The sequence below is a fragment of the Phyllobates terribilis genome, unplaced genomic scaffold (assembly GCF_046119375.1).
Source record: "Phyllobates terribilis strain yellow unplaced genomic scaffold, ASM4611937v1 Scaffold_2__4_contigs__length_985480577, whole genome shotgun sequence".
In the NCBI taxonomy this organism is placed as follows: domain Eukaryota; kingdom Metazoa; phylum Chordata; class Amphibia; order Anura; family Dendrobatidae; genus Phyllobates; species Phyllobates terribilis.
Genome location: NW_027362762.1, coordinates 890,823,644 through 890,967,822, shown reverse-complemented (window position 1 = coordinate 890,967,822; position 144,179 = coordinate 890,823,644).

The window sequence follows — 144,179 nt, the reverse complement described above, 5'->3', positions numbered from 1 at the left end:
ATATTTTTTCAGAGCTAGATGTGGATAAAAATTATTTTTAATTTGCAACCTGGTGGAGGTTAGTATAGATGGACTAATAGAACAAGTCCCACAAACTGCTACAAGCCCAAATATTTCTTCAGAGCTAGATGCAGATAAAAATTCTTATTAATTTCAAAGCTGGTGGAGCTTGGTATAGATGGCTTAATATAATCAATACCACACACTGTTACAAGCCCAAATATTTTTTCAGAGCTAGATGCAGATAAAAATTATTTTTAATTTGCAACCTGGTGGAGGTTAGTATAGATGGACTAATAGAACAAGTCCCACACACTGCTACAAGCCCAAATATTTTTTCAGAGCTAGACGCAGATAAAAATTATTTGTAATTTGCAACCTGGTAGAGGTTAGTATAGATGGACTAATAGAACAAGTCCCACACACTGCTACAAGCCCAAATATTTTTTCAGAGCTAGATGCAGATAAAAGTTATTTTTAATTTGCAACCTGGTGGAGGTTAGTATAGATGGACTAATAGAACAAGTCCCACACACTGCTACAAGCCCAAATATTTTTTCAGAGCTAGATGCAGATAAAAATTATTTTTAATTTGCAACCTGGTGGAGGTTGGCATAGATGGACTAATAGAACAAGTCCCACACACTGCTACAAGCCCAAATATTTTTTCAGAGCTAGATGTAGATAAAAATTATTTTTAATTTGCAACCTGGTGGAGGTTAGTATAGATGGACTAATAGAACAAGTCCCACACACTGCTACAAGCCCAAATATTTCTTCTGAGCTAGATGCAGAAAAAAATTCTTATTAATTTCAAAGCTGGTGGAGCTTGGTATAGATGGCCTAATACAGTGAGTACCACACACTGCTACAAGCCCAAATATTTTTTCAGAGCTAGATGCAGATAAAAATTATTTTTAATTTGCAACCTGGTGGAGGTTAGTATAGATGGACTAATAGAACAAGTCCCACACACTGCTACAAGCCCAAATATTTTTTCAGAGCTAGATGCAGATAAAAATTATTTGTAATTTGCAACCTGGTGGAGGTTAGTATAGATGGACTAATAGAACACGTCCCACACACTGCTACAAGCCCAAATATTTTTTCAGAGCTAGATGCAGACAAAAATTATTTTTAATTTGCAACCTGGTGGAGGTAAGTATAGATGGACTAAAAGAACAAGTTCCACACACTGCTACAAGCCCAAATATTTTTTCAGAGCTAGATGCAGATAAAAATTATTTTGAATTTGCAACCTGGAGGAGGTTAGTATAGATGGACTAATAGAATGATGCTATGCCCAAAAGGTTTTACTTGGCTATGTGCAGTTTTTGTATTCTATACACAGGTGGTGTAGCTTGCAACACAGATACGCTACTCCACTGACTAACACACACTGCAAGAGGCCAAAAAGGATTTGCTTAGCTAGATTTAGCCAAATGCTGTGAAAAAAACTTGCACAGCACTGGCACAGACCTGCCTGGCAAAAAGTGATAGGAACTGATTTAACCTAGCCCTCAAAAGGACTGCAATTACAATTAGTCCCTGCTCCCAACCTATCTATTTAACAGCACAGACCTGCCTGATAAAAGTCATAGAAAATGATGTAACCTAGTCCTCAAAAGGACTGCAATCACAACTATTCCCTACTCCCAAGCTATCTGTAGGTTTGTGCGAAAATTGGCTTGAAAATAACACTCAAAGTATATCGCACGCAGCAACAGCTGTGCCGTCTATCACGCAGCTGCAGCAGTGAGAAAATGGTGGCTACGTGGAAAATGGCTGGGTCTTATAGGGCAAGGACATGTGACATACACTGCCAATGACACATGCCTTTGCTTGTGTGAAAAAAAGCACTTCGCTCTGTGTGTGCGCTGCTGATAGGCTGACAGATTGCACCTCCCCACTGTAAATGCGGGAAAGAGAAAAAAAAATGGAGATCTTCATTATTTATGCAGAGATCTATCACCTGCCCCTACCCCCGCCCCGCTGTACACTCAAACTGCGTATTAACATTAATTTTCAGCATTACTGAGAAAAAACCCAGTTATGATTTTGGTGCACGAACAGTTATCGAACATAACCTCGAACAGCCGAATTTTTTTCAAATCGTTCGGGTTCGTCGAACGGCTCGAACACCGCCCAAAACAGCTCGAATTTGAGATTGGCAAACAGTTCGAGTCGAACACCTCTCATCTCTACTGAGTAGTCTGGAAAGCTTGCAATTTGTTACCATCTTTTCAGTTAGCCATTAAAAGGTATCAACCACTGAGGACTCTCAAATCTAAATATTTTTCTATCTACTGGCTAACACGGTACAAGAATATATATTTTCCCCATTGATGCTATATAACATTCCTGAGGTCATTTCCTTGTATCACCTGATGAAGACGGTTTGCATGCCGTCGAAACGCGTTGTGTTTTTACAAGGACTTTATTAAAGGTAGTAATTGCTGAATTTTATATGCCTTAGCGCTTCTTATCACCAGCTTTTACCTTTTGCATTTTCCAAGTCATCCGGTTCAGCCTCACCAGATCTGCAGGAAAATTCAGAGGCATGCAATAAATCACACTGAGCCCCAGCAGAGACCACAGACATCAGCATACAGGATCCTGAACTGACTGATTACATCGGAACCTACAGTACATCACAGATTATACTATATGGATCCCTAGTACTGCAGGCAGGTTCAGGTGATCAGTATAGTGTATTATATAGCCCTGTACATAATATATCATGTCCAGTATACAGACTAGTGTATGGTATACTGTGGTACAGACATCAGATGATATATAACAACTAGTGTTGAGCGAGCACTAAAATGCTCGGGTGCTCGAAGCTCGGGCCGAGCTCGCCGTGATACTCGGGTGCTCGACCCGAGCAACGAGCCCAATGTTAGTCTATGGGAGACCCGAGCATTTTTGCGGTGGCACCCCCGGCAGTCTTTTAAAAGCCTAACAAGTGCCCAAAACGATAGTGACAGTGCTCAAATGACATGGGGACAGCATGGGGATCGCCCCAGGAAGCATTTCTGACCCCCACGTCACTGCTGTCAACAACATGGTCAGAGGTATTAAGCCACTTTTACGGGCTCACAATAAAACGTTCAAAAACGAAAGTGAAACTTTTTTCCTGTGAAATATGTTAAGGAAGTTCCTATCCAGGGAAAAGACTTGTGTATAAGTTAAAATAAATGACCAAAAACAAAAATACTCCTCCACACCTTCGGCTATGTTCACAAGTAGCATTTTTTATGCGTTTTTGCACTTTTGTATTGCTTTCAACTATGACAAATGCATTCACCAGGAAATGTCATTTTAACATTTTACAACCTTATCTGGCCATGTGCTGTGTGACACATGCATAAAGTGCTGAAAAGACATGGGAACAGCATGGAGAAGACCCCTGGAAGCATCTCTGACTCCCAGGTCACTGTCTAAAAGTGTGCCCATCATAAGTGATCCTTGCCGCATCAGAAGATGCAGACTTGCAACTATCCCCATGCAAGTTCTAGTCCCAGGGCAGTGTTCAATTGTACCTCCCCCATTCCTTGCAATACAAGTGCAAGTCTGCAGCCTGCCACCCACCCACCCCCAAGCTGCAATACCATACTGCTTGCTTGCTTGAACTTGAAATTGGGCCTTTTAGGCATGTGGAGGCGGAATCTGGCCACCACGTCATGGCTGTGTTGGCGGTCTGGAATCCATACTCAGTCCCCAGCCGCCCAGCGGCCGGGTGTCCATACTCGGTCCCCAGCCGCCCCGCGGCCGGGTGTCCACACACAGTCCCCAGCCGCCTGGGGGCAGCCGGGTGTCCATAAACGGTCCCCAGCCGCCCCTATTTCTCCTTGGAACATCCCCCCACACACTTTTCTTAGCCTGGCCTGCTTTAGGCAGCATTGGACGAGCCCACCAGAGAACCAGACACCTCCGGTGGGCCCTGACTTCTCCATCGGTGGAGTTGAGAGTGCCAAAGTGAGGAGCATGATGATGATGACAGAAGTTAGCATCTGCTATGTTTTCTTTTAATGCAAGTGTAAGTGTGCAGCCTGCCACCCACCCACCCCCAGACTGCAATTCCATACTGCTAGCTTGCACTTGAAATGGGGCCTTTTAGTTTGGAGTAGGCCGAAGCTGGCCACTACCTCATGGCTGCTTCGGCAGCGAGGTATCCATACTCAGTCCCCAGCCGCCCCTATTTGTCCTGGTGTGCCTTATACATAAGATTAAGCGCGTATACCAAAACATTACCTGTGCCCTCCCCAGTGCATTTAGTGGGAAGGAGAGCCTATTCCGCTGTAGTGTGTGCATGCCAAACCCCTGTTCATGGTACATGCGAAGATGCCTCCCACCTTGCACCTGTCGTTGCAGACTTGCAACTATCCTCATTCAAGTCCTTGTCCCAGGGCAGTGTTCAATTGTACCTCTCCCATTCCTTGCAATGCAAGCGCAAGTATGCAGCCTGCCACCCACCCACCCCAAGGCTGCAATACCATACTGCTTGCTTGCACTTTAAATTGGGCCTTTTAGGCATGTGGAGGTGGAATCTGGCCACCACGCCATGGCAGTGTCGGTGGCCTGGTATCCATACTCAGTCCCCAGCCTCCAGGGGGTGGCCGGGTGTCCATGCTCGGTCCCCAGCCACCCCTATTTGTCCCGGTAACCTTTCCCACACTTTTCTTAGCCTGGCCTGCTTTAGGGCAGCATTGGCCGAGCCCACCGGACTATCAGACTCCTCCGGTGGGCCCTGGCTTCTCCATCAGGGGAGTTGAGAGTGCCAAGGTGAGGAGCATGATGAGGATGATAGAAGTTAGCATCTGCTTTGTTTTGTTGTAATGCAAGCACATGTATGTAGTAGCGGCTAGGCCTGAGGTGGTCAGCGTTTTGGCGCATATCCTACCTCCTCCGAGGATTGCTGGATGTTTTCCTGCTACTATCCAAGTTCTATGACTCCCGTTAAAACAAAGCATCAGGTGATAAATGATGGATGAGGTAGTGGCAAAGAAGAAAGAGCAGGAGGAACAGGGACCATTCACATCAATATCAGGCTAGTCAACCAGATATGTCTTGTAGGATATGTTTCTATAACAAAAGGAGCGGTTCGGCTACACAGTTATAGGGCATACAGTGAGTGCAATGCCTACCAAAAATTTCGAGCCACTCCAATGCCCCTTGGAAATGACATGGAGGTCAGAGGGCCTTAACTAAACCTTTTTTTCCATTTATAGCAACTTGGTCTCCTGTGCACTGTTGGCCTAAGCAGTGAATGGAAGGCTTTCCAAAAATTATAAGGAACTGCAATGCCCCTTACAAGAGCCATGTGTGGCACCCCAGGGGTCTGGTCACCACAGTAATAGAGATATTACGTCGGAGAGCAAGTGGGAGGTTTCCTGGTCAGGATCCCTTAAACATGCAACATCCTCCTGCCCCAGTCCTGGGAGGGGAGAATTCTGCCCTTATAAACTGGATCTGGGGCGGGGTTGAGTGAGTCAGAGAACAGAGAACAGTCAGAGTCATAGTGAGAGCAAGGGAAAGCAACAGCAAGGAGCTCTGTAGGAGCTAGGAGCTAAAGACAAGGGGCTGGAAGCTGAGCAGAGCTCGCCCTGGCAGAAGACAATAGGAACCGGACACAGGAGTCCGAGGCTGTGAGGACTTATATATCCAGCAGCAGAAACCAGCCGGCAGGGGATTTCAGATCCTCTGGCCATAGAAGCCCGGAGGCTCAGTCACAAGCAAGGGACTAGCACCGCCGTTGTGGAGCGGAGGCTAACAGAAGGCCCCAAGTCACCAGCCATACGGGTGAGCACTACACGGTACACTCAGGGATGCGGGCTACTTCTACCCGCTTACAGCAAGGTAGCCAGGAAGAGTGCAGACAGACGGGGAGGCCTACAACTCCACCTGGCCAGGGGAACTCCAGCTTGCTCACAGACTGACCAGGCCTCTTATGCTAGCCAGTACTCCCGGGAGGGTCTACCTTATAATCATCAGTAAAGACCCTGAACTGCACTGCAAAAACTCTGAGTCGTTCCTGCTGCGCTCGTGCACCATCACCCCCATCATCCACACTCATTGCCCTGAGGCTATACTCCTCCTGTGGGGAGTTATCCCATTCTCTGCTGCGCACACAACACCAGCCTCAGCGGTCTGCCTCGCAGCGGTGGTACTCCCTGACCGCAATCCACGGGTGGCGCAGTCGGACAATTAGCCTCAAAATCTAAGAAAGACTGCCACTGGTTTGACCAGCCTGAGCCACGGGACCGGGTCACCGCCACAGAGACTACAGACCCCAGAGACCCGGCACCGGGTATCCCACGCACGTGTACACACGGCCCAGGGGGCGCGTCACATGCAGTACAGCATATTACAAACATAAGTCCCATTATTGGGGAGTGGGTGTCCCATTGTATTTGCTTATGCCTTGCAAGCAAAAGCTGCCAAAAATTAGGATGGAGTAGCTTGCAATGTCCCTTACAAGAGCCATGCAGTACAGCATATTACAAACATAAGTCCCATTATTGGGGTGTGGGTCTCCCATAGTATTTGCTTATGCCTTGCAAGCAAAAGCTGCCAAAAATTAGGACGGAGCAACTTGCAATGCCCCTTACAAGAACCATGCAGTACAGCATATTACAAACATAAGTCCCATTATTGGGGAGTGGGTCTCCCATAGTATTTGCTTATGCCTTGCAAGCAAAAGCTGCCAAAAATTAGGACGGAGCAACTTGCAATGCCCCTTACAAGAGCCATGCAGTACAGCATATTACAAACATAAGTCCCATTATTGGGGAGTGGGTCTCCCATAGTATTTGCTTATGCCTTGCAAGCAAAAGCTGCCAAAAATTAGGACGGAGCAACTTGCAATGCCCCTTACAAGAGCCATGCAGTGCAGCATATTGCAAACATAAGTCCCATTATTGGGGAGTGGGTCTCCCATAGTATTTGCTTATGCCTTATGCCTTCATCCTGCCGGAAAGGAGCTGGTGGATCAGACCTCAATGGATGGTGGTAAATATGAGGTCATGAATCACAGTGTGGGGGCAGGATGTCTAGAGTGAGGGGGCAGCAGGACATTGCTCACCTGATAAGTTCACAAAGGCTTCCAAAGTGTCAGGTCGGTGGCCACTCTGCTGGGGCTCTGTGTGAGTTATTGCAGGAGTCTGACCTTTGCTGCAGATCATTTCGCGCTGTCAGTGCCAGATCATCTGCTCCAGCATCATCCAATCTGCAGGAAAATTCAGACTCCTGCTATAACTCACACTGAGCCACAGCAGAGACCACAGACATCAGCATACAGGATCCTGCACTGACTGATCAACCCTGAACCTACAGGATGTCACAAAGTATACTACATGGATCCATATGAAATATGTGAGGTCCTGTAGGTGCATTACATATCGCTGTACATAATACACCACATTCAGTATACAGATTAATGTCTGGTATACTGTGGTACAGACATCAGATGGTATATATCAATGTGCATATTGTATAACATCTAATGTCTGTATCACAGTACATCATATACAAGTCATGTATTCTCATATAGACTGTACAGGGCCGTATCTAGAGGAAGCAGGGGGGGAATTTGACCTGAGTACAGCTGTCAGGGGAGTGCCTTCGGGCCACCTGATGCAGGGGTTTGAGGTGTCTCCCAGGCAGCTGCATTTTGCCGCTCCCCAGGGTGGGATTCGCCTGTTCTTTGAGCTGGTTGTGAAACCTACAGTCGATCAGAGTTTCCTGTGCCTTTGTAGCTCACACATCCCCAAAACATCAGCGATCCACCTCCGAGCTTTACTGTAGGAATGGTGTTCCTTTCATCATAGGCCTTGTTGACCTCTCTCCAAATGTAACGTTTATGGTTGTGGCCAAAAAATTCAATTTTGGTCTTATCACTCCAAATTACCTTGTTCCAGAACTTTTGAGGCTTGTCTCTGTGCTGTTTGGCGTATTGTAGGAGAGATACTTTGTGGCATTTGCGCAGTAATGGCTTTCTTCTGGCAACTCGACCATGCAGCCCATTTTTCTTCAAGTGCCTCCTTATTGTTTATCTTGAAACAGCCACACTGCTAGTTTTCAAAGAGTCCTGAATTTCCGCTGATGTTATTTGTGGGTTTTTCTTTGCATCCCAAACAACTTTCCTGGCAGTTGTGGCTGAAATATTTGTTGGTCTACCTGACCGTGGTTGAGTTTTTAGAGAGCCCCTCATTTTCCATTTGTTAATCACAGTTTGAATGCTGCTGACTGGCATTATCAATTCCTTGGATATTTTTTTGCATCCCTTTCCTGTGTTATACAGTTCAACTACCTTTTCCCGTAGATTCATTGACAATTCTTTTGCTTTCCCCATGACTCACAATCGAGAAACGTCAGTGGCTGGATCAAAGATGTAAGATTCTGTCTGGATCCCAGAAACTCACTCAGCTTTTATGCACACACACTGATTACAAGCAAACAGGTCACAGGTGAGGATGTTACCTTTAGTAGCCATTCAAACCCATTTGTGTCAAATTCTGTGCATGTTATCAGGCCAAAATCACCAGGGTATGTGAACTTTTGATCAGGGTCATTTGAATGTTTTTGGTTGTCATTAAGATTTAAAAAGAGAAAACAAAGTAGTTTGACAATAAATGGCTTCACCCAACCAATAACCATGAGTGGAGAATTTTTTTTTTGTTATCATTGATGTATATATACACGGCTCAAAAAATAAAGGAACACTCAAATAACATATTCTAGATCTTGATGAATGAAATATTCTCAATGAATACTTTGTTCTGTACAAAGTTGAATGTGCTGACAACAAAATCACATAAAGTCGGTAATGGAAATCAAATTTATTAACCAATGGAGGCCTGGATTTGGAATCACCCCCAAAATTCAAGTGGAAAAACACACTACTGGCTGATCCAACTTTGATGTAATGTCCTTAAAACAAGTCAAAATGAGGCTCAGTATTGTGTGTGGCCTCCACGTGCCTGTATGACCTCCCTACAACGAATTAGCATGCTCCTGATGAAGTTGCGGACGGTCTCCTGTGGGATCTCCTCCAAGACCTGGACTAAAGCATCCGCCAACTCCTGGACAGTCTGTGGTGCAACGTGACGCTGGTGGATGGAGCGAGACATAATGTCCCAGATGTGCTCAATCGGATTCAGGTCTGGGGAACGGGCGGGCCAGTCCATAGCTTCAATGCCTTCATCTTGCAGGAACTGCTGACACACTCCAGCCACATAAGGTCTGGCATTTTCCTGCATTAGGAGGAACCCAGGGCCAACCGCACCAGCATATGGTCTCACAAGGGGTCTGAGGATCTCATCTCGGTACCTAATGGCAGTCAGGCTACCTCTGGCGAGCACACCATTACTGACCCACTGCCAAACCGGTCATGCTGAAGTATGGTGAAGGCAGCAGATCGCTCTCCACAGTGTCTCCTGACTCCGTCACGTCTGTCACATGTGCTCAGTGTGAACCTGCTTTCATCTGTGAAGAGCACAGGGCGCCAGTGGCGACTTTGCCAATTCTGGTGTTCTGTGGCAAATGTCAAGCGTCCTGCACGGTGTTGGGCTGTGAGCACAACCCTCATCTGTGGACGTTGGGCCCTCATACCACCCTCATGGAGTCAGTTTCTAACCGTTTGTGCAGACACATGCACATTTGTGGCCTGCTGAAAGTAATTTTGAAGGGCTCTGGCAGTGCTCCTCCTGTTCCTCCTTGCACAAATGAGGAGGTAACGGTCCTGCTGCTGGGTTGTTGCCCTCCTACGACCCCCTCCACGTCTCCTGGTGTACTGGCCTGTCGCCTGGTAGCACCTCCCACCTCTGGACACTACGCTGACAGACACAGCAAACCTTCATGCCACAGCTCGCATTGATGTGCTATCCTGGATGAGCTGCACTACCTGAGCAACTTCTGTGGGTTGTAGAGTCCGTCTCATGCTGCCACGAGTGTGAAAGCACAAACAGCATTCAAAGCGACCAAAATTTCAGCTAGAAAGCATTGGTACTGCGATGTGGTCTGTGGTCCCCACCTGCAGAACCACTCCTTTATTGAGTGTGTCTTGATAATTGCCAATAATTTCCATCTATTGTCTATTCCATTTGCACAATAGCACGTGAAATTGATTGTCAATCAGTGTTGCTTCCTAAGTAGACAGTTTGATTTCACAGAAGTTTGATTTACTTGGAGTTATATTCTGTTGTTTGTGTTCCCTTTATTTTTTTGAGCAGTGTATTTATATTATATATAGTGTTGAGCGAACATGCTCGACACTGCTCGGTACTCGCCCGAGCATCTCACTACTCGGGATGTTCGGCGAGCACCGAGCATTTACGGGTTACTCAGGCGGGAGCTCGAGTCTCCGCCCTGAACGTTTGGCGCTCTTTACAGAGCTAATGAACATGCAGGGATTGCCAGCCAGTCACTGTAATGCCGCAGCCATGTTGTTTGTGGGCATTACAGTGATTGGCTGGCCGCACAGTGTCACCTCGAGTTTTTAAAACCGGGCGCCGCCATCTTGGACACAGTCGCTCCGGATCATACAATGTAGGGTCAGTGCTGCACAGCTAGGGAGAGATTTAAACTGCAAAGTAGTTACTGTAGGGTCTCTAAACCTGCCAAATCAAACAAACAGTCCTTCTCAGGACTAATATCCATCCCAGACATCAGGTAGGCAGGCAGGCTGTATAGGAGACACAGTGGTTATACCAACAAACACTGCATTACAGTCCTGTGTGCTCCTGCTGGTCAAATTGCTAGACTTATCCCCAGGTCTCAGGGGCCAGGAAAAATCCTTTTTTTTCATCTAAATCCTGTTTTGTTTTTCCTCAGTCAGACTGTACAAATATCCATCTTATTAACCTTTTGGTATTCCCCCCCCCCCCAAAAAAAAAAAAATTGAGTGTCTCGCTGACTGTTCAGACACCAATATATCTGTTTAAAAGAGTCTGGTGTAGGCCAGAGAACTAGAACTGTGTTTTTCCTCTTCCACGGTTCAAATCTGGGTGTTATCAACCTGCTTGCCTTTTTTCCATAAAAAAAAACAGTTTCAGTGTGTCGCTGACTGTTCACACACAAATATATCTATTTTAACAAGTCTGGTATACACCAGGAAATTATAACTGTGGTTTTGCTGTTCCACGGTTCAAACCTCTGTATTATCCACTTTTTTGTCTTTTTTGCATAAAAAAAACATTTTCAGTGTCTCGCTGACTGTTCAGACTCCAATATATCTGTTTAAAAAAGTCTGGTGAAGGCCAGAGAACTAGAACTGTGTTTTGCTCTTCCACGGTTCAAATCTGGGTGTTATCAACCTTCTTGCCTTTTTTCCTTAAAAAAAAACAGTTTGAATGTGTCGCTGACTGTTCAGACGCAAATGTATCTATTATACACCAGGAAATTATAACTGTGGTTTTGCAGTTCCACGGTTCAAATCTCTGTCTTATCCACTTTTTTTTGCCTTTTTTGCATAAAAAAAAACATTTTGAGTTTCTCGCTGACTGTTCAGACACAAATATATCTGTTTGTAGACCAGATAACTAGAACTGTGGTTTTCCTCTTCCACGGTTCAAATGTCCTTTTTATTACCCTTTTGCCATTGATAGTGCGAGTGTAAGCTATTTTACTTCATTTAAAATGGGCAAGGCGCGTGGCAAGGGACGAGGAACTGGACGTTCTGGTGATGGTGCATGCAGAGGATGGGGCCGTGGACAAGGTGAAAATGTGCCACAACTAACAGCCACATCTTCTCGCTCCCAGTTCTTGACCGAATTACTAGGGAAGCACACAACAGCACCACTATTGCGAACTGATCAGTGTGAACAGGTTATTGGATAGCAGATAATACTTCCAGTCACCAGGGCACCACCACCTCCGGTCTGTCTTCCACACGGTCAAGTCTTAGTAGCCGTGAGTCTCGACTGCATACTCTTCCTCACCCTGATGCTTCTTCCTCCCACCATGCCGAGTGTCGTCAGACAGCAACTGATCCCACACTTGGACACTCTGGAGAGCTGTTCACTGGTCCATTTCCATATTTTGGCTTCTGCTCAGCTTGAAGTGGTGGAAGAAGAGATCCCATGTAGTGATGGCCAAATATTTGAACAGCCACGGCCACAGGAAGGCGATGCTGGCAATTTGTCACAAGAGGTGGACGATGACGAGACACAATTGCCACGAAGTGAGGAGGAGGACCGTGGTGCAGAAGTAGAAGAGGAGGAGGTGGTGGATGATCTAGTAACTGACCCAACGTGGCAGGAGAACAGATAGAGCGAGGCCAGCAGCACACATTGGGAGGGAGGCAGAGTACCCCAACAGGCAGGAAGAAGCAGTGTGGTGGCCGCACACAGAAGGCGGGCAACCGTTCCCCGTAACACCAACACGAGGGACGTTGCCAGTACAAGCGGTAGGTCTTCCAGAGTCTGGAATTTTTTTAAAGACTCTGCTGATAACCCCAAAAAGGCCATTTGTACTACCTGCCAGGCCAGCATCAGCAGGGGTGACAAAACTACTAGCCTGACCACCACCAGCATGATCAGGCACATGGCAGCAAAGCACCCGACTTAATGGGGCCGAACCCCAGGGTCCACGACCAGTGTCAGCGAGTGTCATCACTGCTTCTTCCGCTGTTGTGGGTGTAAGAGAACCCCCTGTTGTGCGTGCAAGGCTATCGCCTGTCCATACTGCATGCAAAGATGCCCCCTCCTCTCAGTCTTCACTTGTTATGGCAGCTTCTCAAGAAACAGCATCAACGTCCACGTCCACGTCCCACCGCAGCATTCAATTGTCCATATCCCAGAGCATTGAATGAAAACGCAAATTCGCAGCCAACGCCCCACAGTCCTAAATTTGCACATTTCACGACTGCTTGCGTTGGAAATGCTGCCTTTTAGGCTGGTGGAGACGGAATCCTTCCGCAACCTTATGGCGGTGGCCGTCCCTCGGTACTCGGTCCCCAGCCGACACTATTTAGCCCAGTGTGCCATCCCCGCACTACACAAGCACGTGTCCCAAAACATCTGCTGTGCCCTCAACAATGCAGTTACTGGGAGAGTCCACCTGACAACAGACACGTGGACAAGTGCTTGTGGACAGAGACAGTACATCTCCCTGACGGCACACTGGGTAAACACAGTGGAAGCGGGAACCAGTCGGACCTTGGGATGGAACACATCCTCCCCACATCAAGGATTGCGGGCCCTATGTCAGTCAGAGTTGCCCCCACAGTGTACAGCTCCTGCGCATCCTCCTCCTCCACCTCCTCATGTTCAGCCTCCATCTCAGATATCACCACATCAGTTATAAGCTGGAAGCACTGCAGTACTGCCTCAGCCAAGCGGCAACAGGCTGTGCTGAAACTCATAAGCTTAGGTGATAAACCTCACACTGCTTGTGAGTTGTGGACAGCTGTGAATGAGCAGGCAGATCTGTGGCTGGGACCACTGAACCTACATCCAGGCATGGTCGTGTGTGACAATGGGCATAACCTGGTGGCGGCTCTGAGGCGAGGCAAGATCACACACGTACCATGCCTGGCTCATGTGCTTAACCTCGTGGTTCAGCGGTTTCTTAAATCGTACCCTGAGTTGCCAGATCTGCTCATCAAAGTACACCTCCTGTCAGCTCATTTTCACAAGTCGGCTACAGATTCTGCCGCCCTTGCTGTGTTCCAGCAGCGTTTGCAGCTTCCGACACACCGATTGGTGTGTGATGTCCCCACACATTGGAACTCTACCCTCCACATGTTGCAAAGGATTTGTGAGCAGAAGAGAGCAGTTGTGGAGTAACAGCTGCAACAAGGCCGTCGATATTCAGGTCAGACTCCACACATAAGACCTCAGGAGTGGACCTTGATGTCTGACATATGTACCATCCTGACAAACTTTGAGGAGTCCACCAAGATGGTGAGTGGCGATGACGCCGTCATTAACTTCAGCATTCCACTTGTCTGTCTTTTGCAATGCTCTCTGCAGAGAATTAAAGAGGAGGCATTGCAGCCAGAGTATGATGAGATGGATCAAGAAGCCGTAGCGGGCGATTACACACAGCCCAGCCTCATCTCATCCCAACATGCATTGGGGGACAATGAGGGAGAGGAGGATGAGGAGGAGGAGGAAGAACAGGAGCTGGTATCATGCGCTGTAGACGGTAGTACCTGTACAACTGTCAAACCGTCGGTTCAGCGTGGGTGGCCTGAGGACAGGGGGGAGGAGGAGGAGGAGAGCATGGTCAGTCGTCATCTTGGTGAGGACACGGAAGTCTTGCCCGTTACCAGTCTGGCACGCATGGCTGACTTTATGTTACTCTGCCTTAACCGTGACCATTGCTTTGTCAAAATGTTGGGTGACAGTCATTACTGGTTGGTGACACTTTTAGACCCCCGCTACAAGGAGAACTTTCACTCTCATATTCCTGAGGTGGAGAGGTCTACAAAAATGGGGCAGTACCAGAAGGCACATGCTGCAGAACTGTTAAAAACACTGTCAACGTTCTGGGACAGTTTTCTGAGACCCGTCCAGCTTACCGACCCTGAGGCTCGGGGTAATCTCACAAGGGTTGGAAAGTTTCAAAAGATGGTGAGGTAGTACCCTACTGACCGTACCAGCGTCCTCCGTGATTCCTCTGTGCCTTTTAATTATTGGGTATCCAAGCTGGACACTTGGAATGAACTCGCTCTGTACGCCTTCGAGGTCCTGGCCTGCCCTGCCACTAGCGTGTTATCGGAGCGTGTTTTTAGTGCCGCTGGGGGAATTATAACTGATAAGCGCACTCGCCTGTCAACTGACAATGCTGACAAGCTGAACTTTATCAAAATTAACAAGGGCTGGATTGGGCCAGACTTCTCATCACCACCAAATGACAGCAGAGTAACATAAAGTCAAATCCACTGTGTTGTTTCGGGAGGTGTATTCACATGCACCGCTTCACACCCACACATGGGTATACGCTTCCTCATCAAAGCTGTTTTTTGCTCTTCTCCTTATCCTCAGCCTCCACCACCACTATACCACCAGGGTGACCGTGGTCCGTGTTGCCAGCATTGCAAGTTCCTCCGTCCTAATTTTTGGAAGCTTTTGCTTGGAAGGCAGAGGCAAAGACTATGGGAGACCCACTCCCCAATAATGGAAATAATGTTTTTAATATGCTGTACTGCATGGCTCTTGTAAGGGGCATTAAAACCATCTTGTTAAGCTACTGCGACCTCCACCACTCTTCCAAGGGGCATGGATATTGTCTTTTTATACCACTGTAACCTCCACCACTCTTCCAAGGGGCATTAAAACCGTCTTGTTGAACCACTCTGAATTACAAGTCTCTTCCATGGGGGAATTAAAACTGTCTGGTTAAGCTACTGTGACATCCACGTCTCTTCCAAGGGGCAATAAAACCGTCTTGTTAAGCTACTGTGACCTCCACGTCTCTTCCACGGGGCATTTATATTGTCTTTTTATTCCACTGCGACCTTCACCACTCTTCCAAGGGGCATTGATATTGTCTTTTTATTCCACTGTAACCTCCACCACTCTTCCAAGGTGCATTAAAACCGTCTTGTTAAGCTACTGCGACCTCCACCACTCTTCCAAGGGGCATTGATATTGTCTTTTTATTCCACTGTAACCTCCACCACTCTTCAAAGGGGCATTAAAATCGTCTTGTTAAGCTACTGTGACCTCCACGTATCTTCCAAGGGGCATTAAAACCGTCTTGTTAAGCTACTGCGACCTCCATCACTCTTCCAAGGGGCTTTAAAATCGTCATGTTAAACCACTCTGAACTCCACAGCTCTTCCAAGGGGCATTGAAATGTTGTTTTTAATTAACTCTAACCTCCACGACTCTTCCAACGGGCATTGCATTTCCTCCTAATTTTAGTCAGCTTTTGCTTTTCAATGCATAGGCAAACACTAAGGGAGACCCACTCCCCAATAATGGGTAGAAGGTATTTAGTAAGCTGTAATCCACGTCTGTTTCAAGGGGCATTGCAGTTCCTCATAATTTTTGCAAAGCCTTCCATTCACTGCTTAGGCCAACAGTGTACAGGAGACCCAGTTGCTATAAATGGAAAAAACGATTTAGTTAAGGCCCTCTGACCTCCATGAAACTTCCAAGGGGCATTGGAGTGCCTCGAAATTTTTGATGGCATTGCACTCACTGTATGCCCTATAACTGTGTAGCCGAACCGCTCCTTTTGGTACAGAAACATATCCTACAAGACATGTGTGGTTGACTGGCCTGATATTGATGTGAATGGTCCCTGTTCCTCCTGCTCTTTCTCCTTTGCCACCACCTCATCCATTATTCATCACCTGAAGCTTAGTTTTAACAGGAGTCATAGAACTGGGATAGTAGCAGGAAAACATTCAGCAATCCTCGGAGGAGGTAGGATATGCGCCAGAACGCTGACCACCTCAGGCCTAGCCACTACTACATACATGCACTTGCATTCCAAGGAACAGAAAGCTAAGGAGATGGATGGCCTCATGATCATGAATAATTTGGTTGTTGATTGAGGGGGCTATGTAGGGGCTCGTACTGTATGTAGAGGGCTATGTGGGGGCTCATACTGTATATAGGGGCCTGTTGACTTACTTAATTTTGCTCAATATTAAATTATGCAATTAGTACAAATTATTGTTAATATTGAGCAGAATTAATTTCAGACTATTGGTGTAGCCTCCACAACAGTCACGGTCTCTCATGTGGTTCCTTATGAAAATTAATCTCCCACCTCTGCTCTGTTTTATATAATGCTATGTTATGTACACTGCTGTACATTCAGGAAAAAAATTTCTATCTACAGATGTGCTCCAGAACACCTGTGTGTTACTCACATGACCTATCACCTGATCTATCAAAGGGGATAATGTCACATGTCACGTGATATATCAGGTACCTGGGGGAACCCACGCCTTCTAAACTGCCCAGGGCCCTGGCTACTCTTAATCCACCCCTGCCAAGGGTACATGGTCCACAGGGTAGTAATGCAGAACAGGCTGAAGATATGTCCCCAGAAAATCCTGTGAGCAAGCCCTTCTTAGCAAAGATCAAAAAATTAGCGCTTAATAAAAGGACTCATATCTCTGGAACCGTATGGCAGATTTAAATAAAAAACTGAATACTCACGGGAACAGTGGGATTAAAAGCAAAAATGAAAATCTGACCACTGCTGTGGAGTGCTGTCTCTTTTTAGGAGAGGCCAGTCAGTCACCACAGGTTTCCCACACGATTGGCTTTGCCCTTCCGGAGGTCTTACCAGTGACGCGACCGCCATTTCTTCCGTCACTCCCTGTGACTTCGCCCACAGACACGCCCCTTTCACTTGGCGTTTCTCACCCGCTGGGCCGCATTTATTCACTTGGCATTCTTCACCCGATGGGCCTCCTCCCTTGCTGGACCGTGACCCCTACTGTGATGCTCCACCTCTTCTGGTTCGAACCTTTGATTCTTGCACACCTCCTCCTCAAGTTCATCACTCCGGTGGGCTGGGCACATCGTTTTCGTGCCTCTGAACTTTGTTCACTCCCAGGATGGGCTGGACTTCCCCACTTGAAACTACCATGAAACTCATGCTGTCGTCCGCCATCTTGTGGTTCGTGCCGTCATCTGCCATCTTGGAGCTCGTGCCACTGTCTGCATTTTTGTCCGCATTACAGGTATTAGGTTCCCCATTTTCTTCACTTGAAACGTTTGAATCATGCAGACTATGCCACTTGTAAACTGCCCCCAGGCGGTAGTTGTGTAAATGGTCCACCATTTCCACGTCGGAGTCAGCTACAGAGAATTTTGTGTTGTTTGGGGGTGTGTGCAACATTGTACCTGGATCTGCTGCTCCCATCGTCTATTCCATTGCACTTAGTGCACTCCTGCTTCCTTTAACGTTTCAACCAATAAGCCAGACCAGTGCTTAAAAACAATGTCCATTTTATATTCGACCAAACTGGTGAACAGGGGGTTACAGGTTATACATTCTCTTCCTCCGTCTTCTACACAATACATTGACTCCATTCTCAGAGTTACAGACTGCACTTTGTTCCCGGCAACAAGTACCGCAGTGAGCATGGTGAGATGTTTGATTTACCTGCGTTTCCTTAGGGGTAGGGTCATATGGGTCCTCGTGTAATGCTATGATCCCAATACCGAGAGTTTTTATCTAAGACGGTCCCAGGTGCCACTCAATGAGACTAAGCTTCCTGTTTCTAGTACTCACAGCAAGGTGCTACCTTCTCCTAAGGTCCGACTGTTCTGCTGGACCATACTTTTCCCGGACTTCTAAGCTTTTCTCTCCTCGCTGGAGAGGTCCCCACTTGTCTAAGATATCCTGACGCCTCTGAAATTAGTTTCTTTCCATGATGACCCTTGTAGTTCTTCCACTGATGAACTTGTTGAACTCTGTCACCTACTCTCCAGCTCACAGCCTACTCCACACTCTGCCCACTGAACACTGAATAACTACTTCCTATATCCCAATAGCCTTCCCACTGGTTCCCCCTGTAGGGCCGCCCACCCCCTCTCTCTTGGGACGGCCTTGAGGTTAACCCTCCAGGAACCTGAAACACACCAGCCATAAGGATAAAATACACATTTTTTATATATCATAATCAAACAATGTAATCGCACAATATTAACTCTTAGTAACTTGCATCAATGTGTTTTTGAGGCGGACAGGGCTCCTGCCCACCCTCTCACAGATAGATAGATAGATAGATAGATAGATAGATAGATAGATAGATAGATAGATAGATAGATAGATAGATAGATAGATTGATGCAAAAGTGTGAGTGTTAATTGGAAGCCACTGTGAAAGCAATCTAACGCTACCCTGAGGCACAAGTCATCTTTTGCCACACACCCCCATTAACAAGGGCTTCTGCTGTCAAATGAAAAGAAAGAAAGAGAAAAAGAAAGAATGAGAAAAAGAAAAAGAAGGAAAGAAAGAGAGACAGAAAGAAAGAGAAAAAGAAAGAAAGAACAAAAATATATTATAGACAGATAGCTATTGAATAGACAGAAGATATTAAATAGATGGATATTGAATAGTGATGAGCGAGCACTAAAATGCTCGGGTACTTGTTGCTCGGGTCAAGCAAATTGGAATACTCGAGTGCTCGACCCGAGCAACGAGCCCAATGTAAGTCTATGGGAAACTCGAGCATTTTTCAGGCGGCTCCCCCCCGGCGGTCTGCAGAGGGCCTAAAAATTGCTCAAATTGATGGGGACAATGCTCAAATGACATGGGAACAGCATGGGGAAGACCCCTGGAAGCACCTCTGACTCCCAGATCACTGCTGTCAACAAAGTTGTCAGAGTATTAAGCCACTTTTACGGACTCACAATAAAACAAAAACAAAGCCAAAATGGATTTTCCTGGGAAATATGTTAAGGAACATCCTTTCCAGGGTAATGACTTGTATATAGGGCAAAATAAATAGCCAAAAACAAAAATACTTCTCCACACCTTGGGCTATATTCAAACGTAGCGTTTTTGATGCGTTTTTGCACTTTTGCATTGCTTTCAACCAAGACAAATGCATTCACCAGGAAATGTCATTTTAACATTTTACAACCTTATCTGGCCATGTGGTGTGTGACACATCATCAGACACATTCATACAGTGCTGAAAAGACATGGTAACAGCATGGGGAAGACCTCTGGAAGCATCTCTGACTCCCAGGTCACTGCCTAAAAGTCTGCCCATCATAAGTGATCCTTGGCGCATGCGAAGATGCCTCCCGCCATGCACCTGTCATTGCAGACTTGCAACAATCGCTGTCCACGTCCTTGTCCCAGGGCAGCGTTCAGGTGTCCCTACCCAATTCCTTGGAATGCAAGCGCAAGTATGCAGCCAGCCACCCACCCACCCACAGGCTACAATACTATACGGCCAAATTTTTGACAGCTGCTTGCACTTGAAATATGGCCTTTTAGGCTCGTGGAGGCAGAAGTTGTCCACAATCTTATGGCAGCGGCGACCGGGTATCCATACTCGGTCCCCAGCCGCCACTATTTGAACCCGGTGTCGTCTCCGCCTTCCACAAGCACGCATCCCACAACATTACCCGTGCCCTCCCCAGTGCACTTACTGGGAAGGACCGCCTAACCACAAACACGTGAACAGGTAAATGCTTCCAGGGACGGTACGGAGCCAGTCCACAGCTTTTTTTGCTGAGTTGTATTTCAACACAGCCATATTCTTTAGCTTGGTGAAAGGACTTGGGAAACCATATCTACCCAGCTGTCATTTCTCCCAGGAAGTCCTCTAAAGCTGCTTTCACTTGAAATGTGGCCTTTTAGGCTCGTGGAGGCGGAAGGTCTTCATAACCTCATGCCGGCGGCGGCCTGGTGTCCATACTCGGTCCCCAGCCGCCACTGTTTCTCCCGGTATTGTCTCCGCCTTCCACAAGCACGGGTCCCACAACATTACCCGTGACCTCCCCAGTGCACTTACTGGGAAGGACCGCCTAACCCCAAACACGTGAACAGGTGAATGTGGCCACGGACGGTACGGAGCCAGTCCACAGCATTTTTTTCTTGAGAGTTGTATTTCACCACAGCCATATTCTTTAGCTCGGTGAAAGGACTGGCATAGAGGGAAACCGTATCTACTCTTATTTTTATTTCTCCCAGGATGTCTTCTAAAGCAGCTTTTGCAGAAACAATGGCAGCCCGTCCAACATCAACTCGCACTTCTCGGTGGTGCTTTGACACACAAACATCTTTCTTTGCGCATTTAATTTCATGACTACAGAGTTGGGCAATGGCCTATCTGCAATCCGGTTTGAGAAATAACATGCATAAGCACGTCTGATTCACATTAAAAAAAACAACCATAGACTGTCCGGGAACCTTCCCCCACACTTTTCTTAGCCAGGGCTGTTTGTCGACAGAGTTGGAGGGACCCACCAGAAAACCGGAGACTTCTCCGGTGGGCCCTGGCTTTTCCTTCAGGAGAGTTCATAGTGCTGAGGTGAGGCCATGATGATGATAGAGGCCACCATCTGCTTATTTTTCTGTTACTTGGAATGAAAGCACAAATATGCAGCCAACCACCCACCCACCTACAGGCTGCAATACTAAGCTGTCAGATTTCTGGGCAGCTACTTGCACTTGAAATGTAGCCTTTTAGGCTCGTGGAGGCGGTAGCTTTTCCCAACCTCATGCCTCATGCCTCGTGTCCATACTCGGTCCCCAGCCGTCACTATTTCTCCCGGTGCTGTCTCCGCCTTCTACAAGCGCGGGTCCCTGAACATTACTGCTGGTACTTTTCTGTGGGAATTTGCTTGCCTCCTACCAGCCTGGAATATTTCCAGCAAACTATGGTACGACGCCATGGTATTAGCACTGCCCCAGTACCAGTAGCGAAGCCATCCCCAATTTCCTTCTCAGGAATTTTATTTTTTAGACTGAGTGGCTGCCCAAATACATTAGTTTCTCACAAAGTAGCTGAAGATAGACTGGCAGTAGGTGCAAGTTTCTCCAGCCTGTTAGATATTAGAGGGTGAATGGCAGCACATTGGATCAGTGGTTAGCACTGAAGCCTTGCAGCGCTGGGATCCTGGGTTCAAATCCCAGTAAGGACAACATCTACAAGGACTTTGTATGTTCTCCCCATGTTTGGATGGGTTTCCACCTCAGTAAAAAAGCAGCCATAGAGTGTCCGGTAACCTTCCCACACACTTTTCTTAGCCAGGACTGGGTTGGATGATCCCATCAGAGAATCCTCTGGTGTGCCCTGGCTTCTACATCAGGAGAGTTCATGATAGCGCTAATTTTGCAGCTGCTATGGGGCTATTGAGTGGGGGAGAAAGGTGAGCCCTCAGAATCAAATCCTCTGGTGGGCACAATGTTTTTCAATCTGAAACAGCTTCTCAGTGGGAGTTGTATTTCACCACAGCCATATTCTTTAGCTCGGTGAAAGGACTGGCGTAGAGGGAAACCGTATTTACTCCGGCTGTCATTTCTTCGTCATCAGGTTCTGCCCATTGTCACACACGACCATGCCTGGCTGTATGTTCAGCGGTGAGAGCCACATATCAAGCTGCTGTGTTACAGATTTCAACAACTCTACAGTGCTGGGCGGTTTGTCACCTATGCTTTAAGCATTTTATCTTCAGCACAGCCTGTTGCCACTTGGCCAAGGCAGTGCTGCAGTGCTTTCAGCTTGTGACTGATGTGGTCATTTCAGAGATGGAGGAGGAGGTGCCGGAGCTGAACAATGTGATTACATTGAGGTTACATTGGCGACTCTGTTTTTCTACTAAAGAAAGATCCTACTGGTTTTTTTTTTTACGTTATTTTTTAAGGCAAATACATTCACCGGGAGATGTCATTTTAACTTATCTGGCAATGTGGTGTTTGACACATCATCAGACACATCCTGTTTCATTGACTATAGAGGGACTCTGAAAGACACATAGAGCAGGGCCACAGTAATGAGCACGACATGTTCCCATTAGAAAGGAGAGAGTCTGCTATTCAGTTATAGGCTATGCAGTGAGTCCAACGGCTGACCAAATTTAAGAAAAACCCCACTAAGAAATTAAAGACACATAGAGCAGGGCTACAGTAAGGACAAATTCCCATTAGAAAGGAGAGGGTCTGCTATACAGTTGTAGGGTATGCAGTGAGTCCAACGGCTGACCAAATTTAGGAAAAACCCCACTAACAATTTAAAGAGACATAGAGCAGGGCCACAGTAATGACAAATTCCCATTAGAAAGGAGAGAGTCTCCCATAGTGTTGACCTATGCAGTGAATGCAAGGGCTGCCAAAAATTTGGAGGAACTTCAATGCCCTTTGGAAGAGACATGGAGGTCAGAGGGCCTCCTCAAAAATTTTTCCCATTATTAGGAAATGGGTCTCCCATAGTGTTGGCCTATGCAGTGCATGCAAGGGTTGCCAAAAATTTGGAGGCACTCCAATGCCCCTTGGAAGAGACGTGGAGGAGGGCCTCATAAAAAAATGTTCCCATTAGAAAGGAGCGGGTACCCTATACTGGTAATGTCCATGCACTAAGTGTATGGGCTGACAAACATTTACCCCTGGGGGTATACATGAACATACTGTATAAAAAAAAAAATTTACGGGCATCATAAACACCCTTTAAAAAAATGATGTGGGTGTTGCATCACGGACCACTGTCACCCTGGTGATATGGTGGTGGAGGATGAGGAGAAGGAAGAGGCAAGAGTATATAGCCAAAATCAGGAAGCGTATACCCATGTGTGGGTGTGAAAAGGTGCATGGGAACACACCTCCCAAGAAAAGACTCTGGATTTGAGTTTATGTTACGCTGCTATCATTCGGTGGTGTTGAGAGTCAGCCTGTCAGCATTTTCAGTTGACAGGCGGATGCACTTATCAGTTATAATTCCAGCAGAGGCACTGAAAACCCGCTCTGATAAAACACTGGCGGCAGGGCAGGCCAAGACCTACAAGGCATAGAGAGACAGTTTATTCCAAGTATCCGGTTTGGATACCCAATAATTATAAGGCACAGAGGAATCACGGAGGACGTTGGTACGGACGGCAAGGTACTCCCTCAGCATGTTCCCAAACTTTGCACTCCTTGTGAGAGTACCCCGCGCCTCAGGGCCTGTGCAACGGGAGGGGCTGAGAAAACTCTCCCATAACTTTGACAGTGTTCTCTTGCCTCTGCTGGATTGAAGTTGTGTCTCTCTCGCCCATACTCCTTGGTTGTCCAACGAAGTGTGCCCTCTGCCGCCAGCGTTTTCAGATGGGAATTTTTTTTAATGGTTCCGCAACAAGGGCCTTCTTCTACAGCCCCATTTTTGTAGACCTGTCCGCCTCAGGAATAAGAGATATAAAGTTCTCCTTGTAGCGTGGGTCTAGAAGTGTCACCAACCAGTAATGACTGTCACTCAAAATTTTGAGAACGCGAGGGTCATGGAAAATATAGCGTAACATAAACTTAGCCATGCGTGCCAGACTACTAACAGGCAAGACTTCCGTGTCCTCACCAAGAGGATCAGATCAAAGAGCCTCGGCACTCAATCGTCCTTTTGCAAGAGAAAATTTATTGACTTTGTGAAATAAATCTGCACACAGAAATAACACCAAAACGTTACGGTCTTAGCGACCTTCTTCAGTTGACTGTAGAAAATAGGACAATGTCATAGACAATTAGATACAGAACGATATAAATATCATTTCTAGATGACATAGTGAAAAAACAGCATATCATAAGTAGTGAAACAGAAATCCTTCCTATTATATTATACAAGTGTGCACAGTAATGCATAAGCGAAATATATAGCATATAGATACACAGTATACTTTTCCATAATATGTAGGGAAATCACAAAGGAGGTGGGGGGGGGGGGAAGAAGAAGGACAGGGAGAAGGGGACAAAGGGATGGAGCACATAGGTCTGGGGGGAAGGGGAAGAAAAAACAGAACACAAAATAGCTGGCAGAAGTGGGCACATACCGGGTAATTCTGCGAGAAATGTGAGCAACAAGTGGATCCCAATAGGGCTGCCTAAAGGTGAGAAGGTGAAAGAAATCAGAGGCAAGGACCTCACAGAGTGCGCCAGAAAGGCGTGCTGTGCCAAAGGTTACCTGCTGAGAAGCGCGTGGGGGCATGGACATCACAACGCGGTCTCCACCGCTAGTTGGAGTAACCACCATGAGTGCAGAGAGGGAGGTTAATAAAGGGTCTAAAATGCAAAAGACGCGCGAATCCGAAACGCTGGACCGCGCATACCGGAAGTGCCATACGACGCAACCGGAAATGACGTAAGCGGGTCACCGTCTGCGTTCCACAGAGGGAGAGCGCAAACCGGAAGTTCCGGTTTGAAGCGAACAGGAAGTGACGTAAGCCGGTGCGTTCCATGAAGGGATCACTTGCGTTCCAGGACGGTGTACATAGCCAGGGGAGGGAAACAACGAGAGGTATAAATGGAAAACGAAGGGGAGGTGGGAGAGGACCACAGAATAAGGTGAATCTGCAACAAAAGAGACATAAGTTAGAGCGCACACGCGAACTTACATAAACACGCCAGTCAAAAACATGGTGGCAAATTGATTATAGGGTAACACTGCGTCAAAACAGTAATAAATAATAATAAATGATAACAAATAAATAATAAACTGAATATTTGAAAATGTACAACAGCGAACCAGATGGACAAAAGAATCTTAGGCCCACATGTATGGGATAATCCACCCCGATTGAGGACCCAGGTGACAGTACATCAAGAGGTGTAACAGAAACCCTGAACTCGGGGGTCGGGTCCCGAGGTAGCTGATGGTAAGTGGTGGTGTCACTCAGTTGGCGTAACTGTATATAAACAGATGGAGGAGCAGGGTAGGCTTTAGTTAAAGGAGAGGAGGTCGTATTCCCTATTCAATCCCCTGGGAGAAAGGGTGTCCAATGTGTGGATCCAGAAGGCTTCCCTCTGTTTAAGGAGTAGGGTCCTGTCTCCACCGCGGCGCGGCGGTACCACTTGTTCCAGAACCTGGAACCTAAGTTGGGAGATGTTGTGTCCTGAAGTAATGAAATGATAGGGGATTGGTAAGAGTAGATTTTTACACCTGACCGTAGATTTGTGCTTTGAAATTCTGTCACGGATTGGTTGCGTGGTTTCGCCTACATAGAGGAGGCCGCATGGACATTTGATGAGGTAGACGACAAACGAACTGTCACAGGTGAAATACCCTTTGATAGTATATTTCCTACTGGTGTGCGGATGGTGAATTGAGTTCCCTTTAGTAACATTGTTACACTGCCTACAATGAAGGCAAGGGAAGGTACCAGTTCTGGGTTGTTGAAGGAAGCGTTGTGTCGAAAGAGACCTATTAGTTCCAATGTCAGCTCTGACAAGTGAGTCTCTCAAATTGGGGGCACGTTTAAAGCAGGGCATTAAAGGCCTTTGAAAGCCAGTGACAGAGGGATAGCCAGTGTGGTATGCCCCAATGTCTGCGTATGGTTTTGTGCAACACATAGGCAAATGGATGAAAAGTGTGGACAAAAGGAATACGATAGGAGTTATCAGGGCTTGCACGGGATGATTCGCTAGAGGATTGGAGAAGCGCTTGTGGATAGCCCCTATTAATGAATTTGCGATTCATTTCATGAAGTCTGTGTTGGCGGGTGACGGGATCGGACACTATGCGTTCCACCCTCTTGAATTGGGATCTGGGTATGGATTTCTTGACATGCACAGGATGGTTACTGGTATAGTGCAACAGTCCGTTGCGGTCCGTGGGCTTTGAATACAGGTCTGTAGTGAGAACGCCATTCTCATCTTTGATGACTAGCGTGTCAAGGAAGCTAATCTGGTGTAGATCGTATGTAATGGTGAACGTGAGGTCGGGCCATGCAGAGTTGAGATCAGTGAAGAATGTTTCAAGTGTAGATGAAGGACCATCCCAGATACAAAAAATGTCATCAATAAATCTCTTCCAGACAACAGAATGTGAATGGAAGAGAGGATGGGCGTAGACAACGTCGGTCTCAAAGGCCGCCATATAGCAGTTAGCGTAAGGTGGTGCCACATTAGAGCCCATTGCTGTGCCTTTTATTTGTAGATAGTATCTGTCTTGAAACAGAAAATAATTTTTGTGAAGTATGATGGATAATAAGTCAATCACAAGGTCAGTAATCTGTGGGTCTGTACGGAACTGGGTCAAGAGAGACTTGACTGTATGAATACCCATGTCATGTGGGATAGACGTATAAAGACTCTTCACATCCAATGAAACCAAGAGGGCAGATGAAGGAATCTGTCTGTGTTCGGCCAGAATCCTCAGAAAAGAGCCCGTGTCCAGTAGAAAAGAGGGGCTTTTTTGGATGAGAGGAGTGATTATTTTCTCCACAAAAATGGAAATAGGGGAGAACAACGAGTCTGTCGAAGCCACAATGGGACGGCCCGGGGGTTCTATAAGACTTTTGTGTATCTTCGGTAGGACGTAGAACACCGGGGTAATGGGATTAATTTTAGTGAGGTATTCACTTGTTTTGGTATCAATAGTCCTAGCTTTAAGGTGACGCTCAATGGTATCGCGTATCAGAACCCTGAACTCGGGGGTCGGGTCCCGAGGTAGCTGATGGTAAGTGGTGGTGTCACTCAGTTGGCGTTCAATTTCCCTAATGTATTGGGCTTTGTCCATAATGACAATGGCACCCCCCTTGTCTGCCGGTTTAATGATCAAAGAAGTGTCATCACGTAGGCTGCGTAGTGCCTGTTGGTCTAAGGCAGATAGGTTGGGTTCGAAGTGTAGTTTCCCTCTATCCATATTTGACCGTAATCCTCTGAAAGCTGAATCAATAAAACCAATGAACGTTTCAAGAGCATGAGAGTTATGGGGGGGCCTGTATGTGCTCTTGGTATAGAGACCCAAACTTTTAGCAGTGATGGCTACATCAGTGTTAGGGGTCGGGGCTTGTTGTGTACCATCGGAGGGTGTAGGGCCTTGATCGAAGTGGACCTTGAGCCTAAGGGAACGATAGAATCGTTGTAACTCCATGTCCAACTTAAAGGTATTAAACCTCATCGTTGGACAGAAAGTAAGACCTTTTTGTAGTACAGATAATTGGGCCATGTTTAGAGTCTTTGAAGGACGCGTGCTCCTCTGGCTCCGAACCTGAGAGACGGGACCGGCTCACTAATCCCTCTCGTTTTTTAGGTCATCCGCGGAGATACCCGTCAAGAAGAAAACGAGGAGGGGTGGCAGGCATCGGAGACAGTACGGACTACGGCAGAGTGACCAGGTCCCAGACGCGCCCCACTTGGTGGTAAATATTTCTTCAAAGACTCTAAACATGGCCCAATTATCTGTACTACAAAAAGGTCTTACTTTCTGTCCAACGATGAGGTTTAATACCTTTAAGTTGGACATGGAGTTACAACGATTCTATCGTTCCCTTAGGCTCAAGGTCCACTTCGATCAAGGCCCTACACCCTCCGATGGTACACAACAAGCCCCGACCCCTAACACTGATGTAGCCATCACTGCTAAAAGTTTGGGTCTCTATACCAAGAGCACATACAGGCCCCCCCATAACTCTCATGCTCTTGAAACGTTCATTGGTTTTATTGATTCAGCTTTCAGAGGATTACGGTCAAATATGGATAGAGGGAAACTACACTTCGAACCCAACCTATCTGCCTTAGACCAACAGGCACTACGCAGCCTACGTGATGACACTTCTTTGATCATTAAACCGGCAGACAAGGGGGGTGCCATTGTCATTATGGACAAAGCCCAATACATTAGGGAAATTGAACGCCAACTGAGTGACACCACCACTTACCATCAGCTACCTCGGGACCCGACCCCCGAGTTCAGGGTTCTGATACGCGATACCATTGAGCGTCACCTTAAAGCTAGGACTATTGATACCAAAACAAGTGAATACCTCACTAAAATTAATCCCATTACCCCGGTGTTCTACGTCCTACCGAAGATACACAAAAGTCTTATAGAACCCCCGGGCCGTCCCATTGTGGCTTCGACAGACTCGTTGTTCTCCCCTCTTTCCATTTTTGTGGAGAAAATAATCACTCCTCTCATCCAAAAAAGCCCCTCTTTTCTGCTGGACACGGGCTCTTTTATGAAGATTCTGGCCGAACACAGACAGATTCCTTCATCTGCCCTTTTGGTTTCATTGGATGTGAAGAGTCTTTATACGTCTATCCCACATGAAATGGGTATTCATACAGTCAAGTCTCTCTTGACCCAGTTCCGTACAGACCCACAGATTACTGACCTTGTGATTGACTTATTATCCATCATACTTCACAAAAATTATTTTCTGTTTCAAGACAGATACTATCTACAAATAAAAGGCACAGCAATGGGCTCTAATGTGGCACCACCTTATGCTAACTGCTATATGGCGGCCTTTGAGACCGACGTTGTCTACGCCCATCCTCTCTTCCATTCACATTCTGTTGTCTGGAAGAGATTTATTGATGACATTTTTTGTATCTGGGATGGTCCTTCATCTACACTTGAAACATTCTTCACTGATCTCAACTCTGCATGGCCCGACCTCACGTTCACCATTACATACGATCTACACCAGATTAGCTTCCTTGACACGCTAGTCATCAAAGATGAGAATGGCGTTCTCACTACAGACCTGTATTCAAAGCCCACAGACCGCAACGGACTGTTGCACTATACCAGTAACCATCCTGTGCATGTCAAGAAATCCATACCCAGATCCCAATTCAAGAGGGTGGAACGCATAGTGTCCGATCCCGTCACCCGCCAACACAGACTTCATGAAATGAATCGCAAATTCATTAACAGGGGCTATCCACAAGCGCTTCTCCAATCCTCTAGCGAATCGTCCCGTGCAAGCCCTGATAACTCCTATCGTATTCCTTTTGTCCACACTTTTCATCCATTTGCCTATGTGTTGCACAAAACCATACGCAGACATTGGGGCATACTACGCACTGGCTATCCCTCTGTCACTGACTTTCAAAGGCCTTTTATGCCCTGCTTTAAACGTGCCCCCAATTTGAGAGACTCACTTGTCAGAGCTGACATTGGTACTAATAGGTCTCTTTCGACACAACGCTTCCTTCAACAACCCAGAACTGGTACCTTCCCTTGCCTTCATTGTAGGCAGTGTAACAATGTTACTAAAGGGAACTCAATTCACCATCCGCACACCGGTAGGAAATATACTATCAAAGGGTATTTCACCTGTGACAGTTCGTTTGTCGTCTACCTCATCAAATGTCCATGCGGCCTCCTCTATGTAGGCGAAACCACGCAACCAATCCGTGACAGAATTTCAAAGCACAAATCTACGGTCAGGTGTAAAAATCTACTCTTACCAATCCCCTATCATTTCATTACTTCAGGACACAACATCTCCCAACTTAGGTTCCAGGTTCTGGAACAAGTGGTACCGCCGCGCCGCGGTGGAGACAGGACCCTACTCCTTAAACAGAGGGAAGCCTTCTGGATCCACACATTGGACACCCTTTCTCCCAGGGGATTGAATAGGGAATACGACCTCCTCTCCTTTAACTAAAGCCTCCCCTGCTCCTCCATCTGTTTATATACAGTTACTATGTTACACCTCTTGATGTACTGTCACCTGGGTCCTCAATCGGGGTGGATTATCCCATACATGTGGGCCTAAGATTCTTTTGTCCATCTGGTTCGCTGTTGTACATTTTCAAATATTCAGTTTATTATTTATTTGTTATCATTTATTATTATTTATTACTGTTTTGACGCAGTGTTACCCTATAATCAATTTGCCACCATGTTTTTGACTGGCGTGTTTATGTAAGTTCGCGTGTGCGCTCTAACTTATGTCTCTTTTGTTGCAGATTCACCTTATTCTGTGGTCCTCTCCCACCTCCCCTTCGTTTTCCATTTATACCTCTCGTTGTTTCCCTCCCCTGGCTATGTACACCGTCCTGGAACGCAAGTGATCCCTTCACGGAACGCACCGGCTTACGTGACTTCCTGTTCGCTTCAAACCGGAACTTCCGGTTTGCGCTCTCCCTCTGTGGAACGCAGACGGTGACCCGCTTACGTCATTTCCGGTTGCGTCGTATGGCACTTCCGGTATGCGCGGTCCGGCGTTTCGGATTCGCGCGTCTTTTGCATTTTAGACCCTTTATTAACCTCCCTCTCTGCACTCATGGTTACTCCAACTAGCGGTGGAGACCGCGTTGTGATGTCCATGCCCCCACGCGCTTCTCAGCAGGTAACCTTTGGCACAGCACGCCTTTCTGGCGCACTCTGTGAGGTCCTTGCCTCTGATTTCTTTCACCTTCTCACCTTTAGGCAGCCCTATTGGGACCCACTTGTTGCTCACATTTCTCGCAGAATTACCCGGTATGTGCCCACTTCTGCCAGCTATTTTGTGTTCTGTTTTTTCTTCCCCTTCCCCCCATACCTATGTGCTCCATCCCTTTGTCCCCTTCTCCCTGTCCTTCTTCTCCCCCCCCCCCTCCTTTGTGATTTCCCTACATATTATGCAAAAGTATACTGTTTATCTATATGCTATATATTTCGCTTATGCATTACTGTGCACACTTGTATAATATAATAGGAAGGATTTCTGTTTCACTACTTATGATATGCTGTTTTTTCACTATGTCATCTAGAAATGATATTTATATCGTTCTGTATCTAATTGTCTATGACATTGTCCTATTTTCTACAGTCAACTGAAGAAGGTCGCTAAGACCGAAACGTTTTGGTGTTATTTCTGTGTGCAGATTTATTTCACAAAGTCAATAAATTTTCTCTTGCAAAAGGACGATTGAGTGCCGAGGCTCTTTGATCTGATATACCAGGGTTCGGCCCCTACTCGTGCACACTCATAGGGAGTGCAGTGATTTATATCTTTACTCACCAAGAGGATGACTGACCATGCTCTCCTCCTCCTCCTTCTCCACTCTGTCCTCTGGCTATCCACGCTGAACAGACGGTATGACAGCTGTGCAGGTAGTACCATCTTTAGCGCATGAAACTAGCTCCTGTCCTTCCTCCTCTTCCTCCTCTTCCTCATTGTCACCCAATCCACATTGGGATGAGATGAGACTGGGTTGTGTATAATCACCCTGTATGGTTCCTTGCTCCATCTCAACGTACTCCGCCTCAACAACTGCCCTCTTCTACTCACAAATCCTTCCCAACATCTGCAGTGTAGAGTTCCAACGCGTGAGGACATCACACACCAGTCTGAAGGCCGGAAGCTGCAAACGCTGCTGAAACACAGCAAGGGCGGCAGAAGCTGTAGCTAACTTTCTAAAATGGGCACACAGGCGGCGTACTTTAACAAGCATATTCGGCAGCTCCAGGTAGGATTTGAGAAACCGCTTAAACCACAAGGTTAAGCACATGGGCCAGGCATGGATGTGTGAGCTCGCCTCGCCTCAGAGCCGCCACCAGGTTCCGGCCATTGTCACACACGACCATGCCTGGCTGTAGGTTCAGCGGAGTGAGCCACAGATCTGCCTGCTCTTTCACCGCTGTCCACAACTCTTCAGCATTGCGCGGTTTGTCACCTAAGCATATTAGCACAGCCTTTTGCCGAGGCAGTGCTGCAGTGCTTCCAGCTTGTGACTGATGTGGTCATTTCGGAGACGGAGACTGAAGAGGAGGAGGAGTCTGAGGAGGATGAGGTGCAGGAGCTGTAGACCGTGGGGGCAACCCTGATTGACCTAGGGCCTGCAATTTTTCGCGTCGGGAGGACGTGTTCCGTCCCAAGGTCCGACTGAGTCCCCGCTTCAGCTATTTTAACCCAGTGTGCCGTCAGCGAGATGTACCGTCCCTGCCCACAAGCACTTGTCCACGTGTCTGTGGTTAGGTGGACTTTACCGGTAACTGCGTTATTGAGAGCACGGCTAATGTTTTGGGACACGTGCTTGTGTAATGCGGGGACGGCACACCGGGAGAAATATTGGTGGCTGGGGACTAAGTACCGAAGGATGGCCGCCGCCATCAGGTTGCGGAATGCTTCCGTCTCCAAGAGCCTGAAAAGCAACATTTCGAGCGCAAGCAGTTGTGAAATGTGAGAATTTAGTAGTGTGGCCTGTGGGGCATTGGCTGCATATTTGAGCTTGCGTTCCAAGGACTGGGGTATGGACAACTGAACTCTGCGCTGGGACAAGGACATGGACGTGCTTCCTGATGCTGCTACTTGAGAGTGCTCAACGACAAGTGCAGGGCAGGAGGCATATTCGCATGCACCATGGGCGCGATTGGCTTGCATGCACAACAGCGGAAGAAGCAATGGTGCCACCTACAGACACTGTTCCTGGATCCTGGGGTTCGGCCCACAAAGTCGGGTGCTTTGCTGCCATGTGCCTGATCATGCTGGTGGTGGTCAGGCTGGTCGTGTTGCCACCCATGCTGATGCTGGCCTGGCAGGTGGTGCAAATGGCCTTTTTGGGGTTATCAGCAGAGTCTTTAAAAAACAGCCAGACTCGGGATGACCTAAAAGTTGTACTGGCAACTTCCTTCGTGTTGGTGTTACGGGGAACGTTTGCCTGACTTCTGTCTGCGGCCACCACACTGCTTCTTGTTGCCTGTTGGGGTGCTCTGCCTCCCACCCCCTGTGTGCTGCTGTCCTCGCTCTGCATGTCCTCCTGCCAGGTTGGGTCAGTTACTATATCATTCACCACCTCATCTTCCACTTCCGCACCCTGGTCCTCCTCCTGACTTTCTGGCAATTTTGTCTCATCATCGTCCACCTCTTGTGACACTTTCCCACCGTCGCCTTCGTGTGACCGTGGCTGCTCAAATTTTTGGGCATCGCTACACGCGATATCCTCTTGCCCAGCTTCAAGTGGACTGGGTGAGAGGCCCGAATCTATAAATGGAAAAGTGAACAGCTCTTCGGAGTGTCCAAGTGTGGGATCAGTTGTCTTCAGGCACTCGGCATGGTGGGAGGAAGGAGGATCAGGGTGAGGAATATGCGGTGCAGACTCACGGCTACTGAGACTTGACCGTGTGGAAGACAGGGTGGTGGTGGTGGTGGTGGCTAAGTAGAAGCATTATCTGCTATCCAACCAACAACCTTTTGACACTGCTCTGGGTTCAATAGTGGTGTGCTGCGGTCCCCTAGGAATTGGGACAGGAAGGTCGGGTGTTTGTTGTGGCACAATTTCAGCTTGCCCACGGCCTTGTCCTCGACCTCTGCATGCACCATCACCATCATGTCCAGTTCCCCATCCCTTGCCACGTGCCCTGCCCATTTTAAATGGTGGACAGTATCTTCCACGCTCACTACAAATGACTGAGTTTGGAGCGAACGTATATGTGATCCGTGAGACGTAGAAAACAGAGTTTTAAATACCAGGCCTGTAGGTAACTAGTTTGAACAGCTAACTGGTGTGAATTGCTTCACTGACACACTGAAGGAAATTTTTAATGGAGGCCAGAAATGGCTGTATTTTCTGACAACTTATATGTGATCCGTGTGACGGAGAAAACAGAGTTTTAAATACCTGGCCTTTAAATAACTAGTTTGAACAGCAAACCCCCTGAGACCTGGGCCTTTGTATAGAAATATCTAACAGCAGCAGAAGGCAGAATTGGAATGGAGCCTCTTGTGCTATATGCACTGCAGTCTGCTATATACACTGCCTGCCTATACACCCTGCCTGCCTGATATTTCTGCAGATGGATTAGTTAGTCCTCAAAAGGACTGTTTGTTAAGATGGATATGTGTAATGTACGGTTTTTCTCCTTACACTACCTAATACACAAGCAAATCTCTCCCTGACGCAGCAGCACCTCTCCCTACTCTGCCTGATTCCGGAGTGACTGACAAGCACAGCGGCGCCAGGTCTGATATAGACCTGATGACGCTGTGCGGCCAGCCAATCACTGTAATTCCACAACCACCATGGCTGCGGCATTACAATGAGTGGCAGGCAATCCCTGCATGTTGATTGGCGCTCTAAAGAACGCCAAACAAGCAGGGAGGGGACCCGAGCTCCCGCCGAGCAACCCTGGAAATACTCGCCCAGCGCCGAGCATCTCGAGCAGTGAGATGCTCGGGCGAGCACCGAGCAGTAGCGAGCATGGTCGCTCATCACTAATATTGAATAGATAGATGGATAGATAGAAGCACTTTTGTTTTGCTGAAACTTTTATTATTATTTTAGTTTTATTTTGGATCCTCGATAAGAACTTTTGGGAAGTTGGTTGAAATTTTATAGCCAAACAAATTTTTGTGAGGGCATTTTACATGTGACATGGCTGCGCTAGATCTATATTGCTTCCAACAGAGAAAAAAATGTATGAAAATCTAAAAACAAGAAATAGAAAAAAAAATCCCATTTTATTTTTGGTTCTATGACATGCTTGATTCTTATAATAATATTTAGTTTGAGGCGTATCACTGCCATGAATTACTAGCACATGACATTTCACACTACAGCACAATTTCCAGTTCTAGTCGTTTCTGGCAGCTTAATTATATTTTATTTTGTTAATATACGCTGTTATGTTCTCACATAATGTAAACCATTGTCAGCAATAATTCGCTTTTCTGATATTTTCTTAGAAAAACATAAGCAGAGCTCCTAATTACGCGAATCTGTAAAATAATATTCCCGGCAAGTTATTTATCCCTCTCTCCAGAATGGCTAATATGTATCACTTTTTATTTCCTGTGATATTTATGTACTTTATGCAATGAGATCTCATCTGCTCTCACTGTGCTATAAAGCATGGAAGGGGCTTACTGTGCAGACAGAGGGGAAATGAAATATTAATTATGTGTCTGTTAATATTCAGCGTGGAGACGATAGAAGGGCTTCTTTCCATTATTCTTCACTTATATGGTTAGTTTGGGCTCACTGCGTTGTTTAGTATTCGAAGTTCTAGGAAATATTTTTGCTGTGAACATAAGCATAATAATATGTTATGGTACATACCTTAATTCAGAAATGTAGTTTTGCGGGGAGGGCACAGGGGCACAAAAATGAAACCCCATCCCCACTGATGCATTTTCTTGAAGAGGAATTGGGTCACAGTGAGCGTCCACCTGCCGGCTGGTGAACTAGATGATTAAAGCAGCCAGACATTGCTGTCACATCTAGGTTGGTACCACAGATTCCTATGCAAAAGGCACCAGTTCAGAAGAGTTTGGCATCTGCTGCTGCACTTTGTGTCTTGCCCCAGGGGGATATATGGGGGGATTACTCGGTACCCGGGCCTTTACCTCCTTGGGATGTCACGGCAGTCGGCCCCCGGGCCCGTCCTCTGGGTCACTCTTTAAAAAGGGGTTTTAGTGTTTTTTTTGTTAACCGTTTGTCTCGTGATGCCACCTGTGGCTTCTGGTAATGATTACCAGCGCTGCTGCAGACCTCTGGGGGTGATGGGATGGCAGCTGGGATGTTTTCTGCTCCCCACCGGTGGAGCGGGCCCCCCAGGGCAGAGTTGATGGATGGGATGCAGAGCGTTGTAACGTAGGAGGGATGATGGCGCAGCGGCAATAACCAACAGAGACAGTGGAGTGCAGTCATCCAATTTTACTCACAGTTCTTTCTAGATTCCTCAGTACACTGTACAGGTTACCGCTTCCCGCTGCGTTCACCAAGCAGGGGTTCAGCAGTCCCTCCATCAATTTGAGAGCATTTATTGGGACCCCCTTTCTGTATGTTCCTTTCCTCAGCCGACTTTCCGCGCTGGGTCTTCTCCCTCCTGCCCTGCGCTTCCCCACACAAAGTCCCGATAGGGTGCTCTGAAGTCCCTCTGGGCAACCTGGAGTTCCCGGACCTACTTGCGGCCCTCCTCGGCGACTAGGGTGAGGCTGTAGCAACAGTACCATAAAGGCCAGAAGCCTCCAGTTTCCTAGCCGAGACCTAAAGTGACACGACAAGCCCAGGGACTGGTTCCCTTCTTGCGGTCTGGTCCCTCCGTCACTTGACAGATTAGAGCGTACGGGTGGCTTCCTGCTCCTTCCATACCCCTGGGACCCCTTTAGTTACCGGAGCCTGCTCCCCTTACTAGGCACAGACACCTCTCTCTCAGACTCACTACTTCTCACTCTAACTAAGATGGACCCCCTATTTATACTCCTAACAAATGCTCCCCTAAACTCCTTCCTCCACCCACACCCACTACTTGGTTCCCCCTCACTCTGGTTCCCCCCACTCCAGCCAGGGACAGGGCTCAGCAGAACACAGTGCATCTTGCCCTTCCACCCGGCCTGGAGCAGTGTAGTGTTGGATGCAGGTGTTGGGGTCCCGGGCTGTACCCTTTCCTTACCAGAGAGTGAGGCACCACCAGTTGTAGTACCTCTGTAGCGACTGAACCCTCAGGGGCGCCACACTGTGCATAAGCAGAGATTGAGATAACAAAGCTCTCGTTATGGTGAAGAGAGCTTAGTCATCTTGGTTGCTGCCTATACAGAGAGCAGCAGCTGATGATAAACTTATCTCTTCGACTGTTTCACTGTATATAGATAGCAAAGGAGATGACAAAGGCTGCTCTCTGCTCTCCTGCAGCTCCCCACCTGTCCTGTCATTTGTATTTTGCAAGATGTGAGACAGGTACATGCTGAGGGAGCAGTCCCAAATTTTAAACAGTGTCGCATTTCGAGGTAAGTGAATATTCTGCAATTTGAGTTCATCAACTTCATCAAAGTTTTTCGCCAAACTTTCATATGTTTTGACTTGATTCTTAGTGAACTGCAAGTACTCTGTTTACCCTGAAAAGACATGAATAACATACTGAAGTCTCCTAGGAATGTACCCAACTCATTTCAAGCTCTCCAACACAAACGCCTTAGTACTGTCGGTGACCTCAATGTATATGGCTAAGGGTAAATGCATGGTAATCGTTCTTTTCAGCTCTGACGTCCTACACTTAGGCCCCGATTGATCATTGCCTTTGCACCTGTTTTATGTCTAGTTTTGTGCCTTTTTTTTTGCACCCAGTTCACTACTTTATTTGAGCCTTTCTTGAAGTCTATTTTTTATTTAGTCGTCTGATTTTTTTCTTTGTTTTTCACTTTGTGGTTGGATGGTAGCAATTCCAGATGTTCTAGCCAGATTCACCAATTGAGACTTTTCAAAAGTGTCATTCCAGTCCCCCCCCCCTTCCTTTGTATATTTTTCAGTAAGCCGGAATTTTGATGCAATTTTACAACTTTTGCTGCCAATGTGCTACTTTTGTATCCAGGGATTGGAAAAATAGTTCAAGACAGGGAGAAAGGCCTTTTTTAAACTTTGCACCAAATTAATGAATAGCATGCCCTATTTTGATGAATTTAGCACCAAAAACGGCAAAAGAGACGAGCAAACACAAACTTAAAAGTTTGGGGTTCATACCGGACAATTAATGTCCAGTGCTAAACGCTGATCACAGACTTCTCTTGGATGTTCGATGCAGAGAGTGAGAGATTGAGAGAGAGAGGGGTTTTTTTTCCAGCTCAAAAGATCGGTCTCCATTGTTTTCAACGGGATTTGGGTTCTGGTTCGAGTTCGGGAACAGTTCCGGTAGCCGAATTTTTAAATAAATTTTGGGCTCGGTATCAGAACCCGAACTTCCAGGGGTCTGCTCATCCCTACAGGCAACTAATACCAGAAAACAAAAAATCAAAGTGACATAAAAAAATGGCAATTAATAATTTGGGGCCTATATATACAACTTATTCAGTGTTTAAAAAAAGCCACCCTAGCCTTAAACCATAGGTTTAAGGCTAGGGTCATAAAATATTTTCATAAAAGATGTAATGGAAAAAAAACTGTAAAAAAATATATAAAATGTATTACTTTATTTCTAAAATTGTATGTCTAATAGTCCACCAGTTAGGGGGGCACAGCATAAATGCCTTTCCCCAGGCATTGGCAACCCATGCTACCCCACTGCTGTAACCTATCCTGAGACAGACATGGTTATTAAATCTTCCTTCACATACAGTAAATACAATTAAATGTGAAGCAAAAACACACCACTAGGGGGCCTTATAGAGACAATATGGTGCGACCTCTGTGCTGCAGCATGCAGAGAGCAATAAATATATTTGCAATGCATGTACTGTATATAGTCTATATGACGTGTGATATCAGATGTAAGCCATTGGAGGCTAGGTCAGTAGCTCAGTTTTTGCATTTGGGTTTTATCTCTAATAATGCAGTTAATTTTATTTTTATAATTATTTTTTCCTGTGATTTCCCTATAGGAGCCCTGTATGACCAGTTCAGGTTCGTCGGATTCGGCTGAATTTGAGTCCAAAGTTCTGATCGGGTACCAGAACTCGACCCGAACTTGACCCCGGACCAGAACCACATATAAGTCAACGGGGTCCTGAACTTTGGTGCTATAAAATGGCTGTAAAATGGTCATAGTAAGGACTGGGGGGCTGCAAAAGAAAGAAAAATGGGGGTAAGAGCAGGACAATTAACCTGCAAACAAATGTGGATCGGAAATTGACTTAAAATAACAAATAATTAAAAAAAAGGAAAAATATATATCTTGAAACAGGAGGCGGATGTCCGAAAAGAGGAGTGGAGCAGTGCCTTGCTTGTGTCGTTTACTGTACTTGTTAATAAATAAATTTAAAAAATTACTTGGGGTCTCCCCTATTTTTAATAACCAGCCAAGGCAAAGCAGACAGCTGTGAGTTGGCCTTATTATGCCAGAAAGGATCTAATATCCACAGACCTTCCCAGCCTATTAATATCAGCCCCCAACTGTCTGCTTTGCCTTTGCTGGTTATTAAAAATGGGCTGACCCTAAAAAAAATGACATGGGGCTGATATTAATAGGCTGGCAAGAGCCATGGATATTGGTCCATTCTCAGCCTAATAAGACCAGCCCTCAGCCGCCCCAGAAATGGCGCATTCATTAGAAGCTTCAATTCTGATGCTTAGCCTTTGCTCTTCCCTATTGCCTTGGTGAGGAGGCAATTGGGGTAATGGGATTGTGGGGTTGATGTCAGCAGCTGGTGACAGACACCCCCGTTACTAACCCAGTAGTCAAAAGAAATAAACACAGACAAAAAAATAATCTTTATTTGAAATAAAAAAACTCCCTCAACAATTTCCCTCTTTCTCCCATTTATTAAAAAAAAAAACACACCAGTGGCCATTCCCAGCCTATTAATGTCAGTCCCCAGCTGTCTGCTTTGCCTTAGCTGGTTATTAAAAATAGGGGGGATCCCACGTCATTTTTAAGGGTCCATGGATATTGGCCCCCTTCCCAGCATAAATAAGCTCACAGCTATCTGCTTTCCCTTGGCTAGTTATTAATAACAGGGAGGACCGCACATAGTTTTTTTAAATTATTTATTTGTTTTACACTGTTGCGTGGTGCGCCAGCCAATTACAGCCATGCAATTACTTGGCATGGTTGTGATGCAGCCAGAAGGGCCCACAGCCTTTCAACAAGCTTTATTAGGCTGCGGAATCCAAACAGTAACAAGGACGTATTTGGGGTTCAGCACCGGACACCTTTGGTACTTTACTGTTCGGGTTTGCTCATCCCTACACAACACGTCTGCAGAATTTACAACACAGACATATTTGACTTCTCACATTTCCAGCACCATCCCAATCTACTCCCAACCTGACAATCTCCTCATTCTACAGTCACCCCCATGCTAAGCCTTCTACTACCGTATTTTTCCCTGTTACTAAATCTGCTGTTTGAAACAAAAACAGTGCTCCTTTTAGTTTCACACATAATAATGTCCATCCCTATGCCCCTTTCAAAGTAAAACATTCCCACACTGTATTATGGTCCCCACATTAGTCTCCACACTGTATTATGTCCTCACACTGCAGTCCCCACAGTATACTATGCCTCTCACAGTAGTCGTCCCTGTATTATGGCCCATATAGTAGCCCCCACACTGTCTAATGACCCCCACAGTAGTTTGCACACTGTCTAATGGCCCCCACAGTAGTCCTCACAGTGTGCGACGATCTCCACACTGCATGATGGCCCCTACAGTAATCCCCTGTCTTGTCCTGCTGGGTCACATTTTATGGGTAGAAATGTAGTCTCTTGACCCTGGTATTACGATAACCACCATTATTTCATATTATAGGTTGCTAATGATCGTATTAGTATTAGAAGCCATAGACATTTAGATTATGTAAAACACGGGCTGACGCGATCACATTACTGGTTAAGCAGCTTTTATTTTACTGTCTTCAGCTATTTCCCAAGGCCTTTGGGTCTATCACCGGTTTATGAATCTTCCCTCTCTGCCAGCCTGCTCTCTACTTTAAGTTACATTAGGTTGCCACGATAACATATCTTGAACCTATGATATCATGTTCCTAGGCCCTTAAAGGCACGATTAAGCGGCTACTACACCTGAATATTCAGGTAGTAGAAAACGCTGCTTTTAAATGCATTCTCAAAGCTTCATCCATTTACTACCCAAGCACTGTTATCACCGTGATCAGCTGCAATTATTTCTAAGTGTGCTTCCTGACAGACACTCCTCAGCTGTTACAAGGTGCCAGTCTGTAACCTCGGCTCTGCTACATCAAGTTGCCGGTCTGCTATCTCTGCTCTGCTGTTCCAAGGTGCCGACTGCATATTTGGCACCCCAGGTCTGGTCGCCACAGTGGCAGCAATGTCATGTCTGAGAGCAGGTGGAAGATTCCCTGGTTGGGGACAATTAGCATGCAGCACCTCCTGCCTCAGTACAGGGAGGGGAGAAATCTGCCCTTTATAAACTGGATCTGGGGCGGGGTTAGAGAGACAAGTTAGAGACAAGTTCAAGACCAGGTTCCAGTGAAGTTGCAGATAGGGACAGGTCAGCAGCAGGCTGAGGAGTCCCTGTAGGCAGAGGAGGAACATGAGGCCAGGAGGGGAGCTAGCAGAGCTCGTCCTGCCTAGAGACTTACAAAGCCGGACACTGAAGTCCGAGGCTGTGAGGGTTATAAGCCCAGCAGCAGAAAACCACCACGCAGGGGACTTCAAGTCCTCTGGCCCAAGGAAGCCCGGAGGCTCAGCCACACGAGAGGGACCACTACTGCCCCGGAGGGGTGAGAAGTACGGAAGGCCCAAGTTGCCAGTCATACGAGTGAGAACAACACTCAGAGACGTGGGCTACCACTACACTACAGCGGGATAGCCAAGAAAGAGTGAAGTCAGCATGGTATGCCTACAAACTCCCCCTGCTCTCAGACTGACTAGGCCTCCATTGTTAACCTGTATTCTGGATGGGTCCTTTAATACCACCAACAGTAAAGACCCTGAATTGCATGACAGACTCTGTGTTGTTACTGCTGCTCCCGCGCACCATCACCCCCAACATCCGCACTCGCTGCCCTGAGGCTATACTCCTCCCGTGGGGAGTTATACTACCCTCTGCTGCACCCTCAACACCAGCCTCAGCGGTCTGCCCTACAGCGGCGGTTCACTCTGACCGCAATCCACGGGTGGCGTAGTCGGACATTCAGCATATAGACTGCCATTTGGTTTGACCGCCCTGGGCACAGACCGGGTCGCCGCCATGGAGACTACAACCCCCAGCATCCACAACAGGTCCGGTTCTGGGTATCCCCACACACACACGGCCCAGGGGGCGTGTCACATATATACTTTTGCTACATCAAGGAGCCAGTCGGTTGTCTCAGCTCTGCTAGCCAAAGCAGTTTTACGCATACTCAACTTTCCCAAATCATGGTTTCCGTATGCCAACTTGGGTCTGCTGTACCAAGGTGTAGTTCACACACTCGGCCATACCAAGGTGCCTGACTATGTCCCTTGCCCTTCTGCTCCACGATGCTATCCACACACTCGTCTCTCCTGTATCAAAGTTCCTGACTGTGTACTTTATCCTCCAGCAACAAGATACTGTCCACACACTTGGCTCTGCTATTCTAAGGTGCTTGTCCGCATCTCCTGCTTCACTCCGTCTCTACTTCGTTCATCATGTCCAAGTCAGCTGTATTATTATTATTTATTATTATAGCGCCATTTATTCCATGGCGCTTTACATGTGATTAAGGGGTATACAAAGCAAAAACAATTACAATAATCTTGAACACAATGTGACAGCGACTGGTACAGGAGGAGCAAAGACCCTGCCCGCGATGGCTCACAATCTACAAGGAATGGGTGAGGATACAGTAGGTGAGGGTAGAGCTGGTCGTGCAGCGGTATGGTGGAGCGGTGATTACTACAGGTTGTAGGCTTGTCGGAAGAGGTGGCTCTTCAGGCTCCTTTTGAAGGTTTCCACGGTCGACGAGAGTCTGATGTGTTGGGGTAGAGAGTTCCAGAGTAGGGGGGATGCATGGAAGAAATTCCTACGTCTGTGCTGCACATCTTGATCTACACCTTAGTGATTCTGCCTCACTAGCAGGGTTGCCAACTTGATTTTTTTATTTTTTGTGGACAGCTTCTCAAAAAATCACAAACATAGAACTTTTTTGATGGACACATTAGATGACCATAGTAAATCATTGAGATTGTAAGTAGTACATGTCTACAGAGTCAGACCATGAATCCTATATGAAGACATTAGCTGCATTCACTGTGTGCTATAAAAGGATGATAAATACAGTCATAAAAATCTGTACAAGTCTCTCCAGCTTCAAAAAAATCACAGACGCATCAATTTTTTTACGGACAGTGGAAAAAAGTGTCCTATTTTTACGGACTGTCCAGGAATTTCTAGATGCTCAGCAACCCCGCTTACTAGGTGAACTATAGCAAGCGCTACACAAGCAAGGTCACACTTCAATGTTTTACTAAGAAGACATCTCTTGGCCACATTTTGTTATTAGTCTATAGAGGAACTGATGTGAATTAATATAATCATCAAAACATATGTTTCCACATAAAGTAAAAAGCAAAAGCTTACTCTACATTATATGACCACATAATCTGATCTGCTACAATTAGAAGGACAAAATAAGACATTGCTGTTTTCTTTTTTTTTCCTTTTTTTCCAATGTACATAGAACCAAAGAAAATAAGTTTTAATTATACTTAAAAGAAATAATCAGCTTTATTATAACCATATGTTGTAGAAGCCATGGTAGTGTATATAGCAATAAGCTCTGCACAGATGTTACTGCGTTTTGCCTAATCATGTACTTAATCATACTGGAATGTGGCACAAAACCTTGTTTTGACAATTCCCAATCCCCAGCAGACAATTAATGGTAAAAAGTCAAGGGAACAGAAACTTGGATGCTTGATTTTCTGCAGCATTGACATAGACTCATCTGTACGGTGAGTCTTGTGAACTTATCTTCTAGCATGGAGCAAATATAACGCAAGGTCATGTCATGCACAGTTGCTGCTCCATGAATAAACTCTACAGGTTGGTTGGTATTAGATTTTCTTCAGAAATCATTTTGGATATTACAATATGTGTTAGTTGAAAACATGGCAGCTAGCGGGGTAGGGAGGGTCGTCAGCGCCTGGGACAAAGCAAGTATTTTGCCCTAAAATTAGAACATTAGCACTCCCTCTACAGTCCATTATTGAACCCTTTATCCCCTTGACACATGTATTTTTCAAGAAATAGTGTTATAATTTAAGCTTGTCCTATATTTTATCATTTTAAAGAAAAAAAGTTAAACATTATTATGATATTCTTTTTTTTTACTTTTCATTTTTTATCACATTTTTGGGGATTTTTTTTTACGCAGCTATTTTTTTTTTACCTTGTCCTTACACTAGTCCTAACCCTAGAATGTGTGTAAAAACATAAAATATATTTTAACGTTTTTTTTTTTTTCAGGGGACGCCTCTCCCAGCAATTCTCATTTTCTCCGCTCACAAAATTACATATGAGAGGATATTCACATGTGCAATGCACAGGATTCGATACTGTCTTCATTCATTAGCTGCTCAGCCTGTAATCTCAATCACTGCCTATGCAGAGTGCAACAGTCAACAGTTTGTCAATGGCTGCGGCACTCTGCATAGCAGTGACCGAGATGACAAGGTTCAAAGAGCAGAAGCCAAAGACGAGCTCTTCTCTACTGCTGTGCTAAGAACAGGAACTGGAGGCAGCAACCGAGATTACAAAAACATCCGCTGTCTGCTTCATTAATTCACATCTCTGGCTGTAGAGTAGGCACTCATTGCACTTTTGCAAGAAGAAATGGTGAAGTGGTTATTCCCTAGTGCTGGTCCTCCATACAAATTTAGTAAATGGGGCAAACGCCTCTGTGACTTTCCCCAAGTTGCATTAATAGTTGAAGTTCATGAATATTTATTAGGTGATCCATCCCTGATTCAGCTTCCTAAAGGATTATTCTGCCACTTAAATTTTTTTTAAAAGCTACTTAGAATGATGTAAAATAATGAAGTAAATTGCAAACAACATGCACAGCAAGATGTTTGATGTTCTACCTCACATGCGATGCTGTCATTGATCAGTGTCAGATGCTACATTTACTGTATGGTAGCTCCGTGTAAAGAAGAATAGGAGAAGAAATGGATGATTTCATACTTCCCTGTGTTCATGTACATAAGACGACTCAATGCTTAAAGGGAATCTGTCATGTGAAAAAAAATGCTACTAACCTGTGCAGATATGGGGATAATCTGCATGTTAATAGTGTTTTGAAGCCATACAGCCACCGCACTGAAAGCCCAGCTGTCGGTAAGAAATTAACTTTATTTCTATCGACAGCCTCAGGCTTTCAGTCATAGAGGCACGTCCGACACGGCTTCAGTACATAGTATGCGACGGCTGTAACCATGCCTAGGTACTGACTGACAGCCAGCTCTACAGTGCTTAGTCGGCTGTCAGTCAGTGCTGGAGTGTGGTTACAGACATCGCTCACTATGTACTGAACAATGAATGAAGCCATGCTGGCAGCACCACTATGACTGAAGACCCGAGGCTGTTGGGAGGAATAATTTCCTTCCGGTAGCCCGGCTTTCAGTGCGGTAGCTGTACAGTTTAGAACACTATTAATCCACCTGGCACCCATGGCATGAACAAGCACTCAGTGCACCATTCCGCCCTGTTAACTGCTTTGCCTCACACCTTATCTCTATTTTGATTGACAGTGCGCTCACTTACATAAAGCGAAAACTACCTAAATTGAATGCTCAGTTGTGAGTCAGTGAATGAGCAGGCGTGCGCACATCACTCTTTACTCTCCTCCATGTATGTAGTAAGAGGCCTCAGAAAGAATATGTAGGTACAGTACAGACCAAAAGTTTGGACACACCTTCTCATTTAAACATTTTTATGTATTTTCATGACTATGAAAATTGTACATTCACACTGAAGGCATCAAAACTATGAATTAACACATCTGGAATTATATACTTAACAAAAAAGAGTGAAACAACTGAAAAAATGTCTTATATTCTAGGTTCTTCAAAGAAGCCACCTTTTGCTTTGATGACTGCTTTGCACACTCTTGGCATTCTCTTCATGAGCTTCAAGAGGTAGTCACCGGAAATGGTCTACCAACAATCTTGAAGGAGTTCCCAGAGATGCTTAGCACTTGTTGGCCCTTTTGCCTTCACTCTGCGTTCCAATTCACCAGAAACCATCTCGATTGGGTTCAGGTCTGGTGACTGTGGAGGCCAGGTCATCTGGCGTAGCACCCCATCACTCTCCTTCTTGGTCAAATAGCCCTTACACAGCCTGAAGGTGTGTTTGGGGTCATTGTCCTGTTGAAAAATAAATGATGGTTCAACTAAACGCAAACCGGATGGAATAGCATGCCGCTGCAAGATACTGTGGTAGCCATGCTGGTTCAGTATGCCTTCAATTTTGAATAAATCCCCAACAGTGTCACCAGCAAAGCACCCCCACACCATCACACCTCCTCCTCCATGCTTCACGGAGGGAACCAGGCATGTAGAGTCCATCCGTTCACCTTTTCTGCGTCGCACAAGGACACAGTGGTTGGAATCAAAGATCTCAAATTTGGACTCATCAGACCAAAGCACAGATTTCCACTGGTCTAATATCCATTCCTTGTGTTCTTTAGCCCAAACAAGTCTCTTCTGTTGTTGCCTATCCTTAGCAGTGGTTTCCTAGCAGCTATTTTACCATGAAGGCCTGCTGCACAAAGTCTCCTCTTAACAGTTGTTGAAGAGATGTGTCTGCTGCTAGAACTCTGTCTGGCATTGACCTGGTCTCTAATCTGAGCTGCTGTTAAACTGCGATTTCTGAGGCTGATGACTCGGATAAACTTATCCTCAGAAGCAGAGGTGGCTCTTGGTCTTCCTTTCCTGGGGCGGTCCTCGTGTGTGCCAGTTTCTTTGTAGCGCTTGATGGTTTTTGCAACTGCACTTGGGGACACTTTCAAAGTTTTCCCAATTTTTCACACTGACTGACCTTCATTTCTTAAAGTAATGATGGCCACTCGTTTTTCTTTACTTAGCTGCTTTTTTCTTGCCATAATACAAATTCTAATAGTCTATTCAGTAGGACTATTAGCTGTGTATCCACCAGATTTCTGCACAACACAACTGATGGTCCCAACCCCATTTATAAGGCAAGAAATCCCACTTATTAAACCTGACAGGGCACAACTGTGAAGTGAAAACCATTTCCGGTGACTACCTCTTGAAGCTCATCAAGAGAATGCCAAGAGTGTGCAAAGCAGTCATCAAAGCAAAAGGTGGCTACTTTGAAGAACCTAGAATATAAGTCATATTTTCAGTTGTTTCACACTTTTTTGTTAAGTATATAATTCCACATTTGTTAATTCATAGTTTTGATGCCTTCAGTGTGAATGTACAATTTTCATAGTCATGAAAATACAGAAAATCTTTAAATGAGAAGGTGTGTCCAAACCTTTGTTCTGTACTGTATATATATATATATATATATATGTTTTTTGTGTTTATTTGGCTCACTACTGGTGCATATTGATTTTTGTGAATTCACACCAAAAACAATATTACTACATATAGTATATAATGATATTCTTTGTACAATGTCCCCGTCACGATGTTCTTGTAATGTTACTTATATCTTATAATCGAGCACTTCACTTCCCAATCCTACCAATCCTCATATACTAATGGGTGCCATTTACAGTGCGGCTTATGCCTTTTTATTTACGCACTTCTTGATGCACCTAATTATTTGTTTCACTTGCAATTTTGTGAAGTAATTTACAAAACAATGGGAAAATTTAGTTTTAATCTGCCATGAAATCCATATTGTCATTCAAAACACTTCTGGTCTGAAGTGAGATCTCTCCCTCTGGCAAAAAACAACTCATGATATTAAAATCGTGAACATAAACTAGCCGTAAAGCTCAGCAGACCCTAATATATTTATTTTCAGTCTCATTTAGCACAGGTTGACTTTCATGCAGTTTAAGTGTAAGTGCAGATTGTTTCATGTAGAGAGAGAAATAAACATATGCTGAGGGGTAGGGAACATTTCATGGCGATATGCAACAGCCTGCTGGTCATTAACCTATTCTGTTCCATCAAGGGTAGAAAATGAAGACACAGCAAATAATTAGTGGTCTCCTTGGTAGTGAACTGGTTAGAGAATAGAATAAAAAATGAAAATGCGAGTAAAATCAATTGTTCTGCATCTGCATCTGCAGGAACTTTTATGGAATTGTATAAAGAATCAAATTTTACGTCTTTATGATCCAGCAGGTTGTCTCGGTAGGTATTTGCACATAAGCACCTCTTAGGATTCAAGGACATACTATGTATATATTTCACATGAGGTCATGAAAGACCAGCTAATCAAATGAAGAGCCAGGTGATGTCGGCAGGTAGGAGGCAGTTTGCGGGTCACCCAGGGGTGGATTAAGAGTAGCAAGGGCCCCGGGCAGTTTAGAAGGCGCGGGCCCCGCCCCCCCCCACACACACACCTGAATTATCACGTGACATGTCACATGATCCCCTGTGATAGATCATGTGATAGTTCACGTGAAATTAATTTGGCACAATATTAATTATAATATATTTTTTTAGGCTGTGTGCCCACTATGCGTTTTTTAAGCTTTTCCGCAGCGGCAATTCCGCTGCAGAAACGCTTAAAAAACGCTTGGTAGAAGGCCGGCCATGTTCCCCAATGATAATCCGCATGTGCTGTGCACATGCTGCGGAAATTTCCGCTGCGGATTATCATTGCGGAAAAATCCGCAGCATTACCAATTATTTTGCAGAAGCGCGGCATTTTCGCCGCCATTGGCTTGCATTAGAACGCATGTAATCCGCATCCCTGCATCTGTACATGCGGAATCCATGCGTTTCAATGTACGGATGGTACCCGGGTGTGGAGGACAGGAGACTCTTCTCCGGACCTGGGTACCATAGAACCTGTAAAAAATGAATAAAATAAAAAATAAATATTATACTTACCTTCTGATGGCCCCCGGTGTCTTTATCCGATGCGTCCTGGCTTGCCGGCAGCTCGCGATGGTCTGAAAAGGACCTGCCGTGACGTAATTTAGTCATGTGACGGGTCACGCGACCGCTGACGTCGGCAGGCCATCAGAAGGTAAGTATATATTTTTTATTTTTTACCATTCTTTTACGGTCACACTATATAAATCCATGACGGTTGCATGGATTTATATAGTGTAAGGCTATGTGCCCACGATGCAGAAATGCTCAGGATTTTTTCCTGAGCGTTTCTGCTTCTCCCTGGCAGAAAAAAACGCATGCGGATTGTACATGCGGATTGTACATGCGTTTTCCTGCCAGGGACATGCGGAAATGGAGCGGTTACCCACTGACATTTCCGCATGCGGATTGACAAGTGCTTTCCAAGCGATTAGCATCACTTGGAAAGTGCTTGTGACAACTAGGTCACACTATATAAATCCATGCAAACGGCATGGATTTATATACACTGTATTCCAAATTATTATGCAAATAATATTTTCTCAGATTTTCCCAAATTACCTATATGAATTGCAGTCATTGTAATTTTCCTGTCAAATAACTATTAGAGTACAATTGAAAGGTTTTTGTACAAACTGCCTTTGATAACAGTATATTTTTAAAAAAATAAAACACTCAAACTGCACTCAAAATGCATGTTCCAAATTATTATGCACAGCAGAGTTTTCAACCTTTTCATTTTAATAAAGAACAAAAAAATGGTCATTTTTGAAATTATAAGCATTAGCAGGTTATTACAAACTGAAATCAAACAGTTTTCAACTCAAAACTTTATTCTAGGTGATGTTACATTTGCACATAGGACCCCTTGTTCGAAAGGAGCTTCTGAACTCTCTCGTCCATTGAATTTATCAGGTTTTGGATGGTTTCTGCTTTGATTTTTTTGGATGAGGACAGAATACTCTCCCAGAGCTGTTGCTTAGATGTGAACTGCCTCCCGCCATCATAGACACTCCTTTTGATGATGCTCCAGAGGTTCTCAATGGGGTTGAGGTCAGGGGAGCATGGGTGCCACACCATAAGTTTGTCCCCTTTTATGCCCATAGCAGCCAGAGATGCAGATGTGTTATGTGCAGTATGAGACGGGGCATTATCATGCATGAAAATGATCTTGCTGCGGAATGCACGGTTCTTCTTCTTGAACCATGGAAGGAAGTGCTGTTCAGAAACTCAACATACATTATGGAGTTCATCTTTACCCCTTCAGGGATCCTAAAAGGGCCGACAATCTCTCTCCCCATGATTCCAGCCCAAAACATTACTCCACCTCCTCCTTGTTAGCGCCGTAGCCGTGTTTGCATGGGGTGTCCATCAACCAGCCATCCTCCACTCCATCCATCTGGACCATCGAGATCATTTTATGCATGGAAAATTACAATGACTGCAATTCATATAGGTAATTTGGGAAAATCTGAGAAAATATTATTTGCATAATAATTTGGAACACAGTGTAGTGTGACCCGAGAGACTGGTAAAAATAAAAAAATAAATGTATACTTTCCCTCCGATGGCCCCCGGTGTTCCGCTCACTCCGTTCTCCCTTGCCAGCAACAGTGAATTGAAAGACCTGCCGACGTCAGCGGCACGTGAGCCGTTACATGACTCTGACGTCAGCGCAGGTCCTTCAACTCATTGCAAAATGTCGGAAACCAAGCAGGAGCGCTGCGCGGGCCGACAGAAGGTAAGTATACATTTATTTTTTATTTTATTCTTTTTTTACAGATTTTTTAATGGTACCTGGGTGTGGAGGAGAGTCTCGTCTCATCTACACCCGGGTACCATCCGCACATTAGAACGCTTGGATTACGCATCTACATATACAGTGATGCGTAATCCATGCGGTCTAATGCAAGTCAATGGCGGCGAAGACGCAGCACTTCCGCAAAATTATTGGTAGTGCTGCGTTTTTTTCCGCAATGTTAATCCGCAGCGGAAATTTCCGCAGCATGTGCACAGCACATGCGGATTATCATTGGGGAACATTGCTGCCCTTCTACCATGCGTTTTTAATGCGTTTTTAATGCGTTTCCGCAGCTGCAAAAACGCTGCGGAAACGCATTAAAAACGCATCGGGTGCACACAGCCTAACCAAGTTGTCAAGCACTTTCCAAGTGATGCTAAAATCGCTTGGAATGCGCTTGTCAACTCGCATGCGGAAATGCAAGTGAAGAACGCTTCACATCCGCATGTCCCTGGCAGGAAAACGCATGTACAATCCGCATGTAAAATCTGCATGTACAATCTGCATGTAAAATCCGCATGCATTTTTTCTGCCAGGGAGATGCAGAAACGCTTAAAAAAAATCCGGAACATTTCTGTATCGTGGGCACATAGCCTTACATTAATTGTATGACTCAATATTGAGCACACGTAGCCATCTATACACAGCGGGAGGCTGCACGGTGCCATCTATACACAGCAGGAGGCCGCACGTAGCCATCTATACACAGCGGGAGGCCGCATGTAACCATCTATACACAACGGGAGGCTGCCCGTAGCCATCTATACTCAGCCGGAGGCTGCACGTAGCTATCTATACACAGCAGGAGGCCGCACGGCGCCATCTATACACAGCGGGAGGCCTCACGGCGCCCCCCCAGAGACAGCAGGGGGCCGTACGGTGCCATCTATACTCAGCAGGAGGCCGCACGTAGCCATCTATACACAGCAGGAGGCCGCACGGCGCCATCTATACACAGTAGGAGGCTGCACGGCGCCATCTATACACAGCAGGAGGCTGCACGGCGCCATCTATACACAGCAGGAGGCCGCATGGCGCCATCTATACACAGCAGGAGGCCGCACGGCGCCATCTATATACAGCAGGAGGCCGCACGGCGCCAACTATACACAGCAGGGGGCCGCACGGCGCCAACTATACACAGCAGGGGCCGCACGGCGCCATCTATACTCAGCAGGAGGTCGCACGTAGCCATCTATACACAGCAGGAGGCCGCACGTAGCCATCTATACACAGAAGGGGGCCTCACGGCACCATCTATACACAGCAGGAGGCCGCACGGTGCCATCTATACACAGCAGGAGGCCGCACGGCGCCATCTATACACAGCAGGGGGGTGCACGGTGCCATCTATACACAGCGGGAGGCCTCACGGCGCTATATACACACAGCCAGAGGCCGCACGGCGCCATCTATACATAGTGGGAGGCCGCACGGCGCCCCCCCTAGAGACAGAAGGAGGCCGCACGGCGCCAACTATACTCAGCAGGAGGCCGCACGCAGTCACGCATGCAGTTATGCACACACACAAACATATACAGACATATATATACACGCATAAACACATTTGAAGCACAAAAGTACATATAAACAGACATCACACAATGATATCTGCCTGCACACACACACACACACACACACATACATACATACATACATACATACACACATACATACATACACACACAGACTCACCATCCCCCGGCTCCATTCCTCCTGCCTGCTCTGACTTCTCCGTTGCAGCAGAGCAGGCCGGGTGCGCACTGCGTGACATCACAGCTAGGAGACACGGCCGCGCACAGGGCCGTGTCTCCTAGCAGTGACGTGGCCGGGCCAGCACAGAGAAGTTAACTGCTGCAGTGCTGGCCCGGCCGATGAAGAAGTAGCGGCAGCCGCTGCTGGGGGAGCGGTCCGGGGCCCCCCCTCCCGCCACTGCTAACGGTATGTGCCGCGGCAGCCCGCACATATAATGAGGGCAATCCGGCATTAGACACCCCACCCGGAGCCGCGGGCCCCCTGCAGGCTCGGGGCCCCGGGCGGTAGCCCGGATTGCCCTCATTATAATCCACCTGTGGGGTCACCCATTCAGCTGGGACAAAATACAGAAGTGGTCACTAGACCAAGGTCCTTTGGATCAATTTGCTCATCTCTAATAGGTACACATCATCACGTTGTAAGGGAATCTTTAACCTGTTTTTTTCTGCATGGGCCTTTGGGTTGCATCCACAGAGTAGCTGCTGATTTTGTTTGAAGGGCTCCCATTCAGCAGCCATGGAATACTGTAGTGGTCACTAAACCAGGGTCCTTTGAATTGATTTGCTCATCTCTAATATGTACACATGATGATATTGTCAGAGGATCCTTTAACCTCTGTTTTTCTCTGCATAGGTTCTTGGGTTGCAACTATACAGTAGCTGCTGATCGGTGGAGTGAACAGAGGGATTAAACCTAATAAGTTGAGTTGAAACCAGAGAGGCAAGGACACAGATGATTTAAATAGAGCACCAAGAAAGTCTATTGGCCACTCTATCTGTTCCTTGAATCTCGAAACATCAGAAGCAGTTGATTCATCACCAGTTATGAGACTTCCATTATCAAACAAGAAAGGCATAGCTGTATATTGTATGTACAGGTGCTTCTCACAAAATAAGAATATCATCAAAAAGTTAATTTATTTCAGTTCTTCAATACAAAAAGTGAAACTCCTATATTATATAGAGTCATTACAAACAGAGTGATCTATTTCAAGTGTTTATTTCTGTTAATGCTGATGATTATGGCTTACAGCCAATGAAAACACAAAAGTCATTATCTCAATAAATTAGAATACTTTATAACTACAGTACATCTTGAAATTTTTTTTAAAATTCGAAATGTTGGCCTACTGAAATGTATGTTCAGTAAATGCACTCAATACTTGGTCGGGGCTCCTTTTGTATTAATTACTGCATCAATGCAGCGTGCCATGGAGGCGATCTGCCTGTGGCACTGCTGAGGTCTTATGGAAGTCCAGGTTGCTTTGATAGCAGCCTTCAGCTTGTCTGCATTGTTGGGTCTGGTGTCTCTCATCTGCCTCTTCACAATAGATTGTCTATGGGGTTAAGGTCAGGCGAGTTTGCTGGCCAATCCAGCACAGTGATACTGTTGTTTTTAAACCAGGTATTGGTACTTTTGGCAGTGTGGACAGGTGCCAAGTCCTGCTGGAGAATGAAATTTCCATCTCCAAAAAGCTTGTCGGCAGAGGGAAGCATGAACTGCTCTAAAATTTCCTGGTAGACGGCTTCGCTGACATTGGTCTTGATAGAACACAGAGGACCTACAACAGCAGATGACATGGCTCCCCAAACCATCAATGATTTTGGAAACTTCACACTAGACCTCAAGCAGCTTGGATTGTGTGCCTCTCCACTTTTCCTCCAGACTCTGGGACCTTGATTTCCAAATAAAATGCAACATTTACTTTGCATTTACTTTGTGTGTCAATCACCCCCTTCTGGACATCTGTCAAGTCAGCTGTCTTCCCCTTGGTTGTGGAGCCTACTTAAACAGACTAAGGGACCTTTTTAAATGCTTAGGAAGCCGTTGCAGGTGTTTTTTAATTATTCAAATTTACTGAGATAACGACTTTTGTGTTTTCATTGGCTGTAAGCCATAATCATCAACATTAACATAAATAAACACTTGAAATAGATCACTCTGTTTGTAATGACTCTATATAATATGAATTTCACTTTTTGTATTGAAGAACTGAAATAAATTAAATTTTTGATGATATTCTAATTTAGTGAGATGCACCTGTATATGTGTGTATATATTTGTGTGTGTATGTATATATACAGTTAGGTCCATATATATTGGAACAGAGACAACATTTTTCTCATTTTGGTTCTAGACATTACCACAATGAATTTTAAACAAAACAATTCAGATGCAGTTGAAGTTCAAACTTTCAGCTTTCATTTGAGGGTATCCACATTAAAATTGAATGAAGGGTTTAGGGGTTTCAGCTCCTTAACATGTGCCACCCTGTTTTTAAAGGGACCAAAAGTAATTGGACAGATTAAATAATTGTAAATAAAATGTTCATTTCTAGTACTTGGTTGAAAACCCTTTGTTGGCAATGACTGCCTGAAGTCTTGAACTCATGGACATCACCAGACGCTGTGTTTCCTCCTTTTTGATGCTCTGCCAGGCCTTCACAGCGGTGGTTTTCAGTTGCTGTTTGTGGGCCTTTCTGTCTGAAGTTTAGTCTTTAACAGGTGAAATGCATGCTCAATTGGGTTGAGATCAGGTGACTGACTTGGCCATTCAAGAATATTCCACTTCTTTGCTTTAATAAACTCCTGGGTTGCTTTGGCTTTATGTTTTGGGTCATTGTCCATCTGTAGTATGAAACGACGACCAATCTATTTGGCTGCATTTGGCTGGATCTGAGCACACAGTATGGCTCTGAATACATCAGAATTCAATCGGCTGCTTCTGTCCTGTGTCACATCATCAATAAACACTAGTGACCCAGTGCCACTGGAGGCCATGCATGCCCAAGCCATCACACTGCCTCCGCCGTGCTTTACAGATGATGTGGCATGCTTTGGATCGTGAGCTGTACCACGCCTTCGCCATACTTTTCTCTTTCCATCATTCTGGTAGAGGTTGATCTTGGTTACATCTGTCCAAAGAATGTTCTTCCAGAACTGTGCTGGCTTTTTTAGATGTTTTTTAGCAAAGTCCCGTCTAGCCTTTTTATTCTTGATGCTTATGAGTGGCTTGCACCGTGCAGTGAACCCTCTGTATTTACTTTCATGCAGTCTTCTCTTTATGGTACATTTGGATATTGATATGCCTACCTCCTGGAGAGTGTTGTTCACTTGGTTGGCTGTTGTGAAGGGGTTTCTCTTCACTATGGAGATTATTCTGCGATCAACCACCACTGTTGTCTTCCGTGGGCGCCCAGGTCTTTTTACATTGATGAGTTCACCAGTGCTTTCTTTCTCAGGATGTACCAAACTGCAGATTTTGCCACTCCTAATATTGTAGCAATTTCTCGGATGGGTTTTTTCTGTTTTTGCAGCTTAAGGATGGCTTGTTTCACCCACATGGAGAGCTCCTTTGACCACATGTTTACTTCACAGCAAAACCTTCCAAATGCAAGCACCACACCTCAAATCAACTCCAGGCCTTTTATCTGCTTAATTGAGAATGACATAACGAAGGGATTGCCCACACCTGTCCATGAAATAGCCTTGGAGTCAATCGTCCAATTACTTTTGGTCCCTTTAAAAACAGGGTGGCACATGTTAAGGAGCTGAAACTCCTAAACCCTTCATCCAATTTTAATGTGGATACCCTCAAATGAAAGCTGAAAGTCTGAACTTCATCTGCATCTGAATTGTTTTGTTTAAAATTCATTGTGGTAATGTCTAGAACCACAATTAGAAAAATGTTGTCTCTGTCCAAATATATATGGACCTAACTGTATATGTATATATATACAGAGTGGTCCAAAAGTAGGTGGCCAGAAAATAATAACATTTGTTTTGATTTATATATAAAATTATATTTACTAACACAAGCATCACATTGACAATTAAATTTTATTCTGAACAATAATACAAAAGACCTTAAATTTTATCAACACAGGTGCACAAACTGTTTTACATTACAATTTGCACAGCTTTGAAGTCTGCCTCTTACGCCTCGACAAACTTTTTTGCACAAGTCTCTTTGAGTATTAATTTCTTGAAATGCATCTCTTGTGTAATTTTTAAAATCACTGACACTTTTTGGTTTTCGACTATAAACTTTGTCCTTGAGTACTCCCCAAAAGAAAAATCCATTGGGGTCAAGTCTGGTGAACGTGCCGGCCAATCAAGTGGGCCTCTTCGGCTAATCCATTTATTAGGAAATGTTTCATCAAGATACTCACAAACTACTCTTGAATAATGTGGAGGGGCCCCATCTTGTTGGAAATAAAGGTAATTTGAATTAGGCTGTTGCTGTAACTGGGGAACAACTTGATTCATTAGAATTTCGAGATACTTACCTCCTGTGACTGTTCCATCAAAAAATATTGGTCCTAAAGCACCAAAACTTGAAATACCACCCCAAACATTGACACTAGGCTCATTTAGTTGTTGCTCTAATGTTAAATGCATGTTCTCATTATACCAGTAAATACAATTATGTCTGTTAATATGGCCAGATAATTTGAAAGAAGCTTCATCACTGCACATAATGTTATCTAAAATTACTGGATTTTCTTCAATTTCGTTAGCATTAATCTCACTAAATTGCAGCCGCCTGTCTGGATCATCCTCTAATAAACCATGAATTAGATGTGGATGATAAGCTTTCCACCCAATAGATTTCAGGATTTGCATGATAGAAGCTCGTGAAATTCCCAATTCCAAAGAGGCTCTTCTGGTGGACTTGTGAGGAATGAAAAGTGGAATCTGATTGGTTGCTAAGGGCAGCTGAGCCAGTTTCACTTTACACCATGTTTGATAAATCTCCCCCTTCATAACCTTATTACACTTTCTGTCCACCTACTTTTGGACCACCCTGTATATACAGTGGGTACGGAAAGTATTTAGACCCCTTTAAATATTTCACTCTTTGCTTCATTGCAGCCATTTGGTGAATTATAAAAAGTTCATTTTTTTTCTCATTAATGTACACTCTGTACCCCATCGTGACTGAAAAAAAACAGAAATGTAGAAATTTTTGCAAACTTATTAAAAAAGAAAAACTGTAATATCATACGATCATAAGTACCCTTTGCTCAGTATTGAGTAGAAGCACCCTTTTGAGCTAGTACAGCCATGAGTCTTCTTGGGAATGATGCAACAAGTTTTTCACACATGGATTTGGGGATCCTCTTCCATTTTTCCTTGCAGATCATCTCCAGTTCTGTCAGGTTTGATGTTGAACGTTGGTGGACAGCCATTTTCAGGTCTCTCCAGAGATGCTCAATTGGATTTAGGTCAGGGAACTGGCTGGGCCAGTCAAGAATGGTCACAGAGTTGTTCTGAAGCCACTCCTTTGTTATTTTGTTATTTTAGCTGTGTGCTTAGGGTCATTGACTTGTTGGAAGGTGAACCTTCGGCCAAGTCTGAGGTCCAGAGCACTCTGGAAGAGGTTTTCATCCAGGATATCTCTGTACTTGGCCGCATTCATGTTTCCTTCAATTGCAAACAGTTGTCCTGTCCCTGCAGCTGAAAAACACCCCCATAGCATGATGCTGCCACCATCATGTTTCACTGTTGGGATTGTATTGGGCAGGTGATGAGCATTGTCTGGTTTTCTCCAAACATACCGCTTAGAATTATCACCAAAAAGTTCTATCTTTCTCTCATCAGACCAGAGAATCTTATTTCTCATAGTCTGGGAGTCCTTCATGTGTTTTTGTGCAAACTCTATGCGGGCTTTCATGTGTCTTGCACTGAGGAGAGGCTTCCGTCGGGCTACTCTGCCATAAAGGCCTGACTGGTGGAGGGCTGCAATGAGAGATGACTTTGTGGAACTTTCTCCCATCTCCCTACTGCATTTCTGGAGCTCAGCCACAGTGATCTTGGGGTTCTTCTTTACCTCTCTCACCAAGGCTCTTCTCCCACGATTGCTCAGGTTGGCTGGATGGCCAGGTCTAGGAAGACTTCTGGTGGTCCCAAACTTTTTCCATTTAAGGATTATGGAGGCCACTGTGCTCTTAGGAACCTGGAGTAATGCAGAAATTCTTTTGTAACCTTGGCCAGATCTGTGCCTTGCCACAATTCTGTCTCTAGCTCCTTGGGCAGTTCCTTTGAGCTCATGATTCTCATTTGATCTAACATGCACTGTGAGCTGTGAGGTCTTATATACACAGGTGTGTGCCTTTCCAAATCAAGTCCTACCAGTTTAATTAAACACAGCTGGACTCCAATGAAGGAGTAGAACCATCTCACGGAGGATTACAAGGAATGGATAGCATGTGACTTAAATATGAGTGTCTGAGCAAAGGGTCTGAATACTTATGACCATGTGATATTTCAGTTTTTCTTTTTTAATAAATTTGCAAAAATTTCTACATTTCTGTTTTTTTTTCAGTCAAGATGGGGTGCAGAGTGCACATTAAAGGGAAAAAATGAACTTTCTAGAATTTACCAAATGGCTGCAATGAAACAAAGAGTGAAAAATGTAAAGGGATCAGAATACTTTCCGTACCCACACCATATACACACCGTATTTTTCGGACTATAAGACGCACCGGACCATAAGACGCACCCCAAATTTTGGGATGGAAAAAAGAAAAAAATATATTTTTTATAAGATGGGGGTCGGTCTTATAGTCTGAATAGGTATCTTACCTGGGGGGCATTGGAGTGAGGGTCACAGGAGGCAGGGTCCTTCAGGAAGCCGGCGGAAGTGGGGCCTGGGCCTGTGTGTGGTGGGGCCTGGGCCTGTGCTGGGGCATGTGCTGGGGCAGGAGCCTGACTGGGGCCTGGCTGGGGACTGTGGTCCGGATGGGACCGGGTCCGGGTCCTGGGCCTGTGAGCGGTGTGTGCTGCTGTCCAGTGGCTGCGGCTGTGCAGCGGTGCAGTAGAGCGGTAGTGGGTGCTGTGGTGCTGTTTTCTGGTGGCAGCGGCCATCTTCATGAAGCTGTGATCCACAGAAAAATGGCCACCTGAGCTCCCAGACTGCGCATGTGCCGGCTCGGGCGGCCATTTTCCTGTAGATCACTGTTCACCCACCGCCGCTCTGCCTCGCCGCCGCAGCGCTGCACATCCACTCTGCCTCACCGCACAGCCGTTCTGCCTCGCCGCTGCACCCACCGCTGCTCTGCTGCATCGGCCCTGCCACCGCACCCAACACTGCAAGTATGTGGTAAGGTTCGGACCATAAGACGCACCCCCCATTTTCCTCCTAAATTTGGGGGGGAAAAAGTGCATCTTATGGTCAAAAAAATATGGTATATATATATCTAAATATATCTAAATACAGTCATATGAAAAAATTTGGGCACCCCTATTAATCTTAAGCTTAATGTTTTATAAAAATTGGTGTTTTTGCAACCGCTATTTCAGTTTGATATATGTAATAACTGTTGGACACAGTAATGTTTCTGCCTTGAAATGAGGTTTATTGTACTAACAGAAAATGTGCAATCTGCATTCAAACAAAATTTGACAGGTGCATAAGTATGGGCACCTCACCAGAAAAGTGACATTAATATTTAGTAGATCCTCCTTTTGCAAAAATAACAGCCTCTAGTCGCTTCCTGTAGCTTTTAATGAGTTCCTGGATCCTGGATGAAGGTATTTTTGACCATTCCTCTTTACCAAACAATTCCAGTTCAGTAAAGTTTGATGGTCGCCGAGCATGGACAGCCCTCTTCAAATGATCCCACAGATGTTCAATGATATTCAGGTCTGGAGACTGGGATGGCCATTCCAGAACATTGTAATTGTTCCTCTGCATGAATGCCTGAGTAGATTTGGAGCGGTGTTTTGGATCATTGTCTTGCTGAAAGATCCATCCCCTGCGTAACATTAACTTTATCACTGATTCTTGAATATTATTGTCAAGAATCTGCAGATACTGAGTGGAATCCATGCATCCCTCAACTTTAACAAAATTCCCGGTGCCGTCATTGGCCACACAGCCCCAAAGCATGATGGAACCAAATTTTACTGTGGGTAGCAAGTGTTTTTCTTGGAATGCTGTGTTTTTTTGCCGCCATGCATAACGCCTTTTTGTATGACCAAACAACTCAATCTTGGTTTCATCAGTCCACAGGACCTTCTTCCAAAATGAAATTGGCATCTCCAAATGGGCTTTTGCATACCTCAGCCGACTCTGTTTGTGGCGTGCTTGCAGAAACGGCTTCTTTCGCATCACTCTTCCATACATCTTCTAATTGTGCAAAGTGCGTTGTATAGTTGACCGATGCACAGTGACACCATCTGCAGCAAGTTGATGCTGCAGCTCTCTGGAGGTGGTCTGAGGATTGTCCTTGACTGATCTCATCATTCTTCTTCTCCGCCTTTCTGATGTTTTTCTTGGCCTGCCACTTCTGGCCTTAACAAGAACTGTCCCTGTGTTCTTCCATTTCATTACTATGTTCCTCACAGTGGAAACTGACAGGTTAAATCTCTGATACAGCTTTTTGTATCCTTCCCCTGAACAACTGTGTTGAATAATCTTTGTTTTCAGATCATTTGACAGTTGTTTTGAGGAGCCCATGATGCCACTCTTCAGAGGAGATTCAAACAGGAGAACAACTTGCAAGGGGCCACTTAAGTAGCTTTTCTCATGATTGCATACACCTGGCTATGAAGTTCAAAGCTCAATGAAGTTACGAAACCAAAAAAAGTGCTTTAGTAAGTCAGTAAAAAGTAGGTAGGAGTATTTAAAACAAGAAAATGATAAGGGTGCCCATACTTATGCACCTGACAAATTTTGTTTGAATGCAGATTGCACATTTTCTGTTAGTACAATAAACCTCATTTCAAGGCAGAAACATTACTGTGTCCAACAGTTATTACATATATCAAACTGAAATAGCTGTTGCAAAAACACCAATTTTTATAACACATTAAGCTTAAGATTAATAGGGGTGCCCAAACTTTTTCATATAACTGTATATATATATATATATATATATATATATATATATATATATACTGTAAGGTAACGCTATTCATCACGCTGGGGGCACTCGCTTCATCGGGTCAATCAAAGCACACATGCAACATTTTTTCTGGTAATTCACAGTACTGCAGTTTATTACATCTCATAAACCGCTCATAGCATAGTCCATCTCAGTAGCTCGCCGACATGTTACACATAATATCCCAGAGCCTTTCTAGTGACAGACATGCCCACTTGGCTCCAAATACAGCCTTCAGCAAGGTAACAATATCAATGTCCACATCAAACAGCGTTTTTACCTTTGCCGGGTCGTAGCTGCTTCAGTCAGCTCGATTCTGACACAGCTGTGGCTTTAAGGCTTCCCAGATGGGGCCTCCAGGCCATGTACCTTCAATGACTACTGGTATCTCAAACACAGGGGGATCCAGCCTCAGCCTTCCAGGCTAGTGGAGTCCCACACAGGGACCAGGCCTCTCGCCCTCCAAGGCTACTGGTATCCTACACACAGGGGGATCCAGCCTCTGCCTTCCAGGCTAGTGGAGTCCCACACAGGGACCAGGCCTCTCACTCTCCAAGGCTACTGGTATCCTACACACAGGGGGATCCAGCCTCTACCTTCCAGGCTTCACCATTCCTCTCTTTCTAGGCCTCACCAGGCCACTCTTTTTCTCCCTGTTTCAAAACTACCAGGGTTTATATATTCTTTTGTGCACATGATGTCACAGTCACGTGATCAGTCACCTGAGGGGGAGGTAAATGGTCAGCTAGAGCACACCCCCTGGACATTCCAGCAATGCAGCAAGCCGCTGCATTACATATCCCCCCCTTCTGTTCAAACTTGTGGGTTTGAACACATAGCATACACAATCACATTATAACCCACGGTTCACACAGAGACCATGTACTTGACAATTGAGCTGCTCAGCCCCTGGAACATTAGTCATCAACATTATCCCATTCCTTAGGTACCTACCATGTGTCATTGTCACTAACTTCGTCAAGTTACATTTCCGAGTAGTAACCTTGTCAGACCTCCCCCGCTCCCAGCAGTCAGTCGTAACCTTGTCAGACCTCTCACTACCTCTAAACCCATGCCCACTATCCTAAGGACATCTTGAAAGGTCTCTAACTTCTACTGTAGCCGTCCTATTATTTGAAGGGCCCTTTATCTGTCTGGTCTCACAATTTATAGATGCCTGCCATCTTCTGCTGCTCAGATGATGCTGTCTTTCCATTCGCAGTCTGGCGAGATTCAACTGATCTACCTCTCGCAGGTAGGTCACTCGGTACTCCATCAGAATGCGTATATATGCAAGATGTTCTTCCTTTCCAACAGCGGAGAATGACACCATGCCGTCTTCATCTGGTATCCAGTCCTGATGATCACGTGGACTGCTTACTTTCATCACACCAGACATCTTTACAATCATTTGCATGGCTTGGCCATTTCTCCCAATGAGCTTTCTTACCAGAACATGAGGCACCCAGATGATTTCTTCCCACAGACTTTGAGCTTTTCTCATAAGCTCCAGTTGTCTAATGGCTTTTTCCGCCTTCAATCGGACAAACCGCTTCGTGCGAATACATCGCCAGTGCATGTCACTTAAGATAGCCACCCTCTTCACTTTGACTTTGGTTGTGGACAGGACCACAAGCTGTTTAGCTTCTGAGGTCGAGTACACCTTACAGGCTCCCACGGCCTTCTTGAACTATTCATGCACTGACTCTCTGGTGCATTCTTCTCTCAAATCTTCAGGTACATCTATGAGACACTTGTACCGAGACGTTTCTGTCTCACCAGTGGTCTCCAAATGATCATCTGGCTCAGGTTTCAGGGACAACTGACTTTCAGCTTCTTCACCCTGTATGCTTCCCCTGAGCAGACTCACAGCTATGAACTCAAAAATTCTCATCTTGACCACCCCCATTTCATACTTATTTTCTTTCAACACTTTCTCAGCTCTCCTCAGGTCCAACCTCTCATGGCCCAAAGGACTGAGCGCAACTTGTTTGCCCTTCTCCATCTCCAAGGAGGCCTCGTTCACTGATTGGTACTTTGCCAGGCGACCTTAGAGCTCGACAACTTCTTTCTCTAGCTCAACTATTCGCCACTCAGCAGCCCATCTCTGAAGATCTTCCGGCTTCAACTGCTCCTTTATCAGCAGAATTTTCTCAGAGCTCTCTGTCTCCAATGCGCCCACTCGGCTCTCGACAGCCAGTCTTTCAAACTTCTCTTGCTTCAAATCTTCTTGTAGCGTCTCCTTGAGCTCCTTGATCTCGGCTCTTACATCCACCGAATCATTCAAGCTCGCATTATCCGAAGAGGCATTTGCTTCATACCTCTCTTCTCCGATGGACTCCTCCATACTGCAGATTCTATCCTTAAGGCAAATCTCTGCCCTCTGGAGATCACCACAGAATGTCTGCAGCTCCTTCACCTGAGCTTCCAGACCTGGGATCTTTCTGCGGAGATCATCATTCTCATCATGGGTGTCCTGTAGAGTAGTCTCAATCACTTGGCGCATGTGCTCTGCATCAGTTTTATCATCCTCTAGTTTTTCCTTAACCTTGAGGAGTCTCTCTTGATTTGTTGCAGTTACCTATTGAACTTTTCATGCCTCTTTTCTGCCTCACGGTCGTGACCAGACACTTCATCTTTTATTGCCTCTTTCAGGGCAGATAGCTCCCGGTCTCGCTGGTACAGAGAGTCCACCAGCCACTCCTTCTCCTGCATTAGAGGTTTTACTTGACCCTGGAATTGCTGCAGCTCCCTCATGAGTTCACCATACTCCTTCTTGGAGTCACACAGCTCCCAGTTGAACTGTTCGCGCAGTCGTTTCAGGTTTTGGTCACATCCAGATACTTCATCCTGCAGCGCCCCTTTTAAGGCAGACAGCTCCCTATTAGTGTTGAGCGAGCACTAAAATGCTCGGGTGCTCGAAGCTCGGGCCGAGCTCGCCGTGATACTCGGGTGCTCGACCCGAGCAACGAGACCAATGTTAGGGAACAGCATGGGGAAGACCCCTGGAAGCATCTCTGACTCCCTGGTCACTGTCTAAAAGTGTGCCCATCATAAGTGATCCTTGCCGCATCAGAAGATGCAGACTTGCAACTATCCCCATGCAAGTTCTAGTTCCAGGGCAGTGTTCAATTGTACCTCCCCCATTCCTTGCAATACAAGAACAAGTATGCAGCCTGCCACCCACCCACCTCCAGGCTGCAATACCATACTGCTTGCTTGCTTGAACTTGAAATTGGGCCTTTTAGGCATGTGGAGGCGGAATCTGGCCACCACGTCATGGCTGTGTTGGTGGCCTGGAATCCATACTCAGTCCCCAGCCGCCCGGCGGCCGGGTGTCCATACTCGGTCCCCAGCTGCCCCGTGGCCGGGTGTCCACACACGGTCGCCAGCCGCCTGGGGGCAGCCGGGTGTCCATAAACGGTCCCCAGCCGCCATTATTTCTCCTTGGAACATCCCCCCACACACTTTTCTTAGCCCGGCCTGCTTTAGGCAGCATTGGACGAGCCCACCAGAGAACCAGACTCCTCCGGTGGGCCCTGACTTCTCCATCGGTGGAGTTGAGAGTGCCAAGGTGAGGAGCATGATGATGATTACAGAAGTTAGCATCTGCTATGTTTTCTTTTAATGCAAGTGTAAGTTTACAGCCTGCCACCCACCCACCCCCAGACTGCAATTCCATACTGCTAGCTTGCACTTGAAATGGGGCCTTTTAGTTTGGAGGAGGCCGAAGCTGGCCACTACCTCATGGCTGCTTCGGCAGCGAGGTATTCATACTCAGTCCCCAGCCGCCCCTATTTGTCCTGGTGTGCCTTATACATAAGATTAAGCACGTATACCAAAACATTACCTGTGCCCTCCCCAGTGCATTTAGTGGGAACGAGAGCCTATTCCGCTGTAGTGTGTACATGCCAAACCCCTGTTCATGGTACTTGCGAAGATGCCTCCCACTTTGCACCTGTCGTTGCAGACTTGCAACTATCCCCATTCAAGTCCTTGTCCCAGGGCAGTGTTCAATTGTACTTCTCCCATTCCTTGCAATGCAAGCGCAAGTATGCAGCCTGCCACCCACCCACCCCCAGGCTGCAATACCATACTGCTTGCTTGCACTTTAAATTGGGCCTTTCAGGCATGTGGAGGCGGAATCTGGCCACCACGCCATGGCTGTGTCAGCGGCCTGGTATCCATACTCAGTCCCCAGCCGCCTGGTGGCCGGGTGTCCCCGCTTGCTCCCCAGCCTCCAGGGGGTGGCTGGGTGTCCATACTCGGTCCCCAGCCACCCCTATTTGTCCCGGTAGCCTTTCCCACACTTTTCTTAGCCTGGCCTGCTTTAGGGCAGCATTGGCCGAGCCCACAGGACTATCAGACTCCTCCGGTGGGCCCTGGCTCCTCCATCAGGGGAGTTGAGAGTGCCAAGGTGAGGAGCATGATGAGGATGATAGAAGTTAGCATCTGCTTTGTTTTGTTGTAATGCAAGCGCATGTATGTAGTAGCGGCTAGGCCTGAGGTGGTCAGCGTTTTGGCGCTTATCCTACCTCCTCCGAGAATTGCTGGATGTTTTCCTGCTACTTTCCAAGTTCTATGACTCCCGTTTAAACAAAGCTTCAGGTGATAAATGATGGATGAGGTAGTGGCAAAGGAGAAAGAGCAGGAGGAACAGGGACCATTCACATCAATATCAGGCCAGTCAACCAGATATGTCTTGTAGGATATGTTTCTGTAACAAAAGGAGCGGTTCGGCTACACAGTTATAGGGCATACAGTGAGTGCAATGCCTACCAAAAATTTCGAGGCACTCCAATGCCCCTTGGAAATGACATGGAGGTCAGAGGGCGTTAACTAAACCTTTTTTTCCATTTATAGCAACTAGGTCTCCTGTGCACTGTTGGCCTAAGCAGTGAATGGAAGGCTTTCCAAAAATTATGAGGAACTGCAATGCCCCTTACAAGAGCCATGTGTGGCACCCCAGGGGTCTGGTCACCACAGTAATAGAGATATTACGTCGGAGAGCAAGTGGGAGGTTTCCTGGTCAGGATCCCTTAAACATGCAACATCCTCCTGCCCCAGTCCTGGGAGGGGAGAACAGTCAGAGTCAGAGTGAGAGCAAGGGAAAGTAACAGCAAGGAGCTCTGTAGGAGCTAGGAGCTAAAGACCAGGGGCTGGAAGCTGAGCAGAGCTCGCCCTGGCAGAAGACAATAGGAATCGGAGACAGGAGTCCGAGGCTGTGAGGACTTATATATTCAGCAGCAGAAACCAGCCGGCAGGGGATTTCAGGTCCTCTGGCCATAGAAGCCCAGAGGCTCAGTCACAAGCAAGGGACCAGCACCGCCGTCGTGGAGCGGAGGCTAACAGAAGGCCCCAAGTCACCAGCCATACGGGTGAGCACTACACTGTACACTCAGGGACGTGGGTTACTTCTACCCGCTTACAGCAAGGTAGCCAGGAAGAGTGCAGACAGATGGGGAGGCCTACAACTCCACCTGGCCAGGGGAACTCCTGCTTGCTCACAGACTGACCAGGCCTCTTATGCTAGCCAGTACTCCCGGAAGTGTCTACCTTATAATCATCAGTAAAGACCCTGAACTGCACTGCAAAGACTCTGAGTCGTTCCTGCTGCGCTCGTGCACCATCACCCCCATCATCCACACTCACTGCCCTGAGGCCATACTCCTCCCATGGGGAGATATCCCATTCTCTGCTGCGCACACAACACCAGCCTCAGCGGTCTGCCTCGCAGCGGTAGTACTCCCTGACCACAATCCACGGGTGGCGCAGTCGGACAATTAACCGGAAAACCTAAGAAAGACTGCCACTGGTTTGACCAGCCTGAGCCACGGGACCGGGTCACCGCCACGGAGACTACAGACCCCAGAGACCCAGCACCGAGTATCCCACACACGTGTACACACGGCCCAGGGGGCGCGTCACATGCAGTACAGCATTTTACAAACATAAGTCCCATTATTGGGGAGTGGGTCTCCCATAGTATTTGCTTATGCCTTGCAAGCAAAAGCTGCGAAAAATTAGGACGGAGCAACTTGCAATGCCCCTTACAAGAGCCATGCAGTACAGCATATTACAAACATAAGTCCCATTATTGGGGAGTGGGTCTCCCATAGTATTTGCTTATGCCTTGCAAGCAAAAGCTGCCAAAAATTAGGACGGAGCAACTTGCAATGCCCCTTACAAGAGCCATGCAGTACAGCATATTACAAACATAAGTCCCCTTATTGGGGAGTGGGTCTCCCATAGTATTTGCTTATGCCTTGCAAGCAAAAGCTGCCAAAAATAAGGACGGAGCAACTTGCAATGCCCCTTACAAGAGCCATGTAGTACAGCATATTACAAACATAAGTCCCATTATTGGGGAGTGGGTCTCCCATAGTATTTGCTTATGCTTTCCAAGCAAAAGCTGCCAAAAATTAAGACGGAGCAGCTTGCAATGCCTCTTACAAGAGCCATGCAGTACAGCATATTACAAACATAAGTCCCATTATTGGGGAGTGGGTGTCCCATAGTATTTGCTTATGCCTTGCAAGCAAAAGCTGCCAAAAATTAGGACGGAGCAACTTGCAATGCCCCTTACAAGAGCCATGCAGTACAGCATATTACAAACATAAGTCCCATTATTGGGGAGTGGGTGTCCCATAGTATTTGCTTATGCCTTGCAAGCAAAAGCTGCCAAAAATAAGGACGGAGGAACTTGCAATGCTGGCACCCTGGTGGTATAGTGGTGGTGGAGGCTGAGGATAAGGAGAAGAAGATAAAACAGCCGAAACGAGGAAGCGTATACCCATGTGTGGGTGTGAAGCGGTGCATGTGAATACACCTCCCGAAATAACACAGTGGATTTGACTTTATGTTACTCTGCTGTCATTTGGTGGTGATGAGAAGTCTGGCCCAATCCAGCCCTTGTTCATTTTGATAAGGGTCAGCTTGTCAGCATTGTCAGTTGACAGGCGAGTGCGCTTATCAGTTATAATTCCCCCAGGGGCACTAAAAACACGCTCCGATAACACGCTAGCGGCAGGGCAGGCCAGGACCTCCAAGGCGTACAGAGCGAGTTCATTCTAAGTGTCCAGCTTGGATACCCAATAATTAAAAGGCACAGAGGAATCACGGAGGACGCTGGTACGGTCGGCAAGGTACTCCCTCACCATCTTTTGAAACTTTCCACTCCTTGTGAGAGTACCCCGCGCCTCAGGGCCTGTAAGCTGGGCGGGTGTCAGAAAACTGTCCCAGAACGTTGACAGTGTTCCCCTGCCTCTGCTGGATTGGAGTTGCATCTCTCTTGCCTGTACGCCTTGGTTGGGCAACGAACTGTGACCTCTGCCGCTAGCGTGTTCAGATGGGAATTTTTTTAAGAGTTCTGCAGCAAGGGCCTTCTGGTACTGCCCCATTTTTGTAGACCTCTCCACCTCAGGAATAAGAGAGTGAAAGTTCTCCTTGTAACGGGGGTCTATAAGTGTCACCAACCAGTAATGACTGTCACCCAACATTATGACAACGCGAGGGTCACGGTTAAGGCAGCGTAACATAAAGTCAGCCATGCGTGCCAGACTGGTAACGGGCAAGATTTCCGAGTCCTCACCAAGATGACGACTGACCATGCTCTCCTCCTCCTCCTCTTCCTCCTCCTCCCTGTCCTCGGGCCACCCACGCTGAACCGACGGTATGACACTTGTACAGGTACTACCGTCTACAACGCATGATAGCAGCTCCTGTTCTTCCTCCTCCTCCTCCTCATCCTCCTCCTCTCCCTCATTGTCCCCCAATGCACATTGGGATGAGATGAGGCTGGGCTGTGTGTAATCGCCCGCTACGGCTTCTTGATCCATCTCATCATACTCTGGCTGCAATGCCTCCTCTTTAATTCTCTGCAGAGAGCGTTGCAAAAGACAGACAAGTGGGATGCTGACACTAATGATGGAGTCATCGCCACTCACCATCTTGGTGGCCTCCTCAAAGTTTGTCAGGATGGTACATATGTCAGACATCCAGGTCCACTCCTGAGGTCTTATGTGTGGAGTCTGACCTGAATATCGACGGCCTTGTTGCAGCTGGTGCTCCACAACTGCTCTCGTCTGCTCACAAATCCTTTGCAACATGTGGAGGGTTGAGTTCCAACGTGTGGGGACATCACACACCAGTCGGTGTGCCGGAAGCTGCAGACGCTGCTGCAACACAGCAAGGGTGGCGGAAGCTGTAGCCGACTTGCGAAAATGAGCTGACAGGCGGCGTACTTTCACGAGCAGATCTGGCAACTCGGGGTACGATTTAAGAAACCGCCGAACCACGAGGTTAATCACATGAGCCAGGCATGGTACGTGTGTGATCTCACCTCGCCTCAGAGCCACCACCAGGCTACGGCCATTGTCACACACGACCATGCCGGGATGTAGGTTCCGCGGTCTCAGCCACAGATCTGCCTGCTCTTTCACAGCTTTCCAAAACTCACAAGCAGTGTGAGGTTTATCACCTAAGCTTATGAGTTTCCGCACAGCCTGTTGCCGCTTGGCGGAGGCAGTACTGCAATGCTTCCAGCTTGTAACTATGTGGTGATATCTGAGATGGAGGCTGAACATGAGGAGGAGGAGGAGGAGGAGGATGCGCAGGAGCTATACACTGTGGGGGCAACTCTGACTGACATAGGGCCCGCAATCCTCGGTGTGGGTAGGATGTGTTCCGTCTCAAGGTCCGACTGGGTCCCGGCTTTCACTATGTTTACCCAGTGTGCCGTCAGAGAGATGTACCGTCCCTGGCCACAAGCACTTGTCCACATGTCCGTTGTCAGGTGGACTCTCCCAGTAACTGCGTTGTTGAGGGCACGGCAGATGCTTTGGGACACGTGCTTGTGTAGTGCGGGGATGGCACACTGGGCAAAATAGTGTCGGCTGGGGACCGAGTACCGAGGGACGGCCACCGCCATAAGATTGCGGAAGGATTCCGTCTCCACCAGCCTAAAAGGCAGCATTTCCAATGCAAGCAGTCGTGAAATGTGCGAATTTATGACTGTGGCCTGTGGGGCGTTAGCTGCGAATTTCCGCTTTCGTTCAAAGGTCTGGGATATGGACAATTGAACGCTGCGGTGGGACGTGGACGTGGACGTTGATGCTGTTTCTTGAGAAACTGCCATAACAAGTGAAGACTGAGAGGAGGGGGCATCTTTACATGCAGTATGGACAGGGATAGCCTTGCACACACAACAGGGGGTTCTATTGCACGCACAACAGTGGAAGAAGCAGTGGTGACACCCACTGACACTGGTCGTGGACCCTGGGTTTCACCCCACGAAGTCGGGTGCTTTGCTGCCATGTGCCTGATCATGCTGGTGGTGGTCAGGCTGGTAGTTTTGTCTCCGCTGCTGATGCTGGCATGGCAGGTGGAACATATGGCCTTTTTGGGGTTATCAGCAGAGTCTTTAAAAAAATTCCAGACTCTGGAAGACCTACCGCTTGTACTGGCAACGTCCCTCGTGTTGTTGTTACGGGGAACGGTTGCCTGCCTTCTGTCTGTGGCCACCACACTGCTTCTTCCTGCCTGTTGGGGTACTCTGCCTCCCTCCCCCTGTGTGCTGCTGGCCTCAATCTGCATGTCCTCCTTCCACGTTGGGTCAGTTACTAGATCATCCACCACCTCCTCCTCTTCCACTTGCGCACCACGATCCTCCTCCTCACTTCCTGGCAATTGTGTCTCGTCATCGTCCACCTCTTGTGACAGATTGCCAACGTCGACTTCCTGTGGCCGTGGCTGTTCAAATATTTGGGCATCGCAACATGGGATCTCCTCTTCCACTGCTTCAAGCGTATCAGGCAAGGGGCCCAAATATGGAAATGGACCAGTGAACAGCTCTTCAGAGTGTCCAAGTGTGGGATCACTTGCTGTCTGACGACACTCGGCATGGTGGGAGGAAGGTGCATCAGGGTGAGGAGGAGTATGCGGTCGAGACTCACGGCTACTTAGAGTTGACCGTGTGGAAGACAGACCGGAGGTGGTGGTGCCCAGGTAACTGGAAGTATTATCTGCTATCCAATTAATAACCTGTTCACACTGATCAGTTCTCAATACTGGTGTTGTTCTGTGCTTCCCTAGTAATTCGGTCAAGAAGTGGGAGCGAGAAGATGTGGCTGTTGGTTGTGGCACATTTTTACCTTGGCCACGGCCCCGTCCTCTGCACGAACCATCACCAGAACGTCCACTTCCACGTCCCTTGCCACGCGCCTTGCCCATTGTAAATGAAGTAAAATAGCTTACACTTGCACTATCAATGGAAAAAGGGTAATAAAGAGTAGATTAGAACCGTGGAAGAGGAAAACCACAGTTATTGTTTACTGGGGTATACCACACTTTTTTAAATAGAGATATTTGCGGCTGAACAGTGAGTGACATACTCAAACTGCTTTTTTTTTAGATACCAAAGGCCCAGAACTGGATAGTACAGAGATTTGTCCCGTGGAACTGCGAAACCACACTGGGATGTCGGGCCTACACAAGACTATTTTCAACAGATATATTTTTGTGTCACAACAGTCAGGAGACACTACTGTTTTTCTTTACGGAAAATATACCAAAACCTGAATAATAGAGATTTTTTACCGTGGGATGGCAAAACCACAGTTATTGATTACTGGGGTATACCACACTTTTTTAAATAGAGATATTTGTGGCTGAACAGTGAGCGACACACTCAAACTGCATTTTTTTAGATACCAAAGGCCCAAAACTGGATAGTACAGCGATTTGACCCAAGGAACTGCGAAACCACACTGGGATGTCGGGCCTACACAAGACTATTTTCAACAGATATATTTTTGTGTCGCAACAGTTAGGAGACACTACTGTTTTTCTTTACGGAAAAAACTACCAAAAGTTGAATAATAGAGATTTTTTACCGTCGGATGGCAAATCCACAGTTATTGTTTACTGGGGTATGCCACACTTTTTTAAATAGAGATATTTGCGGCTGAACAGTGAGCGACACACTCAAACTGCTTTTTTTTTTTATACCAAAGGCCCAAAACTGGATAGTACAGCGATTTGACCCGTGGAACTGCGAAACCACACTGGGATGTCGGGCCTACACAAGACTATTTTCAACAGATATATTTTTGTGTCACAACAGTCAGGAGACACTACTGTTTTTCTTTATGGAAAAAACTACCAAAAGCTGAATAATAGAGATTTTTTACCGTGGGATGGCAAAACCACAGTTATTGGGGTATACCACACTTTTTAAATAGAGATATTTGCGGCTGAACAGTGAGTGACACACTCAAACTGCTTTTTTTTTAGATACCAAAGGCCCAAAACTGGATAGTACAGCGATTTGACTCATGGAACTGCGAAACCACACTGGGATGTCGGGCCTACACAAGACTATTTTCAACAGATATATTTTTGTGTCACAACAGTCAGGAGACACTACTGTTTTTCTTTACGGAAAATATACCAAAACCTGAATAATAGAGATTTTTTTACCATGGGATGGCAAAACCACAGTTATTGTTTACTGGGGTATACCAGACTTTTTTAAATATATAGATTTGCGGCTGAACAGTGAGCGACACACTCAAACTGTTTTTTTTTTTAGATACAAATGTCCCAAAATGGATAATACAGAGGTTTGAACCGTGGAAGTGCAAAACAACACTTCTGTTTCTCTAGCCTACACCAGACTATTTTCAACAGTTATATTTGTGTCTGAAAAATCAGAGACACGCTTTTTTTTGGGGGGGGGGTGACACACCAAAAGGTTAATAAGACGGGTATTTGTACAGTGTGAAGGAGGAAAAAAAAGGAGGATTTAGATGAAAAAAAAAGGATTTTTCCTGGCCCCCCACACCTGGAGCTAAGTCCAGCAATTTCAGCAACAGGAGCACACAGGACTGTAATGCAGCTATTGCTGGTATAACCACTGTGTCTCCTATACAGCCTGCCTGCCTGGTATCTGGGATGGATATTAGTCCTGAAAAGGACTGTTTGTTTGTTCTGGCAGCCTTTACAGACCCTACACTAACTATTTCGCAGTTTATATCTCTCCCTAAATCAGCAGCGCTGTCCCTACATTGTCCAAGATGGCGGCGCCCGGTTTTAAATTCTCGAGGTGACGCTGTGCGGCCAGCCAATCACTGTAATGTGTAACGGGTCTGGGAGGCGGAACCTCTGGGCTACTATACAAGGGAGCGGTCCTTGTAAGGGAGCGGGTGGCGACCAGGCAGGCAGTCACAGCAGGTGACCGGGACAGTCTCTGGGTGTACGGGCAGGAGGTCACGGCAAGTGACCGGGGCAGTCTCTAGGTAAAGGGTAGGTACGACCTGTGATGGCTGAACCTCCAGGTAGGCTAGCAAGGCAGATGGAGGATGTGTGCTCCCAGGTGAGCAAGCGAGAGTCTCTGGAATAGCAGGTGGTCACAGCACGTGACGGCGGAGCCTCCAGGTAGGCAAGCAGGCAGGTAGTGGAGAAGCGCTCCCAGGTGAGCGGGCAAGAGTCTGGAATAACTGGTGGTCACAGCACGTGACAGCGGAGCCTCCGGGCAGGCAAGCAGGCAGGTAGCGGAGAAGCGCTCTCAGGTGAGCGGGCAAGAGTCTGGAATAGCTGGTGGTCACAGCACGTGACAGCGGAGCCTCCGGGCAGGCAAGCAGGCAGGTAGCGGAGAAGCGCTCCCAGGTGAGCAGGCAAGCTGGTCCATAGACAGACTGACCGGAGTTGTAAGGCAGACCGTCGGACCTCAGGCAAGCAGGCAGGTAGCTGATGTGCGCTCCCAGGTGAGCGGGCAAGTTGGTCCTTAGACAGACTGACCGGAGTTGTAAGGCAGACCGTCGGACCTCAGGCAGGCAGGCAGGTAACAGGAAATCAGGCAGGATTAGGACAGCAAGCTGGCAGGAATCTGACAGGTAACTGGCAGGTAACTGGCAACGGGACCTGAGGGCTGAAGCAGAGTAGAACGGTGCAACAACATTGCTCGGGCACCTCCATTTTGGAGGAGGTGCCTTATATATGGTAAAGTCCTCCGGCCATTGGCCGGGGACTCCTTAGGACGGCGCGCGCGGCCCCTTTAAGAGGGAGGGAGGGCGCGCGCGCGCGCCCTAAGCACAGTGGCCGGGAAGGAGCGCGCGCTGCCAGCAGAGTGGGAGAGGGACGCCGGGCACGGAGCAGAGCGGTGAGGGGAACAGCGTCCCTGCCTAGCAGAGGGTAGGGACGCCGGCACTACAGTACCCCCCCCTTTAGGCCCCCCCTTTTTTAGGCCAGATAGAAATTTAGCTAGGATGAGAGGGGCATGGATGTTCTCCCGGGGCTCCCACGTTCTCTCCTCAGGACCAAACCCCTTCCAATCTACCAGAAAAAAGGTCTTTCCTCTTACCCTTTTGGTGGCAAGAATGTTCTCTACCTCAAACTCGTCCTCAGCAGAAACCGGAGCAGGAGGCGTACCTGTAGACTTGGAAAAAGAGTTAAGCACCACGGGTTTGAGGAGAGATACATGGAAGGAGTTAGGGATCCGTAAGTTGGCCGGGAGTTTCAATTTATAGGCCACCGGGTTGATCTGACTGATGACCTCCAGAGGACCGATGAACCGAGGCCCTAACTTGTAAGAAGGTATCTTGAGTCGAACATATTTAGATGAGAGCCAGACTTTATCTCCTGGACGAAATTGTGGAGGATCCAGGCGTTTTTTGTCAGCGTGTCTTTTCATACGCTCGGATGACAGAAGGAGTGCGGACCGGGTACTCTCCCATATGGAGGAAAATTTGCTAACGAGAGATTCCGCAGCCGGGTTGTCCACAGAGGTGGAGACAGGAAAAGGAATCCGAGGATGCTGACCAAAGACTACAAAAAACGGGGATTTGGAGGAGGATTCGCTCTCGTGATTATTATAAGAGAACTCGGCCCATGGTAGGAGATCCACCCAGTCAGAATGGTGGGCATTAACGAAGTGCCGGAGGTAACTGGTCAGGTTCTGATTGATCCGCTCCACTTGACCATTGGACTGTGGGTGGTAAGCGGAAGAGAAGTCCAGGGTGACGTGTAGTAGTTTACAAGTGGCTCTCCAGAAACGTGAGGTGAACTGTACCCCACGATCCGACACGATGTGGAGGGGCAGGCCATGAAGACGGAAGATGTGGCGGATAAAGTCTTTAGCCAGCTCGGGTGCAGACGGAAGGCCTGGCAGGGGAATAAAGTGAGCCATCTTGGAAAAGCGGTCAGCGACCACCCAAATGACCGTACAACCGGCAGAGACGGGGAGATCAGTTATAAAGTCCATTGCTATATGCTGCCAGGGGGCAGCAGGTACAGGAAGCGGAAGGAGGCGTCCGGCTGGCAGATGTCTCGGGACTTTGTTGCGGGCGCAGGACACACAGGCAGAAACAAAGTCTATTATGTCCTTGTGCAGGGTAGGCCACCAATAGTGCCGGGCAATAAGCTGGAGGGTCTTTTTCTGACCGGCGTGGCCAGCTAGTTTAGACGAATGGCCCCAGTGTAGGATCTTCTCCCGATCAGGTACTGAAACAAACGTCTTACCGGGAGGGAGACGATTTAGACTCACGGGAGCCACCTGCATTACTCTGGCGGGATCGATGATATGTTTAGGTTCTTCCTCGAGATCGGACACCAGAAAGGATCGGGACAAGGCGTCTGCTTTGACGTTTTTGTCAGCCGGGCGAAAATGAAGAACAAAATCAAAGCGAGCAAAAAACAAGGACCACCGGGCTTGGCGTGGGTTAAGTCTCTGGGCATGCTGGAGGTAAGCCAAGTTCTTGTGGTCAGTGTAAATTATTACCGGATGAAGAGCCCCCTCGAGTAGGTAACGCCACTCCTCCAACGCCAGCTTGATGGCCAATAACTCTCGGTCTCCTATGGAATAGTTGCGCTCAGAAGAGGAGAAGAGTTTGGAGAAGAAGCCACAAGTTACCATTCTCCCGGAAGATGATTTTTGAGTAAGTACCGCTCCGGCTCCAGAGGAGGAGGCGTCAACTTCCAGGAAGAACTGCTTGTTGCCGTCCGGGCGATGCAGCACCGGGGCGGAAGAGAAGGCCTGTTTTAGGGAAAGAAAGGCCTCCTCTGCTTCGGGCGGCCACTCTTTGGGATTAGTACCCTTACGGGTGAGCGCGGAAATTGGGGCAGTCCGGGAAGAGAAGTGCGGGATGAAGAGGCGGTAATAGTTGGCGAAGCCCAGGAACCGTTGAATAGCCTTCAACCCCTCTGGTCGGGGCCATTTCTCGATGGCAGACAGTTTCTCAGGATCCATTTGTAGGCCGGTCTGAGAGATAATGTAGCCCAGAAACGGTAGCGAGGTCTGCTCAAAGAGGCACTTCTCATATTTAGCGTAGAGATGGTTCTGCCTGAGCCTGAGCAGGACCTGACGAACATCCCTCCGGTGAGTCTGGAGATCCGGAGAGAAGACCAAGATGTCGTCCAGGTACACCACTACGCAGGAGTAGAGAAGGTCCCGGAAGATGTCATTGACCAACTCTTGAAAGACGGCAGGAGCGTTACAGAGGCCAAAGGGCATTACCAGATATTCATAGTGGCCGTCCCGGGTGTTGAATGCCGTCTTCCATTCATCCCCCTGACGGATACGAACCAGGTTGTACGCCCCACGGAGGTCCAGTTTGGTGAAGATTCTAGCCCCCCTCAGACGATCAAATAACTCCGGAATGAGCGGAAGGGGGTACTTATTCTTCACCGTGATCTGGTTAAGGCCTCTATAGTCTATACAGGGACAGAGAGAGCCGTCATTCTTTTTGACGAAAAAGAAGCCTGCTCCCGCCGGGGAGGTAGATTTCCGGATGAATCCCCTGGCCAGATTCTCCTCAATATAATCGGACATCGACCGGGTCTCAGCAGCGGATAATGGATAAATACGCCCACGGGGAGGAGAAGTACCAGGTAACAGGTCGATAGGGCAGTCGTATGGTCTATGAGGAGGTAGTGTCTCTGCCTCCTTTTTATTAAAGACATCAGCATAAGACCAATAAGGAATCGGAAGTCCAGGTAGATTAGCTGGGGTAGGAGAAGGACGGACGGGATGAACGGGAACCAGACAGGTCTTATGGCAGCCCTGTCCCCAGCGAAGGACTTCTCCGGTCTGCCAGTCAAGAACGGGTGCATGTTTCTGGAGCCAAGGTAGGCCTAGCAAGAGGGCGTGAGAGAGTCCAGGCAGAACATGGAAGGAGATACTTTCAGAATGCAGCATTCCCACCTGCAGAGTAATGGATTCGGTGATGAGTTGGATGGGGCGTGGTAAGAGCCCCCCATCCACGGCAGCAACAGACAAGGGTACAGCCAGAGGTTTGGTGGGGATGCGGTATTTCTCTACCAGGGACTGTGAAATAAGATTCCCGGCTGCTCCAGAGTCCAGTTGGGCTAGTTCGAAATAACGGTTCTTCCCGTAGACGATTGAAACTGACAACAGCAGGGATGGAGAGGATTTATTCTTGTCTAGGTGGACCTCTCTGAGCGAACCTAGACACAGGCGTTTCCCGACCTCTCCGGGCAGGCACGGATCCGGTGCTCCTTACTGCCACAGTAGAAGCAGGTCCCCTCGGCACGGCGTAAGTCCTGACGGGTCTTGACCATCTTGGTCTGGTCGACCTGCATAGGCTCAGGAGGGTGTACCTGGTTAGAGACAGAAGGAGTGACGGGTTTCTGAAAAGTAGGAGCTAGACGTGGTAACCTCCTCTCACGGGTGACCTCTCTGGCACGCTCCTGGAACCGTAGGTCAATCCGGGTGGCAAGAGTTATTAAGTCATCGAGAGTGGTAGGAATGTCCCAACCGGCAAGTTCATCTTTAATACGGCCGGACAGACCCTCCCAGAAGACGGAAACCAGAGCGTCGTTATCCCAGGCCAGCTCCGAGGCAAGGGTATGGAACCGTATGGCATATTGGCCCACGGTGAGACTTTCCTGACGGAGGCGTAGCAACGATGATGCGGATGAGGTCTTCCGTCCGGGTTCGTCGAAGACTTTCCGGAAAGCCGTGAGAAAAGCAGGCAAGTTGGACACCAGGGGGTCTCCTCTCTCCCATAGAGGATTTAGCCAGGCCAGGGCCTCCCCGGTGAGATGGGACATGATGAATGCAATTTTGGCTCGGTCGGAGTTAAACTGGTGGGACAATAGTTCAAAGTGCAGGGTGCACTGATTTATGAAGCCCCGGCTGAGTCGCCTCCGAAGCGAGGAGGTGCAGAAAGCCGAGGTCCGGAGTAGGATATCATGGTGTTAGTGGACAGCGGAGCTGCCGGATTGCGAGACATGGCACGGGCGGAGGTTGTTGGTGGAGCAGTCAGAGTGTCCAGGCGAGTATTGACATTCCGCAGGTGACCCAGGATGGACTCCTGTTGGGACCTTTGACGGGACAGTTCATGACACAGGTCCGAGAGCGAGGGAGCTTGGGTGCCACCGGGTTCCATGGCCCGAGCAAACTGTAACGGGTCTGGGAGGCGGAACCTCTGGGCTACTATACAAGGGAGCGGTCCTTGTAAGGGAGCGGGTGGCGACCAGGCAGGCAGTCACAGCAGGTGACCGGGACAGTCTCTGGGTGTACGGGCAGGAGGTCACGGCAAGTGACCGGGGCAGTCTCTAGGTAAAGGGTAGGTACGACCTGTGATGGCTGAACCTCCAGGTAGGCTAGCAAGGCAGATGGAGGATGTGTGCTCCCAGGTGAGCAAGCGAGAGTCTCTGGAATAGCAGGTGGTCACAGCACGTGACGGCGGAGCCTCCAGGTAGGCAAGCAGGCAGGTAGCGGAGAAGCGCTCCCAGGTGAGCGGGCAAGAGTCTGGAATAGCTGGTGGTCACAGCACGTGACAGAGGAGCCTCCGGGCAGGCAAGCAGGCAGGTAGCGGAGAAGCGCTCCCAGGTGAGCAGGCAAGCTGGTCCATAGACAGACTGACCGGAGTTGTAAGGCAGACCGTCGGACCTCAGGCAAGCAGGCAGGTAGCTGATGTGCGCTCCCAGGTGAGCGGGCAAGTTGGTCCTTAGACAGACTGACCGGAGTTGTAAGGCAGACCGTCGGACCTCAGGCAGGCAGGCAGGTAACAGGAAATCAGGCAGGATTAGGACAGCAAGCTGGCAGGAATCTGGCAGGTAACTGGCAGGTAACTGGCAACGGGACCTGAGGGCTGAAGCAGAGTAGAACGGTGCAACAACATTGCTCGGGCACCTCCATTTTGGAGGAGGTGCCTTATATATGGTAAAGTCCTCCGGCCATTGGCCGGGGACTCCTTAGGACGGCGCGCGCGGCCCCTTTAAGAGGGAGGGAGGGCGCGCGCGCGCGCCCTAAGCACAGTGGCCGGGAAGGAGCGCACGCTGCCAGCAGAGCGGGAGAGGGACGCCGGGCACGGAGCAGAGCGGTGAGGGGAACAGCGTCCCTGCCTAGCAGAGGGCAGGGACGCCGGCACTACATAATGCCCACAACCAACATGGCTGCAGCATTACAGTGACTGGCTGGCAATCCCTGAATGTTCATTGGCTCTGTAAAGAGTGGCAAACATGCAGGGCGGAGACCCGAGCTCCCGCCCGAGTAACCCGGAAATGCTCGGTGCTCGCCGAACATCCCGAGTAGCGTGATGCTCGGGCGAGTACCGAGCAGTGTTGAGCATGTTCGCTCAACATTACTCCCTATCCCTCTGGTGTAGTCCCTCATCCAGCTTTTGCTTCCCCTGCATCAGCTCTAAGTGTACCAGGGAGAACCGATCTTTCAACTCGCACAGCCCATCTTCAAACTCTGCTTTGTCAAGCTCCAACTGAAAATCCTCCTCTTTATTTTTCTGGAACTTTTCCTTCCAATTGTTGACTTCCTTGTTGCTTTCCTCCAGTTCTCGCTGTAAGTTCCTCACAACCTGGTTTATTTTCTGTGGTTCAGACTCCAGCTCTTGGTCAGGATTGGCCACCTACTCTTTCAGGGCGGTCGGTTCCTGATCCTTCGGTCTCAGTAGACCATCCGGCTTGTAACTAACCTGCAGAACTGCATCAAACTCTTCCACTGCTTCTAAAGGAGGATCCACACTCGAAATAAAGGCACACAACCTTGCATTTCTTTATTTGCCCTTTCAGCAAAGGCTACAGTAGCAGCTTTTTTTGTGGCCCTTGCGCCGTCGACGACGAGAGGGTGACTTTCTCACCTCGTCTAGCTCCTCCTGACTGAACTCTCTTTCTACTTTTGTAGTGTCACCGTCAGCTATAGGGTCTGTGTCACTCCCCATGGTGTTGTGGACCAACAAGTCCCCTCCCACTTTGACGTCAACCCCTTCTACTGGAGCTACCCCATTATCAACAGTCAAATTGTCATTTTTAGGCGGTACCAACCCACAACCTGTAACCAATTTTGGTTTCTTATACTCCACGCTCTTTTGAAAATTCGCCCCCTTTTGAGACTCCGCCCCCTTTTGGACATCCACACCTGTAGAGGGTTTTTTTTTTAAAAAAAACACGCGATAGTCTAAGGACCCAGTTCACAACATCTCTTACCACCTCCCCGGGCACTCTGGGACAATACTGGCGCCCCCGGAGAACTCACAGAATGGTCCGCTGCCGCCATTCTATACGTTGCCAACAGCTCCTGTGGTTCCTGCACCATGTCCTGTTGCTGCAATTTTAACAGGTACCTTAACTGCTCAGCAGCTTCAGTCTCATCTGCTGCTCCCTTTACAGCCATTTTCATCTGCTCCTGCACCTCTTCAGAAAACTCTATTTTGCTGAAGAGTGTTTGCAGCCGGTCATCTAACCACTTCTCCATTCCATCTGGGGATACTGCTCCATTCATAGCCATCGCGGTACGCTATTCACACTAGACACTTCACATCGCTCTCCCCGGAAAATTTTTGTGACCCGCCAAGCCACAGCAAACCAGGCTTGGGTGCGATGACAATTTTTGTAACCCCGCCGAGTTACAGCCAGATGCTTTTAATCTTAGTGACCCCGCCGAGCCACAGCAAACCAGATTTGAGTGCGAAGACAATTTTCATAACCCCGCCGAGTTACAGCCAGATGCTTTAATCTTCGTGACCCCGCCGAGCCACAGCAAGATGCTTGCATCCACACTCGTCGTCCTGTGCCGTTACCCCTAGCTACATGTAAGGTAGCGCTATTCATCACGCTGCGGGCACTCGCTTCATCGGGTCAATCAAAGCACACATGCAATGTTTTTCCGGTAATTCACAGTACAGCAGTTTATTACATCTCATAAACCGCTCATAACATAGTCCATCTCAGTGGCTCACCGACATGTTACACATAATATCCCAGAGCCTTTCTAGTGACAGACATGCCCACTTGGCTCCAGATACAGCTTTCAGCAAGGTAACAATATCAATGTCCACATCAAGAAGCGTTTTTACCTTTGCCGGGTCGTAGCTGCTTCAGTCAGCTCGATTCTGCCACAGCTGTGGCTTTAAGGCTTCCCAGATGGGGCCTCCAGGGCACGTACCTTCAAAGGCTACTGGTATCTCAAACACAGGGGATCCAGCCTCTGCCTTTCAGACTAGTGGAGTCCCACACAGGGACAAGGCCTCTCGCCCTCCAAGGCTACTGGTATCCTAAACACAGGGGAATCCAGCCTCTGCCTTCCAGGCTAGTGGAGTCCCACACAGGGACCAGGCCTCTCACCCTCCAAGGCTACTGGTATCCTACACACAGGGGGATCCAGCCTCTACCTTCCAGGCTTCACCATTCCTCTCTTTCTAGGCCTCACCAGGCCACTATTTTTCTCCCTGTTTCAAAACTACCAGGGTTAATATATCCTTTGGTGCACACAGGACCTGTGATGATGTCACAGTCATGTGATCAGTCACCTGAGGGGGAGGTAAATGGTCAGCTAGAGCACACCCCCTGGACATTCTAGCAATGCAGCAAGCCGCTGCATTACAATATATAGATATAGTGTGTGGGGGAACATTCCATATAAATTATATTTTATTAATTGACATTCTAGCTCATTCTATGTTTTAGAAGACCAGGGAGTGGTATTTTTCAATTACTGAATGCAGCTGACAATCATCTAAAGAGAATGTGACAGCAGGCTTTTGTTATGTAATCTGAAGACAGCAGGAGATTGAGGCTGAGACACAGAATTCAGTGATATGTCACTTGTCAAAGTGCGTGCTGTTGTTTACTAACTGTGAAGGATTTATCATTAAAAGATTAACATGGCCGGACTACATTAGTCCGGCAAGACCCCCTCTGTGATGAGCACTTGGGATTAGCGAACCTTTAAAGGTTTGATTTGTTTACGATCGGCGAATCTCACAGTGTTCGCCGAACAATTCATCGAACGGTTCGTCGAACATATCCGAATCCCATTGCATTTGGTTTTGCATTGCATTGCAAAACCAAACGCATACACAACACCTTCATAGGGGCTCAAAAGCTGCCAAAACAGCTCAAATTAGGGGCAGACACCAGGAAAAAGTGGCATTAATATACCCACAGTACAAATTTTATAATGGTACTGCAGCAATCAGCCATGGGCCATGCATGAGGTATCAGGGTCTGGGCCAGCATTTACAGCTTTGAATTTAACTTCAAATTAAGATGAGGTGGGTGAGGGATCGGTGTAGGCCTAATGTTCTGGGAGCCCTAATACCATATGCAACAGCTAAAGTTGCTTTTCTGCTCAGCCAAACATCAGTTTCATAGAGTACTATTGGTACAAAAATGTAAGGATAGTAGCACGGGTAGTTGACTGAAAGTAGGTGGAGGCCTGCTGGTCTGAAAGCCCTATTGTTACAGGCAACACATATGAAGGAGACCCAACCACGAGTCTCAAAAAATTAGGGGCAGACACCACCAAAGTAGCATCAATTTCACCAGAGTGGAAACAGTATAATGGGGACTGACACCCTTTCCAATACAGGAAACACACCTGATGGAGACCCAACCAGGAGTCTCCAAATTTAAAAAAATTACGGGCAGACACCACCAAAGTGGCATCAATTTCACTAGAGTAGAAAAAGTATAATGGGGACCGACATCTCTTCCACTACAGCCAACCCGACAGATACAGACCCAATCAGGAGTCTCCATATTTCCAAAAATTAAGGACAGACATCAACAAAGTGACATCATGGTATAAACAGAAAAAAAATTATTTTTTTACTGTAGAGCCCTGGATACAGCCGAATCTCAGCACAAAACAATTACAAGCTCAGATGTGGCCTAGTTTTTGTAGCATGGTAGTAAGAGAACAAATATATATTTTGTCATGTCAACCCCTGTATGGAGCAGAATATCAGAACCAAAGAATTAAAAGATCAAATGTGGCACGGTGTCTGTAGCATGGTAGTAACAGAAAAAAAATGATTTTTTTACTGTGGACGAGCAGCAGAATCTCAGCACAAAAGAATTACAACCTCAGATGTGGCCTAGTTTCAGTAGCATGGCAGTAACAGAACTGTTAGAACTCTCCTGTTAGGTTTTTTCTATCTTGCTGGTCACATGACCTTGTTTGCCTATTTAATCCTGCTCCGCCCTCCTGGCCTTGCTGGACTTCATTGTAATTTCTACTCTTAAGTTAGCCTGGTGCTTAGTTACCTTTCTCAGTCTGTTTAGCTTGGTCTTCAGACCTTTATGTTCTATGTTGTGTGTTTGTCTATTACTGCTACAATTTCTGCTAGGAGGTGCCCAACTTTATCCCAGTCCCTAGTTCTTGTAGGGATCCCTCCCTTGCATCTATAGGTCTTCGTACAGACTAGCCGAGGACTTTAGCGGGTCTGATCGCAGGATCAGGTTCCCCGTTACATAGTAGAGATCTAGCTTAGTTCTATTGTAGGGACAGATCTCCTTTCTTTCCTTAGTGCTTGTAGCAGATTATAACAGTAAGTCCAGCCCAAAAATATCTCTAAGGAAAGACTTCCAGTTTCCATCATGGTGTCGGTTCAGGATTTGGCTCAACGCCTGCAGGGACTCTCTCTGGAGGTGGCCGAGCTTCAACAACACGTGAGTAGCTGTTCTGGAGCACATTTTGTGGAGCCAAAGGTACGTTTGCCTGATTTATTCTTTGGTGATCAACAGGAATTTTTTTCCTTTAAAAATGCTTGTTTATTGTATTTTCGTTTGAGACCCAGATCCTCTGGTGATGAATCACAGCGCATAGGGTTCATAATGTCACTTTTGCACAAAGAACCTCAGGGATGGGCCTTTTCTCTCCAACCTAGTGATCCATGCTTTAGATCAGTGGATAGTTTTTTTTTCTGCTTTGGGTATGTTGTATGATGATCCTGATCGTGTCTCATCAGCTGAGACTGAATTAAGACATTTGAGGCAGGGATCAGGTAATGTGGAAAAATATTGTTCTCACTTCCGTCGGTGGTCTGCCCAAGTGGGGTGGAACGATTCAGCTTTGAAAAGTTTTCCCCTCACTATTAATGGTGTTCATCAAGAAAATTTGGATTTGGTGGTATTAAATAATTTGCCTTCTCCAGTAATTTTGGGGTTACCCTGGTTAAAATTGCACAATCCTGTACTGGATTGGTCTACCAATGAAATTAAGTCCTGGGTCCTAAGTGTTATGACAAGTGTTGTAACGGACGTATTGCTGCGGTGGAAAAAGGGGAATTACCTGTACCTATTCAGGATTTTTGGAGAGTTTTTTCTGAGGAGGAGTCACAAATATTGCCTCCCCATAGAGACTATGATTGTACCATTGAATTTGTCCCTGGAGCGACTCTTCCTAAAAGTCGTTTATTTAATCTTACTATTCCTGAGAGAAAGGCTTTGGAGGAATACATACAGACAAGCTTGGCCGCCGGTCACATTAGGCCTTCCAAGTCTCCTGTGGCTGTTGGATTTTTTTTTGTTAAAAAAAAGGATGGCGGTTTACGTCCTTGTCTGGACTTTCGCGAGATTAATAAAATTACTGTACGCAATCCTTACCCACTGCCATTGATTCCTGATATGTTTAACCAGTTAGTGGGGGCCAAGTGGTTCTCTAAAATTGATCTCCGGGGGGCATACAATTTGTTGCGCATGAAGGAGGGTGATGAATGGAAGACTGCTTTTAACACTCCTGTGGGTCATTTTGAGAACCTGTTTATGCCTTTTGTTCTTACCAATGCTCCAGCATTTTTTCAGAATCTTATTAATGACATCCTTAGACCTTTGATCGGCAAAAATGTGGTTATGTATTTGGATGACATTTTGATTTATTCGCCTGATCTGGAATCTCATTGGCGGAGCGTACGTGAGGTATTACAGTTATTAATTGACAATTCGCTTTTTGCTAAGCTGGAGAAATGTGAGTTTGCTGTACAGAGAATTAGTTTTTTGGGCTACATTATCTCCAGCGAAGGCTTTGAGATGGACCCTGTGAAGGATCAGGCGGTTCAGGAATGGCCTAGGCCTATTGGTTTGAAATCGATACAGAGGTTTTTGGGTTTCGCCAATTATTACAGAAAATTCATTAAAACATTTTCTATTATTGTCAAACCACTGACCGATCTCACCAGGAAAGGTGCTAATGCGGTTCAGTGGACTACTGAGGCCATTGAAGCTTTTGTGTTTCTAAAGGAGAGGTTCAGCTCTGCTCCTATCCTTATGCAGCCTGATGTGACTAAGCCGTTTTTGGTTGAGGTTGATGCTTCTTCGGTGGGGGTCGGTGCGGTGTTGTCTCAGGAAATCAAGGATGGAGTACATCCCTGTGCTTTTTTTTCAAAAAAATTTTCTGAGACTGAACTTAATTATGATATTGGTAATCGGGAATTGCTGGCTATTAAACTCGCATTTGAATACTGGCGTCATCTCTTGAAAGGTGCTGAATTTCCCATTCAGGTTTTCACTGATCATAAAAATCTGATCTATCTTGATGCTGCCAAGCGCTTGAATGCCCGTCAGGCTAGGTGGGCACTATTTTTCTCGCGGTTTAATTTTTCCGTTACTTACATCCCGGGTACCAAGAATGTTAAAGCTGATGCTTTGTCTCGCAGCTTTTCTCCCATGGTCGGTGCTGAGGAGGAGGGGAGCATTTTACAAGAAGGTGTTGTGATTGCTGCATTGGACTCCATTTTGGAAGATGAGATTCTTAAAGCACAGGAGAATGCCCCATCCAACACTCCCCATGGGAGGTTGTTTGTGCCTAGGACCTTTAGGAGAGATTTGTTTGTTGAGTGTCATGAGTCTCGGTTGGCAGGTCATCCAGGAATTTCTGAGACCAAGAGACTTGTGTGTCGCAGTTTTTGGTGGCCTGGATGGCAGAAGGTAGTCATTAAGTGGGTGCGTCAATGTACGGTATGTGCTAGATCTAAGTCTTCACATACTCCTGCAGCGGGGTTGCTTTGCCCTCTGGAGGTTCCTAGTGCACCTTGGACACATCTGGCTATGGACTTTATTACTGACCTTCCCCCCTCTGAGGGTTTCACAGTCATCTGGGTGGTCGTGGACCGTTTTAGCAAGATGTGTCACTTGGTTCCTTTCATCAAACTGCCCTGCGCTAAGACACTCGCTAAGGCCTTTGTCAAGGAAATTGTCAGACTACATGGCGTTCCTACTGACATTGTTTCGGATAGGGGACCTCAGTTCGTGGCTCGTTTTTGGCGTGCTTTTTGTGATAGGTTGGGAGTTCATTTGTCGTTTTCATCTGGATATCATCCTGAGTCTAATGGCCAGACAGAAAGGAAGAATCAGGATGTTGAGCAGTTCTTGCGTTGTTTTGTGGCAGACAATCAGGAGGGGTGGTCTGAGTTTCTGCCACTTGCTGAGTTTGCTCTTAACAACCATACATCCTCTTCTGCTGGTTGTTCGCCTTTTTTTTGTTGTTCTGGGAGACATCCGTCTTTTGGGTCATTCTCCAAATTGGTATCGGCTGTGCCTGAGGAGGAGAGTTTTTCCGGTGACTTGGAGAGAGTTTGGACGGATGTGCGTGGTAATCTTCAGGAGGCTAACAAAAAATCTAAGAGGTACTTTGATAGGAAACGGCAAGAGGTTTTGTTTGCTATTGGTGACATGGTTTGGTTGTCCTCTAAGAATCTGCGGTTGAGGATTCCTTCTAAAAAATTAGGTCCCAAGTTTGTAGGGCCCTTTAAGGTGCTTCAGGTAGTTAACCAATCTGCTGTTAGGTTGGAGGTTCCTACCTCCTGGAAGATTAATCCGGTGTTTCATGTTTCTCTGTTGAAAAGAGCTTGTGTGTCGGATGAAGACGTCTCTGCCACTGCTCCTCCGGTGGTGGAGGACGGGGAATACGAAATTTCCCGCATCCTAAATTCTAGACGGTATAGAGGGAGTTTGCAGTATCTCGTCGCTTGGAATGGTTCGGACCCGAGGATAACTCATGGGTGAGGGCGGATGATGTTTCTGCTTCCAGACTTGTCAGAGCATTTCACAAGAGGTTTCCTGATAAGCCTGGGCCTAGGGGATCCGGAGGATCCTCATAGAAGAGGGGGCACTGTTAGAACTCTCCTGTTAGGTTTTTTCTATCTTGCTGGTCACATGACCTTGTTTGCCTATTTAATCCTGCTCCGCCCTCCTGGCCTTGCTGGACTTCATTGTAATTTCTACTCTTAAGTTAGCCTGGTGCTTAGTTACCTTTCTCAGTCTGTTTAGCTTGGTCTTCGGACCTTTATGTTCTATGTTGTGTGTTTGTCTTTTACTGCTACAATTTCTGCTAGGAGGTGCCCAACTTTATCCCAGTCCCTAGTTCTTGTAGGGATCCCTCCCTTGTATCTATAGGTCTTCGTACAGACTAGCCGAGGACTTTAGCGGGTCTGATCGCAGGATCAGGTTCCCAGTTACATCGTAGGGATCTAGCTTAGTTCTATTGTAGGGACAGATCTCCTTTCTTTCCTTAGTGCTTGTAGCAGATCATAACAAGAACTAATTTATATTTTATCATGTCAACCCCTGGATGGAGCAGAATATCAGCACCAAAGAATTAAAAGATCAAATGTGGCATGGTTTCTGTAGCACAGTAGTCACACAGCAAATTTTGATTTTATAATGTGAATCCCTGTATGGAGCAGAATATCAGCACCAAAGTATTAAAATTGAAATGTGGCATGGTTTCTGTAGCACAGTAGTAAGACACCAAATTTAGATTTTATCATGTGAACCCTTGTATAGAGAAAAATATCAGCAGCACAAAATTGAAAGATCAAATGTGACATGGTTTCTGTTGCACAATAGTAAGACAACAAATTTAGATTTTATGTGAACCTTTGTATGGAGAAGAATATCAGCACCAAAGAATTAAAAGCTGAAATGTGGCCTGCTTTATGTAGCACGGTAGTAACAGAAAAAAATAGTTTTTTTTCTGTGGGTGAGGTCTGTATACAGCAGAATAAGGGTGTCAAAAAATTTCAGGCTGAGATGTATTACGGTAGTAAGATTAGAAATTAGATGTTTACTGTGGAAGAGGTCTGTATACAGCAGAACATATGCACCAAAAAATTACAAGCTGAGATGTGGTCTGGTTATGTATCACGGTAATAACAGAAGAAATTAGATTTTTTACTGTGGACGAGGCCTGTATACAGCAGAATATTCTCCAAAAAATTACAAGCTGAGATGTGGTCTGCTTTATGTATCACAGTATTAACAGAAGAAATTTGATTTTTTTACTGTAAAAGAAGCCTGTATACAGCAGAATATATGCACCAAAAAATTACAAGCTGAGATGTGGCCTGCTGTATGTATCACGGTAGTAGCAGAAGAAATTAGATTTTTTTTTACTGTGGCCGAGGCCTGAATAAAGCAGAATATATGCGCCAAAAAATTATAAGCTGAGATGTGGCCTGCTGTATGTATCATGGTAAAAATTATTTTTTTATTGTGGAACTCTGGATACAGCTGAATCTCAGCACAAAAGAATTACAAGATCAGATGTGGCCTGCTTTATATCATAAACTAGAAACATGAGTATTTATGGCATAAAATAGATTTTATTAGAAAATATTCCTATTAAAATGACAATAGTGTAAAGTACATAGTAGAAACAGCAAGACTTGGGAAAAATGGATCAGGTCGAGCGACATCATGTCCATAGACAAGGGGCCCCAATATATCCAATATGAATGACACAGGTAAATATATATGTGTATGAGTTACTATATCTAGGTAAGATTTAACAACCTCAGTAGGAAGTATGCACCAACATTAGGGTTACAATAGAAATAAATAATACCCATAGAGACACGCCACAAGACAGGAGGGGGCCCGAGAGGTAGGGCAGGGTGTCACTGAGGGCTACAGAGGTAAAAGGTCACGCCCCAATGCGCGTTTCGCTTGGGAGCACAAGGGGCTTTCTCAAGAGGCGTACTTTACACTATTGTCATTTTAATAGGAATATTTTCGAATAAAATGTATTTTATGCCATAAATACTCAAGTTTCTCCTTTATGATATCTTGCTATTTGAGTAGACTTTTTTATGGCTTGGGCCCAGCATTGTTTTACCTGCCTCTTATTCCGCTTTGTATACAATATGTGGGTATTTTTTTGTTTGTGGCCTGCTTTATGTAGCGCGGTAAGAACAGAAAAAATTACAGTTTCAAAGGTGTACTCCTGCATGGAGCACAATATCAGCACAACAGAGTTCTATGCTGAAATGTGGCCTGGTGTCTCTGTTTGGATCACACTAATGGCAAAAAAGATTGATCTGATGAAAGGTCGATTTCACAGCCACACAGCATCCTAACTATTTAAACTATCTTACTTAGAAGCAACCGCCTAGCTAGCTATCTCAATCTCTTAGTATCCAGGAGCAGCGTCAGGAGCAGCCTGTCTGCACTGTTACACTGACAAAATGGCGTTAAAACAACATGTCAGCTCTTTACATGGAGAGGGCTGTGTGACTTCAGCAGCCAATGGCACACGCCCTTGTGTCTGGATGTTGTGGATGGTTCCTGCGCCCTGATTGGCTTGCCGGAATCTGCACATACTAAGTTAAGAAAAAAAAATTAAGATTTACAGCCCACTGCTACTCTGACCTCTCCCCATCAATCGCCTCATCAAACACGTCCCCCCTGCTCATTATACAGCACCACTATCCTAGCAAAAGTCATAAAAAATACTTTAGTGGAAACGCAATCATTTACTGCACTTTTTCCGAATTGGGCTGATTTTCAGTAAAAACGCTCGGGGGTCCGATCACGAATCTGAACGTGCAATGCTCTTGCCGAATTTGAAAAAAACGAATGTTTTCTGAACATGTTCGTTCATTTCTAATAAGCACCTTACTGTGTATGTACTTTGTACACAGAGATCCTGGTGTGATTGGGGTTAGCTTTCTCAGCTCTGTTTCAGTATAAATCTAAAAGCTGATTGTGTCAGAATGGCTTCACCCAGTAAACTAAGTGATACATCGCTGTATTCAGCTTCTCTTTTCTCACATTATTCAGCTCTTAGATGAGGTAGCAAAAACCTGTTGACAGATTCCATTTACTAGGCCCTCTCATTTGACTTCTTGGCATAGAAATGTAATGACATGTACTTTGTGGTGTGCGAAATTTACCACTCTGCGATGGCAGTGACAAAATGAAAAGAGAGTTTGTGATGCCAGGGTGCACTTAAATAACCTTTGTTTCCTGGAAGTGTGATATAATGTGGTGCACTCCAAATAGTCCAGAAAAAAGGAAGGCCAGAGGGGCAGTTGATAACATGTACTTGTTGTGAGATCACTCAGGTACATCAAGATTAATGATACTTGAACACAGATTTAATTCCAATGCAGCAATCACAGTTACTATCTAGGGCAGTAATGCAAATATATATCAGGTGCAGTGATTCCTGAGCTTCAATTCTGCTGGTATGCAAAATCCTTATCACACAACTGTCTGCAGCTTTGACCTTGGTTCCTTATTTATAAGAGCTATCGCCATTCCCCTACCTGCTCCCTCATATATAGGAGCCTTGGACGCTCCCCTACCTTCTCCCTCATATATAGGAGCTATGGCGGCTCTCCTACCTGCTCTCTCATATATAGGTGCTATGGCCATTCTCCTACCTGCTGCCTCATATTTAAAAGCTATTTTCATTCTCCTACCTGCTCCCTGATATATAAGTGCTATGTCCGCTCTCCTACCCCCTCCCTCATGTTTAGGAGCTATGGCTCCTCTACTACCTGCTCCCTCATATAAAGTAGTTATGGCCGCCCTCCTACCTGCTCCCTCATATATAGGAGCTATGGCCACTCTCCTACCTGCTTCCTTATATATAGGAGCTATTGTTTCTCTCCTACATGCTCCTCATATATAGTAGATATGGCCATCTCCTACCTGCTCCCTCAAATATAGGAGCTATGGCCACTCTCCTACCTGCTTCCTCATATATAGGAGCTATGGCTGCTCTCCTACCTGCTCCCTCATATATAGGAGCTATGGCTGCTCTCCTACCTGCTCCCTCTATATATAGTAGATATGGCCGCTCTCCTACCCGCTCCCTCATGTATAGGAGCTATGGCTGCTCTACTACCTGCTCCCTCATACATAGTAGTTATGGCCGCTCTCCTACCTGCTCCCTCATATATAGGAGCTATGGCCACTCTCCTACCTGCTCCCTCATATATAGGAGCTATGTCCACTCTCCTACCTGCTTCCTCATATATAGGAGGTATGGCCGCTCTCCTACCTGCTCCCTCATATAAAACAGCTATGGCCAATCTCCTTCCCGCCCCCTCATATATAGGAGCTATGGCCGCTCTCTGACCTGCTCCCTCACATATTGGAGTTATGGCCGCTCTCCTACATGCTCCCTTATATACAGGAGCTATGGCCACTCTCCTACCTGGTTTCTCCTATATAGTAGCTATGGCCATTCTCCTACCTGCTCCTTGACGTATGGAAGGTATGAACGCTCTCATACCTGCTCCCTCATATAAAAGAGCTATTGCCACTCTACTACCTGCTCCTTGATATATAGGAGCTATGGCTGCTCTCCTGCCTGCTCTCTCACATATAGGAGTTATGGCCTCTTTCTGACCCACTCCCTCATATATAGAAGATATGGCCGCTCTCCTACCTGCTCCCTCATATATAGGAGCTATGGCTGCTCTCCTACCTGCTCCCTCATATATAGGAGATATGGCCACTCTCCTACCTGCTCCCTCATATATAGGAGCTATGGCTGTTCTCCTACCTGCTCCCTCATATATAGGAGCTATGGCCACTCTCCAACCTGCTCCCTCATATATAGGAGCTATGGCCCCTCTCCTACCTGCTCCCTCATATATAGGAGATATGGCCACTCTCCTACCTGCTCCCTCATATATAGGAGCTATGGCGGCTCTCCTACCTGCTCTCTCATATATAGGAGCTATGGCCACTCTCCTACCTGCTCCCTCATATATAGGAGGTATGGCCACTCTCCTACCTGCTCCTGCATATATAAGAGCTATGGCCGCTCTCCTACCTGCTCCCTCATATATAGAAGCTATGGCCACTCTCCTACCTGCTCCCTCATATATAGGAGGTATGGCCGTTCTCCTACCTGCTCCTGCATATTTAAGAGCTATGGCCACTCTCCTTCCTGCTCCCTCATATATAGGAGCTATGGCCGCTCTCCTACCTGCTCCCTCATATATAGGAGCTATGGCTGCTCTCCTACCTACTCCCTCATATATAGTAGCTATGGCCACTCTCCTACCTGCTCCCTCATATATAGGAGCTATGGTCGCTCCCCTACCTGCTCCCTCATATATAGGAGCTATGGCCGCTCTCCTACCTGCTCCCTCATATATAGGAGCTATGGCCACTCTCCTACCTGCTCCCTCATATATAGGAGCTATGGCCACTCTCCTACCTGCTCCCTCATATATAGGAGCTATGGCCACTCTCCTACCTGCTCCCTCATATATAGGAGATATGGCCACTCTCCTACCTGCTCCCTCATATATAGGAGCTATGGCGGCTCTCCTACCTGCTCTCTCATATATAAGAGCTATGGCCACTCTCCTACCTGCTCCCTCATATATAGGAGCTATGGCCGCTTTCCTACCTGCTCCCTCATATATAGGAGATATGGCCAATCTCCTACCTGCTCCCTCATATATAGGAGCTATGGCGGCTCTCCTACCTGCTCCCTCATATATAGGAGCTATGGCGGCTCTCCTACCTGCTCCCTCATATATAGGAGCTATGGCCGCTCTCCTACCTGCTCCCTCATATATAGGAGCTATGGCCACTCTCCTATCTGCTCCCTCATATATAGGAGCTATGGCCACTCTCCTACCTGCTCCCTCATATATAGGAGATATGGCCACTCTCCTACCTGCTCCCTCATATATAGGAGCTATGTCGGCTGTCCTACCTGCTCTCTCATATATAAGAGCTATGGCCACTCTCCTACCTGCTCCCTCATATATAGGAGCTATGGCCGCTTTCCTACCTGCTCCCTCATATATAGGAGATATGGCCAATCTCCTACCTGCTCTCTCATATATAAGAGCTATGGCCACTCTCCTACCTGCTCCCTCATATATAGGAGCTATGGCCACTCTCCTACCTGCTCTCTCATATATAGGAGCTATGGCCACTCTCCTACCTGCTCCCTCATATATAGGAGTTATAGCCGCTCTCCTACCTGCTCCCTCATATATAGGAGATATGGCCACTCTCCTACCTGCTCCCTCATATATAGGAGCTATGGCCACTCTCCTTCCTGCTCCCTCATATATAGGAGCTATGGCCACTCTCCTACCTGCTCCCTCATATATAGGAGATATGGCCACTCTCCTACCTGCTCCCTCATATATAGGAGCTATGGCCACTCTCCTACCTGCTCCCTCAGCTTCTCTAAGACAACTCACTCACACTAACTAAAATGTCTCCTTCCCTTCACTGCTAGGCCCAGCACCAGGTCATGTGGTCTATTTATGTGACCTTATATCCATATATGGAAAGCATGGCTGCTTTATTAACTCTTAACGACCTCCTTATGGCAGAACGTGATAAATCCATAATTTTCTGCAGATATAAACCTCTTTTGTGTACTGAATTCTGATGTACATTATCTGCAAAGAGAAATATTAACATAATGCAAACATAACAAAGTAGCTGCCAGCTCTGCTACCTCTTAAAGGTAGATACACTATAACTTTGGGGCATTACATATTGATATGAGATTAAATAAATAAAATGTAATCATAGTATATTAAATATTTTTTCCCACAAATCTACATACAAATCTTCTCAGTGCCTCTTGTTTTATACTAAGAACTGAATATTAAATGAGACACGTAGTGTTTTAGGTCTACCTAGAAGTTATTTGTTATTTATATTTTATATCATTTATTTCCAATAATTCTAATAAAAATGATTTAACAATCTTTTAGTGTATCTAAAAGCTAGCCTACGTTATTTTTATTGTAAAGGGAATCTGTCATCAGCTAATGGAATTCGTGGCAAATTTTATGAAATACATTGGACCTAGCAAACTAGAAAAATTTGTGATTTGCTTCGTGAGAATTGCCAAAAAATGCCCTTTACCATTTTTTTGCAAAGCAAAACATTGCCAGAATAGGCTCAATGACCTCAGGCGCAGCTGAACAGGCTTCCCCATAATGCCTTATCCATAATGCCTTATCCATATGCCTTGTAGTTATCATAAGCTAAAACAGGGGATGCAGCAGCCATCTCTGGATATCAAGAGGTCATCAGAACTTACATCTCAGCAAAAGCGATAGGGAGAGAAAGTCCTAAAATATTGGACAAACATCACAAATAGTAATGTGCTGTACAACCAAAGCACTGAGCAAGGTGAGCATAGGGGTCTGTGAATAATACAGAAATTCAATTGATAGAGGGAGAGACAGCAATGAGAGGTGCCAGCAGCAGTGCCAGTGATTGATCACACATTGATTTAGTGTAGCTTTCCTGTTGCATTTGAATTACACATATTATTTCATTCTTCATGTAGAAGAAAGCAGCAAGCCAACAGAATATTTCTTAAAGAAAATAAAACCTAAATTCAGTGTTTGTCAAAGAAAATATGCTTGTCAAGAAACTGTACTGAGTTTTTGCATTTTTTGTTCAAACCCTTTTTGGGAAGAGGGGAATAATAAAGTAAAAAAAATACAAAAGAAATTAACCAAAATTCAAACCTTTAACTGCAACAGTTTACCTAATTTTTCTTTATTATTTATTTTTGAACACTTATTTTAGTCAAATTTGACACCTGTATATGTCACACCAATATTGTGGCCTATTGTGGCTGCTGTCTTTTGGGATGTGCCCCTACTTAGCATTTTTTGTTTAGCCTTTTATGAGAAAAAGGGAAAAATCCTGTTAAAAAAAATAGCAAAATATATTTCTAGTACAGGGGATCCAACAAGAGTCAGAGTGGAAAAGTGAACAAAAGTGCGTCACATTGGGGTAATTCTCATTTTTTAAGTTTTATCAAATTGAGACAACATAGAGAATAGAGAATTGTTTCTATCAACAACCCTTAGGCTACGTTCCCACTGTGAGTTTTTTGTGAGTTTTTTAAGCTGCCTATTTTCGAAAAATGCAAGTAACCTTTTTACTTAATGGGTGCAGAAATGGTGCCGAAAATCTGTAACATCTAAAACTCACCAGAAAAGCTCATCGTAGGAACGTAGCCTTACTTTGATAGAATTTTTAATAAGATTTTTTTTTGGTTATCAGTTTAAAAGATCTAAAAGGAAACCAAATGGATCACATTCACATTTATCAGGTTTTTTTCATCCACCAGGTTTTGTTCTTTTTAAACATTTAAAAAAAATGATAAAAACTTATAAATATAAATGTGAACTACTGGTTTCTTTTAGATCTGTTTCAACACAGGTTTCTCATTGATCATTTTGAAATATGATCAGAACTTAATATGGTAGGTAATTGTAATATCTAAAGAAAATGTCAGCTGTAGTAAGGAATGCTTAGTATGCTAAATATGTGCTTTTTCCATCCATCATATCCTCTCCAAAAGAATCCTAAAGATCTAAACTTCCAGCTGCTCTAATTGTCCCCAATGGAAGATCTATAGTTGCTGTTATTCTGTGCTTGTATTTCCCATGAAATAACAATTCTAAAGCTTCTTTTCATAGAAATCTGCAATGTACTGTTCCTCGGTTATTCCTCCTGAATTATTAGAAACCGGGTATTACCATTCCTTTTGCCAAAAGGGTATGACTCTACTCAGACAGCAATGATTGGACAGTATTAGACTGTAGGACATAGCCCTAACTGATAACACGCAGCTATCATTTTATTCAGAAAATTCTAAGAGGAATAGCAGAGGAATGGCACAACTGTTTTGGCACGTAGAGGGGTTCCAAGGCATGGGACCCACCAGTAAAATATCCATATGCCCTAATAGGACATATATGTCTGTCACTGGCCGAAAAGAGCCATAGGTCTCATAGCTGCACTTCCCTGTAGTACTGATTGGGTGTTGCCCATTGACTGATGGTAAGTTCCTAACCAGTACTTGACTTTATTATATTAGCAGATGGGAATGAATCAATGAGGAATCATGCTTGGCATTACTATGCAGCATTTACAGATGAGAGCTTGTATAAGACTTTTATAGTTTTGCAGAAATTAGCCTTATGTGACCCTGTTAGTGAGCTCCTTATTTTTTACCTGCAGCTAAAAACTACAATCAGAGCTATTACTTAATTATACTGCAAAATCTGAGCCTAAATAAGCATCTCTTTAGCCGAAATAACATAACAACTGGTACCATGACCCCCATCCCCAACTTGTCATAAAAATATTTTTTTATTGGTTCCATATATATATATATATATATATATATATATATATATATATATAGCCATTAACTGTAGCCATTTTACAAAAGTGTAATTTAGGGGTTAATTTTTATTATTTCCGGGGAGTGAAAAGAAGAAAAAAATAATTAATTCATTATTGCTTTTTACTATTTTTTTTTTTTTGCTATGAATCCTACCTTTATTTTGTGGGTCATTATAATAGTAGTAGTAGCAATAGCAATTGTAGCACAATCACATGCTTTCTACTGCTAGAAGCAGAAACAAGGAAACTGGCATCTAGTATCGGACAATCCCTTTAGGGCCAAATTCACACCTTCAGTATTTGGTCAGTATTTTACATCAGTATTTGTAGCCAAAACCAGGAGTGGAACAATCAGAGGAAAAGTATAATAGAAACATGTCACCACTTCTGTATTTTTCACCCACTCCTGATTTTGGCTTACAAATACTGATGTAAAATACTGACCGAATAGTGAACGTGGCCCAACCAATGTTCTTTGCTAGAATCCTACAAGTGTGACAGGTTTAGGTTACAGAAAATTTTGTAAACAGAGCAATTGTATTTGTTGCTCAGTTCAACCATTTATTTTGAGGTTTAGTGTTTCTTTGAAAAGGAACTTTCACCAATTTTAGCATGATAAACTGGCCACGTCACAAAATATAAGCTGCAGAGCTAAATACATTTTTTTTTTTTAATTTCTTGTCTTTGTTGCGAAGATATTAGCTTGTAAAGTTTAAAGTTTAATTTGGTAAGTCCAAGAGGGCAATATCAGATATTTTTCTCTGAGTGCATGTACTTCTTCCCTCGTATGATGTTGACTAATCATAAGTGTTAGGCGTCATGTAGGAGTAAAAAGAACATGCTGACACAATAGCTTATAATGGTTTTCTCCTGTGTGGGACTTGTAATGACAGTCTGCTCTCCTCACTGATCTCACTACCTAGCTATTGCAAATGCAGTGAATAGAGCAGATTAAATGGGATTACATACACCTTCAGCTTTCATCTTTCGGTGGTCAACATGGAGGGAGGGGTAGTACAGCAGAGCTGAGCTTCATATCAATACAAACACCTCTTCAATTGCAGCTTTCCTCTCACAGTGATGTCACCTCTGCTGTATCCCCTCACCACAATGACTGTTATGATGTTATGAGATGAAAGCTGAAAAATGTTAGTAATCTCACCACAGGCCTTGATGCAGTTGGATCCTGATTGTCCCTGTTTGGTGAAACCCATCCAGCACCCTGGATCCCCTTGACCTATATGCAGTGAACACAGCCTAAATGTTTGATGAAAGGTTTTTCCCCTGAAACATTATGTAATACTGTACTTACAGCAGCGTACGCAATGGATATGAAATGTTGCCAATACTACTTGAAGCATCTCCCCGTGGCTTTAGGTGTGCAATTCCTTTACTCTGTCTATTAAAGGGAACCTGTCAAGTCTCCAAACACTATAAACCTGCAAATATGGGGTTGATCTGCAGGTTAATAGCATTCCAATGCTGTCAAGCCACTTTACTGAAAGTGCGGCTACTGGGAGAAAATTAACTTTAGTCGTCTCTCTGGCTTTTAGTTATCGAAGCATGCCCAAAATGAATATAGACATCGCCCCAACACTTTGATTTACAGCTCACTCTGCACTGTACTGCACTGCAGACCCGGCTGTCAATTAAAGCGCTGGAGCGTGCTTACAGCCAACGCTCACTGTGTACTAAGCGGAGACTGTAGCTGCTCTAGGCACACCTTTATGACTGAAAGCAGGCAGCTGCCAGGAGGAGTAAAGTTTAATTTCTTAGTCACATTTTCGGTCAGGTGGATGGACAATATTGGAATTTTATTAGCCTGCAGATTAACCCCATATCTGCAGAATAATAGTGTTTATGGACATGACAGGTTCCATGATGTGGCCGGTGTAACATGCTCAAACTAGGAAGAGGTGCTCTTTCAGTATGATTTCTCTAAAAAAATAGAAAAAGATGACACATATCGGCGTGATCCTTGACTGAATATGGAAGAGATGGATTTGGCGGTTGGGTCGTGTCAGTTAACGCTCTTAATAGGATGTACTACATCTTTATAGGGATTCATGCAAAACATAAGAGAACAAATTAGGACAAAATCAGGAAGGATTTTCATTCATCTTAAAGGCTTTACAATTTCCCATCCCTAAAAAGTGATGTGAAGCCTGTTGTGACTAGCTGAGAGTAACTTGAGTACAGTGGGATTAATGCTTGATATTTGTTCCCTCTGAGAAATCCTCCAGGAAGCAAACAGCACAAAAAAGAACACAAAACAAACTGACTGGAGATGGAGATAATAGAAATGTGACAGATTTATGTGTCTCTCAAAAGTTGTTTCTGGTAAATGAATATAAAGGGCAGTACAACATAATGTTACACTCTGGATCCTCAGAAATGGATCCAACAGGAGGAAAGCATATTGGTTCTTCCTTTACATTTTCCCTTGAATATGGACAAACTCCTGAATTTGACCCCAAGTGTGCACCAGAATCTACATGTGAAACTCTAGCTAAGGTATTTGGCTTAAAGGGAACCTGTCACATCCTAGTTGCTATGTACACTGCCCCCATAGCGTTGTTAGTAATGCAATGTGCATCACTATACAAGCTGCTTTTATGAAAATCGGTGGTAGTATAATGATGTTATAACTTTTAATATACTTTGTCCTACCTGCTCGTATTCAGTCATAGGGGAGTGATTATTAGTGTTGAGCCACCCCCGTAGTGTTCGAGTTCGGTTCGGTTCGTCGAACACCCGTGTGTTCGCCGAACTGTTCGTCGAACTGTTCGTCGAACACCTTCGAACACCGTTAAAACCAATGGCAGGCAAACAAAAACACATAGAAACACATAGAAAACACCTTCAAAGGTGTCCAAAAGCTGACAAACTGCTCAGAAGACACAACTAACACATGGAAAAGTGACAAGTACATATAGTCATGCGAAAAGAAAAGAGGTGGAGGAGTAAAAGGAGGGGGAGACACAGATATAGGCATGTCATGCCCTTCTAAAATCCAAAAAGTGAGAAGCCGAGACGGTCAGTCCGCTCCTGCCCGTGCCACCTCCGTGTCGCCGGGTTTGTGCCAGAGCCGCGGTGAACCCTGACGGCCAGCCCCCCTCTCCCAATACTGGTGCCTGTCTGCTGGTGGGTCGAGAAAGCCCCCCTGTGGTGGAGGCAGCTCTAAGCTTTTTAATTTAAATTGTCCCTCTAATTTGAATGAATACACTTTAAATCCATTTACAAGGATCTATTGGAGGGCAAGTCTCATGCCAGCAGCCGCGTAATTCCAGCTCCAGTAGCGTCCACTAAAGCTGCTGCAGTTAAAAAGCTTTTATAAGGATCGAGCTCGGCTGTCCACCGCAAGGCATCCTAGTGCCAGTCCCAGCCCCTATGCCTTGGGGTGCCTCCTGATGCTCTTCACTAGGTATCCCGTGGTCCCGAAGCATTTCCTTTGAAAAAATTAAGTGTCCAAACTACAGGTGGTGTAGCTTGCTTAACAGCCGGGATAATCCGCTGACTAGCAGACACTGCTACTAGGCACAAAGTATTTCCTGGGCTAGATGCAGTTAAAAATTTGTAAGTAGATACTCTCGTTGGATGCTGAGAAAGCATTCCATAGAGTCTCCTGGCACGCCATATATGATTCTCTTAAAAAGCTTGGGGTAGGGGTCTAGGGGACCCTTTTATAGCCAAAATCACGGCCCTGTATCACAATACGTCACCTAGGCTGAAGATAAATGGAACTGTAGCACCGAGGGCTCGGTTGCTACAGACGTATTGCACCTCACCCAGAGGTGTGATATCTCACTCTCAGATAAGGATGGAGTGTGGATCAGGACCCGACACCTGCATGCATTACACCACATTGCCGTGGGGCAGGGCGACCAATATGCCCCTGAGATGGGCACGACAGTCCCTGTCCCTGGCTGGAGTGGGGGGAGGGAACACTGAGGAAGGGGAACCCTGCAGTGCAGGAGCAGGGAGGAAGCAGTTCCTGGGTGCATTGAGAAGGGAGTATAAAAGGTGGGCACCATCTTAGTTCAGTGCAGAGAAGTCTGAGCAGAAGTGGCAGGGAGCAGGGGCTCTGCATGAGCTCTGCTCCGGAGGCGGGCCTAGTAACAGAGGCCCAGGCCTGCAAGAGGGAGAAGGAAGGAAGAGGAGCGGAGAAGGCTCCAGGAACGAGGAATGAAGGGATCCCAGGGGTGCGGACGGGCGAGTCGCCACCGCACGCCCGAATCCACCTGCGTGGAGGGGTCAGGCCAAAGGGGGAGACCGGTCCCCGAACTAGTGGAGGCAGGAAACGACCCTCAGCTAGAAACCGGAGGCTCTGACATTTTATGTGGCGCAGCCCCTTGCTCCACCCGCTAGGAAGGCACCACATAGGGTCAGGAAAACTGGCGCCAAGTTTACCAAGAGGAGGCCCGAGGCAGCCGGACAGAAGTGTTGGTAAGAAAGGCCAGACAAAGGACACACAAAGGGGGTCCTGTGAAGCGCTCCAAAGTTATCTGGGAGTTGTCTGAGCCCCTCACCTGGTGAGCACAGTACGACGTGGGCAGCCGTTACCTGCAGACGTGGTCTGGATAATAAGAACTGTGAGTAAAGGCCCTGAACTGCATCACTGACTCCGTGTCGTTACTGCTGCTGCCCTGCACCATCACCCCCATCCTCCGCATACACTGCCCTGAGGCTATACTCCTCCCGTGGGGAGTTATGCTACGCTCTGCTGCACCCACAACACCAGCCTTAGCGGTCTGCCCTGTAGCGGCGGTTCACTCTGACCGCAATCCACGGGTGGCGTAGTCGGACATTTAAACATCAAAATCAAAACCACATAAATAGTTCCGCCACTGGTTTGACCGCCCTGAGCCACGGAACCGGATCGCCGCCACGAAGACTACAACCACCAGCATCCACCAAAAAGGGTCCGGCTCCGGGTGTCCCAAGGCCCAGGGGGTGCGTCAGAACATTTTCATCACCTTTCACAATCACCAATGGGACAAGGCAGGGATGTCCTCTGTCCCCTCTCTTATACATCCTAGTGACGGAGCACCTGCTCTCATCAATTCGCCATAACCCCAATATTAGGTGGATTGAGGTGGGAGGCACCGAGTACAAGTGCTCTCTATTTGCTGATGATGTCCTAGTATATATCACTCAATCACATATATCCATCCCTGCTGTTATGGCTGAAATAGATCACTTTGTTACATGGTAAAATTTTAAAATCAATGCAGCGAAGTCTGAGGCCCTCGATGTCTCCCTCCCTAAATCCATATAGGATTCCATCCAGTCCAACTTTCCCTTTGCCTGGCCCTCACAGGGTATCAAATACTTAGGAATTCCTATTCATAGAGACCTCTCCCATCTATGTTATCTTAATTTTGGGCCCTTTATTGAACAATTCCATACAGACCACGGTTGGCAAGTTAGAACTGTAAGATTCACTACGTGAACCACTGGTGTTTTGTGGAAAAGCACATGTACACCGCGTTCCAAATTATTATGCAAAAAGTGTTTAGGAGTGATAAGGGAAGAATTTGTTTGTTTGTCAGTTAAACTCATTGATGGTGATGTGTGTCAGGGCTCTTTATATCACTGTAAGCAATTGCAGACACCTGTGCTAATTAGTTTGGCAGGTGTGTCCAATGAAAGGCAAGACTACTTAAGAAGGCTCTCTCACATTATTAAGCAGCCTACATTTTCTGCCAAAATGGGAAAGAAAAAGGATGTGTCGGCTGCTGAGAAGCAACAAATTGTGGAGTGTTTAGGTCAAGGCATGACTACAATCAACATTGTGCGATGATCAGGATGAAGTGTCTTGGCAATCAAGAAGTATGTAGCTGATTCACAGTACACACGTGTGCGTGCTGATAAGGGCAAATTGAGGACTCTTTCCTACAGGCAATTACGTCAGGTTGAAAGAGCAGCGGCAAAAAAGCCTTGTCATAGCAGCAGACAAGTTTTTGAAGCTGCTTGTGCCTCCAACGTCCCCCGAACAACAAGATGCAGGGTCCTTCAGAGGTTTGCAGCTGTGCATACGCCATCCTTTCGACCTCCTTTATCCACTTCACACAAGCAGAAACGGCTCCAGTGGGCCAAACATTACATGAAGACTGATTTCAAAACTGTTTTGTTCACGGATGAGTGCCGTGCAGCGCTCGATGGTCCAGATGAATGGAGTGGAGGATGGCTGGTTGATGGACACCCCACGCAAACACGGCTACAGCGCCAACAAGGAGGAGGTGGAGTAATGTTTTGGGCTGGAATCATGGGGAGAGAGATTGTCGGCCCCTTTAGGATCCCTGAAGGCGCTAAAGATGAACTCCATAATGTATGTGGATTTTCTCAAACAGCACTTCCTGCCATGGTTCAAGAAGAAGAACCGTGTATTTCACAGCAAGATCATTTTTCTGCATGATAATGCACCATCTCATGCTGCACATAAAACATCTGCATCTCTGGCTGATATGGGCATAAAAGGGGACAAACTTATGGTGTGACCCCCATGCTCCCCTGACCTCTACCCCATTCAGAACCTTTGGAGCATCATTAAAAGGAGTGTCTATGATGGCGGGAGGCAGTTCACATCTAAGCAACAGCTCTGGGAGGGTATTCTGTCCTCATGCAAAACAATTGAAGCAGAAACCATCCAAAACCTGACAAATTCAATGGACGAGAGAGTTCAGAAGCTCCTTTCGAACAAGGGGTCCTATGTGAAAATGTAACATCACCTAGAATAAAGTTTTGAGTTGAAAACTGTTTGATTTCAGTTTCTAACAACCTGCTAATGCTTATAATTTCAAAAATGACCATTTTTTTGGTCTTTATTAAAATGAAAAGGTTGATCGAAAAGTTTGGGGGATCTAAGAGTGTGGCAACCCAGTAGTCATGATTACTTCGAATTCTGACAATATGAGGGTCATGCTGCAGGTAGTGCAGCAAGAAGGCACTTATGTGTCTTGCGCATCTCGGAGCCCCAAAATTATTTTCCGGGCTAGATGCAGCTAAAAATTATTTTTAATTTTAAATCTGGTGAAGCTTATTATAGATGGCCTAATAGGATCAGTGCTGCACACTGCTACAAAGCCCAAATTATTTTCCAGTCAAGATACAGATAAACATGATTAGTAATTTGAAAGCTTAAAACGGTTGGTAGGGTGATTTTAACCAATCATCAAGCTTTTACTCTCCCCAGGATGACACAGGGGTAGAAAAGTCGTTTCGGATCCATGATTTGTTCATCTTTATGAACGTGAGTCTGTCTACATTATCAGTGGAGAGCCGCGTGCGCTTATCTGTCAGCACACCACCAGCAGCGCTGAACACACGTTCAGACAGAACGCTGGCTGCGGGGCATGACAAGATCTCCAAGGCGTAAGTGGCTAGCTCCGGCCATTTATCCAGATTGGAAGCCCAAAAAGAGCAAGGGTCCAGTGACACAGTCGTGGCTTCAATGTTTACTTGGAGATACTCCTGTACCATCGTCTCTAGGCGTTGACTATGTGTCAGACTTCTTGTCTCCTGTGGCCTTGCAAAGGATGGGCTAAAAAAGTGGTGAAATGATTCCACAAAATTGATGTTACCAGCAGATACTGTGGTTCTGTTACGGTTTGAGTGCTGAACACTTGACGGTCCCACGGTTGGCAAGTTGGAACTGTGAGATTCACTACGTGCACCACTGGTATTTTGTGGAAAAGCACATGTAAGATTCTGCAACAGTCTCTGCTGATACTCCTGCATGCGTGCATCCCTTTCTATGGCAGGAATAATTTCTGCAAATTTACTTTTGTACCGGGGATCTAACAGTGTGGCAACCCAGTAGTCAGGATTATTTCTAATTCTCACAATTCGAGGGTCATGTTGCAGGTAGTGCAGCAAGAAGGCACTCATGTGTGTTGCGCATCCAGGAGCACCAAGTCCCTGTTGTGTTGGTGGCGAGGTAGCAATCATGCTTCCTTCCTCTGTCCTCTCCCCCCAACCTCGCACAACAGAAATGTGATCAAGGTCTCCCTCATCTGATGAGACTTCCATCAGTTCGTCCTCCACTTCTTCCTGGGCTCCTGCACCTTCCTCACTAGTTTGGCTGCTACCATGCGCCCTGGTTAAACCATCTCCCCCACCCTCACATGCCTGCCGCCTTGGTGCTGCCGACCGTCTGGACCTTGCAGATGTTAGCCCTTCCGCATACAACTCCTCCTCCTCTACTTCCTCCACCTCCTCTTGTGCCACCACCTGACTCCGAATTCTGTTTAACATGTGCTCCAGCATGTAAATCACCGGAATAGTCATGCTGATAATGGCATCGTCAGCACTAAACATCTTCGTCGCCATTTCAAAACTGTGCAGAAGGGTGCATAGGTCCCTGATCTGAGACCACTCCTCCAGCGTGATTTGCCCCACCTCTAAATCTCGTTGGCCCAGGCTATACGTCAGAACGTATTGCACCAGGGCTTGTCGGTGCTGCCACAGTCGCTGCAACATGTGCAGAGTTGAATTCCACCGGGTAGGCACATCGCATTTTAGCCGGTGAAGTGGCAGGCCCAACGACTTCTGTAGAGATGTAAGTCGCTGAGCTGCGGGATGCGAACGGCGGAAGTGAGCACACAGCGACCGTGCCCTCTGCAGAAGGCCATCTAGTCTGGGATAGTGGGCTAAAAATTGCTGGACAACCAGGTTCAACACGTGAGCCATACAAGGCACGTGTGTGACATTGCCCCGGCGAAGGGCCGCACCCAGGTTTGCAGCATTGTCGCACACGGCCTTCCCTGGTTTCAGGTCCAGTGGAGACAACCATTCATGAAATTGGTTCTCCAGAGCTGACCACAACTCCTCAGCTGTGTGACTCACATTTCCCAGACATTTCAATGTAAAAACCGCCTGATGACGTTGAGCCCTACTGCCAGCATAGTAAGGAGGTGTGCAGGATCCCTTCTGCGCAGTTAGAAAGCTTGTGGCATGACCAGACAGGCTTTGGGTGCAGGTGGAAGACCGAGAGGAGGTTGAGGAGGCAGAAGCAGTGGAGGAAAAATGACATAAAGAGGATTGACGCACAACTCGTGGGGACGGCAAGACTTGGACAGCAGCCCCTTGTCCTGCTGTCACCATAGTTACCCAGTGCCCTGTCAGCGACATGTAACGCCCCTGTCCATGCCTACTCGTCCAAGTGTCTGTGGTGAAATGCACCCTGTCACACACAGAGTTTCTCAAAGAAGCGGTGATGTTGTGTGCGACATGCTGGTGGAGCGCAGGCACACCTTTCTTTGAGAAGTAGTGCCGACTGGGCATCTGGTACTGGGGCACTGCGACGGACATAAGGTCTCGAAAATCCTCTGTGTCCACCAGGCGGAAAGGCAGCATTTCTGTAGCCAAGAGCTTGCAGATGGTGAAATTCAACCTCTTAGCTTTCTCATGGCTAGGAGGAAATGGTCTTTTACTTGTCCACATCTGAGGGACCGAGGGCTGGCTATTGTGCTTAGACGGGGTTGATAAGGGTGTCCCCGGCAAACTGCCGGTCTGTGAGGAAGATGCAGGCGGACATGTTAGGTTGCCTTGATCCAAAGGTGGTGCTATCGATGTCGGACAGCGCTCAAGACCAGCTGGTGTTACCACCTCCAAAGAAAATGATGACCTGCCAATCACGCTGGCTGTTGCGGGTAAAGAGGTGGCAGGTCTGCGCCCCAAAACAGGTGTGACTGCTGTCCCCCCAGTCACAGAGGATGAAGAGGCCGCGGATGCACAAGATATGGCAGACGGTGGTTGGCCCGGCCGGCTAGACCGCATTGTAGCACACTGAGCTTCCCACTGCAACTTATGCTTCATGTCCATGTGCCGGTTCATGCATGAAGTACTCAAACTATGTATTTTTTGGCCTCTACTTAGCTTTTGCTGACAAATGTTACAGATAACACGAGTTGGGTCATCTTTATCGATCTGAAAAAATGCCCAGGCTATGCAAGGCTTAGCACCCATGCGACCTGAAGAGCCACCACGACTTGTGGTGAGAGGCAGAGTTGTGTTTGAGGATGCAGTTGTTGACGTGCTTCCAGTACTACGTCTCTGTCCAGGAAGGCGCAACCTGACCTCGTCGTCACTAGCATCTTCCTCCACCTCCTCTGCTGACCTCATCTCTTGGCTGACTGTGGGTTGACAGTAAGTGGGATCTCCGACCTCATCATCATCACCCTGTGCGTTATCACACCCGTCGTCCTCAGAGCCAACCTGTTCCTGCCCTGACAAAAAACTAAAGTTGTCGCTCCAATCAGGTATTTGAGCCTTATCATCGTCTTCCTCATTGTCTCCACCAACAGGAGTTACAGTTTGGGAATGAGGGTATACATTATGGTCAGAACCTTCTGCGTCTGGTCCTGGATCCGACTCATAAAGATTCTGGGCATCAGTGCAGATCATTTCCTCGTCTGGATTCACAGAAGCGCTGGAGTCGACCTCTGATTCCCAGGCTATAGTATGAGTAAACAGCTCTGCAGACTCAACCATCTGTTCTACCTCATACTCAGACGGGCAGCTGGAGATTTGGGAGCTGTGAGGAAGCAAGTGCGATTTGGGTGACACCTTTGAGGACTGGAGTATTTGTGATGTTGAAGTTGATGTGGAGGAGAGCCCACTTAAAGGAGCACTTGATATCCGTTGAAGCACCTGCTGTTTTTGTGCCTCATCTGGAATTTGTAGCGATTGGCGTGGCCGTAAGAAAGGGATCTTATCACATTGTCCGCTAAAAGAAGTAGACATTTTAGTTTGGCTGGAAGATGGTCTTTCTTCTGCACCTACCCCACGGACACAACCTTTTTTCCCCTTCCCAACATGCCTATTCCCCTTTCCACCAGAAGCAGGCCTTTTTCCACTCATTTTGGTGGTTAACTAATTCACAACTCTGGAGTTGTTTGCACAAAAAAACAATGGATGGTAACCGAGCAGAGCTGAGTGGCCAAACTGTGGTATTAGGCCAAAACTATTGGCTGGGTTAGATGCAGAAAAAAATTATTTTTAATTTGCAACCTGATGGAGGTCAGTATAGATGGACTAATAGACCAAGTCCCACACACCGCTAGAAGCCCAAATATTTTTTCAGAGCTAGATGCAGAAATTTTTTTTATTCAATTTGCAACCTGATGGAGGTCAGTATAGATGGACTAATAGACCAAGTCCCACACACTGCTAGAAGCCCAAATATTTTTTCAGAGCTAGATGCAGAAAAAAATTATTTTTAATTTGCAACCTGATGGAGGTCAGTATAGATGGACTAATAGACCAAGTCCCACACACTGCTAGAAGCCCAAATATTTTTTCAGAGCTAGATGCAGAAAAAAAATATTTTTAATTTGCAACCTGATGAAGGTCAGTATAGATGGACTAATAGACCAAGTCCCACACACTGCTAGAAGCCCAAATATTTTTTCAGAGCTAGATGCAGAAAAAAATTATTTTTAATTTGCAACCTGATGGAGGTCAGTATAGATGGACTAATAGACCAAGTCCCACACACCGCTAGAAGCCCAAATATTTTTTCAGAGCTAGATGCAGAAAAAAATTATATTCAATTTGCAACCTGCTGGACGTCAGTATAGAAGGACTAATAGAACAAGTCCCACACACTGCTAGAAGCCCAAATATTTTTTCAGAGCTAAATGAAGAAAAAAATTATTTTTAATTTGCAACCTGATGGAGGTCAGTATAGATGGACTAATAGACCAAGTCCCACACACTGCTAGAAGCCCAAATATTTTTTCAGAGCTAGATGCAGAAAAAAATTATTTTTAATTTGCAACCTGATGGAGGTCAGTATAGATGGACTAATAGACCAAGTCCCACACACCGCTAGAAGCCCAAATATTTTTTCAGAGCTAGATGCAGAAAATTTTTTTATTCAATTTGCAACCTGATGGAGGTCAGTATAGATGGACTAATAGACCAAGTCCCACACACTGCTAGAAGCCCAAATATTTTTTCAGAGCTAGATGCAGAAAAAAAATATTTTTAATTTGCAACCTGATGGAGGTCAGTATAGATGGACTAATAGACCAAGTCCCACACACTGCTAGAAGCCCAAATATTTTTTCAGAGGTAGATGCAGAAAAAAATTATTTTTAATTTGCAACCTGATGGAGGTCAGTATAGATGGACTAATAGACCAAGTCCCACACACCGCTAGAAGCCCAAATATTTTTTCAGAGCTAGATGCAGAAAAAAATTATATTCAGTTTGCAACCTGATGGAGGTCAGTATAGATGGACTAATAGAATGATGCTATGCCCAAAAGATTTTACTTCACTAGGTGCAGTAAAAAAATTGGTATTCTATACACAGGTGGTATATCTTGCAACACAGATAGGCTACTCCACTGACTAACACACTCTGCAATAGGCCAAAAAGGATTAGCTTTGCTAGATTCAGCCAAATGCTGTGAAAAAAACTTGCACAGCACTGGCACAGACCTGCCTGGCAAAAACTGATAGGAACTGATGTAACCTAGTCCTGAAAAGGACTCCAATTACAATTAGTCTTTACTCCCACAATCTATCTATTTAAGAGCACAGACCTGCCTGATAAAAGTCGTAGGAAATGCTGTAACCTAGTCCTTAAAAGGACTGCAATCACAACTATTCCCTACTCCCAAGCTATCTGTATATTTGTGCGAAAATTGGCTTGAAATTAACAAGGTATAGCGCACACAGCAACAGCGGTGCCGTCTAACACGCAGCTGCAGCAGTGAGAAAATGGTGGCGACGGGGAAAATGGCTTGGTCTTATAGGGCAAGGACATGTGACATACACTGCCAATCACACATGCCCTTGCTTGTGTGAAAAAAAGCACTTCGCTCCGTGTGTGCGCTGCTGATAGGCTGACAGATTGCACCTCCCCACTGCAAATGCGGGAAAGAGAAAAAAAAATGGAGATCTTCATTGTTCCTGCAGAGATCCATCCCCTGCCCCTCCCCCCGCCCCGCTGTACACTCAAACTGCGTATTAACATTAATTTTCATCATTACTGAGAAAAAATCCAGTTATGGTTTTGGTGCACGAACAGTTATCGAACATAACCTCGAACAGCCGAATTTTTCTCAAATTGTTCGTGTTCGCCGACCGGCTCGAACACCGCCCAAAACAGCTCGAATTTGAGATTGGCGAACAGTTCGAGTAGAACAACGCTCATCTCTAGTGATTATCACATTCAGTCATGGGCGGACGCTGCATTTAGTTAGTGCTGGTGCCGCCCATGACATTTGAATGCTGCTCCCGGCAAGCACTAGGTTTGAGGGGCGCATGAGCATTTGCACAAATCAGGCCGCTGGTCTGGTGCGTGCGCATTGAGGCTGTGTGATTAACAGCTTCAGGGCGCATGCGCTATGATCTGTGGCTCCCGGCACATGTGCGGTCAATGTATCTTGCGGTCACCGCATGCGCAGTGACACTGCAGCGGTGACCGCACGATACATTGACCGCGCACGCGCCAGGAGCCACAGGTGACTGTGTGTGCGCACTGAAGCTGGTAATCACACAGCCTCAGTGAGCATGCGCCGGACCAGCGGCCCGACGTGTGCAAATGTGCATGCGCCCCTCAAACATCGCGCTTGCTGGGAGCAGTATTAAAATGTCATGGGTGGCACCAGCACTCACTGAATGCGGCGACCGCCCATGACTGAATGTGATAATCACTCCCCTATGACTGAATACGAGCAGGTAAGATAAAGTATATAAAACGTTATAACATCATTATATTACCACCGATTTTCATAAAAACAGCTTGTTAGTGATGCACATTGCATCACTAACAAGCGAATGGGGGCAGTTTACATAGCTACTAGGACGTGACAGGTTCCCTTTAAAGGGTTATTCCAAAATTTGCAAGTCATCTCCTACTTATAACATATAGAATAACTTACTGATCAATGGAGTTCAACTGCTGGTGCCCCTAACCAGGCTTGGGCTGGCCCACAGGAGAAGAGAAGAATCCTCCGGTGGGCCCCTGTACTAGGATGGGCCACCACCCTCTTATATGAACAGTACTTGGCACAATATAATTAAATCACTATGTACAGACAAATGCAGCATCTTATTCATTTACCAATCTACCCAGTTCATTGTTATATACATTTGTGATTGAGGATAATGTCACATTTGCATATAGCTGAAAAGGGAGGACCTGGAGTTTGTTACCGGTTTTCCCTTGGCACGCCAATCCAACACTGCCCCAAGAAGAGGGAACAGATGAGTCTTTGGGACCGCCAGAAATTTCCGAGCACTGTACTTGGCTTTCTCTGCCAGTCCAATAGACAGTGAATGGAGCAAAGACCGAGCATTTGCGCCTATTTTCTATTCAAGGGCTGGTTCTCGTGATATAGAACTTCATTCTCAGCAAATCCAAGCGATCATTAACCCTATTTTATGGATAGGGGATAACTTCCCATTTTGGTAATAACACTTTCTAGATAACATTAACTCTTTACTAGAGGACTTATAATGTTGATACAAATGGAATACACTGTATGTAAATTAGGAAAAATAAAATACAGAGAGGTGGGTTTACATTTGAGATCTTTGACTAGGATTTCTATGAAGAAAAAATCTGCAGCAGAAAAAAAAAACATTTTTTATGCAGTTTTTGACACTGTTTAGGTGGAGTGGGTGGTATTTTTTTGCCTACAAATGTTTCAGTGGGCATTTTACAGACTAAAATTACCAAAGAATTGACATGCTGCATTCTTTCCAAGCTGAAAAAAAACATGTAAAAATATCTCATGTGCATGAAGGAAACATATTCCATTGAAATCAATAAGAAACGTATTGGAAACATATTCTAAACATTTTTCAAAGTGGATTTTGGAACATAATCAGTACTTGAAGAGGAATCAAACATTTAAAATACTTGGATATCATTGATACAGTATATACCAGAATATAACATTAATGGACGGATTTTTACGTAGAACCCTATTATTGATTAGAATAAAAGTCTGTATGACTCAATAATGAGTGGTGGAAGCCACGTAAGCCAAAGGTTCTGATTGTAGAAAATGTTAGTCTTAGATCGTTAGGAAAACAGAAAGCATAGTTAGTGTGGTAGACAGAGAGGAGGAGGAGATGAAGAGCAGTGCAGAACTGTGTAGAGCTGTGTGAGTAAGAATGATATGTTTATACTGTACTCTGTAGCAGATGGGCAGCCAGTGCAATGACTGGCACAGGATGGAGGCATCAGTGTAGCAGCAGGACAGATTCTAAACTGTGAGTGTTTTACCCTCAACTCAAAGCAGTCTGATGCTTAGTTGCCAGTAGAACTTGTGATTTCTAATCTATGTTGAGCTTTTTACTTTTATGTATCTTTATTTGACAAATTTTAGGAGCATATTTCCATTTTAAAAAGATTGGCAAGTCATGAATTTCAAAGCCAGGTTAAGATCCTGGGACTCTTACTATTACTAAGGGGAATTCTGTAGGAATAGTTCTTTGCTCTTTTAATGAATACTTTCCTTTTAAAAGCTTCAACCTGCAGCATTGAGGTCCTGGGTTCAAATCCCATCAAGGACAACATCTGCAAGGAGTTTGTATGTTCTCCCCTTGTTTGCATGGGTTTCCTCCGGGTTCTATGGCTTCCTCCCACACTCTGAAGACACACTAATAGGGAATTTAGATTGTGAGCCACAGTGGGGACAGGGATGCTGGTGTCAAACATTTGCACCTCTGCTCCTTTCAAGACAGTACTCTGCCCCATTCTCGGGATTGCTGTGGGTCCAAATGGTCTGATGCCCAGCCATCAGCAAGTTAATCCCTATCCTACGGATATGGGATAACTTGCTATTTGGGAAGAATACTTTAATCGTTTTTTTTTCATCTCGTTTGATTATGATGATACCGTAAGGACACTTATCAAACATTTTTTCATGCGTCTTTTGTGATTTGTGGAAGTCGGTGCTGGAGAAGAATTTCACTCATTCAGACGTCTGCTTGTGGTGAGCTAGAATTATATAATCACGCTCCTCCTCAGGATCTGGACTTTCACACTGAGCAATGACTAAAGTTTACACTTGAGCCATTAGACCCATTTCAAGCACACCCCAACAGCTGCAAATTAAAACACAATCCCTCCACTTTACACTTCCATCTGGCCGCAGATGGTTTAAATCTGACCCACTGGGAACACAACTCTGCTGGAGAGGAAATGTCAATGGTTGCAGATTTCAACATGGAAATGAGTATTGTTGCCTATAATAAGTTATTTGCCCAAGTTCACAGGCTACACATGGCGACGCCATAATGTACGTGTATGTGCTCGAGATATTAAAAAAATCCTTTATCCATGCTTAGGATGAACTCCACATAGAATTTAGAGTATGATCATCAATTTCTATAGAACAGAGAAATTTGCATCTAAAAAACATGTTTAATTACATAGGGATATATGATGAGACTATTCTACTAAGACTATGTTCACATGTCCAGTAATGATCGGTTATAAAGGATCCAGCAGTCAATTATTCACTAAATGATCTCTGCTGGATCCGTTTTTTAGCATTGGAGTCAATGGGCAACGGATCCGTTAATCCTTTGTCATTTGTTTCTAACGGATTGGGCAAAAAAAAGCCTTTTCTTGCCGGATCCGTTAGACTAAGTGATACATTGCTGCAGTCAGGGTCTCTTTAACAGTTAATTTTGACAAAAAGATCTTTACTATGGGCTGAAATTAAACTAATGTATGTTTATCAAGGAATATATATTATGATCACAAGTACTTATATCAACCTTATGAATGATCAATCTTAAGAATTTTTGCAATATTAGAATGAACAAAGTTGTAGTAAAGTTGCTGCACATACAGTATAAATACTGTGATTAAACTCTGTACAAGATGTTTTATAAGTTTATGCCAGAAGAAAAACCTCAATTAAGTGATAGATTTTGCCCAAGGGAAAATACACTTCAGCTGTGAAGAATTCTCTCCAGATGTCCTCCTGCTCACCCGGCACATTATCTGACTTAAGAAATACCAGTCTCACTGTACAGGAAAATCTTCTCGAACCATGACCAACGTAACTTCATGTTTAGTGGATACCACTGAATGGGACTTACCACTTTTCTGTAGTTAAAGCAGATCTCCCACCATATTTCACAATACAACTACAAACATTATGAAATAGATTTCCTAGGCACAATGTGGCTGGTGTACTTACTTTAAAAATCAATGTCATAGAGGCTGTATAATCCTGTTTGAAATTTTTCTACCTGGTATTAAAATGAACTGTTCATGAGCGCAGCCAGACCAAGAGTTGGACTCATAAAATGCTCATCTTCACAGTACAAACATATAACCAATCTGACATGGATTTTCAAAGTAAGTACACCAATCTTGTAAGGTCTAAGGTATTATTTAATACTGGATTTTATTTGTATTGTAGGTAATGTGACAATTGTTTAAAAAAAAATTATTGCCATTATAAGATGGGTGATCTAAGTGCACCTCATGTGCTGCCTGATTTAAATTAAATGAATTATCATATAACATATATATATATAATTATTATTATTCTTTATTATTAATAATTTATAATAATTATTAACCGTTATTATGGTTAATAAAGTTTGTCACTTTTTTATTTAAATAGCTGCAATATTGATTTTCCCATTTGTTCAGGTGATCACTCTGTGATTATTTAAATCAGTCATGTGACGAGGCTCAATGGAATATATACACCATACATATACATAAATATAGTAGTAATCACAGATTGGCCCTCTTGATGAAGACTATGCGAGCTTCTTGTAATTAACCGCTTAAGGACAGAGCCAATTATGTACTTAATGACCAAGCCAATTTTTACAAATCTGACCAGTGTCACTTTATGAGGTAATAACTCTGGAACGCTTCAACGGATCCCACTGATTCTGAGATTGTGTTTTCGTGACATATTGTACTTCATGATAGTGGTAAAATTTCTTCGATATCACTTGCGTTTACTTGTAAAAAAAATGGAAATTTGGCAAAAATTTAGAAAATGTTGCAATTTTCAAACTTTGAATTTTCATGCCCTTAAATCAGAGAGATATGTCACACAAAATAGTTAATAAACAACATTTCCCACATGTCTACTTTACATCAGCACAATTTTCGAACCAAAATTTTATTTTGTTCGGAAGTCATAAGGGTTAAAAGTTGACCAGCGATCTCTCATTTTTCCAACTAAATTTACAAAACCATTTTTTTAGGGACCTCATCACATTTGAAGTGACTTCGAGGGGCTTTTATGACCTCATAAGTGAGTGGCTCCATCTGGGTTTTTTGTCTGAATTGTGGTTTTGGTGAATTTACACGGAAACCCTGGTGTAAGCGCTCAGTGGAGAGCGCAGGATAAACGTGAGCCGAGCCTTATTCCGATTTTTTTCGAGGCAGAATGAAGAAATAGACAGCAGTACCAGAATAGTTCTTATTTTTATTTTTTTCGCGGTTCACCATGCACTATAAATGATAAGGCGGATTTATTCTTTGGGTTGGTGCGATTACAGCGATACCAGATTTATAGGGGTTTTTTAAGATTTTGCTGAGATCACACAGTAAAAATGCTTTTTGGTAAAAAAAAAAAAGTAGTTATTTTCGTTGCCATATTCTGAGAGCTGTAACTTTTTTATTTTTTGGCGAACAGCTCTGTATGATGGCTTATTTTTTGCGGGACGAGTTGCAGATTTTTTTTGGAACCATTTTGGTAATTTTTGATCGCTGTTTACTCAGATTTTTCAGACACAGAATGAACAAAAACCAGAAATTCAGTTATTGTTTTTATTTTTGATTTTTTGCCGTTCGCCGTAAAAGTCATAAGACCGATTTGGTCGTCGGGTCAGTACTATTACAACGATACCAGATTTATATTTTTTTATGCTTTGATATTTTTACACACTTAAAACAGTATTTTACAAAAAAGAATTTCATTTTGCATCGTTGCATTCTGAGAGCTGTAACTTTTTTATTTTTTTGCTGAATGAGCAACTTTTTGATCGCTTTTTATTTACTTTTTCGTGAGTCAGAATGATGGAAACGTGTAATTTTCGGCGTGTTTTTTATTTTTATTTTTTACAGCATTTGCTAAACGGACTAAATAATGCAACAGTTTTGTAGAGCGGGTCATTCCTGACGTGGCGATACCAATTATGTGTATGTTTATTTTTGTGTTATCACAAGCGCTGAGTTTTGAGCGATGAAACGGATTTTAGTGATTTGTGTGAACTTTTTGTGTGTTTTTTTTTACTTTTTTACATATTTTATTTTAGTTTTTTTTACTTTTTCACTAAGTCCCACTGTGGGACATGTGTGATTGTCCCTTTTATTGTTGATCTCATTCTCTGCATGAGATCTCTCAGTTAGTCATGTCTGACTTATTGCTGGCTCTCACAGGCTGCTGTACCGTGGGAACAGCGTTTACTTGTAGAAAAAAAACGGAAATTTGGCGAAAATTTAGAGAATGTTGCAATGTTCAAACTTTGAATTTTCATGCCCTTAAATCAGAGAGATATGTCACACAAAATAGTTGATAAATAACATTTCCCACATGTCTACTTTACATCAGAACAATTTTGGAACCAAAATTTTATTTTGTTCGGAAGTGATAAGGGTTAAGGCTGCGTGCCCACTATGCATTTTTCTAGCCTTTTTGCCTCGGAAAACGAAAACGCTTAAAAACCGCTTGGTAATACATGCCCCATGGTCCCCAATGATAATCCGCATGGGCTGCGCACATGCTGCTGATATTTCCGCTCCGGATTATCAGTGGGGAAAAATCCGCAGCATGTCCATTAATTTTGAGGAAGCGCGGCATTTTTGCCGCCATTGACTTGCATTGGGCCGCTTCAAATCCGCAAACATGTTAAAATACTTGCGGATTTGAAGTGTATCACAAAACGGCAGCAAATGGGAAGTGACCTCATGTGGGGGCGTTCATGCCATGCCATGAGCATCCCATAATCCAGGAAGACGAGAATCCCATACCATTCCTGTCTACCAGGATCATGGCTGCTCATCTGGGATGGTACAAGCGCATGAATCTCGAAGTGGGATTAATGATTAGTATGGTAAGTAGTGTCTGTGTGTCTGTATGTGTCTGTGTGGGGTGTATGTGGGGTCTGTGTGTGCGGATGTCAGCAGGCAGACTTAGTCTGATGTGAGACTACTACTCCCATCGGCCTATGTCTGTCCCCAGTAAACTAGTGCCAGCAGGAGCAGCTCAATGGGAGCAGTAGTTCCCATCAGCCTGCTCCTGCTGTAAAATGTTACCCAAAATTAAAATTATTGCCCCATATGTTATTTGATTTATTGCCCCCACATATTATTGCCCCTATTTATTTTTTATTTGCCCCCCCTACCTTATTTATTTTTTTGCCCCTTTTTTGGGGGTGGATTTGCCATCATATTCCCTTTTTTTTATACAGTATATATATATATATATATATATATATATATATATATATATATATATATATGTATATATTTTTTTTATTGCCCCCAAGATTTTTTTCTACTGTCCCTTTTTTAGTTTTTATTCATTGGTGGCCAGTGGTTACCTAGAAAAATAAATTAATTAAGTAGTTAATACATTACCTGTCCCCTCCGATCGCCACCTAAAATAAAATAAAAATAAAAAAATACACCTATATCCACCTAGACACCTAATTCCCCGAAGCCATCGATCTCCTGTAATAAAAAATAAAATAAAAGAACACAACCTTATCCTTACCGCTCCCTAGTAGTCCACAAGTGTCCCACAAAGATCTTCAGTTTAGAGCAGCCACGTAAAATGTGACCGCTCTAAACCACAGCCACCGCTACAATGATGGGGCCGTAAAGCGAACGGAGTTCACTGGAGTTCAGGCAACGCTGCTCCGGTGATCTCCTTTACGGCCCCGCTAACCGTGAGAAATTCCCACAGTACAGCAGGGCTGTAAAGGAGATCCAACAACTTCAAGAAAAAACAGGGATCGGTGTGGAGAAAATGATAGAGCAGGACAAATTAAAGGTAATTAACCTCTCATAGAGTTTTTACTATTGAGCAGCTGGAGGTGTTTGCTAAGGGGCTGACATTTTCGCTCGTAGCAAACTTTAACTGTTTTAAGACATTCAATTATTCAGTTGCAAATTGCTTCTGAAAAGACATTTCTCTAGATCTCAGGATGAATTTTTCCGAGGTGCCACGTCAGAGGAGAGAGAGGCACTATCTGTACTTGAATCTCTCCTAGCAGAGCAGGATGATTCATCTAACTTTCCATCATACATAAAGAAAAAATCTACAACCTTTCCCTCTTTGTCCGCCTGTGCTCCAATAGAACTTTTTACCAAATTAGTAATACAGGATTTGAGATCACTCCCAGGCCATAGATCTCATGATAATCTTAACTTCAAGCAAAGAATAGCCCTGAAAGAACTTAGAACAATGAAGGATATTGTAATAAAAAGGGCGGACAAAGGGGGCAATGTTGTTATATGGCCTACAGTAAAATATGAAAAAGAAGCCTTTCGGCAACTATCTGATTCATCATGCTACCGGAGACTGGATAATAATCCAACTCTGAAGTTCAACAGGGAGCTGGTGAACATTCTTGTAATTGCAGTAGAGAAAAATATTATTCCCAAATTTATCTTTGAGGGATTAATTGCAGATAACCCTACTATACCGACACTGTACCTTCTTCCGAAGTTCCATAAAAATATTATTGAACCCCCAGGGCGGCCAATAGTATCTGGTAAAAATGGATTATGTGAACCAGCTTGTAAATTTCTCGACTATTACTTAAAGCCACTTGTGCAAAACCTGCCATCATATATTAAGGATTCAACAGACCTACTGGTCAGACTCCAGGATATAACCTTTGACCAAGATATAATCATGGCAACTGCGGACGTTGAGTCCTTATATACATCAATAAAGCATGAGGATGATTTAATAGCAGTTAATTTTTTCCTGGGTCTGACCAATATGGATCAACAACTGATTGAATTATTCCTTCAGTTGTTGCGACATATCCTTACGCATAACTTTTTTCTATTCAAGGATAGAATATACCTCCAGGAGAGGGGCACGGCTATGGGGGCATCTTGTGCGCCCTCAAATGCGTGCCTCTTCCTGGGGTATTGGGAACATGGTATTAATTACCCGGACAAAGAAGATGGAGCGGTCCACATGTGTGTCCGCTTCATCGATGATCTGTTCTTGATCTGGCAGGGCGGAGAGCACCAGTTGGAGTGTTTCTTTGATGAATTAAATAGAAACAAACAAAATATACGACTGACATATTCTTCGAGCCCTAAGGAAATCGAATTTCTTGATTTACGAATTAAAAAGGAGATGGATGGTCAAATTTCAACTGACATATATAGAAATAAAACGGCAGTAAATTCACTGCTTAGTGCTAAGTCCTCTCACCCTCCTCAAGTAATTAAATCGATTCCTACGGGACAATTCCTTCGGGCTCGGAGAATATGTTCCTCAGATGTTCTGTTTCAAAATCAGGCTAAGGAATTACAAAAACGTTTTAAAACCCGTAATTATAATAACGATGTCATCCAACAGGGCTATACTAGAGCAGCGGCAACTTCAAGGGATCAACTCTTGAGAAATAAACCAAAGAAAAAAGATCAACAGCTGAGATTGATAACTCCATATCATGCACATTGGAGAGAAATTTCTGCAATATTTACAAGATACTGGCTGGTGCTTATGTCAGACCCCATTCTTAAAAATATCATATCTTCAAAACCTTTGATAACCCCAAAAAGATCTCAGAATATAAATGATATACTGGTGAGAAGCCATTACATACCACCCCCAATAGAAGGGTCAATTTTTGGCTCTCATAATCCTAAATGGGGCTGTTACCCTTGTGGTTCATGTGGGGCTTGTCCCCAGGTTGATAGAGCCTTTGATTTTCATGACTCCTCCAATACTCGTACTTTTAAAATTCTTTATTGGATAACTTGTCGCTCTACTGATGTAATCTACTGGGCAATTTGTCCTTGCAAATTAATTTACGTGGGATTAACATCCAGAGAATTTCGTGTGAGAACTTTAGAATATATACCTGACATTAAAAATGAGGCAAAAATTACTGATTCAGAAGAAATAGCTAAGCTTAAAAATGTCCCTAAACACTTTCGTGAGTCCCGTAACTGTAATTGGCGCCTTTTACGATTTCGAGCAATTGATCAAATCCATTTAGGTGTGAGGGGAGGAGATGCTAAAAATTTACTATATAAAACGGAAGCAAAATGGATTACCATCCTTGATACTGTCAAACCTAATGGTTTGAATGACTCAGTGAGTTTTGCCCCATTTCTGCTGTGATCGTGACATTGTTGTGACTGTATCCATACCAATATACCGTACCGCTTTTCCTGGGAACTGTATATTATCTAATAATGTATGCAACGATAGGGGAAGGATAATTTAAAGAAAATGATAAATATGGAATATTCACACAGGACTAATTATTCTGATGGTTTATTATATTAATTTATGAATATGGAGATCTGAATTATTGACTTCTTTATCTTCAAGATTATGAATTTGAACTTGGACTGAACGATGAATTACTAAATATGAAGATAATACCATCTGTAGCAACATAGGATACATATGTACCTGATTGTCCTGCATGTAATGTGTTATATGTGGTTGCAAGTGGATAATGGGGAACTTTGCCCTAATCCAAAATGGCGCCATGGGACCTCCCATGTGGTGCGCGTGCGCGCCTTGTCATCGTGGCCTCGCCTCCACCGCCCGGCATCCAATCGGGATTCTGGCTTTGCGGACATGCGCAGCTGGACTTCCGGGACGCCGGCTGTGGGAGGGCGATGCGCGATGGAAGGAACACACGCTCCCATTACCATTGGTTGTTCCAGGTGACCGGAATTTGCTTACCAGATATAAACCCCGGTATGGCACTGCCTCAGTACCCCCCGATGAAGCAGAATGCGAAATGCGCGTTGGGGTACAAGGCAGTGTGGTTCCTTATATGATGGCACATGGTTTGTATGGTTACCTACTTATTTGAATTCCATCAAGCTGTGGGGGTTACAGCATATTTCTCTGGTTGCTATCTTTACGATTTACCTCTCGGTGGCTTCTTTGCATTGTCAATTAGCTAAATCTTCTGACCCATTGAGATAATGACATGATACTTTAATGTCTCTATATATGACATATACGTTGGCTCTTTGATATTTCAACATTGTGCATTGATAGTGGTATTATTAATACGACTGATTGTTATTGTAAAGCTGTATGTACATGTTATTTATAATATTTACCATCTATGTAACCACACTTGATAATATATGTATTGAACACTTGTACTAATTCTATATCATGTCCATGTTTATTGTTCTATAAACTAATTATGTTGCCGAATAAGATTATCACCTAGAACCACACTGCCCTAGTCTTTTTAAATGGGTCTTTTTTTAGGGGCTTTTTTTATATAAAAGGGGTGTCTGTTGTTTGTGAAATAAATTTCTTGATATAATAAACTTATAAATCTTTGAAAGTACATGAACTTTTACTTTTTGGTTTATTCTAATGAGGGATGAGAATTAGTAACCGTAAAGGAGGTCACCGGAGCTGCGCTGACAGAATGCACTCCGGTGACCTCAGTCAGGGGCTCACGCTGCCGGGAGCGGACATGTTCCCGGCAGTGTGAGCTAATGTGACGCCCAGCTGCGCTTGGTATCACAGATCCTGGAAGAGTGCATTGATGGATTCCTCCACAAGAGGCCCCCATACCGTTCACACATCTCCACCTTCCACCTCAGACCAGCAGAGGGAGCCCGTTAGGGAGATAAATAGGGAAGGTGGAGCTAGGTAGCTCAGTCTAGTCTGGAGTCGAGAGTCCAGTCAAGAGTCTAGTTCAGTCTGGTTTAGAAGTGAGTCCAGTACAGTCTGAGAAGAGCTACCTCAGAGGACAAAAGCCTGTTCCAGCTCCTGCAATTGCTATCCTGCAGTGGAGCTTATCCAGACCAAGACTCAGTTGTAGCTCAGAGTAGTGAGCTTTAGGTGTGCCGGCGCCATAAGATCGGTGAAGCGCGGCAAGCTGCCGTTAGTGTGAGTAGCCTAGTGAGGGCCCGAGAAGGCCGAAGGCGAGTGGAGAGTTAGTACGTAGGGGGCAGAGGAGCTTAACTAGCTCACCCCCCGAAGAAGTTACCGGACACCGGGTCCGAAGCTTACCGGGATCTCTATGACCCAGTAAGGCATAACCAGAATCCCTGGAGAACTACAAGTTCCAGGATCGCTAAAGTGCTGATACATAACAGAACCGGGAGACACATAGGCCCGCAAGCTGAGGAGCGTGTACTCCAAGAGAAGGCCCTACCACAAGGTCAGCCAGCGCTGGACAGAGACAAAGTTAGGCCTATCTCCTGGCAGGTCAGAAACTTACTACGCAGAGGCAAGTAACAGGAGGCCCTACACCCGCTCATTGGGGAGGATCCTGATATGCACCCTTCACCCTACAGTGCTCCGGGACGTGCCTGAATTTCCATCAGTAAAAGGTACTGAAGTGACTATCGTGTCTGTTCCTGTTCTTGCTCTGACCCGGCTGGGTCTCGCCTGTCCTGCATTCCCCTTTCCGCACGCTGCCCTGAGGCCTAGCTCCACCTGTGGGGAGCTATACCATCATGCTGCCTTATCATCTGCCTCAGTGGACTGCGCAGCGCTGGTGATTCTCACCAGAAGCCACAGGCGGCGTCACGAACTTATATAAACTTATCAAATTATCCACCCTTTTTAAAGAGTGACCCCAGGGTATGGGCCCGGGAGCCGACCACCGCGACATCTCCAAGGCAAGGCAAAGGTCCGGGTACCGAGTTATCCCCATCCCCTGGGCTAGTCACTTACAGAAGACATGCACAGCTGTCACATCTCCAGATGTGACAGCTGTGCATGGGAGAGTAGCGCAGGAACGTGGACAGGTAATTATTTTTTTTTAGCAAATTAAGAATTTTTTAAACTTGTGTGATTTATTTCAATTAAATTATTACCCCATCACTATGAGATGAACCCCATCACTATTACCCCCTGCCACCGCACCAGGGCAGTGTGGAAGAGCGAGGCTAAGGGCACAAATATGATGCGCCAAATCTGGGGTGGCTGAGGGCTGATATTATAGCCTGGGAGGGGGCCTATAACCATGGCCCCTTTTTATTCTATTAATATCAGGTCGCAGCTGTCCGGCTAGCCTTTGCTGGTTACAATTTATAGGGGGACCCCCCTGTACAATGGCCAGCAAAAGCTAAACTAACTGCTGCTGCCTGATATTAATAGCAAGGGAAGGGGCCATGGTTATTGGCTACTTCCCAGACTATAACATCAGCCCTCAACCATCTGTTTTCCCTCTGCTAGTTATTAAAATTTCATACTTTAAATTAAATATTGAAATGAAAGATTATTGGACAGCGTATGTAGGTTCATTCACTGAAAGCTCCAAAAATACGCTGTAAGGCTAATTTCTCACGTCCAAATATCCATGTCTCTGGAGATATGCATGACCGAGCATGCTGCAGAATGGGTCTGTGTGTGGGTCTCCGGTATGTGTGGAAAATGTCATCACCACTCGTCCTGGAGATTCAGATGTGTCAAAGAGCCGTCAAATATAGGGGGGGGGTTGTGGTGTGTGTGAGCGCATGTATACACACATGCGTAGATATCTCCATATGTTTTGCGTGTGTGTGTACATGCTGTATATATAATATATTTATATATTATTTTTTAATCTTTTATTCCACCCTTTTTTTTAAACAAAAATGATTCACTGATGGTATGTTATACACTCTAGGTTGAAAAATATCCAGAAATCTGGGACAGGGCCAGTGAGATCTATAAAGATAAGCAAAACAAAGGGACGCTTGGGCCTCTGTTTTGAGGAAAATCTATCCCCAGTGGGTGAATGCAGAACCACATGCCCAAGAGGAAATTAGTAAGTTTTTATTTTTGCATTTATTTGTACAATATTTTTATATATATTTGTAATTGCATTTTTGTTTTTAAAGCAGTACATAAATAATTTTTTGTTTTGTTATTGCAGTGGCTGATATCAAAAGTAGGTGGCGATCGGTCACCGACCGCCTGGTCAAGTATCACCAGTCGGTGAAAAGTGGCTCATCGCCACGTAAAAGAAAGGTTCCTTTTGCAGACGAGCTGGCCTTCATTTTAAGCAGCAGGAGTTTGCGGAGGTAATTTCACATAAGTATTATTAATCAAAATGTTTACAAAAATGTTGTATTAACATGCCTTCTTTTTTACCTTTTATTTTATACAGTTTGTCCATCCACTTCCATTGCTGTTTTGTCCGGTGCCGGTCATCCCGCCCCTTCTTCTTCAAGTCATGCGGACGCTGTTCCGGGTTCGGGTACTGCTGCTCCTGCTACAAGCGCTGCCGGTAGCTCTACTGGTGATGTGTTGAGGCCCACTGGTAGGGGGGCTGGTTCTGCTCGTCCCATGGCATCGAGAAGAGCGGCACCAAAACCAAAAAAGGCCAAAATCACAACGGTGTGATTAGTGTGCTTGAAGCTCTCATTAATAGCACCCTCAGTCTTGTGGACAGGACAGCACAAGAAGATGACCTGGACAAATTTGCCTTGTCCATAGCTGGCCACCTCAGATCCACGCCACGAGAAAAGCAGAACATGTACATGACTGCAGCCAACGCTCTGGTCATGGCGATTAATGGGACATTAGTTATGCCCTTGCCCCCAGCTGTACTTACTGGGATATTCAATCTGTTCAATCCAAGTGGGCCTCCACCACCACCAGCAGCTGCAACCCAGCATTTTGGGCAAGTTGCAGCATACCGGCCTGAAGAGACGCAAGCCAATTATGGTCGCCAGCCAGCCCCTGGAGCATCAGCACTTCTGCAAGGACCATCCCCAAACACCAGCTTTTCTCCAGAAATATTTCCTGGGTACGGCTATGACCCAGATTTTCATAATTTTTAGTTAAATGATCTGCCCCCTCCCTGTCATAATTTTTGGACCATAGCAAATACAGACATCACCTGTAGGTTGTTAGATACACAATTTTTTAGAGAATGAGACAATGCGCTAACAAACACCTTTTCTTATGGTCACCTATACCAGGCTTCAGGCGTAGGGGACTGTAAGAAAAGGTGTTTAGTTTTATATAATTAAACAACCTACAGGTGCTGCCCGTATTTAATGGCCCTAAACTGATGACAGGTATGCCGTACAGAATGTGTAATATATTCCCAAGTTATGGGCAATGTTTGTCCCAAAAATTTATATAAATGTTTATTGTTTTTTGTTTAAAAATATTGAACCAGTTGTTCTATATTATGTATAAAAAATAAAAATTATTTAAACTATTTGTATTAATTTTACCTTTCAAGTGTATATGTAGTTGGATTGGGTTTAACTGAAAAGTGGTACCCTGATCTGCGCTGACCATAGCACAGGTCAGGGGAACTCTAAATTTGGAAAGTTATTCAGCTACTCTATATGTGTGGTCGGCTGTAAACAGTCGTTTTTAAATTAGAACTATACTTGCAAAGTTTTGGATGGATACTACTCTCAACATTGTTCTTTGCTAGTTCTGCTCTTAGCGCAAGCAAATGACAATAATGAGTGATGACTTTAGCAGACAGTACTTGTGAAGAGCGCTCTAGGTAGTAACGCCAATTCACAGGCACTGATATGACGCGCCCCCTGGGCCGTGGGGTACTCGGTAGCTGGGGGATGTCACGGTGGCAGTGACCCGGTCCATGACCCAGAGCGGTGAATTAAAGGGGAAAAGTAAAAGGGGAATAAAGTTTTTATAAAGATAATGTTTGTGATGCCACCTGTGGTATGCGGCTATATGGAGCCACCGCTGCGGTGCAGATCCTCTGGAGCTGATGGTGATGCAGCAGAGTTGGTTCAGCTCTCCACAGTCAGAGCTAAGCTCCAGGGCAGTGTAAGATGATGTTATGAGGTAGATGTTGCAGGTGCTGTGTAGTGCAGGGCTGGTGATGGCGCAGCAATAATTCCAGGACACAGTGGGCAGCAGTCTTCAGGTTTACTCACAGTTGTTCAAGACTCCATGCTACCCGGGCCAGTGTGTAACCTCCCACGTCGTCCTGTGTCCACCAGGGAAGGGGTTCAGCAACTCTCAAGTCTCTCAGGAGTACTTAAACGGGACCCCGTTCTATGTGTCTTTCCCGGTCGTCTTCCCTTTGCTGTCTCTCACCCTCCTGCACTGTGCCTCACAATCAGTGTCCCGAGTCGGTAGCCTTGGGTCTTGTCGGGCGACTTGAAATCCCCTGGACCCTATGCGGCCACCTTTTCGGCGATGTATTTGTGGTGGTTGGCTGATGCACCTTGCAAATACAGCAGCCTCCGGTTATCTTGCTGAGCCTGGTTGTTCTCCACTAGTTTAGGGGCCGGTCCCCTCTGCTGCCTGATCCCTCCACGTCCATGTAGATTCGGGCGCACAGGTGGCTTTCTGCACTCACCATGCCCCTGGGATCCCCTCTGTCTCTGGAGCCTTCCCTCTGTTCCCGTCCTCTCTCACTCTCTCTCCTGTGCCTGTTAGGCTAGGCCCGACTCCTCTATCCACTCCTCCTGAGCAAAGCTCCTTCTGAGCTCCTGCTCTGAACTCTCCCTTTGACTGAACTGAACTCCTTCTAGATGGTTCCCCTTCTTCTTATACTCTTTCTAACTGTGCTCCCCTCATCTACTTCCTCCATCCACACCCACTACATGGTTTCCCCTCTCTTGGTCCCCCCCCCTTCCAACCAGGGACAGGGCTCAGCAGTGGATCAGTGCATCTTGCCCATCCTGCTGGTCTGGAATGGTGTAGTGTTGGATGTGGGTGTGTGGGTCCCGGGTAGTACTCCCTCCTTACCTGAGAGTGGGGTACCACACCTCTGGGTGAGATGGAGTACCTCTGTGGTGCCTGAACCAGCAGGGGCGCCACAGATACGTGTGGGTTGTTCACTTTTGCGTTGACATATGGTCCTAAAACAATACGTAGAAGGTGACAATTGAAGAAATATTGGAGACAAGATTAATAATTAAACCAAATTTATTTTTCTTTTAAAAACATTTTTTGGCCATTTTTTCAAAAAAATATTAGTCTGGAAGTTCTTCTTTTATTGGTCATCAGATCTTCTCTGCTGGTCAGGAAACTCAACACCAGCACAGGAGTATTGCCATTGCACGGCACCTTCAGGACTCATGAAGTAGTCAGCGAAGGTTTCTCACACCCTGGCTCCTGAGTTGGATGGCCTTCACTGACCCGAGTTGACAACTGGAATTAATTCAGACAGCTGTGACTCCTCATCTATCTCTGTGTTGTATTCATGAGCATAGTTGTGGAGTACACAGCATGCCTTAATTACATTGTCAACGGTCTCCATATCCAACTGGATGGCAGTGTGAAAGATCCTCCACTGACTACACATGATTCCGAAGGTGCATTCCACATATCTGCGTGCACGACTCAGCCGATAATTAAAAATCCTCCGCCGATTATTCAGTGACCTTCGTGGGTATAGGTGCAGCAGGTTGGTCATTAAGGCAAATGCCTCATCCGATACCATCACAAAGGGAACTGGATGTGTGGAACCCGGAAAAGGTCTTGGGGCTGGGAGCGTTCCGCCATCTTGAAGAATTTGCAGCCCAATCTGTGATGATCAAAACACCCGAGAGTCCCCTGTACTGCCATAAGCACCAACATCAATGGCAACAAATTTGTAATGTGCACCAGCCACTGCCATCAGGACCACAGAAAAATACTTCTTACTAATTAAAGGAGCGTGATCCTGATCGTGGTGGCTTCGGAACTCTCACATGTTTGCCATCAACAGCACCTATGCAGTTGGGGAAATTGGCCACAGTTTGAAAGCCCGCTGCGACCTGCAGCCAAGTCTCCACAGTTGGGGAAGGCATCACGATGGGCTGCAACTTCTGCCAGATGACACTACATGTGCACCTCACAATTCTAGAAATGGTGGATTTACCAACCCTAAATTGGAGGTGCAGTGATGTAGAACTCTCTCCTGTGGCCAAAAACCTGAAAAGGAAAAATAAAAAATTAGAAAAGCCAGAAAAAGAAAAGAAATACAAGCCAACACTATAATTCTCCATTATTGATTACTATGGAAAAAATTACGGACTTTATTACAAAATACTATTCCAGCAATGAGCGCCATTTTTTTTTTGGGGGGGGGGGTTGGTTCCACATTTTGTAGGTGTTTTTTCATCTTTTGTTTGCTCTTGAGTTCACACATATCAATTCTATTTTTTTTTCATCTTGTCATTTTGTGTCTGAGTTTTCCTACAATGTTTGCTCTAGAGTTCACACATCAATGACCTTTTCAATCTGATCTCTGGGCATTGTTATATCATAGGCAAGCCAAAAATAGGTACACAAAAACAGACACAGGGCAGCCGTCACCACAGGGTGACTAACAAAACTAGGTACACCTGACTAGAGGGGTGAGCTGCTGTGCCCATTCATGGGTGGTGGAACTACTGTTATTGTTCCTATGTGATTATTAAAATACAAAACCGGACAAGGGCTCTTTTACACGTCAGTTTCTTCGGTATGAGTGGTGACAGTCTCCAGACATACCGGAGACAAAAGACATAATGATTGCTATTACTTTATTCTTAATTTTTACAGGTGGGGACACACTACTAACCCCCTCATCATGGTCCCTGCTGGTGATGAACACAGCGCCAGCAGAGAACCATGATGAGGGCAGTGTTCAGCACCGACTCCTGGGATTAGCGATTGGAGTGCTGACTCCCAGAAGTCCGTCCATGTGATCCAGGTGCAGCAGACGTAACGCACACAACTACAACACGGAAAACACACACACATATACAGTACAGACCAAAAGTTTGGACACACCTTCTCATTTAAAGATTTTTCTGTATTTTCATGACTATGAAAATTTTACATTCACACTGAAGGCATCAAAACTAGGAATTAACACATGTGGAATCATATACTTAACAAAAAAGTGTGAAACAACTCAAAATATGTCTTTTATTCTAGGGTTTTCAAAGTAGCCTCCTTTTCCTTTGATGACTGCTTTGCACACTCTCGGCATTCTCTTGATGAGCTTCAAGAGGTAGTCACCGGAAATGCTCTTCCAACAATCTTGAAGGAGTTCCCAGAGATGCTTAGCACTTGTTGACCCTTTTGCCTTCACTCTGCGGTCCAGCTCACCCCAAACCATCTCGATTGGGTTCCGGTCTGGTGACTGTGAAATCCAGGTCATCTGGCGTAGCACCCCATCACTCTCCTTCTTGGTCAAACAGCCCTTACACAGCCTGGAGGTGTGTTTGGAGTCATTGTCCTGTTGAAAAAAAAAATGATGGTCCAACTAAACGCAAACCAGATGGAATAGCATGCCGCTGCAAGATGCTGTGGTAGCCATGCTGGTTCAGTATGCCTTCAATTTTGAATAAATCCCCAATAGTGTCACCAGCAAAGTACCCCCACACCATCACACCTCCTCCTCCATGCTTCACAGTGGGAACCAGGCATGTAGAGTCCATCCTTTCACCTTTTCTGTGTCGCACAAAGACACAGTGGCTGGAACCAAAGATCTCAAATTTGGACTCATCAGACGAAAGCACAGATTTCCACTGGTCTAATGTCCATTCCTTGTGTTCTTTAGCCCAAACAAGTCTCTTCTGCTTGTTGCCTGTCCTTAGCAGTAGTTTCCTAGCAACTATTTTACCATGAAGGCCTGCTGCACAAAGTCTCCTCTTAACAGTTGTTGTAGAGATGTGTCTGCTGCTAGAACTCTGTGTCGCATTGACCTGGTCTCTAATCTGAGCTGCTGTTAACCTACGATTTCTGAGGCTGGTGACTCGGATAAACTTATCCTAAGAAGCAGAGGTGACTCTTTGTCTTCCTTTCCTGGGGCGGTCCTCATGTGAGCCAGTTTCTTTGCAGTGCTTGATGGTTTTTGCAACTGCACTTGGGGACACTTTCAAAGTTTTCCCAATTTTTCGGACTGACTGACCTTCATTTCATAAAATAATGATGGCCACTTGTTTTTCTTTACTTAGCTGCTTTTTTCTTGCCATAATACAAATTCTAACAGTCTATTCAGAAGGACTATCAGCTGTGTATCCACCAGACTTCTGCACAACACAACTGATGGTCCCAACCCCATTTTTATGGCAAGAAATCCCACTCATTAAACCTGACAGGGCACACCTGTGAAGTGAAAACCATTTCCGGTGACTACCTCTTGAAGCTCATCAAGAGAATGCCAAGAGTGTGCAAAGCAGTCATCAAAGCAAAAGGTGGCTACTTTGAAGAACCTAGAATATAAGACATATTTTCAGTTGTTTCACACTTTTTTGTTAAGTATATAATTCCACATGTGTTAATTTATAGTTTTGATGCCTTCAGTGTGAATGTACAATTTTCATAGTCATGAAAATACAGAAAAATCTTTATATAAGAAGGTGTGTCCAAACTTTTGGTCTGTATTGTATATACGGAAACATTCAACTTACCACAAGGTGATGAGCAGCCTTTCCTCAGCAGAGATGGCCCTTCGCATTATTTATTAAACAGAAACCAACCCAAAAAAACAGGGATTAAAATATAATTTTGTAACATAGCATACCAACAAAAAATTCTTAAAAAAAAAATTGTTACACACGGGTGACTTTTTTCCCATATATCCTGGTAAAGAACATTGAAGTGGCCCTTGTCCACCCGCTCCGGCAAGATAGGGTGCACCCACAGTTTTTTGGGTCTTCTTCTCCTCCTTAACCGCTCCTATGGAACAATAATAGGTTAGTACACAGTACATAAAAATAATGTAACACAAAAAACCATCTACTTTATATTTATCACCTGCTCGCAGTAGTAGTGCAGGATATTTATGGCAGTCAGCAGCAAAAGGTGTATGCATGGTCTGCTGAGACGCAGGGGCTGCAGTTCCTGTGGCATCCTGTCTATTGCAAAAAAAAATGGTGAAGAGGGGTTGAACTAGGAAATGACATCAGAAGTTTCCCTGTTTTTTTTTTCTTCACTAACTTTATTTGTGTTCAAAAACGCTTGAAATATGCTAACAAAAACGCATGTAAAACCGCATGCAAAAATGCATAAAAAATGCATCAAAAACGCACCTAAAAAATGCATGCGTTTTTCTGGCAAGGGAGATGCAGAAATGCTCAGGAAAAATTCTGCTTCATTTCTGCATCGTGGGCACATAGCCTTAAAGTTGACCAGCGATTTCAAATTTTTCCAGCAAAATTTACAAAAACATTTTTTTAGGGACCTCATCACATTTGAAGAGACTTTGAGGGGCCTTTATGACAGAAAATACACCAAAGTGACAACATTCTAAAAACTGCACCCCACAAGGTGCTCAAAACCACATTCAAGAAGTTTATTAACCCTTCACGTCCTTCACAAGAACTGAAGCAACGTGGTAGGAAAAAATGAACATTTAACTTTTTTTTCACAAAATGTTTACTTCAGACGCAATTTTTTTATTTTCACAAAAGTAACAAGAGAAAATGGACCACAAGATTTGTTGTGCAATTCCTCCTGAGTAAGCCGATACCCCATATGTGGGGGAAAACCACTGTTTGGGCGCACGGCAGGGTTTGGAAGTGAAGGAACACCATTTGACTTTTTGAATGTAAAATTTGCTTAAATAATTAGCGGACGCCATGTCGTGTTTGGGGAGCCCCTGATGTGCCTAAACAATGGAAACCCCCCACAAGTGACACCATTTTGGAGACTAGACCCCTTAGTAAACTTATCTAGATGTATGGTGAACACCTTGAACGCCCAGGGGCTTCACAACAGTTTATAACATTGAGCCGTAAAAATAAAGTTTTCACATTTTTCCCACAAAAATGTTTTCAGCCCCAAATTTTGCATTCTCATAAAAGTAACAGGAGAAATTGCCCCATACCATTTGTTGTGCAATTCCTCCTTAGTAAGCCGATACCCCATGTGTGGGGAAAAAACACTGTATGAGCGCACAGCAAGATTCGGAAAGGAAGGAACGCCATTTGCCTGTTTGAATGTAAAATTTGCTTGAATAGTTAGCGGACGCCATGTCGTGTTTGGGGAGCCCCTGATGTGCCTAAACAGTGGAAACCCCCCCACAAGTGACCCCATTTTGGAAACTAGACCCCTTAGGGAACTTAATAGAATAGCTATAATCGGCTTAACATACGGCAGACAATTTTCCTCAGTATTAACAACATATAACAGCCATGAGGTATCTCTTAAAATATAACCTTTAATGAATCTCTAAAAACAGAGTTTATAGTAAATACCTCCAAAATTCGATACCAATCCTCAATTAAATCCTATATATAACCAAATTGACAAATACTACCTCTAGAAATATCAAAACAAGAGGCAGAAGATGCCTGGTAATAACAATAGTTCTAAAATACGCAGTGCCTAGACCGCCCTATTAGAATGCAAACATATGACCTACAAAAAGGCCAATAATTTCCAACAAATCCTGATCAGTAAATAAAACATACAGTGTTATCAAATATTAGTGACATGTGTGGATCTCACCCATTTTTTGTGCATGTGGGCATCATTCGGGTTTCTTCATCCCCTTCAGTCCATTGGTTCCTCAGGAGAAAATCTACCCTGTCGTGCCCCTGGTGTTAGCTCCCACCCTAACAAGGGCAGTACCCAAATATGTATACAGTGCTGGCCAAAAGTATTGGCACCCCTGCAATTCTGTCAGATAATACTCAGTTTCTTCATGAAAATTATTGCAATCACAAATTCTTTGGTATTATTATCTTCATTTAATTTGTCTTCAATGAAAAAAACACAAAAAGAATGGTCCTAAAGCCAAATTGGATATAATTCCACACCAAACCTAAAAAAGGAGGTGGACAAAATTATTGGCACCCTTTGAAAAATCATTTGATGCTTCTCTAATTCGTGTAATTAACAGCACCTGTAACTTACCTGTGGCACCTAACAGGTGTTGGCAATAACTAAATCACACTTGCAGCCAGTTAACATGGATTAAAGTTGACTCAACCTCTGTCCTGTGTCCTTGTGTGTACTACATTGAGCATGGAGAATAGAAAGAAGACCAAAGAACTGTCTGAGAACTTGAGAAACCAAATTGTGAGGAAGCATGAGCAATCTCAAGGCTACAAGTCCATCTCCAAAGACCTGAATGTTCCTGTGTCTTCCGTGCGCAGTGTCATCAAGAAGTTTAAAGCCCATGGCACTGTGGCTAACCTCCCTAGATGTGGACGGAAAAGAAAAATTGACGAGAGATTTCAACGCAAGATGGTGAATAAAGAACCTCGACTAACATCCAAACAAGTTCAAGCTGCCCTGCAGTCCGAGGGTACAATAGTGTCAACCCGTACTATCCGTCGACGTCTGAATGAAAAGGGACTGTATGGTAGGATACCCAGGAAGACCCCACTTCTTACCCCGAGACATAAAAAAGCCAGGCTGGAGTTTGCCAAAACTTACCTGAGGAAGCCTAAAACATTTTGGAAGAATGTTCTCTGGTCAGATGAGACAAAAGTAGAGCTTTTTGGGAAAAAGCATCAACATAGAGTGTACAGGAAAAAAAAAGAGGCATTCAAAGAAAAGAACACGGTCCCTACAGTCAAAAAACATGGCGGAGGTTCCCTGATGTTTTGGGGTTGCTTTGCTGCCTCTGGCACTGGACTGCTTGACCGTGTGCATGGCATTATGAAGTCTGAAGATTACCAACAAATTTTGCAGCATAATGTAGGGCCCAGTGTGAGAAAGCTGGGTCTCCCTCAGAGGTCATGGGTCTTCCAGCAGGACAAAGACCCAAAACACACTTCCAAAAGCACTATAAAATGGTTTGAGAGAAATCACTGGAGACTTCTAAGGTGGCCAGCAATGAGTCCAGACCTAAATCCCATAGAACACCCGTGGAGAGATCTTAAAAAGGCAGTTTGGAGAAGACACCCTTCAAATATCAGGGACCTGGAGCAGTTTGCCAAAGAAGAATGGCCTACAATTACAGCAGAGCATTGTAAGAAACTCATTGATGGTTACCGGAAGCGGTTGTTCGCAGTTATTTTGGCTAAAGGTTGTGCAACCAAGTATTAGGCTGAGGGTGCAAATACTTTTGTCCGGCCCTTTTTTGGAGTTTTGTGTGAAATGATCAATGATTTGATTTTTGCTTCATTCTCTTTTGTGTTTTTTCCTTGCAAGCAAATTAAATGAAGAGAATAGTACCAAAGAATTTGTGATTGCAATCATTTTCAGGAAGAAACTGAGTATTATCTGACAGAATTGCAGGGGTGCCAATACTGTTGGTCAGCACTGTATGTCCTAACAATGTCACCCACCAAAAGATCCCTCCAGATGCGTTTCTTCCTCTTTATCGGGGATTCATCAGGGGAGTGTATTTGGTATTTTTTGGGGGGCATTGGCAATACAAAAGAGCAAAAAAGTGGCTCTGTGCCATTAAAGTGCCAAGTGACTTAAAAAATATAATGAGCCTCACAATGGTGAGAGTCCATCTCAGTGGTGCAGAGTACTGCTACCACTATCTCCAGATACAAAAATGGGGGATGCACACACATCAACCTTCTCTGTTTAAATACATTATTTTTCCCTCCATTTCTTAGCATTCTATGTCATTTCCTGGGTGGGGCTTATTCCCAGTTTGAATCCCTTGCCATAATCCATCATTTCTTTTCCATAAAGTATGATATAGTATTTTACTTCCTCCAGATTTCACTGGTCGCTTTTCCAGAGTCTTTGTTCTACCAGTAATGTGGGACCCCCTATAGTCCCAGTGACAGGTGACAAACCAGAGAAGGGGCTGGTTTTATGTGGTATAAATAAGGGGTTTTAGTGATAACATTTTGGGGTACATAATTTTCGATTGCTTCCAGAATAAGGCTGGATCACATTCTTGTATTCTACACTGAGCACTTATGTGGCGCCCCTGCGGGTTCAGTCACCACAGAGGTACTGCATCTCACCCAGAGGTGTGGTATCCCACTCTCAGGTAAGGATGGAGTAGTGCCCGGGACCCAAACACCTGCATCCAACACTACACTACTCCAGATCAGCAGGAGAGGCAAGATACACATGCCCTGACCCTGGCTGGAGTGGGGGGAACCAAGAGAGAGGGAACCATGTTGTGGGTGTGGGTGGAGGAAGAAGATCTGGGAAGCACTAGAGAACAAGGATATAAAAAGGGGAAGCCATCTTGGGAGTAGAGAGAACAGTCTGAGGCAACAGTGAGGAGAGAGTGTGTGGAGCAGGAGCTCTGCAGGAGCTCTGCTCAGGTGAAAGGCCTAGTGAGAGAGGCCCAGGACAGACTGAAGGAAGGCTCCAGAACAGAAAGGATCCCAGGGGCACGAGCAGTGCGGATGCCACCCATGCGCCCGAACCCCCCAGGAGTGGAAGGATCAGGCCGCAGAGAGGGGACCGGCCCCTAAACTAGCATAGTTCTTCAAGTCTCAACTAGATATCTGGAGGGTGCAGCATTTCAGGTGCTGCAGCCAACAGCCACATCTAATCACTAAAAAGGTGACCATAGAGGACCCAGGGGACAGAGAAGACATCGCCCGACAAGGTCCGCGGTCACTGGCTTGGGACACTGGGTGTGAGGCACAGGGCAGGAGGGTGAGAGCCAGCGCAGGAAGACAACTAGAAAAGGCACACTGAACGGGGTCCTGCTATGTACTCTGGTGGTACTTGGGAGTTTGCTGAACCCCTCCCAGGGTAAACACAGGACGGCGTGGGGAGTTACCCTGGCCATGGTAACTTGGAGTCTAAAAATCATGAGTAAAACCCTGAAGACTGCACCCCACTGTGTCTGCGAATTATTAATGCGCCATCATCCCCTGCACCACCCTGCACAACAGCAACATTTATTACATCCCCACTACACTGCCCTGGAGCTAACCTCTACCTGTGGAGAGCTAAACCAACTCTGCTGCATTAACAACAGCTCCAGAGGACCTGCTCTGCAGCGGCGGCTCCATATATCAGCATACCACAGGTGGCGTCACGAATATTTCATAAAAACTATAATCCTTTTCTTTAAAATCCCCTTTTATTGACCGCCCTGGGTCACGGACCGGGTCACCGCCACTGTGACATCTCCCCTAGCAATGACCGGCCCGGTTACCGAGTACCCCACGGCCCAGGGGGCGCGTCACTTCCGTCGAGGTCTACGCGTAAATCCCACAAAAATGCGATTCAGACAAAACCCCCAACGGAACCACCCACTACAAAGAGACCGATGGAGACACTTAGGAGTCCGTTTAACGTTTGCTCCGGTGGTCTCATCTTTTTAGGCGCACCCAGATCTGTGGTCTTCCACACTTGTGTGCTAAAAAAAGCCTAAAATAATGGTACGCCACTGGAATAGAGAGCAGTCCAAATGGACTCCATCGGCCACATAAGTGAGTGGCTCCATCTGGGGTTTTTGGTCTGAATTGCAGTTTTGGTGAATTTACATGGAAACCCTGGTGTAAGCGCTCAGCGGAGAGTTCAGGATAAACGTGAGCAGAGCCTTATTCTGATTTTTTTGGAGGTAAAATGAAGAAATAGGCAGCAGTACCAGAATAGTTCTCATTTTAATTTTTTCGCGGTTCACCGTGCGGTATAAATGATAAGGCGGATTTATTCTTCGGGTTGGTGCGATTACAGCGATACCAGATTTATATGGGTTTTTTTAAGGTTTTGCTGCGATCACGCAGTAAAAATGCTTTTTTATATATATAAAAAGTAGTTATTTTCGTTGCCATATTCTGAGAGCTGTAACATTTTTATTTTCTGGCAAACAGCACTGTGTGATGGCTTATTTTTTGAGGGACGAGTTGCAGATTTTTTTGGAACCATTTTGGGGCACATAGTAATTTTTGATCACTGTTTATTCAGATTTTTCAGACACAGAATGAACAAAAACCAGCAATTCAGTTATTGTTTTTATTTTTAATTTTTTGTTCCGTTCGCCGTACGGTAAAAGTCATAAGACCGATTTGGTCGTCGGGTCGGTACGATCACAGCGATACCAGATTTATATTTTTTTTATGCTTTGATATTTTTACACACTAAAAACAGTATTTTACAAAAAAAGAATTTGATTTTGCATCGTCTCATTCTGAGAGCTGTAACTTTTTTATTTTTTTGCCGAATGAGCCATATTATGGCTTGTTTTTTGCGGGACGGTTTGACGTTTTTATTCATATAATGTCTATTTATGTGCAACTTTTTGATCGCTTGTTATTCACTTTTTTGTGAGTCAGTATGATGAAAAAGTGTAATTTTCGGCGTGTTTCTTACGGCGTTTGCTAAACAACGCAACAGTTTTGTAGAGCGGTTCGTTCCGGACGTGGCGATACCAATGATGTGTACATTTTTTCGTTTGTTTTTGTGTTATCATAAGCGCTGCGCTTTTAGCGATTAAACGGATTTTAGTGATTGTGTGAACTTTTTGTGTGTTTTTTTACTTTTTTACACATTTTATTGAACTTTTTTCCACTGTGGGACATGTGTGATTGTCACTTTTATTGTTGATCTCCTACTCTGCAATAGCTGAGGGGTTAAAATTGCATAGATGTTCATCCTAATATACTGTACACTCTTCATGATTGACAATCCAACACCAAGAAGAAAAAGTTACAGGCTTCTTAATGATATGTAAATGATGAAAAAATGTAAACCAAATTTTCAAAATATCTTGATTTATTCAGTACCGAGTATGAGTACCACATGCAGAAATCCTCACACTTGCAGCCTTGTCTGCTGTCAGTGAGGTTATTAATGGTCTGAAGAATATTCTGCCACGCTGAATGCACTTGGGATAATCATCAAGATCCACTGCTGGCAGCTTCTACAATTGCTGACCAATAATGTCACAGATGTGCTCGACGTCAGACAAGTCTGGAGACTCTGCAGGTCATGGTAGCACATTTACAGTAGGTCACGCAGGCTGCTCACAGTAACACTAGCAACATGCAGCCTAGTGTTGTCATGTTGATACTTTGGAGAAATGGCGGTACCATTGGTTCCACGACCACATCAGTGTACACTGACACTTTTCAGTGATATAGTGATATCATGCTCACTCGCCTTATAGTCCAACTCAGGTGCTAGATGCTACCTGAGTATTCAATTAAAACCTAAGATAGAAAAAAAATGAACATATAGTCTGCCATAAGTAAGTAAAAGCAATAGTGCATATAAATAACATAGGTTACTTAGTAAACACTGTTTTTGATCAAAAGTGTAAAAGCCATCCCACCAGCATCAAGGTGTACCCAAACTGGATGGTCCTAACCTCCAGTATTAAAACCTTACCATGTGTCAAAAATAACCTCAATGTGAATAGGGGCTGAGCAGTTGGTTCTCGGTCCTGCTCGGCCTTCTTTCACATTGAGGTCATTTTTGACTCATGATAAGGTTTTAAAACTAGAAGTTAGGACTGTCCCGACTGGGAACACCTTGATGCTGATGGGATGGCTTTTACACTTTTTTAAAATCAAAAGCAGTGTTTACTAAGTACTCTGTTATTTATATATACTATTGCTTTTTACATACTTACATCAGGGTATATGTTCATTTTATTTCTATCATAGGTTTTGTCTGTTTAATGGCCAGTGTGAACATGCTCCTCCTACACATTGCATGTGTACCAACTTATACACCAGTTCGTTTAGGTTTTGCTGAGCATTCAATTAGTTGACGTCCACGATGAACCTGTACACCGCTACCAGCTCTGTGTAAGGGGGAAGACCGGGGTGTAAGTGCTTTCAGAGCAAGGGATCCGGAACTTCCGGGGCCGTACCTCTTGTTGCAGGGGGAAGACAGACTGCAAGCAGAGGAGTCATGTGACAGGGAAGATGGGGGGTTTGTCGAGAGGGAGCTGGGAGGTCAGGTGACAGAAAGACTCCTGGTGTGACTAGAGAGAGGAAGAGATGAGTACTTTTTGCGCAGAAAAGCGGAGCAGCGTGAGAGGGTCCAGGCTCCTGGCTCCAGGACTGGGAGCAAGAGCCGAGTGCAGTGGACCGGAGGAGTCAGGCCGACTAGAGAAGAGACGTAGGGTCGGTGGAGCCGGGCACGTGGGGTGCCGTGTTATGGACTAGGGGCTCAGCGGGTAAAACCGGAGACCGCCCGCTGCCGCCAGAAGACAAAGCATTGTTTGGGCGGGGACGCCTGAAAAATCAACACCGGCATCAGCGTGCATCTGCCTTGTGAGGAGCGAGAGTCAGCTAAGTGAAAAAAACTGTTGATTATAACCGGTTTGACTCTGCTACATCCAGTTAAACTGTGAACTGTCAGTGATAGACTTTGACCTGCTTTTCCCTTGTTTTTCCCCCATATTTTCCCCTGATACTCCCTGTGTGGAGATTTACCCTGTTATTATAAACTTCCCCTGTTTATTAACCCCTTATTGGCTGCTCTGTGTTTCTGTGTCGCTGCATCTAAAGTACCCATGTTATATTTGGCGTAGTCGGCAGGATGCAGTCTTTAGACACAGACACTGCAGAGCAGTCCATCCTGGGAGCCCCTAGATCTAGCTTGCCGCTGGGGGCCATGCTCAGCAATCTCCCAAAGTTCACCGGGGACAATATGATGCTGTGGGACTGGATTGAGAGAGTTAGGAGTATGTTACGTATGCATCCGATGACCCCAGCTATGCAAGCCGAAATAGCCTTACTGGCCCTTGACGGTGAGGCCCGACAGTCCGTGATGTACCGCCCTCCCCATGACCGGGATACTGTAGAAAAAGTGGTGCGTAAACTGAAGGAGATGCATTGGGATCCCACCAATGTAGGAGAGCTGAGGATACGACTGTTTCACCAAGTGCAGCAGGAGGGGGAGACTGTGACGCAGTATGTTAATGCCTTACAGAGGGTGCATGCCTATATCACTAGAAAAGACGACAGGGGGAATTTGGGAATGGGCCCCCCTGACGTGATCTTAAGGGACCAGTTTGTGGCAGGCCTCCGGGATGTGCAGCTGAAGCAGACTTTTCAGGAGCGCCTGCGCGCCAACCCACGTAAGACTTTTCTAGAAGTGGGGGCGGAGGCACGTGTGAGAGAGCAGGAGATGGGGGTGACGGCCCTGGCTGGGATGGTCCGGAGTAATGAGGTACCCATCCCGCCTGCAGGTGAACCGGAATGGGCTCGAGAGATGCGAAAGTAAATACAGGAGATGCGGGATGAATGGTCCAGTCTCAAGAAGACCCTTGCCCCGACACCAGAGATACCCAGATTGATAGCCCCAGTTCGGGAAAGAATTGAATTCAGGACCCCCCCTGTAGGAGAGTTCCGGAGAGAAGTGAGGCAGCTCTACACAGACAGAGACATGACCTGCTGGAAGTGTGAAGGCGCAGGACATTACGCCAGGGGTTGTGCTAGCTGAGGGCGGCCCCTGTCGCGGCAGCCGTTAAACTAGCGGGCTCCGTGTTCAGGGGACACAGCATGGAGCCTGAGGAAGGGGAAAGAAAAAGAGGCAGTCCCAAGGACCTAGTTTCCAGCAGCCTGACTGTCTGGACCGAAATAAGCGGTCGGGCTGTTCACTGCCTGATTGACACGGGATCCCAGGTGACTACGATGACAGAAGCCTACTTCCAACAGCGATTTCCAGAGATAGCGCGGCCTGAATGGGGACCAGTAATTAGACTCACGGCAGCTAATCAATTACCCATCCCGGTCGCAGGGGTGGTGTGGATGAAGATCCGAGAGTGTGGAAAAGATGTGGGAAAAAAAGGAGTCGTCCGGGTCGCAGGGGGAACTGGAAGTGGACCCCGGTGACCCTCAGAATGAATGTGCTGAAAGAGATCGGGCAAATCCTGCTAAGTGAGCCTAAGGAGATGCCTCTAGACCAGTGGGACCCGCGAACTCCCCAAAGGAGGATCTTTCAACAACTAATCCGAGCTGCCCAGGCTCAGGAGACGTCGAATGAAGGGAAGATCCTGGGGAAAATAATAGTGCCAGTAGCTGCGGCGCTCACCTTACTGCCCGGGCAAACTGTACTCAAGTTACCCGCACGGGCCTGCACACCTCTTGAGGGGGTCGAAGTTCAGATAGAACCAACATAGATGGACAAAGTACCGCCCGGACTCTTGGTGGCTCGAACACTGGCCACCGTCCAGGGTGGCAATCTTATAGTGCGGTGTGTTAATCTGGGCGAAGAAGATCTCACACTCCCTCCCAGGGCGGAAATAGCCCAGATTCTGGGAATGCCAGAGAAGTTGGTGCAACCTGATGTGGTACAGCTGTCCGCTGTACGAGGAGACCCCTGGACTCTGGCGGTCACCATGCCGCCAGAATCTGACCTGGCTAGTGCAAAGGGGGGATGAAGAATCCTAGAACGAATGCGGGCTGAATTGACGGGACTTACACCTTGACAGGTGCAGCAGGTTGAGGAGGTGCTGGAGTGGTACCAGGAAGTCTTTGCTCGCCATGAAGATGATTTTGGTTGCACTGAAGCCATTACCCACGAGATTCCCACGGAGAGCGCTGCCCCAGTGCGGGAGAGATACCGGCAGATACCTCCCCAGATGTATAAAGAAGTTAAGGAGATGCTAGCCCATATGTTACAGAATGGTGTGATACGGGAGAGTCAGAGTCCGTGGGCAGCCCCAATTGTCCTGGTCCGGAAGAAAGATGGGAACCTGCGGTTCTGTGTGGACTATAGACGACTGAATGCCTGTACAGTACGGGACTCTTACCCACTACCCCGAATCGAAGAGCCCCTGTCGGCCTTAGGGAAGGCAAGATACTTCTCCTCTTTGGATCTGGCCAGTGGGTACTGGCAGGTGCCCGTGACCGAACATGACCATGCAAAGACAGCGTTCATATTACCCATGGGACTGTTCGAGTTCAATCGGATGCCCTTCGGCCTGACTAACGCCCCCGGGACGTTCCAGCGTCTGATGGAGAGGTGCCTGGGCGATTTGGACTTCGAGGCAACACTGATTTACCTTGACGACATAATTGTCTATGCCGCCACCTTCGAGGAGCACCTCCAGCGACTGGAGCAAGTACTGAGTCGCCTACAGAGTCATGGCCTAAAGGTGAAGCCCCAGAAGTGCCACCTGTTCCGCAAACAGATCGAATATCTCGGCCATACTGTGTCCGGTGAAGGAGTCAGGCCCACCCAGGAAAAGGTGGCCGCCGTACAGGAGTGGCCTACCCCGAAGACGTTCGGGCCTTCCTGGGACTTGCCGGGTACTACCAAAGATTCGTGAATAACTTCACCCGCATAGCCAACCCATTGCTGGAGCTACTTAAGGGAGTGCCAGCGGGCTCCAAGAATCAGGCGATTCGGTGGGGAAGCAGCCAGGAGAGGCCTTCCGTGCCCTAAAAATGGCCCTGACCGAGGCCCCAATACTTGCCTATGCAGATTTCTCCCAACCCTTCATACTCCACACTGATGGGAGCCTACATGGTCTGGGAGCCATGTTATCCCAAGTACAGGAGGGGAAAGAGAGCGTGATTGCATATGCCAGCCGCTCCCTTCACGACTCCGAGAGGAACCTAGATAATTATAGCTCTTTCAAATTAGAGTTGCTGGCTCTGGTTTGGGCAATGACTGAGAAGTTTGCAGAGTATTTGTCCGGGTCCGAAGTACTGGTGAGAACAGATAACAACCCGCTGGCCCACCTGGAGAATGCGAAATTGGGGGCCCTGGAGCAGCGGTGGGTGGCCCGCTTGGCCAGGTACCAGTATAAGATCGACTACCGGCCTAAGGCAGAGAATACTCACGCCGACGCCCTCTCCAGAGTGACATATGAACGGCCTGATCATGACCACGATGAAGATTTGGAGGCGGATGAGACCCCTAGCTGCCGAAGTTTCGTGGGACCGCTGGCCACAGCGCAGGGACAGATCGGAGAGACATCGGAAGAACAATTGCTAGGACGGCCAAGAGATGACTGGATCCGACTTCAACAGACTGACAAAGAAGTTGCTCAATTACGTCAATGGGTGGCTTTGCGGCAAGTCCCCAGTTGAGAAGAGGGGAGTACCCTGTCCTCGGGAGCACTGAAAATGCTGGGACAATGGGAGAGACTGTGTTTGCGAGACGGGCTGCTGTACCGACGGGTGCAGCTACTGCGAGAGTTCGGGACCACCTGGCAAGTGGTGATCCCAGAGAACTTCGTCGGAGTAGTGGCTAAGGAGGCTCATGAACGAGGGGCTCACTTCGGACCAGAGAAGACGTTTCAGTGGTTGCAGAGGCTGGTGTATCATCCCCGACTGCGAGCAACAATAGAAGATACTTGTCGAAGATGTCGGAGCTGTGAACTGGTAAAGCCCCCGGAGCAGCGGGTCCCCATACAAACTATTGTGACTTCTGCCCCCTTGGAGGTGCTGATGATTGACTATTTGACTGTTGGACCGGTGCATCTCGGGTATGAACATTGCCTGGTAATGACAGACCACTTCACCAAGTTTGCGGTAGTGACCCCGACCAGAGACCAGACCGCTGAGTCAGCTGCGCAGGCCATCTGCCGAGACTTCATTCGGGTGTACAGCTGCCCAAAGAGGATTCATTCCAATCAAGGCGCCTGCTTCCAAGGCCGGGTGATGGAAGAGCTCCACCGGTTGTACAAGATTGAGAAGTCACGGACTACTCCTTACCACCCTCAAGGAAATGGGGCATGTGAACGCTTTAATCGGACACTGATCCAAATGCCCCGCACGTTGCAGGAAGATCGGGAGGTACGATGGCCTGAGTTTGTGGCCGAGCTGGTGTGGGTCTACAACAACCGAGTGAATAGTACGACAGGGTTCACTCCTTACACCTTGCTGTTCGGACAAAAGGGGCGAGAGATCACCGAGTTAGAGCTGGACCCCGAGGAGGACTACCCACGGATGGGGGTGTCTTCCTGGGTCCGAGAACATTGGCATCGACTGCAGACCCTCCGACGGTTGGTACAACAAAAGTTTCAGGAGCTCAAACATTGTGAGACATTGCCTCTTCGAGGGACAGCTCTGAGGCCTGGGGAGCGGGTGTTGGTTCGGGACAGACGGCCTCGGGGCAAATTGAGTAGGCGGTGGGAACAGACCCCGCACTGAGTGAAGAGCAGGATTGGCGCTGAAGGACCTGTGTATGAAGTTCAACCCGAGGGGGCTGAAGGAGCCCCTACCAGAGTGGTTCATCGTAGTATGCTGCGACCCTGTCTGTCTAAAGATGACGAGGATGGAGAAGAATCACCTGCTTCTAGAGAGAGACCTGTCACCATTGTACCAAGCCATGATGTGGACGAAGAATAGTTGTTGATTCTATCTCCGAGCCCCAGCACTCGATTACCTGCAGACCCCAGTGCAGGCGGCGAGGG